General features: G+C 40.6%; 3 protein-coding genes across 15 annotated transcripts; all 3 read left to right on the top strand.

The window, feature by feature from the left end:
* The first annotated feature begins 1,037 nt into the window (after positions 1 to 1,037).
* spon1a (spondin 1a) lies at positions 1,038 to 55,929 on the top strand. Its single transcript, XM_047581742.1, has 16 exons — positions 1,038 to 1,445; positions 2,232 to 2,338; positions 6,961 to 7,094; positions 14,875 to 14,948; positions 15,424 to 15,546; positions 18,848 to 18,996; positions 37,533 to 37,597; positions 45,059 to 45,260; positions 47,419 to 47,559; positions 48,240 to 48,315; positions 48,430 to 48,612; positions 53,316 to 53,486; positions 53,590 to 53,757; positions 53,969 to 54,133; positions 54,637 to 54,903; positions 55,021 to 55,929. The coding sequence occupies exons 1-16, from the start codon at positions 1,214 to 1,216 to the stop codon at positions 55,182 to 55,184; spliced, it is 2,421 nt and encodes an 806-aa protein (XP_047437698.1). The 5' UTR covers positions 1,038 to 1,213; the 3' UTR covers positions 55,185 to 55,929.
* Positions 55,930 to 76,158: 20,229 nt separating this feature from the next.
* Positions 76,159 to 94,866, top strand: syt9a (synaptotagmin IXa). Its single transcript, XM_047579743.1, has 7 exons — positions 76,159 to 76,947; positions 83,694 to 84,189; positions 84,515 to 85,070; positions 90,643 to 90,763; positions 90,856 to 91,027; positions 91,196 to 91,325; positions 94,238 to 94,866. The coding sequence occupies exons 1-7, from the start codon at positions 76,800 to 76,802 to the stop codon at positions 94,304 to 94,306; spliced, it is 1,692 nt and encodes a 563-aa protein (XP_047435699.1). The 5' UTR covers positions 76,159 to 76,799; the 3' UTR covers positions 94,307 to 94,866.
* A 6,798-nt stretch (positions 94,867 to 101,664) lies between these two features.
* ppfibp2a (PPFIA binding protein 2a) lies at positions 101,665 to 120,751 on the top strand. Of its 13 annotated transcripts, none has more exons than XM_047581405.1 (24): positions 101,665 to 101,817; positions 102,669 to 102,916; positions 106,142 to 106,228; positions 107,258 to 107,371; positions 109,080 to 109,211; positions 111,168 to 111,464; positions 111,722 to 111,814; positions 113,125 to 113,236; positions 113,421 to 113,453; positions 114,030 to 114,091; positions 114,815 to 114,893; positions 115,005 to 115,132; positions 115,216 to 115,283; positions 115,363 to 115,423; positions 115,621 to 115,759; positions 116,666 to 116,807; positions 116,919 to 117,047; positions 117,248 to 117,398; positions 118,019 to 118,130; positions 118,352 to 118,440; positions 118,524 to 118,646; positions 118,984 to 119,106; positions 119,209 to 119,397; positions 119,495 to 120,751. In XM_047581405.1, the coding sequence occupies exons 1-24, from the start codon at positions 101,736 to 101,738 to the stop codon at positions 119,714 to 119,716; spliced, it is 3,015 nt and encodes a 1,004-aa protein (XP_047437361.1). In that variant the 5' UTR covers positions 101,665 to 101,735; the 3' UTR covers positions 119,717 to 120,751. The 13 variants fall into 13 exon arrangements, with proteins under 13 accessions (XP_047437361.1, XP_047437363.1, XP_047437360.1 ...); XM_047581407.1 differs by having other exon boundaries at positions 101,666 to 101,817; positions 115,008 to 115,132; positions 118,981 to 119,106; XM_047581404.1 differs by having other exon boundaries at positions 101,666 to 101,817; positions 118,981 to 119,106.
* Positions 120,752 to 121,896: the final 1,145 nt, after the last annotated feature.

Raw genomic sequence — 121,896 nt, 5'->3', positions numbered from 1 at the left:
ATTTCAGTGTCTTGTCCAATGATTTATTTGCCCACATTCTCCTGACTAGTTTGTCCCAGGTGTCCCAGTTTTTAATGTCTTAATGATATCGTCACAGTGGCTTTCCGACGTCTGTCATGCAGACGCTCTTCTTCTCCCCATCCCCACCTTCGCCTGCATGCCCAGGATGTCTCAACTAAAGCCTCTGTAGCCTAACTCTGTGGGACCACCACCTGTGTCTACACTCCAGGGATCCTGTCCTTATCCTCCATTTCCACTGTGACTCAGCGGTTTGAAGTCACCTCCAGAGTCTAAGAAAAATATTTTTGTTTTAATTACTCTTATAACTCCAAAAACGCATCACTCCACTTAAATAGTTGACAGTGCGTAAGTGTTTAGGCTACAGTGAGTAGGGGCTTATTTGGTGCCAACGGCAAATCACTATGAGATGCACGTGTGGCAGACTGATCCAGTAAAGCAGGTGGGAGACGTTTCAACCTACGTGACTTGTGGTAAGTGTCACTGAGAGGGATCAATATTCTAAGAGGTCCTTAGTAGACTGAAAAAATATCTGTCTCAGTCTCGGTCCACATGATGACCGCACAGCGTTTCATTGTAATCCCAGGCATTTGGAAACACATACTGATATTGACATTGCATCCCTTAACTTCTGTGCACCAAGGAAATTGGGAGCAAAGCAAGTCAAGCCAATGTCACTAAAGGCTTGTTTAATTAGTCGCCTTGACAACTGTGCAGTGGGCTTTATTAATTCCTTTGTGTGTGTCTGTGTGTTGAGTCGCTTGAGGGATGACACACACACACACTCATGCTGGCGTACACACATACAGAGGTCAGTCCTAGTCATCTGTGTACTCACTGATATTATTGGTTGCCTGAGTTTTTCTGTTGGTTGAAATTCATCACCTAGTCAGTTTGTAATTATCTGTGGTCCTATCTTGCTATCTTGTTCACTCTCACCAGCTGCACACAGCGTGTTGTTCTTGTATAGCTCATCCCAGTCAGTCCTCCTCCTCCTCCTCCTCCTCCTCCGTCTCTCTCTCTCATTCACACCAGGATGGATCTGCCCTCCTTGCACAGCAGAAGTCTACTTCAGCAGTTGGCAAGTTAGGGTTCTCATCCAGGGGTGAACGGCCGCTGAAACAAACACAGCTTCTCCATCCGACAAGATTTCTTTCATTCCCGCGCCATAACTTGTTTGTGGGAAAGGTACACGATGACAGCAGCCGGACTGCATCCACGCGTTATTCTCCTGCTGTGCTTCATCTCCACCGGGGCGTGCAATATGTTTGCATTTACCGAGGAGCCCTCTGACAGAGTCGGGAAGGGGGACGGGTATTGTAGTCGGATATTACGGGCTCAGAGCAATCGGAAGGAGGGCAACAGCGAGTTTCGGCTCCGCGTTGAGGGAGATCCGGACAGCTATCAGCCGGGCAGCACATACAGAGGTTGGTGTTTGTCCTCGACATACGCGCCGTACGTTGGTTGGCACAAATGCGCGCGTTGGCAATAAACACTAATCCCGAGTCAGTCGGCCGTGGAAACTTGGAATGACTTCCCACAATGTTTAGTTTAAGAGCGTTTCAAGCATCCGTTCTATAAAAAGTTAAACAAAATTAGTGAGTAAAGAGATAATCCTGCGTGAGGAACTTGCGGTGATGCCGCTGTCTGTGAGAAAATTTTAGGGTGTTATCCTTCAAATTATCAGTAGCAAGTATTATCATAATTGCAAAGGTTTTATATATTCTCAAACCCCTTTGTTCTTTGTCATTTTAGTTCAAATGTATTTCTCAAAAGCACGTTCCATTGTTTTTTGTCTAAAGTGAAAGTTGCTGGGTGCTGTGAATATGCCATCTGCTCTGTGTGGTCCTTAAGACTCATGCCCTTCTGGTCCTCACAGTGTCTTACACTGCAGTTGGGAAAGAAATGAAAAATAAGAGAGCTGTACAATCAAGAGAGAAACTGAATCCGCTAGAAGAGGGGCAATTAAAATTACATATATACTGTCATTAGTGATTTTGAAACCTAAATGTAATAATACCAGCCTATAGACTTCACTTATGAGCTGTTGTGTTACAATATCTGTCATTCGTGGTATTCCTCCTGAATGTAATACTACTCAGACAGGTAGATCTTTAAGCTCACTTTAGCCTTGTGTTCGGAAACATAATTGTAGTTCACCTTTTGACTTTGTCATTTAACATTTGCTGTCATTCTTGTTTGCTTCCATCTAGTGACTCTGACTGCAACCAGCCCCTCCTACTTCAGAGGGTTCACCCTTATCGCCCTGAAAGACGGCGCAGAGGGAGACAGAGATGAGGACTATGCTGGAAATTTCCAAGTAAGACAGCAGCTAAAGATATCATGAAAAAAGCTATGTTGTTTTCATAGTACACGGAGGGCACTACTGTACACGACAAACAGTTTCAAATAGCTCCTCCCTTCCTGTCAGACCCTAGTTAAACTCTTGTATGTCATATCTATCCTTCATATAAGTGATAGTGTTTTCATTTCAGAAGTCACAAATAGCCAGTGCGGTTAACTGCAGCTGGCTTAACTGGACTATCATTCTCTCTCTGGACTCAAGCAGGGTGCATGACATGTGTGAGGAGAACGAGATTCTCATTGCGCAGCATCCCTGTCTTCACATGTCAGAGTGTGATAATTCTCACGTCACCTTCTCTAGGCTTGGTATGGCATATGAAGAGAGGCTGCTTTTGGCTCAGCTCCACATAGCTGGCTGCTACATGTATGCGGCGTCTAGCAAGGATACAGTCCTTGTGCTACGTGTAGGAACGGTACAGTGAGAGTAGTTGAAAGGCTAATTAGCATTTTATGCAGGCAGGTCCAGCTGGAGTACTGTAGGGAGGAGCGAGAGAACAGAGAGGGGCCACAAGTGTGAAAGGAAAATAGAGAAGGCAAGGAAACTGGCGCTGCTACGCACATGTGATGATGGCCAAGTATGTGAGCACTTTGTAATTATCATGCAGTGTTAATACTTGAGTGATAGAGAAGGCAGGGAAAAGAAGATTGGTTGGTGCTAAGTGTATGTGAGTTTAGAGAGAGGAAGAGTAATAAATATAATAGAATGATGGATGATACATGATTTTATTTCTAGTTTATGTCTTATACATACAATATAATGCTATACATAAAGCATATACAATATATGTGGAACCACACTGAAATTATAACCCTTTAAATCATAATTCTTTACTGATTCTTACTCTTATTCTTACTCGCTTTTGGGGTTTTAATGTTCTGTCAGCGTAATTTAGTTTCAGTCAAAGCTGCAGTTTCAAGAAATTTGTTGAACTTTTATGGTACAGCTCATAAGATTACATCCTGTTTTTCCAAAGGATTAGCGAGGAATTGGTTTTGACTTTATCAATAGGAAAGCGTTAGAGGAATCCCGCAGTATAGTTAACAAAAGTAAAGAAAATGAAGTCTCTACCTAAGCCAAATCCTCCTCCCTGCTCAGAACTTGAAATCATGTGTTTCCTTGGAGTGCTTTTCTTGGAACAGACCCTGTAAAAGAAGTGGTAGTGACATGGGTTTAACAGCGCGCGCGATGTTCTCTTTTTCAGTACTCTTGTGAACTTGTCAGTGTCGGTTGCTCCCCACAAAAACTTATTATTTTGTGGAGCCTGCAGCGCAATTCACCGGGCGGTTTGCAGTAGCGCTCCCAAGGCTCCTCTGATCACACTTACCACCACAATGAGGCATCCTCTGTGAACCTGTGCCTTGAACATGTCAGGATGTAAAAAAGTGCATTTTATTGCCGTCCCGTATCCCCCTCATATCTCATTAGCCAGCAGTAACAGCAGCAAGTTTCATTCGCTTTGAAATTGATTATATGCTATTTTTATTTAATGCCAGCCTCAAGCACGCCTCAGCCATATGGCGGTGTGGTTTGGTGTGACAGGGCGCTAAACATCAAGAGTAAGAAGTAAGAGGGGAAACACTGCATCACTGAAAACACATTCAGCCACAGCGCTGATTGACAGATAAAATTAATAGATATGTGACCATAGCCTTCAGATGTTGGCTTCAAAAGTAGAAAAAAAAAAGAAAGAAAAAAAAATCATGAATATGTCATTACCGGGACCTGCCTTTGATTAGACTCCTGCCAGGTTTTTAGAAGTTGAAGGTTTCTCTTACAGCTGCAGATGATCACCTGTCTCCATGAATGTACCTTGTGACAGAGCAGTACAAATAAAACTCTGTCCATAGCAGTATCTGTCTGCCATCACCTGCTCAGTTAGTCTTTCATGTTTTACATCTCTTATGTCAAAAAAAGCACACACGCACACAGAGACACACCATTCCTCCTTTCTGAAAGAGCCCTGGGTGGACCGGCCTCCAGGCAGTGAAAGAAAAGAAAGAGAAAAGGAGCTGCAACAGAAGACGTCAGGCTTTATTTAACATACAGCTCATTTGAAATCTGCTCGTGTGCCCCATCTCAGCCGTCTCAGGACAGCTCCCGACTTGATGAAAAGCACTTTTATTGAGCTCTCCTGGGAGGTCAGCTGTCACAGTGTGTGTGTGTGTTTTGGCATGAGTGTAAAACCAGCAGGGAATGCTGCCGATATCTGATGAGACATTACTTCTCAGCAGGTTGAGATGGCAGGACAAGAGAAAGCAAGTCGTCATGTGGGTATATGTGGGATGAAGACATCAGGGTGATGTGACGTTTGGGTAAAAACTAAAAACAGGTTTTGACACTTCTGTGGAAATTGTACCACTTACAATCAATTTCCTAGAGTTCTCTGTGCTATTTTACGTTGGTGCTGATTATTATTGTGTGGGACTAAACCCAGAGACACAACACAGGTTTTCCATTAAGATGTGCCACTTGTTTCTGTTTTTCTAACAGCCATTGTCAGTCTATGGGAGAAGATTTGAAACTAGGTATTTAAATGAGCAGGTCATAGGTCATTTTGCAGCAAATCGGTTGCTTGTGTTTTGCAGATGCTCTTCAATGCGTTCCCTTGAGACTTCACTGATTTAGCATGTGTTGTAGGCCAACCCAGGATGCCTGTTAGAAACCATGGGAACATAGAGGGGGGTATAATCCGGCAGACTGGTAGGCTGCATACACATGAACTGCATTCACACACAAACCGCTCCCCAGGCTCCCCTTCTCACTCAGTGCTGCTGACTGACTCTAACTCACGCATACACTTTCAAAGGAAACTCATTCATAACATGGCATGACAAAGGAAATTCTCTGCTGACAGCTTTATGGAGGGAGAAAGTTCCCTGTCTTTACTGCCCTGATGTCACTTCCTATCAAACGGATCCTTGGTCTCTGGGCAGCAAATATTACCTCGCTGGCTGTGCTCCCTCATGCAGCCAACTCGACTAATTTTCCTTCCAGTTAAAATCAATGAGATGCTTAGTATCTTCTGTGTGCAGCTGAGCAGAGAGGACAGCACGCATTTGGACTCCTTAGTCTGACCCAAGCGAAGTCTGTGCGGTCATGACCGATCATCCTGAAATTCATTTTCTGACGGGTCTCAATACTTCCCAAGAAATTTCATTTTATAGGTCTTTCCATGTGTATGATGAGAGTGTGAGTGTATCAGCAGGCGCAAATGTTAGAGCTAATGTTAATTTTCTTTTTCGTAATTTATATTCACTATCTGAATAAGACTGTGCGAACACTATCTCTCACTTGTTCCAGCAGTGGAGGTAATTCTACTGTCAGCAGACTGACAGAGTTACACAAGCTATCTTCATATCGAACAATGGGTGCCTGGAGGAACAGCTCACTCGATGTGGTCGCTTTTCAGAAACAACCAAACACTCCAGACTGAAGCCAGGAAGAGTGTACGGCGACATGCTCCTTCGTGGCTTCCCTGTGAATTGTTAAATACAAACAGCCTTTGTGAACAGATGGAAAATGAAAACGATTGGAGAAGTGTAGGTTGACAACAGTTCGACATTTCTGTTTTATGCAGACGGATGGGTTGTCACACTGTGGTCATTGCAATTGGGAAACATCCCAATTTATTATCAAAGAGTGAAGCATTCGTTTTTGATAACCCAACACTTTTTAAGTTTGTAAGTAAGTGCACACTCACAAAAGCTGTGTGCTCTGATTGATTTCTCCACGTTTCCAAGTGAATGACAACTTAGGTTTGCCAGACTGTCATACAATAAAGCAAGTGGAAGACCAAGGCAATGTGTCACTCAGTCTCTAGACTGGATTAATGGCTTCGCTGTTTGGTGTCAAATCTCTGATGATCTTTATTGAACTGTGCTGCGAAGACCTTTCTCCCTTCAACACAACGACAATGACATGTCACAAAGGTTCGGACAATAAAAATATCAACTTCACTTTCACTCTGTTCCTGACAGTGTGTTCCCAACCTTTTCCCCTTGTGTGTCTGCTGTGTCTCTGTCAAAGGATAGACAAGGCGTATCTGTGAGTTGGGAGCGGTTTCACCTTTTAACACTGTTTCATTTAACTAAAACTAGACAATTTGAACCATCCCATATATGTAAAGCTGTGTTTTACAAAGCAGAATGTTTTTGTGTTCTTTTCTGTCCCATAAAAGTTACCAACCAGATTAATTTTGTGTGCCTCATGAGATGGGGCCTCATCCCTCGGATGAGACGAAACAAAGTTACACCAGGTCGCTGAACTGATTTTTGAACTGATGTGAAAATAGGTAATCTATGAAACAATTTTCCAAGTCCTAAGAATTTGTCAAAATATCGAGCAGATAATCGCCAATGTTTCAAGGCTGACACGGTTCCATTGATGTGTCCTGAAAATGTGTAATTAATCTCTGGTTCAGCTGATAATTATTTTCATAAGCACTTGCGCTGACAGTGACGGACGGAATTATCCATCACCCGATGAACAAAGACACATGTTTCTGGTACTTTTCAGTCAAGCCTTGTCTGAGGGCTTTTTGTATTTATAATTGATCTTTTCGTGTGTGTGTTTTACAGATAATTGATGAGGAGGAAACACAGTATATGACCAACTGTCCCCCAGCGGTGACGGAGAGCACTCCTCGTAGACGGACCAGTATCCAAGTGTTCTGGACTGCTCCCCCTAGTGGCTCCGGCTGTGTTGCTCTCAAGTATGTATACAGCAACGGAGGCTGAGCCTGTCTAGCAGAGGCAAGTCCTCAGCTCAAGAAACACAGATACACTACATCTCACTGATGGAGGATTAACCCATGGGATATATGTTTTGTTTTAAATAAATTGAACTGTTTAACCCGCATCAGTGGCTTCAGTGGCCAATAGATTCAGACACAAATCCAGTGTTGTATGATGTATGTAGGTGGACTCATTCCAGCCATTTTCAAAGCATTCCCATTTTTTGTCTTTTTAAATTGTGGGGTTTCTTTTCCTTGACAGACAGCCATCATGTCTTCTTCTCCTTTTGGCGGTTTGAATGCAAATTTGATAGCAGACCCTATTGGGAGTTTGTTGAAGCTCTTGTTGCTGGTAATGCAGAAAACATCCCTAGCATTTTGTGAACCTATGAAGGTCTGTATAAACACAGTGGTCAGAAACAGAGAAAGCTGTGTTTTAGGTCATTCGGCTTTATACAGAGTTTCTCTGGCAGAAGAAAAATTGCCATGTAGACAGTCAGCGTGTGATGTGTGTAACTGTCTGTGCTCATTGGGCTTCGTCTGTAACATCAGTGCAGCTGCAGTTCAGATACTCAGCAGATACAATGTGCTGTTGCAATCACTGTCAAGTTACATCGCAATTTCAGGTTCACATTTCACACTACGTAGCAAATTCAGCCACTAGTTAGTGAGCAGTTCATTGACGTGCTTTTGGCTGATGGACATTTGAAAACATTGACTGTATTTCCACACGCACTGCATCCTGGTTGTGAGGCTAACCCAGGTTTGGATAATGTCAGGAAAATGGCGTGTGCGCAGAATGCAGAGAAATCTAGTTATTCATATTGCTGTCTACATGAAAAATACTGGTACTGAACACTGCGCGATGGTTGAACTGACGATTGTATGTTGGATTTATAGGACTAGCTAACATTAGCTAAGAAACTTGCCTGGATTTGATGTGTTACCGCGTGAAGGCTCAGCAACTGCTGCGCACGAAAAGCCGATGTCAAAACCATGATAATATGTAAAACAATGTGATACAAAATTTCCACTCCCAACCCAGTGTCCTGGAGCTTGATATAGACTTTCTACAGACTTTTTGTTATGTCACTGAGCATAAGAAACCATGAAAATCATGCCAACCAGCTTAACATACATAACATATGTGTAGTTTGTGTTATTCCTAGCACTCCAGATAGCATAACTGATTTGTAAAATCCAGGACTAATCCAGGCTCCTGAAATATGTTGAAATAGTCCTTGAACATGCCCCAATGACTACATATAGTCATTTTATATTATTTTTGACTCATGCTAATATTTGAGAATGATTACTAGTGGTAATTAGTTGATTTGGGAAACAGTTTGACATGTCAGGATGATTTAAGGGTTTAGTTTTAACCTTATCAACGACATTGACGAAGGGCGGTTCATGATCCAGGTTTGGGATTGTGAACGATTCATCATATACTTCCCCCGAAGCTAATGAATGTAACTAATGAATGATTTATGAAATTTCCATTAAACTATAAGTCATACAGCTGATTGACACCAGTCACTTGTGTAGCTGGAAGTCCTCTGCGCTGGCATGGATTCAGGCGGGTAGTCATGTTATGCTGATGACAGATCATGACAGAAATCCGTTTATTAATTCTGTACTGCACTGCAGGGAAATAATGAGCTTACAGGAGGTGAAGTGATACCGAGGGACTGTAGCTCACAAGCACATCTGATCAATTCATTATTTAACTGTTTCTCTGGTGCACAGTCTGCAGCTCTGCAGTTCCTATGTATAAAAGAATGATAAAAAGTTTGAATTTTTTAGTCGATGCTACAGTGTGATGAGTTTGCCCTTTCAGCGTCTCTGTTGTTTCCATTCCCCTTGTTTTTTTCTTCTTCATGTCCCACCCTCTCATTAACCTCTGCACTTTCCTGCACTCTGTCTGTCATTCTGTTTTTTTTTTTTTTTGTCTCTCCTTGCTCTCCTTCTCTCCTTTTATCCATTTCCTCTTTGTTTTCATCTTCACTGCATGGTGTTATTATAGCTTTCTCACAGCAGGTCTTGCTTGCAACCTAGAACGAGATTCTTGAAAGTGCAGAGACGTGGCTGTAATACCGGCTCTCAGACATTGGGGCACAGAGAGAAGAAGGAGAAGCTTGTAGTTCAAAAGAGATGCCTGTGAAAATTATGATTACAGACTGGCAGTGGGTATTAGTCTCTGCTCTTCACCCCACCTGCAAGGCTGTGATGACGAGGAGAAGATTTGTGTGTGTTTGTGTGCGGCAAGCAAAGTTCTAATAGTGTCTTAGCGATAGAAAAAGTACAACTTATGCAATTTTATATATGAAAAAAGAAAATGCATGAAAAAACGAAAGTGTTCAGAGCCAGATAAACTGTTCTTTACTGTGTCATCAGCCTACCAACAGCCAAACACTGATGTAAAAATAGACACGTAGTTTACAATCAAACCAATACACACAGGAGGAGCCAACATGAAAATGTTTTTCATGACTAATAAGAGAAAGCAGAGGCTGGCAAATGTTTGTTTTTAATTTCACGTAATATCCCAGGAGTGCTTTGTCAATGTCGGCATGCCCGCCTGTAAAATATCATGATTATTGGAAAAAAAAAAAAGAAAAAGAAAAAAGATGTGGTTAGGAAATTACAAGTGTGTGTGTGTGTGTGTGTGTGTGTGTGTGTGTGTGTGTGTGTGTGTGTGTGTGTGTGTGTGTGTGTGTGTTGGTGTGTGTGTTAGAAAGCTCCTGTGAGTCATATGTTGCCCCAGGAGTCTTGGTCCCTGTGTGTGGTTTGCTACAGTATAATTGACGGGCAATTGCTGTCTTTTAGATGGAAACACTAGGCTCGGTGGTTTGGTTTTGTCAAAGGTTGGTCCATGATGACAGGGTCAGGCAAGGATGCTCATTCAACCTCCTGGACTCGGAGCACTGACTTTGAAAGCCTTGCAATCTATTTTCAGCTTTCGTAAAAGCTAGAATCAAATCACGCCAAGATTTAACTCACAGTGTCTCTGTCACTGGTATCTTGTTTTTTTTTTTTTTTTTGTGGAAAAAATTTTGCAGAACGAAGGTTTGCTGGGTTTTTGCTCACTCTCAGAAATATGCATGGGTATGCATAGGTGATTCACCACCACACAGTATGCACTAAGTCAGTACCAGCTTGCATAGAACACTTAGAGAGAAATGAAGACGCCAATCATTATTATTCAATCAAGGTGAATGTCATATCAGTGCTAAAAATAAGAAGCAGCTACACAACCGTTCTGCTCTCTGATAATTAAACAAAGCAAGAGGAGATGAACAGCCAATAAGAGCTGTGTTTGCCTCTGAGCTTGGTTAATATTATGGATATATATACTGGGACACAAATCTGAGATGACATCAGCTCTCGAGACCCAACCCTAATGAGACATTTTCAGCCTGCTGAAATCAGTGATTTATTCAGTTATTCTTAATTATTACCTCTTTTTATGCCTCTACACTGGCTGACTCCATTGAGTCAATATGTTTTCGTGTTGTGCACATACTGTATTTACCTCCCATAGTCGTGAAGGGATTATGTCATGAATTAATTTTTCACAGGTATTTACTTCGGCTCAAAGAGTCTAGAAATTGGTGGTCAGCGGCCACTAATTCTACTCTGGACATGGGTCCTGTCACGTCTAATGGGATCAAATAACGACATATTACATCCAAAAGGTCAAAGGTCAACTTTCTGTGACATAATAATGGTCTGTTAAAAGACTTCAAATTCTATCAAATCCTTCACTAAATAAATCATACAAGTCTGGGCAAACGCAGACAGTGAAGGCATAAAGCTGCGGGGAGGCCCTTCTTATTATCAATCTCATCATCTCTGATCTCATTTTTATCCAGATGGCATCATCCCACAAAGTTAGATCTAACTTAAACTTCCCACATTCTAGCAGAAAGGGATATTCGTATCTATCCTCGTGGTGGCGTCTCATGAATCTCTCAGGTGGGACAATGCCATCATGACTAAGACTACCAGTTCAGTAACGAAATTTTCAGCAGCATAACCAGACGTTGTCACACTGCAGTGAACAATTGCAGTCTACCTAAGATAGCAAACCACTCACAACTACTAGATTTTATTCTTAAGCTACAAGGAGTAGTGTTTGTTATGAGTTTTGCTGTATGATGAACAAAAGCAGTGATCATCAAGACCTTTTCAGGCAACGACTTTATTATTAATGAAAAATAATTACTCGCTTACATGTTCTGCTTTATCTAACATCTATATATATATAAATCCATATCTAAATACTGAAAACGGCTGGCTCCCATTCTGTTCATCAGGAGCAGCTTAAATTAAACCTGACCCGCAGTCGTCCAAGGACAAAAGGCACAACTGTAGTCAAGACGTATTATCACAGCTCAGTCCTAGTGGTTATTGGGATCCTTGTTCCACAGAGCCAGGAGTAAATCAGATCAGAATATAAGTCGCCACTCTCTTGTATCTTTCCATTTGTAGGTGGGAAACAATTTATTTATCATTTCCTGTGCAATATGGAGGGTAGTGTGATGTCTTTTGATGGCCTATCCGAGTGTATCAGTGATCGGGTGATCCGCATTCAGCCATCGGAGCCTGTTTATCTTCTACCGTCACGGCAATTAAATGAAAAGTTGCATTTGTGCTGTGGATTCATGCTCCGCTTGTAGTTGAACAAATGGAATAATATGTATTAATTTAATCTCTAGCTGTCGAGGGAGCAGATAGAGAAAAATGAAAATGATCTAATCTCTGAAGGTAGCAGGAGCAGATACAACTAAATGAAAATTTTTTTTCTTTCTGTGCATTTTTGCCTCGCGATTTTCTTTTGCCTCTTGTTTTTGCTCTTCTCCCTGTTTGCGGAGCTCCCTCACACATGCGTATGCTCATGGACACACACTCTCACACACGCATTCAAATCAGTGCGCTTTTGGGGTGATTGGGATCGGTGGTGGTGTGGATCCAGTAAAGTGAGATAGAATTTAAATTGGATGTTAAATAAGCATTACTTCGCCTGATTGTCTGGCCAGCCCAGGAAAGTGGGCAAGCAGTGAAGCAGTGTGCTCCTCTCTCTGGGGGAGATATGCGAAATTGGGGTGAGATTGAATTAAAGCGTGAACAATTAGAGACGTGCCCGTGGTTTCACTTACTTTGAATCATTTCAGCCACGTTATGAGAGGTCATACCGGCCATAAGTCATATTCTCAGTGTATATATGCACCAATATACTGTACGTTCAATAGCAGAGGACGTGAGACACGTCAGCAGTGTTCATCATCAGTAGCAGTGAAAGTATGGTCAAGTGTGTGCAAGAGTACAATGACATTTGAGATGGAATGATCGTGGAGATTATAAACATGTCGGAAAGGCTTTAGTTAAAATATATTTTGACTGAAAAGGAGGTCTTTGTGGTCAACAGCCTCTTCAAATCAAAGCCTGAGTCTGCTCGGGTAATATACTCTAAAAAGCTAAATGGAGCGTTTAACTCTAGGGCAACTTTAAGCACTATGTTTTGTTAGCATTTTTTTTTTTTTTACTTTTTCTTTTTCTTGAAAATGAAACTGTAATATTGCGTTTTGCTTAACTGAAACTGATGCTCAAAACTACTCATTAATCGCAGCTATTAATCACGTAGACTGTCATTTACAGTGAGCATGAAGTACACTTAAGCTGTGTGTGTGTGTTAAAACAGTCACATTTATTTTTGCTCAGAGGCGGACGCGCTCCCCTACCCTCACATCCACCAAATTCTTTAAGCCACTGTGCAGGAAATGAGTATACTGGGCGCAAGTTTTATGAAAATTGTTTCTCCAGTTGTGTAGAAGAATGATCCTTTGCTTTGTGATGAAACTGATTATTATTACTTTCTTCTGTTCACACACACTCAGGTTATATATCAAAGAGACTGAACAAATCCCCAAATCGACCGAGCACCATAGCATGTCCGCAATTATTATGATTATTATTATTTTTTTTATTTATTTATTTTTTTACTATTATATAATTATTCTGCAAATAGGGACATGTTGTGTCCCTGTTTGCTTCTATTGTTTGATGGCACCTCAGGGAAGAAATAGTGTCACCAACTGTTTAACTTGCATAACTTCCACTATGGTGATGGTGTTTAGCAAAGAAATTCAGATGTTCCATTTGGTAAGGCGTGCTGGAAAAAAAACATCAAAATCTTTACATGCAGTTGTTAGAACGATGATTCATTTCATGATTGTGACAGCCTTACTCATCAAATAACACTACTTCAAGAATTTGCATGTTTTTCTTCAGTCACCGTGCCAAACACTGTAACATCACATACTGCGTAGGTAGGCAGTGTTTTCCCGCTACCTGCGTCCCCAGCTGTCTCTTCTCTAAGTTACCTAATATGACAGTGGATGTTTTTAAAATTGACCGCAGGCCGACTGCATTACATGGAGATCCTTGGCGTGCATTTATTTTGGTTTAGTCTTTTTTGTATGCATTATGTTAATTTCACTTAACCAATTTGTGCTCACAAATTGGTTAAAGAGCACTGTGTTTTGTGCATTGTGTTAATAATCAGTTTTCTGGGATAATAATAATACAAATACATTCTTGCATTAGCTAGTTAGTGAAAACATGTACAGATGCAGACTTGAAATTACCTGATAACATCCACAGTGCTGTCTTTAAAAAAGGAAGCTTGAGGAGGTATTTCCAATAGTTAAACTATTAAAGTTAAATGAGTTGTGCTGGATGTGTGGGTTTAAAAACAAGCCCAAGCGTCAACTTTCTTTATCTCCTAGGGTGATGTCGACCTTCTGTAGGGTTCTGTGATCAGCTCAAAGGAGTCAAAACGTGACGCTCCAGAATCAATAGCATCCAAACTGTCCAGCTGGACGGAGCCCACCTGGATTCAATGTTACCCAAGCACCTCCCTCCAGCACCTCATTGGGGTTTATCACCATGGAAACATTCCTTCAGCCATGGCCGATGTAAAAGGCTTGTGTTTGCGAGGAAGTTAGGTCTCTGGAGGCTTGTTTTCTGTTGTTGTTTTCTCAAGTCTGCTGGTTTCTGAAAAGGTTTGTTTGTGGCTGATTTACATGTCAGGGCCCCTCTCAGACCTATGCCCCACCACCACCACCCACTGGAACAAGCCTTTAAGACAGCTCAATCTAAAAAAAAAAAAAAACCTCCCCTCCGCCAGGCCTCACATTTAATCACTTCTTATCAACACAGCAGTGCACAGCCCTTTATATTACGTATGTGCATTTCTTTGAAAAAGTCTGTGTTTTTTCTTCAGTGAATAAAAACAAACTCTTTTAGCTGAAGACTTTTTTTGTCAGTTTCTCACTATATCATATGCTGAGGCTGGCTTTATCTTATACCCTAATGCTGAGGCTGGCTATATCATATAAGACACCTTAATGCTGATGCTGGATTTTTGGGGCCTTTGTCTGTGTAAAAAAGTCTGATCCTGAAGATTTAGAATATTCTCTTTGGATTCTCATACCTGCGCTTAGGAGTACAGTGCAACACAAGAAGATGCATAAGAATAGGTCTGGACTTACCTACATTTATGACAATCCAAGTTCACACTCTTAACCCCTAACTTTCCATATTTGTCTCATTTCTTCTCTTACTTTCTAAATTTTTATTTCTGATTTGTCTTTAATGCAGTTCACACTCATTTGTGTCCTTCATGTTTTCTCTGCTGCTGTCAACAAATTTTGCTCATCGCTGCCTCCCTCTCTTCCCGTGTCTCCCTTTGCAGGGCTAGTATCGTGCAGAAGAGGATAATCTATTTCCAGGATGAAGGCCCACTCACCCAGCGACTGTGTGAGAAAGGTAGGCTTATTTTATTGACTTGGAATAAAGAATTTAGAATAAATTTCCTGTTCCCTCGACCTCCCTGCCGGTACTCCATTTCACTCCCCACAGAGAGCCTGTCTCTCTTTCACTCTATTTTTCATTTTTGATTTTGATGCAGGGACATTCCTCTCAGCTGTTATGCTGTGGCATGTGAATGATTGTAAATGAGTGTGACTCCCTGGCCGTGCATGACATCGGACGCCACATTGAGCAACAGATCAAAAGGGCCATGCTGCACATCTTCCCCTTTTCCTCAAGCCCATCTTCTCCTCCTCCTCTTGGCCCTTCACTCTCTTAACCACCCATCTCCCGTACAATAAACACCAATCTCATGTGCCCCTTACGCTAATGACCACTCTCTCTGTGTGTCATGGTCCCCTGAACTTTTCTCTTTGGCTTGTTTACATTTTTTTTTTTTTTTTTTTACTCTTCTACCCTCATTTGTTTACAGAATCACTGTATGGGGATTCAACTGATAGACCTCTGCTCGACTGCTGTGCCTGTGGAACAGCGAAATACAGAGTCACCTTCTACGGGAACTGGTCAGAGAAGATTCATCCAAAAGACTATCCTCGTAAGCACAAACAAAGCAATAAATTTCTACTGGCAGAAATGTTGCTTAATTGTGATAAAAATTGTCGTTGTGCCTGATTTTCAAGTGACTTTGAATACTGGCAACGTTTCTCCTTAAACTTAACTAAAGCCCAGTAACCACAAAGAGCTAGGATGTAGTTTATTTTTCCCTGCATGTGGCTTTCAGGAGAGATGTGGGTGGCACACTATTGTACTATTGCCGGGCGTTATGTGAATATAACCTTGAGCCACACTATTAGGATGTGAATGGGCTTAAGGATTACACTGCCTCTCTTGCCTAAATCAGGCTCTCGCCAGTCAGATCAATATACTGATTAGAGTGGAATAAGATAAACCCTGAGATCGAAAGGAGCCCTAATTCACTGTCTTATGGAGGGAGTACTTGGGTTGTAACTCACTCTTGCACACACTGTATGGGCAACACTCAGACCTGGCAGTGGCTTCAGTTTCATCCCCAGTGTTGGGCAGATTGATTTCACCTTGCACAAAGTAATTTCCTCTGTAACTAGTTATTATAACACTGCACATATTGTGCACGAGAAAAATATCCACCAACCACGATAAACAAACACATGAAAGCCTGTCCTTATTTCCTTTGTTCCCTTGCCCTTGCTTTTTTGCGCAAGCTGTATTAATAAATTTTTATACTACCTAGGATTTGAAGTTTTGTCACATGTCGTCCTTCTATTTTTAACATGTGTCCTTTAAGTGCAGGAGCCACTCTGGTGACACATATTCTCAGACCAAATTTCACTATAAAACAGGCCAAACTTACTTCTTTTTCTTTTTTTAAGCTGGTGACATGATAACCTTGACAGTTCTATTTTCTTTCTCCCTTTTGTCCCTGTTGTAAGTCATGCAACAGTGCGTAGCTTCTCAGCCCAAGCAATGAGAGCTGGGTGCGCTCGGACACAGAGAAGATACCGGCCTGGTTGTCAACCTGTATTTTTTATGGGATTAGAGAGAAGGGGACACAGAGAAAAAAAGCAAAAAGATTTTCCTTTGCTGATCCAAAGATTCCTCATCAAACTTCAGTTCCTCTTAACCAAAGCAGACAATATATTGAAGTTGAGTATACATTAAAGCAACAGCTGACGTTTACATTTTGTTTGTGTAGCAAACACCGTCTTTCTCCCAGACTAAATATAAAATGGGTCGTGTGCATTTATAACCTGACGCACCACATTGTTTGTTACACAGAACCATCCAAGATGTCTTCCTTGAAAATGATTTGGAAAAGTTCAGGAAACAAAAAGAAAAAGGAAAGAATAAAACTCTAGGCAGGTGATTAGATGAACCTACCACTGTGGGATAAATTAAAGGATGATCTTACTTTATTTTGTCTTATCTCACGTCTATCTCTGTCTGTCTCAAGGCTAACTTTAACCAACAAGATCAATAAACTAGATGATGTAGTAGCAGGAAATCACCATGGAGGAATATTAACAGAACAATGTCTGAGGAGCTTTGTAAGCTAGGGGTCAGTAGCTACATAGTTTTGTGGTTAGCATGATAGTAGATGTTTTGTTTCCTTCTTTGTTGGAGGAAATTACACATAAAAATGCAAAGTTGTTTTTGACGTAACAGTAGCTTCTTCCTGCTGTTACCATAGACTGTCATCACACGTCAAACACGCATATACTGTAGCTGCCACTAGCTCTGCCAATAGGACAGTGAAGCAGCAAAGGCCTCAGCATGAACCCTGGTGAGGGAGATTGCAGTATAATCCTGCAAGGGCCCAGACACTTGATAGAATATTCAGGTCAAAAATAAGCATATGCCAATCACTCAGCTAGTGTAGCTAATGCCATTAGCTAATACTAAACTAACTAATGAAGAACAAAACAGTTCCTATGAGTCACAAAATTCTAAATCAGATACTGTATTTCAATATTCTGAGACAGCCGATAATCATTTGTCATATATGTTGTTCACAGTAGACCAAAAACCTATAAGACCGCCCAGTCAAACAGCAGTTTTCTGTTCGTAAACACTGGAGCACAGAAGCAGTCGGCATACTCTTTGCTACCTGTATTTCCCCCGGGGGATGAATAAAGTAGTTTTTCTGTTCTCTTTCTATTCTATTCAACAAGGAAATGGCACCTTTCATTGTTAAAATGCATTCAGCTTAGGCTAAGAGTTGTTATAGACGCTGTAAGTTATTTAGAGAAGTTATGGTCACAACTGGAAGGTTTGGACTGTTCCATGCAGACTAGAAAAGAAAGGAAAAACAGAAAGTTATCAACAAAATAATTATGGTTTGTAAAGGAAATGCAAACATGGATATTTACTTTAGTTGCCTACATGGCTTTGAGGGACATAGTTTTGTTGACAGGACATAGTGAATCCAGTTTAATTCTATTACTTGGCCGGTTGGAAGTGAGTGATCAGACTAAAGAAAGGATATCTTGCAACGTGGCTTCATTTGAGTTTTTTAAGGAAAAAAACAAACCCAGTAAGCACTGGGGCCGTTCTCCCAAGCAAGAGGTGTTAGGAGTCAAACTAATTTAAGCACAACAGACATAAGTCCAGTGTAGTGTTGATACTGATACTTGTCAGCAGAACATGACTCATGTGTTTGGTTTATCACACGTGAATCTGTAAAACCATCATTATGGTGTAGTGTGATGTAGCAGGATGACATTCCAGGCCATGTATGATAGCATACTAGTGTATAATATGACTGTAGGGGGCATAACAAAAGAATTTGAGACCACCATCACCCCGGCTGTTAAGTCAGCCATACTGGTAGAATTGAGAGCCCTCAGTGAGATAGTACACAACAAAATGACCTTTAAACACCAACAGGGAGCCTATCAATCGTAGTTGGACCGCTGTACTCCATGCCTTTTCATGCCTTATCTGACAGTGGAGCATACAGCAGGGCTTGAGCTTCCACTGCCTCTAAGTTAATTGTGTCACCTCAGTGACTGGATCATTATAGATACTTCTACAGCTGCGGTCTCTGTATGCTTGCAGGTATATAGGACAGATATTGAGCTTCACTGTGGGGCCCACACACTGTTGTCCAGAGCAAGAAAGATAGAGAGCGAAGGATTATGAAAGAGCATAAAATTCAAGGAATACACCACAGTAGGTGGTTTATAGCAATTACGGACAATTTTTTAGGCTGAAACAAATCAGTGCTGTACCAAAAGAGGTCTGTCAATCAACAGTTCCACTATGAATTGAGTTGTGTCTCCAGGGTGACAAAAATAGATAATTTAGGAGAATATTTGAGATGTCTAACTTACAAGATGTTTCATTGTCTGACTTCACAGGTCGCGCCAATCACTGGTCAGCCATCATTGGTGCATCCCACTCTAAGAATTATGTACTGTGGGAATATGGTGGCTTTGCCAGTGAAGGAGTTAAACAGGTAGCTGAGCTGGGCTCTCCGGTCAAAATGGAGGAGGAGATAAGACAGAAGGTAAGTTTCTCTAATGCTTGGAGATATCCAAAAAAAGTAGTATAGGGATAAACATCACAAATTCCCAAAACAGATTAATATATACATTTTTGCATTTAACAAACAGTTCATTAATACAAGTATTAATCTTTCTTCCTGGGAATATTTTACCTTCAATAAAACTGGTAAGAGGTGAGTTGTATAACCCCACAGGGACCTCAGAGGATGTTCCAGGGTGAACACACCTGAGTTCAGTGTGCAATGAATTGCTTTGACATTGTTGTCCAGATTGATTAAAGCATCTATGTTATTCTTAGCCTGCCTCCACAGCTGGGTACACTTAACAAATACAGGGGACCTGGGGGAGGATTTCAGTTGGACCTGGTTTAGACGTAAAGCGAAAACGTTAGAAGGAATTTTCTCAGGTCATGAAATTAGGCCCGTTACACCTCTAAAAGGTGTTATAAAAATGCTTGCAGATCGGTTCATCTTTGATCACACCATGTGGTTTGACATGACTACAGAGGTGCTTTGAAGGTAAAAGAAGGTAGCTGTTATTTCCGTCATCAACTCAGTTAATTAGTAGTTGATTTACAATAGGTTGAATTATTTCACCCCCAGTGTGCATTTCACCTTCAAATAGCTTGCATCTTACTTTTATACACTGAATTACATTTTTTATACTGTATAATCCTTGCACTTTCTCATATTCTTCCACACTCATTGGCGTCTCCTCTCTTTATTATTTCCACAAATAGCATGCTATATCTTTCTTCTTTCCTTCTTCTCCATGGCTGTCTCCCTGGGTCTTAAAATAACTCGTGCTGGCAGAGCAGATGGTCCTGCAGAGTGCTTATTGTTGGCTAATATTGAAGACCTGGAGTCGCAGCAGATAATGAGAGCGTAGTGTGAGCAATGGGGTCTCCATGTCATTGCTACCTTCCCACAGCTATTACAGCGCACTCTTTTATTTTGTACTATGCTTATCTCTCAGCCCAGATCATTAGACGCGATTCTTCTGAGCTTGGAGGCAAGAGTGAAATAGAATTACGTTTGATTTACCAGTGCAGTAAGCATGCTGATCAGTTTCATTATTTATTTTATGAATCAATGTTATGTTCCAACTTGTACATTCAATAGTGCCTTTAATGTTTGTGACGTTTTTGTGCGTGTAGGTTGCGGTTTGATGGTGCTGTACGTCGGTTCGCCCTGCTGCTTGACATTCTTTGATAACGAGAATCCAAAAAGATTTTTATTTTTTTTTCCTTCTTAGACAACCACCTCACCATGCTCACTGTTTCCACTTTTCTACAACTCAACAGAGTCTGTCGATGCCCTTGAGGTAATGAGGCTGGGTGAAGGAGGCTCCCTCCTTTGAGGCATGTAGCGCTTCTTGGTAAACGCTGACACAAACAGAAAGCTGATTCGCTTTTGTGTCAGGTGAAGCGTCAGGGGGAGCAGCTAGCGATGGATGCAAAATTGATATTCATAGCCAGGCTTTACTTCAGCAAAGGGGTGCACTGATCAGAGTGTTCATACAAAGTTTCATTTGCAGAACCAAGCAGGCATGCAGAACACGCAAACATGGACGCGCGCACACACACACACACTGCATTTTGTTTTTATCCTGCTTATGTCAATTCAATGTATGACAGCTTTATTTTATTTCCGAGTTTGTCATCCTTTTGCGCTGGGACTGGGGCGTGCTGTGCAATCTATCTTGCTACTACTTCTCAACAGACGTGTGGTGGGAAAAAAATTTACTTCTCCTCTCCTCTGAGAATAGATACATCTTTAGAACTGAAGTTGTATTAATCTGTGAAGCTGACCCAAGCACTATTCTTTTGTGTGTTATTTGTATCTTATTGGAGTAAGAAAAAAGAAGGCAGTGTGCATATATTACAATAGTTGTGGCATGCACAGATGGCTAAAAATCTAGAATGCTTTTTGATTCTTGATTGTCTGGTAGTAAAAAGTTGTGTTGCACCCCTGATCTCACTGATCTCAGCAGCGTATGTGCGTGTCACGGCATCCTGCATGTAAAGTGTGGCAGTTCTTTTCTCTTCAGAGATTATAAACAGATGTGCAATATTGTTCTGTTTACCGACTACAAATGGTCTTATCACAAGACTTGGCAGCAGAAGGATACCGCCTGGGTTGGTTTTTGTTGTCCCTTGTTTCGTGAGGTGATTTGTATATGCATTCAGTCATTACAGAAGCTCTGTGTGTCACTAATGAGAAGTTTAATGAGACTCCCTCCATGGACCAGCAACCAGGGCCAAGGCCTCAGACGGATTATGAAATCTCCTATTTCCTCTCGCAGCATGGGGTGTTTTTCCAATATTGCACAGTGCAGACGCTTATGGAATCCTGTATTATGGCGGACTCCAAAGCTGTGCCGCAGAGCAAGGACAAGACCACTCAGGTTGGAGCCATTATAGATTAATGAGAGGAAATGCACATCTGTGTCATGGGATACCTCCTCAGATACCTCTAAATATCATCTCACTTCAAGAAGAATTTTTCTGAGGGGAAATTCTTCTAATAGATAGTAATGCCTTTGATTTCTTACATTCCTACTGCCTGGCTGGTGGAAGCAGAAAGTAGCGTTAGAGCTTCCAAGCAGAACAACGGGTGTTATGAAACTGTTGTTAATCTTTTTTTCTTTCACCTGCCCTTTCTGTCCATCTAACAAGAATTAAAATGTTGTTTTTGTTCAGTTCAGTTCAGAACAGAAAGGGTCTGCCGCCTGTAAGTGGGAGGCCTGCAGTTAGGAGCGTGGGTAGAAAATAATAGATATGCAGGTTCCTTTGGGTCCTTGACTCTGACTGAATGAGCGGGTGTGTATGTGAGTTTTCAGTTGTATACATTGTAATTACTTAACACTTTTCTCTGCTTCTAAAAGTTAATTCCCCACATGTCTTTTGGCACACTTTAATTACCTGCTCATTATGTTATTAATATTCATTATTTGAGATCAGTTGATTTGTAAGATGGATAAAGTTGTTTTATTTTATTTATTCGTACCAGTCAACTGTTGTGCTGCGATTTCATTTAAGGAAGGAGTCCCAAGGTGCTTTGAGGAGATTCAAACCTAGGTTTCTTTCTCCCCATTGTTGAACCGTTGGCACACTTAATGCAATGTATCCCTTCTGTCCATGTGGTAGGCGCACACATTTCACTCCATTACTTCCAGTGACTGCACGGCATAAAATACGTGTCATGAGCATTATTCAAACAAGCATAACAAAAGCGTACTCTGACCTAAGTAAACACAGGTCGACGTTTTGATTGACAGTTAGATAATGAGCAAGTGCACCGAGACCTGTATGAGGCAGATTTAAAAAGACTAAATGACTTAGGCTCAGTAATTTTCCTGCATCATTAACTTCTGTAATGTCTTTTTAAGATCCAATCTCTCATCAAACATTGACTCTCATCCCACTCTTCGTCACCATGATGTCATTCACCCTCCTGCATTTGATTCATTTCCAATAATTTTGTGCCTTGGTTTGTAGGAGAATACTTGGTGGTACCTGCTGTATGCAGGCGTGCGTGAAACATCAATGGAACTCCCTCCCTTTTATATTCCATACGATGTACTTTGTTATTACTCATATTACACATTTGCGTTTTGAAGACAATTGACGTGATTCTGATTGTGGAAAGAGACTCAAGCAGCAGGCATTGTACTGTGTTCTCTATTGTATGAAGTCATTGACACAGAAAGACAAGTGGCTTGTTAAAAGGGGTCAAGTTGTGTAGGAGCTGGGGGGTTTAAATGCAGTTTGAGTTCACAGTGGTTGAGATTTCTCCTCTTGAGTGCCTTTCTCAGCCATGTTATATTATAATGAACCACTGCGAGGGGGGGCTAACCCATTAAATGCTTTTAAACCATTCACTTAATCTTTGCCAGAGGAGGCTTTTTCATTTTTTTAAACAGTGTAATACATGTTGAAATATGTATTGTTAACCATTTGGTATGTACTGTATATTCCAGAACATTTTAGATTTGTCTGATAAATGACACGTCTCGGGGGTATGTGAAACTCTCTGTTCTCTCAGAGTGCAATGGTGGTGATTTTGCAAGGTAACTCTCTTCAGAATGCTACCAAGTACTACCCTCTGGAAACAACACAGTTGGATGCACTAGATGTTAACATGATGATTCCCACATAAGCTGCAGGCTCTTTTTCTGGTAATATCCTCCTTCCCTTTGTTCTCCCTCGGAACACCGTTTGTCATGTCCGTTAGAATCTTTCGTGCGTGCCTTATGCTGCATGTAGTCAGGTTTGCCATGCTGGGATAACAATTAGCTCCAAAGGGGCCTCCCAGAGGGTTAAGTCTTGACCCTAGAGTTTTAGCCAGACTTGCCAAACCACGGTGGACCATGCCAAGCCCTAGTGGGTGTAAGAGAATGCAGAAAGTCTTAACTCTACACCACCAACCCCCCTTGGCCACTTGTCCGTGGCTGCACTACTATTGTGCTAGGTCAACGTTTTGTTTTCTCTATCTTTTTAGCTGTCTTTTTCTTTTCTTTTCTTTTTTTTTTTTTTTAGCGAACACTCTAGTTTAGGAAGGAATCATTGTTTAATTTCAGCTGGCAGCTTCCTCTTGGTCTGTCAAGTCAGCTTTATGAGCCCAACTGAGATATTCCTGTTTGGAAAAACAAAGCTCTCAAAACCCTTAATGCCTGCCTTGGCTCCCAGGACTGTTATTATGATTGCTGAAATCGAACAGTACAGGGGAAGGAAAGCACATTTTGGGATGCAGTGGGGTAGATTAAGACGGGATGTACTTTGTGTATGTGCATGTGAGGGTGCACACGCATGTACTTTCATGTGATGTGTTTCTGGTTAGTGTGTATGATTTAAACACAGATTCATTTATGTCTGTTTTGTGTGTCTAATCACAGGCATAAAGACTGGATTATACTGGGATCTCAGACATCTAGACCAGAGGCCGATTTAATAAATTCCAGTGTCCAGAGAACTGAATGTGAGAAGACAGTAGTGGCATGCAAAGGAGAGAGGACTGGACACTGAGCTGGTCCCTCTTGTTGAGACATTTGACTTGTTTTTCTAATTTCGATGTGTCGTAACCTTTCTGTCCCTGTGAGTGTGAGATGACGGAGTTTAGAGAAATTAAAATTTATGCTAAACATTGGAGTGTTTTGACAGCGCTGTGCCTGTCGTCTCCAAGTGTCCTCCTTGTATCAGTTTTTAAACAAGACAATGAATACCTCTCTGGTGGTGTTTAGATTGTTCGTCTACTCATATGCACAGTGGGTTTTCTTCTTAGTTTAATGTTATACTTCCTATCTGACGTGTCACTGTCTGTTTGCGTTGTTGCATTGTGATTTATTGCTGCTCTGAGCTGGGACCAAAGTATTTGAGAGAGAGATAACCAATTAAAAGAAAGTGTTTCAAATGAGCACATATTGTATAGAGGTTGGATACATACAGTGAAAGAGACATACGGCCAGCACCATATGCCTTTCACATGCCAGCTCACATGCTCACTAAACTGCAAATGGCTTTTTCATGCCATCTGTCAGAAACTAGAGCCAGTCTAATTTTCCGTCCATTAATATGGTTAAGATTCGATGTGGGTGATTGTTGTTTGCGTAATGAACTAATCTTCTTAAACCCCCATCACAGTGGCAAATCAAGGTGAGAAGTCACAGCACAGGCCGTACAGTTATCATGTTGAAAAGGTACATTGTCCTGAATCATCTTTTGGAACATGGAACTAAGGCACCTATTATTTTTTAGATCCTCATAGGACCTAGGCCAACTAAACGGAATAAACCATCAACCATTACAAATCGGTGTGATCTTTTATTCATGAGGTGGCATCAACAAATCTGTTTTCAGTAATGGCTCTACCTGTTATACTGTCCCTATGTAAATGAGACCATGGCTCTGAGGCTCCCCCATTCACTGCAATCTCCATATCATTTGGTAGGTTGGGAACAGAAAGTCTGTCTTCATAGCGGTGGGTCAAACAGATGAAGGAAACATATATTGATTGGCAGCTAAGGACGCAGTATACGATCCATACACAGTTTCCTGACACACAAATCAATATAGTCATAGAGATCCATATTAATATGGATACCTGTAGTGTGATATGTGATGATTATATAAGCACACGTTACGATTATCTATTATAAACACCGTTATCATCTGTGGTATACAGGTGAACTGGGAAACCAACACTAGGGAGGATTCATCCATTTCAATTGACTGATCTGAACCAGATTCTACAAGGAAAAAAAAAAAAAGAGTTTTAATCAGTATGAAATAGTGTCTAGTTCTGACTCGTCAGAACGAGTTACAGATGTTTCAAGATGCCTTGTGTAACCACCTGGTGAACCCCTTCAGATAAAGATATTCTATCTACCCATGTGCAGTAAAAATCAGATAATGTGACAAGGTGAGAATCGATGGCAGCGCTGTTGGTGCTATCTCTGGGTCTGTCTCGGACATCTTTTTCTATTGAATAAATTCGGTGTTGTCAGAGGAGCTTGTTCTTCTTCTTTTGTTTGGGGCATATTTAACAGCAATATTTTACCATTTAATATTTACTTAAAATTTCAGAATCAGAATGTCTTCAGTGAGTTTAAAGAAACATTGGTGTGAACATGTAAAATATCACAATTGTTTCATTAATTGGTTCAGTCATGGTACTGTTGCCTTATTTGGTAACAGGGTAACACGAAGACCTTTGAAACTGCCACATTGAAAAATAGAAGACTATTCTCTGCAACCGAGCCACATGTTAGTACCTAGTGGTGTTCAGCAAGAAAAGAAAGCCCTAACAAATTAAGTTACACTGTACAAGTTTATCTGTAGACCATGTGTCGAGACACACCGTTATCTGTTATCACTGCTGTTATTGGTCCAAAATAGCTATTTATAAAGTTGTAGGGACACATTATCCAGAAACACTGATCTGGTACCACTACAGCTTGCTCTAATTCCAGGTTATTACTTATGCTGTTACATTCAGTGCAGTGCATCTTTCATTTCTAATGAATTGTTTTGCTTCAAATGCAATAAAAAGCTCATTAATCTGTGTGTGTGTGTGTGTGTGTGTGTGTGCACGTGTGTGTGAGAGAGAGAGAGTGTGTGTGTGTGTGTGTGTGTGTGGGTGCACTGCAGCAGATAAACAGGCACACACTCTGTAGATATATTTCTTCTCTACTAACAGAACTAAGATGTGAAACACACACACAAATATCTGTTATCTGCTTTGGCAGGCTTCTTATTAGACGGAATAGTTAAATGGCAGTGAGACTGGCCCAAATTATCTTATTTCTAAGTTTTGGGTGTTTTTTTTTTTTTTTTTTTTTTACACGGCTGTTCAGTTTCTTTTCCACAATGCATACCTGTTAATCTTAAGATTGCTGAAATCTACTGTGTTTATTTTGGCTTTCTGACCTGGTTTATGTAATTCTGTAATAAATAGACTACACTGTGAGTTCACTTATAGGTCGATGCGTACATGATTGTCGTGCAGAGACACCTAAACCTGACAGTTGCTGTAGTCTTACATACTGTGTGTCTACTGTATGTAAGTAATGTGTGGACTTTAGCATGTCTTTGCCTGTTGTTTTGTTTTTTTTTCCCCTTTGGTGGTAATGCACTGTTAATATCTCTTGTGAGTTCTGACCTGAATCACGTATTCTGGTGCAGAGCTGTTTGGGATACGAGGCTTCAGCGACGATGTGAAAGTATCTCTCTGTGTGGTGCATGAATGGATGGATTATATCTGGTGTTAAATGTGCTTTTTCAGGAGCAGCGGGCAGGTACACACACTCTGCGGTGCGGTACACCTAACCGTTGCGGCCACTGACCTCTTTATGGTGCAAAAATTCTGAAAGTGAGAATGAAAGTTAGTAAAACGGAAGAAAAGCTTAGAGAGCGACAGACACACTGAACTGGGTCATCAAAGGCAGTTACCTCAATTCATCTCTAATAATATCCCCTAGCCCTGGGCCCAGGTCTGCTGGAGTTGCCTGCATGATGGCTCAGGCTGCTTGATGAATGAGTGTGCCAGGCAGCACTATAGCCTTCCAGACTGTGCTGCAAGGCTCAGAGATTGCCACCGAGGACAACCACGGTCAGCAAATCAATTCACAGCTCTCTGGAGAAGTAGTCAGTGCTTGCAAACTCATCTGCCTTTAGCATGGACGATTCTCTTGTTACTGCGTGCCCTCCCTCCCAGCCTCTGGGATGTTCTCCTGTCCTGTTTTGAGCAAGATTGGTGTGACTGAAGTGACTTCACCTACGCAATATCTGAACTGCAGCCTTCTACAAGGCGGGATATGGGAATGTCAGCGGAGATTTAATTAACACCTGAAGGCTGTGTAAGCCTTTACGTTCTGTGCTGATAACTGCCAGCTTGCATCCCATTGGAATTTTGAAGCAGTTTTTTATGACTATTAATAGTTTGGAGAATGTGGTGGGACAGAGCAGATCAGAGATTCCTAAGCAGAACTTTGATTACAACATCAGAGGGGCTCCTATCTCTCCCAGGGAAATGAAGTGGGGCTTTGGCTCGCAGGCAGAAAACAGCTCTTAATTTCACATAATTGTGCTGTCCCAGGGAATCGTTTGACCACTCTGAATACCGAATGGAGTTTAAGATGAATGTCTTCAATGCACATCGTATCAAAATACAAATGTTATTAAGCAACAAGTTTCTTCTTATCATTCTTCCTCTTTTTCTCATCCTTCTTCCTGTGGTCGTTAACGCTACGTATTAATGTGCTCACAATTCATATCTGCCTAGTCCCGCACACACAGGAAACAGGCTTTGCTGATAATATTAATGGGATGAAAAAAAAATAACAGAATTATATGCACGGTAATTAACACTAATGATCATTCTGCATTATGGTTTTACAAGTATGTGCTGTGGCTGATATCCCAAAGCTCCAGCTTCTACCGCTTCATTGATGTCTCCCTGTTTTCACAGCGAGAGAAGGGATGTCACCCCCACCACGTTAAAGCCACCAGGAACTGGCAATAACCATTAGTATCTTTTTTTTTTTTTTTTTTTTAGCAGAAACTGTATGAATAATATGGGCAATTTTCATAGCCGTCTCCCCTCTGCTTTTGCTTCAGTGACTGACTTCCTGTGCTGCCATGAAAGATGCTAATGGGGTTTTATTTGCATTGGGAACCTGGTCATCTGCACTGCCTCATCTGTTTTCTGGAGGAACTCTCAGGGAAATGGAAAGTCTATTTAATGAAAACTCAACCCTAAAGAGTCTGTTTAAAATAAATATTTCATGAAAAGGAGGCGCGGACCGGGGAATGTTGATTAATTCCAAATCTAAATGCACAGTTTCAAAGATGTTCCACCCACTAACAAACACTCACAGTATCAGTCATAAATGTTCAGCTCTTGCTTTTGGTGCACAGCCACTCGATAATTTCACCATGTTTGAGTGTTGTTTTTTTTTATTCAGTCAGAGCAGGTATGTAACCTGATTTTAATAGGAAGACGTGCAATGTGGAAACAGCGAAGCGATAAACATGCAATAACACGAAACACAGATGTCAAAACAATGAATTACAAGTGGTTATTCACAATTTAACAGGTGGATAGTTGTAAGAATAAATGATGTGACAGCTCTTTTATTTTTCCACGGTGAAAGCTAATAGCCCCGAGGGCTGGATGGTGCATTCACCGTGGAAGGGGTGAGATGGATCCACAATGTTTTCCTTTCACCATGAACCCAGTGTGATACAGTTTATTGAACACCTGCATTGTTCTGTTAAATTATAGAGATTAATCTTCACGGGAGCTGAACTGTGGATTATAGATCTTCAGCTCTTTGTTTTTTTTTTTTCCTTTTGTGATTACAACGAATACTCCGCATTCAAGGACATGTGTTCAAGTGAGAAATGGAACTAGGACGTGAAGTTACTTTGTTTTAGTGTCTGTATCATCAAGTGCCTGAAGAATGTCTGTACCATTTAGGAGACTAGTAGCAGCAGGAGTCCATTCAGTCCAATGCGAGAAATGGACATGCACAGATTCTGAACAATTATTTAGGCAATCAGTAATTAGTAATCAATTTTTTTTTTCCAATTTATTTTGGACAATCAAAAATATTGTATTTCACCAACCACATATCTATCATTCTGGCAGAAAAACAGCATTTAGTTAGTTTTTCTTGTTTAAAATCAGAATGTTAAAGTTAAAGCCAAAATAAGGGTAAAGTTTTGAGTTAATCCTCGACTTGCTCTCATGAATGCCCTGGCTAATACATTTTCAAACGCTCAACACTTCCAGCAGTGCCACTTTAAGAGGCACGTTGCGAGTGCAGCTTGTGATGTATTATGATTTTGTGTTAGTGCAGAGCAGAGCTTGGGTTGGATGGATGGGTCAAAAAACACTCGGACATCTAATTTACTGTGCATAGTTTTTGTTTTTTTTAAAAGCATGACTATGATTTCTGTTTTACAATCTGTGTCTTCAGTACATCTTATTTTCCAGATCCGATTGGCACACTGCAAAAGAACATTAAAGCAGTAATTTGGATACCCCAGTCAAACTCAATTAATGTCCATGATAGAAATGTTTATTTCAACTCAAATATAGCTGACTGATTGTAACAGGTTTTCGGTTGCCAAACGTGCAGCGTGAAAGCCCATGCTGAAGTGTTGCCTTACCAGCCATTTTCATATTAAGCCATTACAAATGTCAGTGGAGCAAGCAGGCAATATTAAACCATATTAACACTGTGACTCTGCTCCTAACCATTTCTTATTTGCAATGATGCCAGTTTAAATGCCGTTTCTTGCCTAACAGGGAATTACAAATGCTAAATCAAGCATCACAAATGAAGGTTCAGTGCGCTAGTCAGGACTAGATGGAAATTATTCATGCAATATGAATCTTTTCCCTCCAAGATGAGAGAGTACGTCATCCGCACTGCATGAAGTGTCTCGTCTAATGGACACATGCAGTTCTCTCTTCTGGAAATGACTCCACTGAGCATTTGTAATGTTTTTCTATGGCATGATCCAGTTTGTTGTGTGCACAAAAAACATATTTTAAAAGCACATGTTTGAGATAGACAGCTGCCTACTAATAACTGCGTTTTACACTCACAGTTTGTGTGTTTTCAGTTTTTTCCCTTTTAAAGAAGAAAGCTCAGGCATTTTGTTTGTTGTTCTTTTGGATCTACTGAATTGGCTTTCTACCTTTTTAAACTATGATTTATGCTTCGTCTAGCCAAAAACACTCTCATCAAATTGGGAATACAGAAAAGAGACAGCCACACCTAGAAATGACAAGTCACTGTTTTTATACATGTCAGGACTCTTTTTGTATGTGATAGAATAACCTTAATAATTTTGTATAAGTCATAGGACCACTATCTAGTATGACCGATCTTTTAAAAAGTGGGATCATCTGTTTCATAATTTTGTGGTGCAGCTTACTGGAATTAATGGCAAATGATGGCAGGGTTCTATATGTAAATATGTACTGTAGATCTTTTTTGTAAATCTAATTTAGATTAATGTAAAATGAAAAAAATAAAAACAGATATGGTAGATAAAAACAAACAAAAAAAAAGGTGATGATCTTATCATATGCTGTCTATACAGGAAGAGGAAAAGGGAACTGATTCACATTGCATTCACCAATACCAATTACCATCTCTGGTAATGACTTTCAATTAAGAAAGCGTGAAAGTAAACTGTCATTTAATGATGCCTAAGGTATTCATTTCTTTAATGATCCAGTCTTTTCTTGTCTCTGACTCATTCTTATCTGAACTCCCATTGTATATCACAATCAACTTCAGAGCCATGAGCAGAAGACGTTTGGCTATTTGGAAACTTTCAAATTTATGAATAGAGTCCATAATTATCACATAATAATAATAATAATAATAATAATAATAATAATAATAAAAATAATCATGCATCTGTTTTATATAGCGATTTACCATAGACACTCAAAGATACTTTACATTGCATTCAAACTAAAACGGTCAGGTATCTCTCTCACCCTTCTCTCTGTCTCTCTCTCACACACACACTTATGTGGACTACTGAGTGTATGACAGGTTGGCATTAATGCATGAGCAGGCATGTAATCGCACCAAATGTCAATAAAAGGCTCAGGCTGAGCACATATCACCATGCAGAGGGACACATAACACACACAGGAATGTACAAACAAGAATATATTCCTCAGCTATATAGCTATTTGTCCCCCAGCGACCACCCCAGTGACCGTATTAATGTCTCCTTCAGAGACAACTAACAAGCAGTCACAGTGTATATCTCCCATACTGCCAAAAATATCTTCTTTTTTTTTCTTCAAATAATAAACTGCCAGTGGTTTTTCATGCTTATCTTTACAACTGTCTTTCATCATATCTATCTGAAATGGCAAATGTATTTTTTTTTGAACGCGGCTTTAAATCGAGTCCCTTGATGATTGATGAAAGTGTCTCTCAAGGTTCAATAAAACTTACTTACTTTTACTTGCTCCATAAAAGTACGTATTTCACTGCCGTTGTTCTTCCCGGTCCTGTCCGTGGTATAAATGGAGGTTCAATCAATACAGTACAGTATTATAGATACTCTGAGATTTAGCTGCACAGAGGCCTGCAGAAAAACATGTGACTCATCCAGCTGAAAGATTACATTTAGTTCAGCCAGTATGGCAAAGAGAGCTTCAACACAGTTTCATTATTACATCCCAACGCGACTCATAATTAAACAACATAAAATGCTGCAAGAGCCAAATCAGAGAGTCAGCTATAGACCATGTGAAATAAAAATACTGCCCTAAAACATGTCCTGTAAGGATCCCAAATTAAGATATTTCAATTAATCACAGTGAATAAATACATTGACTTAAATGCACAAAAGTTCCCAGTGGGCCTGAAGAAAAGCCATCCTGCCGATGGCCTGGTAACGTAGGAAAAGCAGAAGACGTGAGGGTCGCTAAAGGTCTTCTGGACCATTGGGAGAACCACGTACCACTCTGGTACCTCACTGAGGCAATATTTAACGACTATACCCTCAGCTCGCTGCGAGCCAATTTCATGGCTGATCTCCTCAGTGTGAGAGAGTGCGACAGGTCAATTCCACCTCAGAAGGAAATACTTGGCCTTGTGGGTTCAGAGGACTCAGACAATGGGCTCACTTCCAGGACATGATGTTGTTCTTTAAGAGGGTCAAGAGCAAAAATTAAGGAGGAAGACTAATTAACTATTCTTGTTCACACTGAAGGGCGTGATGGCATCATTAGTCAGTTGACCACAATCTTCCACCATAAACTCCGGTAATATCTGGATGCTGCTTCACTGCATCTGCCCTTGGGCTAAATCCTTGTCAGGTGTTACAGACACATCATCCTATTTCTGAGTAGCAAATGTGAAAGTATTGTGGTCATTAGATTCAACATGGCCTACATGAACGGGACCCACAGGGTACGCAGGGTGCATCAATGTTTTCCTCACTCGCATCTTTTACTTGTATCTCAATCCCTCCCACTGAAAAATCAACAAGTGCCAATAAGGGATGTGAGTAGAGAGGATGTGGCAAACTTTGGAAGAGCTACTAGAAGTTGTTTATTCAGTACCATCATCGGAAAAGCATCTGTTTGTTATGAAGACTGAGAGTGCATGTTCTGCTTTAGACTCAAGAATTCTTTTTTAGTACTCCAGGCTTTATAGAAATCATTTATAGGGCTTAATATTTTATAAAAACTCAACATGTATATGTAATTATACTGTGAACCATAATATAATATAGTTTTTAGGTAATTAACCAAAAATATCAGACTTGCATGCGATTGGCAAGCACTCAAATATGCTTATTGCTCTCGTGACAATAAAAAATCTAAGATATTACTGTATTACATGATTTGATCTTGAATATGTTTCTTTTGTTAATCAGACCGACACGTTTATATTTAACCCAATCAGGAGGATTCAGGGAACAAAGACAGGCTCCCAAATCTTAGCTTATCTGAGTTGCTTCTGTGATTTGGGATGTGTTTTCTGAACATTCAGATCCGTTTCATCCTCCGAACAGTACCTTATTTCCAATAACAGGTTGTGCAGATACGCAACGGCAGCTCTCATGAATCCAAGTCTCCTGAGAGACTCTCCTCGATCCTTGCTCCGCAGAGCAGAAATAAGAACACTGGAATGGCATTCGTAGAGGAGGGCCAAACAATTTTGATTTTCAAGCGAGGGGAAATGAACGATCAAGCAAAGTAATAGAGGTTTACCCATACAACAAGTGTTGGTTGTGAGGGTGGGTGGATTAATGCCAATTCTCAGTGGAGTGGTGAACAAACCATAAGACAAAATACTTTACGTCTATTTAAGTGCTAATTAGCCTTTGTCATAAGTAAACTCAGCAGGAAACAAAACAAGAAAACAGAGATATGAGTCATGCATCAGGTTTATTCATTTCTGTCCTAAACTTGCTAATGAAGGTACTGAATGTATAATCCAAAATTGGGGTAAAAAAGTGTTGTTTATTGACAGACAGCGGAGAGGAATAAGTCTTGCAGTATATTGGTTTGCTTGTTGCTGATGACTTTCTGTAGGCTACATACGTCATATAATATAATTGAAAAGGTACTTCTTAAGTCCATTCTCAGGAGTTCCTGAAAGGCAGCCCCTTAGCTGCCACCCTTCAGAATGGGAGAGTTTTATTAAATATTAAATTTAGCAGAAGAAGATCCTTTGAAAGCCTAACTACTATATGTATTTGTAGGGGATGGAAGGGGCCAGATACATTGCTGACAGGGTTCAGCTTTAGCTATACCAGTCATTAGGGGGAAATATATAACCAGCAGGAGAAGGTCCACTTACATGTAGCCTTTGAAATTCTATCCCTCTATAGGTACCTTTGGCTTATATAAGGATCCCTTTAATTAGAGGTATAAGCTGACCAGTTAACAACTAACCAGTAGACCCTTCAGCTATCAGTCTAAAAATGTACAATGGCCCTAATATGCAAAAACCTCAAAGTGCAGCCAATTAATAAAGCAAATATACATTATGTTTCAAATAATAAAAAGGCAACATAGAACACACTCATAAAAACTAATGATGAAACTGATATTAACAGAAAACAGGAAACTAATCACAATGGCATGTTTCACTAGAAAATAGTCATGTGGCGCACAGTCAGATGGTTTCAGGAATATATCTTTTCATTGTAATTCTAACCTTCATGGAACTGAAATGAGCAGCACACATGCTCATAACAGATGCTCTGGGTGATGGAACAGGAGAAAGCAAGATGAACAATAAATAAATAAATAATAAATATCCACATGCGATCACCGTTGCACTTGTTAATGAATAAATGAATTCAGAGTCTGGGGACTTTGTGCCAAGGTAATGATCTGTTGCACGATTTGTCATTAAGCCAGTATATCTCTCTGGTACCAGTCATTAAGCCCAACGGCAAAGTTGTGTGAAGCAGTAAAAGTGAGTTTATTTATCTCTTTCATGACACATAAATAATACATAAAAAAAATATTTGTCTTGAATGGACGGGCACAGCGAAATGATGACTGCTCACTCTCTGAAGTCCAAAGAAGTGAGCTTTACAGTTACATGCATCAGCGAGAAGAAAGAACAACACCAACTTCAACCTCTGTGTAACTCCAATTGCATCATGGCAACGCTTAGACTTCAGGTTTTATCTTTTTTCAGTACAACAAGATGGATGAACTGAACTGAAGATTTTTATCATACTAAGAGCTATCAAGTCAAATAAGTACGCCAGTCGGAGCTTGGAAGTTGGGCTTTTGATTTTGAAGGAGGCTGTTTGCTTGTATAATCTTGTTGATTTGATTTTTTCTGTGACTAAGATGAAAACTCAGGAGAGCTCAGCTCAAGTATTGTCGGTGTAAAACAACCAGAAGGAAATGTAATGCAAATCTGGGGCTACTGCATAGATTGCTGACTCGTATAATTAATTATGGCACTTATACTTTTAAAAGAAGAAGAAGAAATTTGGCTTTTACAGCATCCTTCTGGACACCCAAAAGAAGACAAACTAGGCAAACTGGACAAAACAGACAGGATGAAAAGCAGAGGGTGAACTATTACAGGTTGTGACAAATCACAGAATGTTTGTGCATTAGTCACACATGAAAAAAATAATTACGGTATATATAACCATATAAGTATATATGTATTATTATATTTTAAAAACATCATATTTTATTTTTTATTATATTATATTATGTTAGGGCCGATAACGATAAGTTACACTGACGAAACTTTTACGATGTTCCTTGAATTGCAGATTCAGAACATGGAATCTGCCCTTTTCAGCAGTTATGAGCCGCATCTTGACAGTTCAATTTGTTCTGCAGAAGGCTGCTAAAAGACCAAATTGTGGGCAAAGGTCTTTTTTTGGCCCGTTCAATAGAGATCCTTGTCACCGCCTCGGTCTTGGTTGTGAGATATCAGTTCCTCTAAAGGTCTTATTTATTTGCTTTCTCTGTTCCTCACGAGCCTGGTATTTTCAAACACCTTTATTTTCATCTTCTTCCAGGGCAAAACCTGTCCTCGATCGCGTATAAGATTGAGATCGCTTGATGAAAACAAAATAAGCAAGGCAACCTCTTTTTTTTTTCATGTGTACATTTACCTGTATTAACTAAGGCGATACAGCCACAGCTCAAGCAACAAATAACACTGGTTCATCACCGAAGATGTTTTCCTTGCGAATTATTTCATTAAATGAATTCACCTGAGAACCTGAACCCAAAGTGGCACCTTGACTTTTTACATTTTTCGCACTTGTCAGCTGCTATTCAATTTGAGTTTGCAAGTGTCTCAGTGGATGTGATTTTGAACTGAATAAATAATATACTGCAAGTCTTCCTTTAAAAGGGACATGAAACACGAAACGTATTTACGATAATTTAAAGAAGGTCTCTCATACTAAAAAGATTAGATCATTTTTAACGCCGATGGCCAAAGGATTTTCAAAATCTTGCCATTTAAGTTTCACTGTTAAAACACAGGGTGTCACCTGATTTGACGTCATTGGATTGGTCGGCTCAATTTGTGGTTGCACTGCGCAGCTACATACACAGTACATTGATACTGACAGGGAAAGTGGAGCAGAATCCAAAATGAATTAAAGAGGGCATGTTCTGCATTGCTCCTGGATGTTAACATAAGTTTTATAAAGTTAAAAACTGGGAGAAACCTGTTTATTTCAATCATTTACCACTGATTCCACCACCCAGCTGCACTCTACTGGAAGAATCTTCAATTTGAATTTGCATCTTCACTGTTGGATCTTAAGCAGGTTCTAAGTAGAGCTTCAAAATGCAAAAAGAAGACATGGGAACAAGAGACCATTTTTTTAAGCAGGCAATTTAGCTGAAATAGGCTGTTCATTCACCAGCTGATCAAAACTTTTAAGTCATATTCGCCCGGGACTAGTTTTACCAGGGGTCCTCCGGTAATTTGTAATAATCACAGAGGTCGTCTATGATCTTAATCCTGTGTGGAACGCCCATGTCCGTGATTTGTAAAATAAAAATTACACTGCAAATTACCTACCTCGTAACACAGAGGTCCTCTGATAATAACCCAGTGTGAATCGGCATCTCTGTGATGTCTGTGAGTTTTTCTCCACACTTTTATTTGATTTGCTGTATTTTTTTCTGCCTCTTGTCACTTAAGAGTTATATAGAATGTGCTATAATTCAAAGTTTGAACAGATGTTAGAGTGCAAAGTAGAGATGTCACTTTTACAGTGTTGCTGTATATTCCCTTCGTTTCATGTCCCCTCTAACATACAATACTGTGTCAAACTATGGAAACATGAGGGTATATAATATGTGAATCCTTAGCAAAGACACAGCCGATCACTAACATCCTTGAGACTGAAATAGGATTAGCCTGCTCCCCTTATTATCAGCCTGTTACATTTGCTGCAGTGGAATTCAGTAGCACAAAGAAAAAGGATGACGGAACAAAAATTATTTTCTGAACATATAGTGCCACGAACACGAGTCAATGTTACTCAAATCATCACAACATTTAAGAAATTTCTGCACACATTTGCATACATTATTTAATCAGAAGTAATCATTTGGATGGCAAGTAATCACTTTTCATCTGTTTTGCATTGTCTGATCAGAGCATTTGTAACAGCGTCTTCTAAAGGGGGATGCAGTGAGCTTTTGATTGTGAGAATAAAACTGGGATGATGCTTGCACTGGCGGTAATAAATTTTACTGTCATATATTCTCGTTCCTTCAGTTCTTTAAAGTCTACACATGCATGCATCCCCATGTATAGTACATGGAGGTTTTTGTTTAGGGAAACCTTAGGGTTTATTTAGAAATTGTGTAAGGGCTGTGAGGGGAAAAGAGCCAGTTACAGCGCTTTGTGTCATCATCAGTGTGTCAGCATCAAAAGCAGAGGAAGCTTAAAAATGTTAAATAACAACTGAAACCACACAAATAATCTATGTGGACTGATCACAGTGGGCTTTTTGTCCACCTCTCTTCCGTAGGGTGACGATGTCCTGACAGTCATCAAAATGAAGGCACAGTGGCCAGCCTGGCAGCCACTAAATGTGTAAGTAATATACTGCATTACATTTAATCAAAACCTTTAACCTATTTGCAAAGGATCTACATTACTTTTCACTATTATATTTATGGGTTTCTTACTATGTAGATACAGTTTTGTCATGTCATAACTTACATGTCATGATTGCATATGTAAATATAAAGTCCCTATGAAATCAGTCAGAGTGAAATTTAGAGTAAGCCCCTGAGTGCAAGATGAGTCATCAACATGTTTTCCAGCAAAATTAAACTTTAAAACTAAAATTCTTCCTGAACACATTTTTTTCCAGGGGGTCCATAATACATTATTTCTAGTGTACATATTGCACACATTTCTGACTTAATGCATACAAGATTGTAAGAGACTGGAGTGAAACACTTCTCAGACTAGAATTCGGGATCACAATTGCATGAGATTTTTGGAAGTTTTGAAATTTCTAGTGTTCGTCTCAAACCTGCAGACAGTTTGTGAGTTTTTAATAAAAATCTAGCTAGAAAATCTTCTAGACTTTCAATAAAAGGGTCCACAGTTTGAAGTGCTTGAGGCTGAGGTTAGCGTTCCTCGAGTTGGACCTAGAGCTCGCTGATCAGTGAAAACCAACTCAACGAAGCCTTAAAACCGCCAGATTCACCATCTTACAAGTGTGCACATTTATTTACTCCTTACTTAATTTAATTTCTTATTCATGAGAAAAACAAGAACCTCTTTAGCTCAGCTTGCTGGGAAGAACGTCGGTGGTAAAAGCTGTGCTGTGTTTTTCTAGGGCCTCAGCGAGGGTCATGCGATTAGTCTCCAAAGGGAAGAACGCAGCCAGCAACAGCAGCAGTGCTATCCACCAGGGCTAATTAACTCACTCTGTGCTGTATAGGCAACCAATTAATTGTTTCACACAGTGATTGTGTACAGCACATGCGAGAGTGTGCCAGATCAATTACATAAATAAAACAATGTTTTGTATTAACAGTTACATGGAATTACCTGCATCGAAGTAGTCTAATGAAAAGGTTACAGTGAACATACATTTTATTAATCTAGTGGAAAATGCTCGGTGTTACGTGCACGGTGTTAGAGATGCCTGCAGCTTTACATATACAGAAGGGTGCATGAAAAATGCATATATGTATATTAATGTCAGCAAGTTCCATAATGTGATTTGTGTGCATGTTTGTGACAGTTGTGTTGTGACACAATGTGACTGTAAGTGCATTTCCATGTTTGTGATTCCTCATGTGCATGTGTATTCAGTATGCTCATTATGTACAGGTGTCATGTATCTATTTTATTTATTTGACATGGAAATAACATTATGCATACATACATCATACAGTTAGGTGCAAGCACTGTATGCACTGTGTTTAGTGTCTGCAGTGAAACACCAATATTAGCATATTAAAGTTTAAACATTGTTCTGCCACAACATTAAAACCAGAGACAGTGGAAGTAACTAACACTGACAATCTTGTTGTTCTGCTGTTAAACTTTGGGACCTGGCATTCATGTGTTACTTAGACATGTAACACCCACCTAGACCACACCAGGCACCCCCACCCCATAGCATTGACATTCCTTGATGACAGCAGCCATCCCCAGCAGGAAGCAGCCTGACTTAGACACACACACACAAACGGTTTAGGAACAACTCAGAAAACATGAAGAACAGCACAAAGTGTTGACCTAGTCTCCAAATTCACTAGATCCCAAACTGATCAAGTATCTGTTGCATGACCTGGAACAAATCTGATCCACAGAGGCCTCTCCCATCAACCCATAGGACCCCCACCAAACAATATTCTGTTGCCAGACACCACAAGACAATCTCAGAAGGCATATGTCCATTCTCTGATGAGTAAAAACTGTAGAGGCACAAGGGAGAAGCACAAGCATTAGGAAGGTGGTCATAATGTTTTTTAAACTGTTGCAGATGTAAACTTCATTAACACTCATCAAAGCATTTTCCAGCCTCAAGTTTCCATTTGTGGAAATGCAGTTATTGGCAATCTGTGCTAACTGTTCTCAGTCCCCGAGGTCGCTGCTTGTTTTGGCTTCAATCTCCAAAGTTCTGTTTGGAGAAAAAGTAGCAAAATTGAATCCACTAAATCCACAGATTCTGGATGCGAATGTCAATGGCAATCGGCCAACAGGGCCAAGAGTGAGAAGAGACTGACTTATGTGTAATTGAAACTACAGTGAGCATCACAAAGAAGTGCTGGGGCTTTTGGAACAGCCCTCTCAATCCCCTGATGTGATGGTTTCTGAAAATCAGGGGTTAGACCGTAACCACACTCGTTGTGCCAGAAAAAAAAAAAAAAAAATCTCAGAATTTGAAGTGATCTGCAAGGAAGAGTGGGTGAAAATTCCCAAACCAAGACTAGAAGGAGTTTTAACTTGCTACAAAAAATGTTATCAAGAAAATATTACAAACTCCCTTAGTAGGGTGCCCAGACTGCCAAATACAAACCATGGTTACTGTTCTTTTTTTTCTCAATATTTTGACGTTTGTGAAATAAAAGTAACATTTAATAATGTATACTATTCATGTATTCTATAAAAACACATTCCCTTTCTTAAACTGTGTAAGAGGGTAAGATGACTGTGTAGTTTTTAGAGAAGCAACTTTCGGAGCATAAGGTTGTACATTCACCTAACCTTCGCCAAGGACCTAAACCCCAAATTGCTCCACGTCAAACGTGTGGCAGCCCACTGCTTAGAGAGTATGTACTGCTGTGTGAATAATTAGACTGGTTAAATGTAAATCCCATTAGGATCAATAAAACACATAAAAAAATACAAAAAAAAAAACAAAAAACAGAAGGAAAATAGAGGTGGGAAATGAAGGCATGGTAGGTGACCACAGTTTCTGCAAGAACGTTTTTAGCAGTGGATCTCCTGAAACCCGACAAATTACAGCCAAAACGTAATTAAGTTTAGTATAACGAGAAAATAGTTTCAAGGAAAAAGTGCATAAACCAGACCGCTTCACTTGGAATTTGGCAAAATGAGCACAAAAGAGTATAATTCACTGCTTATGTGATTAAATAATGACCACACTGCATACTGAAAATGAAATTACCATTCTTTTGTTAAGCAAGCATATTCCCATACTGTGTTTACATCTCACATGTTGACTTGATAGCATTCTGCAGTCAATATATGTGGGCAGTTTAGAAATAAATAAATAAAAAAAATCAAAGTTTCCCATCTGCCCTCTGTCAAATCAAATACATGAGACAGTTTGTTATTAAAAGTCACTGATCCCAAAATACTTTTGGTGAGTCAAAAAGCAAATGTCATGATCTGCCAGAGCCTCCGGGCCACCTAGGTGTCTGAGGCAGTTATTGTTCCTGTCTGTCTGAAAATATTGCAAAATGATAATGGTAGCATCTGTGGGAACCGCTAAGATTCAAAATGAAACTCTAAAATTCTTCACTTCAGCTCTGCCTGGTATAATCTAATAGCCCATCATCCCAGATATTGAGAATATGCATCTTGTGGTTTTGGTGCACTGTGTAATCTCAATGGACAACCACCTACTCCTGCCCTTAGCCTTAAACCCATGGTTACTGAAAATGATGTGAAAAGCTTAAAGCGTGTTGCACATGACACATGAAATGTGCCAGACGTAGCTTGTTAGTTGTATTTATATGCAATTCTACGGTACCACAAAGAATTTCTCCAGCAGTTTAAAAGTAGAATCAGAAAACCTTTATTTGTCCCACAATGGGCAAATTGCAGTTTGCAACCGCATACAAAGGAGGAGAAAAATAACAGGCGTGAAGAGTGGACTGTACAAAAGATAAACAATAGAATAAAATAGAATACAAGTAGTGGAACATATACAAAAAGTATTGAATTGCACAGATAATAATTGTAGGTATTGCAGAGTTGTACACAGTAAACAGTAAGTACTGAATGGTGAAAGTGTTGAACCTTGAGGTGAAACAATATTGCAGACATTGCGAATGTTCATTGTGGAGACTAGCAGCAGCGGGGGGGAAAGATCTTTTGAGTCTTTCCGTCACACATAGAGGGTGAAGCAGTCTGTCACCAAAGCTGCTCCTCAGTGCTGTCAGGTCAGTTCAGTCAGGTCAGGTAAAGATTTTAGTTTTAATAAATATACCAAATGTGTAAATGCGATACTTAGTAGTACAATATATGGATAAAGTGTTATCTGGTCAGTGTTGATAGGTCAGTACCATTGGAAATTAGGCAGAGATTGAATTTTTTTTTAATCTGATGAACACAGAAGAAGAGGAAGAATTAAATTGATTGTAGATACTTTGATGTTTGTGCAATGCTATATTTTAAGCACATGCTTCCAGGTCACAACTATGCCTTTAGATGAATTATATAAACATCTCCACACCAGTTATCCTGTTATATTTTCTCTGAGGCCTAAAAATAATAGGTTATTTGGAAGCCTTTACCTAGATTCCTATGGAAAAAAAAAAAAAAAATCAACGTTTGACTCTCTTTGTGACACTGTATCCTCCCACATGCTACGAAATCACATTTGTCACTACAGTATCTTCCTCCTTTAGATTCCTCACTAAACTTCTTTTCATTAGTCCGCCCACTCTCTCTGCCACTTTCCCCATTTTATACCAGATTAAAATGGTTGCTTGACAGCTTCAGTACCTCTGTGACACCCTGGCTTGTTGCTGTCTCCCCACTCCCACTCTCTTGTCAGGCGTCTTCCTAACAACCACACGACTACTTTGGTGATATATGGGATGTATTTGATTAGCAGCTGAAGAAAAAAGGTAGTTGTTAAGAGTGTCGTTTAGAAGACAAGAATGTAGCTGTTAATGAGCTGTCTTCTACACTGCAGCCTCTTCAATTGTATAGCAGTGGTTTGCACTCACTTGCCACTCTATTAGGTACACCTGTTCAATTACTTGTTATGGCTAATCAGCCAATCACATGGCTGCAATACATTGCATTTAGGCATGTAGAGGAGATTAAGACAACTTGCTGAGATTCAAACCGAGCATCGGAAAGGGGAAGAAAGGGCATTTAACAGTAACTCAAATAACCACTTGTTACAACCAAGGAATGCAGAATACCATCTCTGAACACATAACACGTCCAACCTTGAAGAAGATGGGCTACAGCAGCAATGGGCCACACCAGGTGCCACTCCTGTCAGCTAAGAACAGGAAACTGAGAACAGTTCACACAGGCTCACCAAAGATTGGACAACAGAAGACTGGAAAATGTTGCCTGGTCTGACGAGTCTCGATTTCAGCTGCCACATTCGGATCGCAGGGTCAACAACATGAAAGCATGGATCCATCCTGCCTTGCATCAATGGTTCAGGCTGGTGGTGGTGGTGTAATGGCGCAGGGAATATTTTCTTGGCACACTCTGAGGCCCTTAGTACAAACTGAGCATGGTTTTAATGCCACAGCCTACCTGAGTATTGTTGCTGACCATTTCCATCCCTTTATGACCACAGCGTACCATCTTCTGACGGCTACTTCCAGCAGGATAATGCACCATGTCACAAAGCTCATATCATGTCAAACAATCATGGTTTCTTGAACATGACAATGAGTTCACTGTTCTCCAGTGGCCTCCACAGTCTCCAGATCTCAATCCAATAGAGCACCTTTGGGATGTGGTTGAACAGGAGATTCGCATCATAGATGTGCAGCTGACAAATCTGCAGCAACTGCGCGATGCCGTCATGTCAATGTGGACCGAAATCTCTGAGGAATGTTTCCAACACCTTGTTGAAAGTATATCACGAAGGATTAAGTCAGTTATGAAGGCAAAAAGTCACTGATCAGTGTTGGAGAATCACGTTTGATTTATTTTATCGAATTGCAGAATTTCTTTTTGTTTGATGCATTTCATTCTTCCTGGCTGACAGAAAGAGTCTGAATGACATTTGTAAAACTAATTTCTCTGCCATAGGCTCCTCCTCTGGCTACTCCGTCGCCATTGTCACAGTTCCTTCCTTCTTCAGCTCTGGCAAACTACTCATTGCTGGCTGCCATGAGAAAACAAAATACCAGTTTCACAGTGCAGGAATGAGAGCAGAGGACCCGTTAATATCAAATATCCATGTAGCAACAGCATGACATCTACTAACATTCATAACAACACCTCTCCAAAAACTACGCCTGCTCACATTTATAAAGTAGAAACATTTTGGAATTACTGAAGCCTTTCACTGGGGTTATCTCGGGTGATTAAACCCTTGCTCATTTGCTACCAGCCTTGCTCCGTCTCTCCTTGGCTTTCTCTAGAGCCCAGGTGGCTGACTGAGATAAACTTCAGACTTGCGGTACTCACTGAGCAGGGGCCCAGGAGAGTTGAGTCAAGTTGTGTGTTCCCAGGGGATAAGGACGTTTCACACCCTCGGAGGCCATCATTAGCAGAGTGTGCAAGGGCAGGACTGAGTTGGCGGAAGTCAAATGGATTTATATGGGCATGATGACAGGGTGAAGAGGAATCACTGGGTAATTGTCTATGTTACAACAAGAAGCTTCCCGCTCCTAATTAATCTTGTATTGGCTGGGAAGATTCTTGTAATTAGTTTAGCTGTCAGTCACTGGTCAGGATGGTCAGTGTATGCTTGTGTGCATGTGGTGTGGAGATAGATGTGGTATGGCAATGTGAGTCAACAATATGTTTGCTAACTAGATTGTAAGCCTTGTATGCGTCTTCCCTTCCTCCTCCTCTACAGGAGAGTCAAAGTTCCCCATTTCTAGGCACATTTCTCTTCTAGTGTGGCACCAGATTGCAATTTTACATTTTTGTCTTCTGATTTTCAAATAAACCGAACACTCTGGTATGAAAACTTGAATACTGAAGTGAAATCGAAGTAGGCTTAGTAGGTCTAAGCCGCATGAATCTGTTGAATCCTGACAGGGATGGTAAGGATGATAAATGATAAGGTGAACACCTAGAGTTGAGCTCTGACACTAATAGACATCTTTCAGTTATATCAGTACATGAATTCTCCTCCTTCACCATTGATTTGATGCCAGTAATTAACAGCTTATGGATTGAACAGTTATGATGATGGACCCGCAGTATTTGGGCCAAGTTACTTTCAAAAAGTAAGTTGGGCTAAATTAATTTGCAACTAAGTGCTCCTAGATAATAAGATTTAAAAAGGTGTATAGATTTCGTTCAAGTTGGAATAAGTTTTACCTCGTCTTATTATCGAGTCATAACTTGAATCTGCACAGCAGGCAGTGAGTACTGGACTGGATTTGGTGTCAGCCCAATATTAAAACACAATTGGGATTAGGTCCAAATGTTTTACCTGGAAATCCCCTGTGTTTATTTTGATGAAATTTGAGACTGGCCTTTTATTTAGGCTCTGAATGGGACGCTTGTTCTTTCTGCATGTTCTTTTTTTTTTAGTATCCTAATGCTGGGCCCTCTCCCCCTTACTCAAGACTTTAATTCAAGTGCTTTAACTCAGTCAGAGCTCATGCTAACTCTCTTCCTCAGACGGGCTGCCCCCTCAGCTGAATTCTCAGTGGACCGGACCCGTCACCTCATGTCCTTCCTGACCATGTTGGGGCCCAGTCCAGACTGGAATGTGGGTCTGTCTGCTGAGGACCTTTGTACCAAGGAGTGTGGTTGGGCTCAGAAGGTGTATCAAGATCTGATCCCGTGGGATGCAGGTACTGATAGTGGAGTGTCATATGAGGTCAGTACAATCTCATTCTGGTGGAAATTACCAAAACAAAGCATTGTGTCACTGATATTTTGGCCCAAATATTCACACTGAGGCAAAACATTACAACTGTGTCTCCTGCCAGGCTCTTCTGTGTGTTTAAAAATTATATTTTTATTTATTTATTTTTTTTTTTTGAAGCATTTATCAGGACATTTAGAAACCTGAAGTTGAACTATAGGTGTTATTTATATGTAAATAACACCTATATGTACACAATACTTGTCAGTCATCAACTTAAACATACACCTTCCTCCTCACACACACACGCACACACACACTCTTTGACCTTGTCATTATACCAACCTCTTCATCTGCCTGCCCACATTCACAATCACTCCCTCTCTCACCTCTTCACATGCTGCCAGGCTTCAACAATTCAAGTGTCATCACCCATCCAATTCGCATTTAACAGCCTTGAACAAAGGTCGCTCCCCCCAGCCCTCACTCTGAGACGCTGCCTGATGCGTGCGCAATGTTTCCGCTCTGCAACAACAGATTAGACTTTATGTTTGACCATATTCTGTGAACACATGTGAAACCTGTGGCTGATCCCTGGGAGTTCACAGATGATGAACCCACTGAACTGTGCTTTTCTTTTTTTTCTTTTTTTTTTTTGACTTTTAGACTCCTGTTATTATAACTGTCCAGACGTAATTTCCCTCTTCTGCCTCTCTCTTTCTCTCTTGCATACAGACACAAAGCTGCGTAGCCACAGCAGTGGCCGTGGCAGACAGCTCATACAAGCCTTAACACCATTAGAGCCTGAGTGCCTCGATTCTTTACTCGACAAAATCATGATGCATATGTTTTTAGATTCAGATTCCAGTTTCGAATGATTCGATCAGATGTCTTGTCCACCGCAAATAACTGTCTATAAATCATCCAGAGGTGCTGCTTGTCAGCAGGCAAGACAAAGAATGTGTAATGGCCCAGGGAGCCCAGTAGGGAGCCCCCCTGAGGACAAACTTTTGAACTTCAGCACGGGCAGTGTGCTTAGTTTTCTAGTAGGAGATGTCCCTAAGGGGACCCATCCTGGCGCAACTCTGCCACATGTCATGTTCATGTCCCTTTAAAGTAGTGAGGCATGACTGACTGCTGAATTTAAAATGCAAAGAAGTTATTTTTCTTGGAGTGAAAAAATAAAGAAAAGAAGGCAAGACTGTGGTATGCAAATCAGATAAGGACAATTAATAGTAATAATAAATAGCTAAATGATTGCAGTTAGTCTAACGTAATGAGTTACTACTGCATCACATTATTTCGTTTGGTCTTTCATTGGCAGTTAACATTAGCTAACTTAACTAGCAGAGCATTGTGTCCAGCTCTGTTGTCCGTGACCAAGTCTAGTGGGAACATTTTTGATCATATACACAGTAGACTGATAGAATCACCTCTGAAATAAGCCTAAGAAACATAAATAAAATGTGAAGAACTCCAGAATACAACCCTGTCAATCTCTACAAATTGAAGAGACTCCCATGAGGTCTATTCTGCTAAAGTCTCAAGGATATTAAGTGCCAACAAAATAAATACTGCCATATCTCCACTATCTATCAAGCTGTACTATCTCTGTAGCAGAGAACAGAGGAAAGATACACTGTGCAACAGAGGTTAGTGAGACTGTGGCTACTCTGACGCGATGATGTTGTTAAAGGCAAAGCCCTGTAGTAGATTAATGAGATTCAGCCTTTGTGCCATTATTTTCACTGTATCTTTTAATTAGTGGCTACTCATTACCCTTCTTCCTATTTCCCTTTCTCTCACAAACACAAAGTCTACTGCTCTTTGTCTGTTTTTTCCTGGGTGGCCTCAGTAGGGGGGTGAAGGATGAGCTGGTCTTCTGCCTCCAGACTGCCTCTGGCAGTGGTGTTTCTATCAGCCCCATGCTGGCAGACCTTTACTGTTGACTAATAAGAGCACCCCGTATAAACTACTGCCTCCTCCACAGCTGCTATCCGACTTTGAAGCTTGTCCTTCGTTTGACTTTTGCTTTGGGTAACTTTGAGTGACTTTGTGCTCATTGTGCTTGTGCAAATGTATTTTTCAAAGAAATCCTGACAGTGTGTTATTTTTGAAATCCCAAAGATCCACGGCATCGCTTTTTTTTTCTTCTTCTTCTGATTTTTAGTCTCCCAACAAGCCCACAACACCACCGGACAAGATCCGTCCTCTGACCAGCCTGGACCATCCACAAAGCCCTTTTTATGATCCTGAGGGTGGCGCTATCACTCCGGTAGCCAGGGTGGTGGTGGAGCGCATAGCCAGAAAGGTCTGTCTGATTTCCCACCTGAAAGGTCTGGGTAAAATACAAATCTTTTTTTTTTTTTCTGACAGTGAGATAAAAGGTGTGCAGGCCATTTCATTACCACGGCATATTTCCTCACATAAAGGTAAACAGTCAGTCATCATTCAGTTTGAAAAAGAAAACCCTGTGCATTCTAACATAGGGTTAGAATGCACAGACTCAATTATGTTGAGGTATTGATGTCTTTTAATGTTCATCCAACAATGATTTTTGAAGTATGGCTGTCCAATCATATTATATTTATTATTTTACATTACTTTTATGTCACTGAATAGTTTTTGGCCTACTATTGTCTCAAATTCAAATGCTTAATGTAATAATATTATCCATTTCCTTCTCTTAATATACTATTGGAGGTACATCACAAAAAGTAGAGTAAATAACAACTATGATGCGTAGCACTGCAACTCTGGAAGCGACACATGGGTGTGAAACACATTCCCTGCAAACCACATAGCAGTCCTTCAGTGGCATCTAGAGGCAGCTGTGGGAATTTTAAATACTCCCTGACTGATCCAGCACACACTCTCAGCGTACACATGTAGCAGGCAAAGAGAGATTTTTAAGCCTGTGAGGTCAGCATTAAACTGACTCTTTTAGATCGTTGGATGATTACAGCAACACAACTGTTTCTTTGTCTACAGGGTGAACAGTGCAATATTGTGCCGGACAATGTTGATGACATTGTGGCGGATATTGCCCAGGAAGAGAAAGAGGAAGGTTTGAATCCTGTTTCTATTTTTCTCTCTGAAACACACACACACAAGATGATGAAAGCCATACTTAACAGTGGTGGGCTATTACAGCATGACACTTCCCATTTCCATCTTGCAGATGATACTCCTGAGACATGTATCTACTCCAACTGGTCTCCGTGGTCCGCCTGCAGCTCAGCCACATGTGAAAAGGGCAAGAGAATGAGGCAGAGGATGCTGAAGGCCCAGCTGGACCTTAGCGTTCCCTGCCCACACACTCAGGATTTTGAGCCTTGCATGGGGCCTGGATGCAGTGATGAAGGTGTGTGTATAGCTAAATACTAAAGGTCAATATACTGGCAAACAACAGAAAAGTAAACCATGCACATGGTAAATGATGGAAAAACATCTGAATTAATTGGAGTTTTCTGGCCACTCTCCATCCACTAAACACCTTTATGAGCATTTGTAATCTCTGTGGTAATTATTACATCCATTAATGCTTTATAGCCTAAAAGGTGAGAAGAAAGAAAGGTGATTTTTGTTTATATGGAAGGCTTTTACATTTCATAATGAGTCAAGAGGCCATCGCGAACTAGAAGAGGCCATTAAAATATTAAGTTTGGCCGTACAGAGTAATTCACTCAGGAAATTATGTCTGCTGTTTGTTCACGGTTAATCTACAGTATGTGTCTGCACGACAGCCCTGACTGGAGGCATTGTGTTGTTGGGTTGCTTGTCCTTCTATCCTGTTCTTGTAAATGCAGTTTCTCAGTAATGTTTTTCATATTTATTTTTTCATATTTAGCACAAAGTGGCCTCAAGGAAAAACAGAGACAGATATTCCACCATGAGCTGTTTTGTCTATGTCTCAAAAATTCCTAATTATGACAAAATTTCTGTATGAAATACAAGTTTTCACTTCCATTTTAAACCTTGGACAAAGCGCTTCCTGTTCCAGTGATAGTCCATCACCACATGTTTATTAGGTGACTTAGGTCATTTTGTCACCATGTGACAAAGCTCTTCACAAGTGCTCTGCAGTGTGGCATACAAGCTTTAGGCTTTCATTTTTACTATTATTATCCATCACCGTGGTCATCATCATAATATTATCCATTATATATATATATAACGGCTGTCGGGGCAGTTCTATCACAGTGCTAGCAAAGAGACAGACAACCATTCGCACTCATGTGTACACCTGCGGCCAATTCAAATCACAGGTTAACCTAACATTCATGTCTTTGCTCTTTGGGAGGAAGCTGGATCACCTGGAAAAACCCTTGCATTCACAGGGAGAGGAGAGAACATGCAAACTCAGCATGAAAAAGCCCCGGGTGGCTGGCAAGTCCAGACCCAGGGGTTTCTTGCTGTGAGGCAACAGTGCTGACCGCTGCGCCCCCAATGCGCTGTGCCAACTATCATCATCTCCTGTCTTTATGGGTGATTTCGCATTCCAGCTTATACTGTGGTCTAATGGAACGCCTACCAAATTATAATGACTTTGATGAGCGCCATACCATAAGGTTTGACCGGCATGTTAATGAAAAACATGGTTGTATTATCATCTGAAATAGATAATTATGTTATGAAGAATTCAGACTCAACAGTATGAAAGACTAGACCCGTCAAAGTTGACAGATAGGTCGGACTGTCTGATTAGATCACTGAGAGATGCCTTTTATTGTCTGTTAAATGGCTTTTGATTGCACCACACTTTACACCTTGAATGAGGAATGTGCGAAAACATTAAGACACATACTTTATTATAATGTCAATCTATTATTAAATATAATAATATTTAAAATATATATTATTAATAATATTTAAAAGACGCTATATAATAATTAAGTTACAAAGTGTTGTAAGCAGACAGAAAATTAAAACGCTATGAATAGAATTTGGCAAACACAAGAATGAATGAAGCTGAAGTATAATAAATCACACCACAATGCAGTAGGTAAAAGATGGCATGAGGGAAATTACTTTTTAACCAGGGTCAGCCTCATAGATAGTCAAACAATGAATGTGTGTTTGTCTTTGTCCCTGTTCCTAATGCACTGCCCATTTATTTGTCACTTACATTTGCTGTGTAAGTGACCATCCATTCCTCCTGGTGATGCCAATAACACATTCAGAAAGTGACCTTCCGCAGCGTGGCCTGGACAGCTGCCTACCTCAAGTGACACAAAAACAGCATATTGACACAAAAAATGTAATGACTTCATGGTTTATCAACAGCAAAAAGTTGGTGCACAAAAATTCTGTTAAATATATCTGAGAAACTACTGCATAAAAACGGTGTTTTGTTAAATATATTTGGTATGTATATCTAAGTTCCAACTGTAATGTCTTATTTTTGCCTCAAAGAAAGACCCCCACCAATATGCAGGGGGTCCAGGACCCCAAATGGGTTGAGAACCACTGGTTTATCAGATGTGATCTGTGAACTCCCTCAAACCTCTAGTGTGGTGAAGCCAAAACTAACTTTAGGACTGAGCTAATATCAAGATGTTGTTGCCAAATCATTACATGTTCCTCATTAGCCCATCTGGAGTAATTATTTTGTTTATTTCACTTGTATTCTAACTGTTAACAGCAGAGAGCTATAGGTGAATCAGACAGTGATGGAGACAGTGGTAGACTGTGCATGACAGCTGTTCTTTGATTCCCATCATGCTCTGATCTGGTATCTAGACCAAGGCATATTTTTGATTCCAGTTCCATGTCATCACAATTGTCCATTCTGTCCATGTGTAGTGGCAGGTTTATTTCTGGGCAGAGACAGACAGCTTGTGGGTGAAGTGTGCACAACATTGTCTAGATTATTTACGGACGAAATGTGTTGATAGTAAATTAGTGGCAACTGCTGCTGTTGGATGTACCAGTGCACAGTTGTCGGTTATAACATGGATGTAAAACGTGCTTGTTAGTCATCTGTTGTGCGCTACCGCCAACATTTTACATATTTTGCTCGTCAAAACCGTGTTGGTTATGACAAGCAGAAGATGTAAAATGCATAAAGCAATGTCGGAGTTTGTATGCAACATAACAGCCTGTTCTACTTTATCGAAACTGTATTAAACATGAGATATAAGCCTGGATTTAACAAATGTGGGGGGAGGTTAAACTGCACAACAGTAGACACCTGCATGACACATTTTATCTTTTTATTCTCGAGTCTGTAGACGAATACTTACTTGATGTTTTATGAATGCATGACTCCCTCAGGCTACTGCAGATATATTCCTCACTCACTTCTCTTACTCTAGTTGTCTTTACAGCCAGGAAATAATGGTATCCTGCATTTGTTCATCGACTAGCTTGAAAGGAGACAGTGTTGCCAGATACATGTGATGGTTCTTGCTCAAAAGCTGATTGTCAGATTAGATTGATATTGTTTTAGTACTTAAAGCACTTTGCTTATGTGGATGTGAAACTGCCTTAACTTGGACCTGACAGAAAATAACCATTAGAGAGAGGATTCTTAATCAGACTATAATCCATATACCTGTCGTGTGAAACTTTCATCTTACTTTTAATCTGCAAAAGCTATTTCTAATGAAGGCAGCACTGTTGTTTTTGTAATATTTTCGAGAGCATAGGCCATCAACAGGGTGTCTGTGGAGGCACTGCAAAATCTTTGGTTGATTAGACATTTGTATTGTATTTTTTATTTTATTTTTTAATTTTCCCCCACAAATGTAAATGTCTTTAAATACACATTAATATGAATCCACCAGATTTTTAGTAAAGGGATAAATGGAGACAGAAGATGTTACCTTTCAGTCAGCACAGTCAACGATACAGGAGCTGCCTCAACAGCGCACTGTTTCACACAGAGCGCCACACTAGAACTAGAAGTAGAAGGCCAACTAGAAGGAGAAAATTAATATTGAGCAGAATTAAGTTCAAGTTATTGTTGGTTCAGTCCTCCAACACAGTTCAGACTTTTCATGCTGTAGAAATTAATTGCCCAGCCCAGCTCTAAGCCTCCTGTATGCAGCAGGACCTGTCCATATCGCAAGAATATAAGAATATTTGAACCTCTGTATTATTTGAATAGCTTAATATTGAATGCAAAATGATAATAATAATGTATATTTATAAATAGCACTAGGCCAAGTTTAATATAGAATACATATAGTAGGTAGGGGGTCCCTGCTTAATCTCTCCATCAGGTTGGAGGTCCTTTGTCTGAATAATGTTGAAGACCCCTGTTCTAGAGCCAGAAGGCAACTTCGCTGTAGATCTCTGTCTTGCTTTTAGGTACAGTGAACTAAAAAGAGAAAAATCTGAACGCTCTTCAGCAGTGTAGTCGGGGGCAAGTTTAAAAAATTAAAGCAAGCACAAGCTTCTGTGTCTCAGGCAGTAGTGCTTATTCACCATGTTTATTAATTGCAAAGGGAACGTTAGTTGAGAAGTGGCAACACTATGTGTGGCAGCACTTAAATTTCTTATTTGCCTTGATTTCTTTATTCTTTTTATTATTATTATTTCTAATTTACTGTGATAATGTAACTGTAAGGCTTTTTCTATCCTTTTCTACCTGTGTACACTGATATTGTGTGGAGTGTCTTCAGTTTAATTGCAAATAAATTTTGTATTTTCTTCTGTCTACGCTATTTTTTTCTGCAATAATGGATTACCCATCATGAATAATTAAATAACAATTCTCTTTCCATTTATGCATGCCACATTTACATACTGTAAATAATGTGCTTAATCTCTTCCTTGCTCAAACATTTGTTCATGGAGGTCTCAGTTTATATCTTGCTGTGTTTTGACTGTGACTCGCGTAATTATATTAGAACTGTATAAAAAAGAAAAAAGAAAAGCAAGTTGCAGTTACCTCACTCAGTTAAAGGTTTTTATGAGCATGAATCGATCTCTGTAAATGACACAGAAAAAATACTGAATTGGACAGTTTATATCTTTGCTGTAAATGAGTTAAATACCATGCTGTTGATGATAACATGCAGCCGAAACTTTTTTTTTGTTATTTGTTCTTTTCCAATTTAGATGCCTCCACCTGTATGATGTCAGAGTGGATCACTTGGTCCCCCTGCAGTGTGTCCTGTGGGATGGGCACGCGTTCCCGGGAGCGTTACGTCAAACAGTTTCCTGATGACGGCTCCGTCTGCACTCTGCCCACTGAGGAGACTGAGCAATGTGTGGTTAACGAGGAATGCTGTGAGTTTTCTGCTCCATCTGTCAAACTCCTCTCCATCAATACGTAGTCCGTACTTTAGATCTAGTCTAAGTAACACGGGTGTTTGTTGTATATTGGCCTTAGCTCCCAGCAGTTGCCTGGTTACAGAGTGGGGTGAATGGGACGTCTGCAGTGCTACTTGTGGTCTTGGCATGAAGAGGAGAGAGCGCATGGTGAAGATGCCTCCTGCAGATGGCTCCGTTTGTGGGGCAGAGGTTCTGGAAGTGGAGAAGTGTATGATGCCAGAATGTCGTAAGTCGCAACATTTTCAGGACCCGACACCTCCTACACGTCAAATCTGGTGGACATTGTCCCAGCTAGCAGCAGCTAGCTTCACCAAATGGTTTTCCCTGCAGTAACTCCAATCAAAAAGGATGTTTTGACATAAAGTCAGAACAAATACTAAATAATAATAAAAAATCATTTGATGTATGTCTCACTGTGCCATCGCTGTCACACGCAGATACAATCCCCTGCATGCTGACTCCATGGTCAGACTGGAGCGACTGCAGCGTGACATGTGGGAAGGGCCTGAGGACACGACAGCGCATGCTCAAGTCGCCCGTGGAACTTGGAGAGTGTACCGAAGAGTTAGAACAGGTGGAGAAGTGCATGCTACCAGAGTGTCGTAAGTAATCAACGGCCTTGTTTGCATGACCACATGTAGAACAACTATTAACTAGTACACCCCAAAAAAAAAAAAACACTTCAGTTCCCAAGAAACAGAAGTGGTTGGCTCCACTGTGGCGCTGATGATGCTACAGTAAACTTTCCTGGGTGTGGAAGAAAGAGCTTTTTTTATGGGGATTCAGACAAATGTAATGTGTTGTGTGTTGAGAAAAAACCCTGTGTTCCTGCCAAAGAAGAGAATCTGTTAGAGGAGGCTTAGCCACTAGAGAATCTGGACCAGTGGTATGTCTGCTGTTAGAAGTAAAGTACAGTACAGTACAGCATAGAGGTGTGTGAAGGGACTGGTGAAGCTTGGTGAGTGGAACTTCCTCCGGGAAAATGCAGTCAACTAAAACCTGGTCCGGGAACTACTCCACTCCATTTGTCTGAATGATTCAGTATAGTTAAATGTGGCTCCATCTTCTCATCATCTACTCTTTCTGTCCATGTGTGTCTCCACAGCCATAGACTGTGCCATGTCAGAGTGGACAGAGTGGTCAGAGTGCAATAAGTCCTGTGGGAAGGGGCATATGATCCGGACACGTGCAGTGATGCTGGAGCCTCAGTTTGGCGGAGACCCCTGCCTCGAAACCATCCAGAGGAAGAAGTGTAAGATCAGGAAGTGCAACCGGGGACAAGGCAACAGTGATGAGAAGAAACGACGCAAGGAACAGCGTGACAAGCGGAGGAGCAAACAGGGCCGAGTTGAGGGCGCTCCTGAACATCCAGGTTTGTATCCAGCCTCTTCTGTTTATTCAGCACAACAACACCACACCAAGGATAATAAAAAAGTGGAGCATGTATCCTTCTGACCATTTTCTTTTTCTTTGTAATTCCTCTTTTAAGGGTGTAGAATGAGACCATGGTCAAATTGGACGGAATGTACCAAGCTCTGCGGAGGAGGTATTCAAGAACGACACATGACAGTGAAGCAGAGGTTTAAGACGGTCCAGCTGTCCAGCTGTAAGGACAGGAAGGAGATCAGGGCTTGTAATGTGCAGCCCTGCTAGGAAGGAGTAAGGGAACAGGGGTGGAGTGGATGGGCGAAGGGGTGGAGTAGGATGACAGTGGTGCTGGGAAGAGGACAGGGCACACTGTCGCACAATGATCCGATGCACTCTGTTTAGGGCTGAAATTACACATTTTTGAATCTGTATTGGTTAAATCCAGAGCTCAGGTCAGTTATCGGTGAGAGAAGATGAACTTACATGTCTCTCTGGAATACTCTGGATTTAAACTTGGCGGATTTCAAACTAGCTCTGATAAACATATTCTTTTGCAACGTTACTGTAAACCTGTTGTGGTATAATATATCTTAAAAAGTATAATTATGAACTATGAATTGATTTAATAATAAGATAAAGAACAGTTATATCTTGTGGTTTCCTTAAGTAGTACAGTATATTCCACACTTCAAAGCACAGGTGCCCAGCCATTCCAGTGTTTTATATGCCTTTAATTGTTCAGTTGTTTCTAGGACACAAAATACCCAGTTGACTTTTTACCCAGCTATGTTGTCGTACATGTAGATGCGCCACGATTGACATCTATATGATTTTAAACATTATTAGAAAATGTTGTTATTTTTTTGCAGTGGAAATTTTTTGATAAGAATGTGTCCCAAGATTCTTACCAAAGTCTCGTGTAGGTGTTTTCTAAGTGTGTGTTCCCTCTGTTTCTTTATCTCTGTTCCTCTAACATATTAATATTTTGGAATAATATCACCTTTACAATAAAAGTAAATGTGACAGCTTGTCACATGGATCTGTCTTTTTATTCAGGGGGTTCAGATGTAATGTGGGTGGTTGCCGGTGTACACTTGCGCTGCCACCAGATGACGACAACGAGCTTCAAACCCTTTCCCGGAGACTGCGTTCTCAACACCATACTGCACCAGCCCTCTATTCCTCTCCAGATGAATATATATTATCCACAAGGGGGCAGTGCAATGATTTTTTTTTCTTTGCTGATTTGGTTTGCAAATGATACTTGAAAACTGCCTGAAACTGATTAGGATAATTTGCAGCACATTATCATTTATATGGCAGCAAATTGTTCAACTTAGGCAATCCAACAAGAAAATTATTTTACAGGATTGGCCTGCTAGACACAAACTGGAATGGTCTTTAGTCTAAACAAAGGGTGCGATCTCACTCTGAAGGACTGTGGATGTTGGAAAGCAATGAGTTTTTTTTTTGTTTCTTTTTGTTTTAAATGTACATGTGCTTGCTGTGATCTTGAAAGAATAGCCCCCCATCCTCCCTCTCCCTTGTGTAATATGCGGGGGGAGGGGACGGTGTCAGGCTTTCCTCACTGTGGAACTCTGGGGACAGGGGTGAAAAATTCAATACACACGTTGCAATGCCATTCCTGTTTCCATGCCAACACAACCACACAAGGGGGAAGCCTACACACTTCCCCATGGCGGCGATGGAAACACGAAGGGGGGGTTATTAAAAGACGTGACTGAGATGTTACAACAGAAATTTCTGTGAGGTGCATGGGTTAAAATGAAAATAAACGGAGTGTGTGTCCATGCTCGTGTTTTATCTGGTTGGAAACCCTTCTAGACCTTATCCAGTGAAGGGCAGAGCTGAGATGAGAAATCAACTCTGAGATACCCTTAGACCTTCCATGTCTCTGTGATATTATAATGAGTTTCCTCTGTCTGTGGACACATTGATGAATATTTATTTTCTGGGGGCTGGCCACACTGCTGACATAAAAACTGAACTTGCCATCCTATTCCTCATTTAGACTGTTTCTTGCCGAGCTTCAAAGGATTCACCAAAGAATTCAGGTCCGGGCCCTCACTGGCTTGATTTTTGGAAGGCAAAATTTGTGTAGGTGACTGCAACACCTGTCCTTATTTCAGAATAGCCTCAGGCACACACTGTGGTGGAAGCACTGTAAAGTGGGTGTTTGCATCAGAGGTTTTACAACGTACGAAACTGAACAAGAGAACATGGTACATCAGTACCACAGCCAAAAATTTACAGACTTTCAAATTATACAGACATTTCAAATTTTTTTTATTGATCGACTATTAAGCATTTCTCTTCATGAACCAAAATATTAGAGACAATCAATTACTGGCCCGATGAGTCTGTATTGAAGAGAGAAAACAATCATCTATGTGCAAGTCTTTGTTTTCAAAATCTGCCATTTTTTTATTATTATTTTTTTGGATACGCTACCTGCAATAAAAATGGGTAATAATGAGTACTTTGCTGCAGGAGACTCCAGTCTCATATACTAATGTGCATCAAATACACCGTCAGGCAGATGTTTTCCCTCAAGTCAGACGAAGATAGAAACAAAAGGTGCATGGATTAACATTGGACACAGGGCCCATCTGTAAAATTGGATTGTAACACATTGTTAATCTCATGTCTCATCACTTTAAAACATTGCCTTTTAGGCTAAGATTATTATTTGCATAGAGAAACTTCAGCGAGTAATAACAGCTCTTTCATCTGCAGTCTCTCTCTCTGTTTGGTGTCTTCTTGCCAGGGGAGGAATTATGTTCATGCTCTTTGACCCATTCGTTCGTTCTCACGGTATTAGAGCAGTGGGCTGCAGCCTCTAAGCAGGTCACACCCAGGGACTAGTTTGGGGGTTAGGTCCTTGCAAAAGGTACTGCAGCCATGGATACAGGGGGAGGCGAATATGGGACCCTTCGGTCCCAAGCTGCACCTCTAACCGCTAGGCAACAGCTCCTCCAAAACGACTGGACACCCAGATATCTTAGATTATAATCATTTGGTCATCAAAATCTGGGGAAGTATTCAATACACACAAGTTTTGCCTTATATCAGTGTTCTCTCTTTTAAGTGCAATATCAGGAGAGTAGATGAAACATTATGCAAAAACTAATTCCTGTACAGCAGAGTGGGCAATAAAAAATTAGCATTAAACATGACGACACGGTGCTCAAGCCTGTACATTAAAGTGAAAACACTGAAAGAAAACACTGCCTCATATTTAAGAGGTCAAGCTCAACCTTTATCTTTTAAATATACTGTAATTACTCCCATGCCTTACAGAAAATCACATATTGTACATGAAAAAAATGTTCTTAAACACAATATATTTATACACATGCACAGGAATGCTGGACATATGCACATGGGAGTACATAAATTCTCACATATAGTAAAGCAGATCACCAGTTCCTTTCATTTTGAGATAATAATTTTTTGTATTATTATTACTATTATTTTTTTTTTTTAGTTTTGTCAAGACATTGTGGCATGCGACAACCAGCTGTGTGGAACTAGGGCAGTGGGTTGGCAGATTCTGACTGCTATGATTTGATTTGGGTAGCAGTCTTTTTTGAATGGGTCTGGGTCATTCTATTAAATTATAAAACATACAAAAGGAAGTATAAAGTATATAGTATAGCTCCCTTTATTTTTCTTTTTTTTTTACTGGGCTCGCCAGTAGTTCCTCAGCTTGAACAGAGGGAGATGGAGGAAATATAGGATTTCATAAACTAATAAACCACAGAGGCAAAATCAATAAGGTTTCAAGCTCCGCAAATGCTCTTTTCTACAAAAGTATATACCACTGCAACAATCAATGTCCAGCAGTTCATAACCTGTTTTGACTGGGAACAGGAAGAATCTATTAAAAGTCAGTTGGCATTACAGCTTATTTAGAATATTTAGCTGAATAAACAATTATGGTCAATGAGGCAAGGCCAAGGTCTTTCTGTTTGCAGCCCCAGGTCTCCCTAAGTGTGTGGTTCCTTATCTGGCTTCAGTGTTATGCTCGTTTAATTTCATAACTGAAATCCCCCCCCTCCCGCCGTCCTTTTACAGAAAACCCTTTTTACAGTGATAGCACAAGATGATTCCACTGTCATGTTATCTTCCGGTTGCTGGGGCAACTAATTTTGCAGGGATGAAATTGAGTGGCATTCCACAGCAAGGCTACGGAGGCTCACTATGAGTCTTCTGTAGCATCTGATTGGCATTTTAAATTAAAGCTTGAGAGGATGACAACACACATGAAATCCAGAGCACTGAATAATACACGCTAATTGTCAGTCATGCTAAGTAGTTTATGTATTGTAACCCAAAATTATAACCCTGCCCCTTGGATATACGCTAATACTTTACAAAAAACGGTCTGGGATGAATCGGCTAAATATTTCCATTTACCTTTAAGGGTCCCATGAGGAATGCTGAAAATAGCTATTGTGGATGGTTTTTCAATTTGTCCATGCCAGAATTTCTAATAGCATGAGGGCGTAGTGTGGTGAATTGTCAGACTTCTTTCACACTGAAGGGAATCTTGTACTTTATCCAAATGTGGCTTCTTATGATTCACCATGCAGAATGTCTGAAATGACTAATATACCAATAATGAAATTATGAAGTGTTGACTCATTTGTTTTAATTCCCTTTTGAAATTAATCACATAACAAGAAAACTGACTTACAAATCACGTATTCGGTTCAGAGTGTATTTTCATTGCTGCAGTGTCCTTTGTGTCAATATTTAGAACACAGAACATTCAACTTCTGCTTTAGTGTCTCGCTGTGACCTCGGTAATTCAATTCTTTTAGAAATAGAAATTACTATGACCTTAGAGAGATGAGGCACACATTTCTCAATGATTCTCTGGAAATGAAACTTGCATTTTATCAGCACTGACACAAATGACCTCTACCTGAAGTCTTCAAGAACAGAACGCTGCTAGTAGGTGACTATAACTCATATCGGGGCCGAATGCCATGTACGGTGTTAATCAGCGTGGTTTAACATTTCAGCAACTGCTGAATAATGTATGAGTATTGACACCAAACTATGTTGGTAACTGTAAATGAAAATTTGACTCCAGAGTGTTTGCACACTGCCCCAAACCACATTCAACTTTTAGGAAGTTGTGGAGACAGTCAGTCGTAACCTCAATTCGACTGCATATATAATATAATGAGTTCCAGCTCATGGTGTAATATTAGATTCACTGATTTTGTACTAGTATACAGTTAGGTCCACATATATTTGGACACTGACTGATATTAGCTGTTTACCAAAACATGTTCAAGACACAGTTATATACTCAATATGGTCTTAAAGTGCAGACTCTCAGCTGTAATTTGAGGGCATTTACATCCAAATTGGAGGAAGGATTTAGGAATTAAAGCTCTTTAATATGTAGCTGCCTCTTTTTCAAGGGAACAAAAGTAATTGGACAGTTGACTCAAAAGCTCTTACATGGGCTGTGTGGGCTATTCCCTGATTAATTCTTCATCATTTAAGCCAGTAAAAGGTCTGGAGTTGATTCCAGGTGTGGCATTTGCCTTAGGAAGCTGTTGCTGTGAATGTTAGGAGTGGTCAAATCATTATTTTGGTGAATTCTGGGGGAAAAAAGGAAAAAAAAAAAAGCAGACTGCTGAGTTTGGGAACTCAAAAAGGTCTGGATGTCAACAACAGTGGTGGATGATCACAGGATCCTTTCCACTGCAAAGAAAAACCCTTCACAACATCCAACCAAGTGAAGAACACGCTGCAGGAAGTAGATGTATCAGTATCTAAGTCTACAATAAACAGAAGACTTTGCGAGAGCAAATTCAGAGGGTTCTCCACAAGGTGCAAACCATTAATCAGCCTCAAAAATAGAAAGGCCACATTAGACTTTATCAAAAAACATCAAAAGGCACCAGCCCAGTTTCTAGGGCAGCATTCTTTGGATGGATGAAACTAAAATCAACTTTTACCAGAATAATTGAAAGAAAGAAATACATAGAAGTGTTGGATCGGCTGATGATCCAAAGCACACCACATCTTCTGTAACACATGGTAGTGGTTACAATGTGATATATGGGCATGCAGGGCTTCCAATGACACTGGGTCACTAGTTTTTTGTTGATGACATGAAAGAAGACGGATGAATTCTGACGTGCATAGGGATATATTTTCTGCTCAAATTCAGACAAATTCATAAACAAAATGAATATTTTATTGTGAGGAGAGTTTGTATAAAAATGATTGCTATTCTTTAATGTTTCATAGGATATTTTCATTTAACCACTTAAATTAAATCTGAAAGTCTGCTATTCCATTTCATCTCAGTTGTTTCATTTCAAATCCAATGTGGTGGCATGTAGAGTCCAAATCATGACGATTGTGTCTCTGTCCAAATATTTCTGGGCCTAACTGGATGATACATCACTAATTAAGTCTTTGTTTAATTAGGCATTGCTATGGATTATATAACTGGCTCCAAAGAAAACAGCTGATTTGCTTAGACGTTGCTCTCACAGCAGCTTCTGAATGAAGAGAACTGCTGTTTGTTGGTGGGTCCATATGTAGCTGTTTATAAAGTATGTTTCTTTGGCTACATCCTAAGGGAACACAAACCTCCCTCTCTCAGCAGAGCTGTTGATTCCTTCACTCTCTCCAGACTGATCTGGGTCACGATGAATCAGAGGGAGACACAGAGAAACCAGCATCACAGGTCCATCTGTTCTCATTGCTTTTCTTATTGTTGTTATTAGAAAATAAAATTGCGTAATTGGTAAAAATACATGGGAGCGCACAGAGCTGCCAGCGCAAGACAATTCTCCAAGATTAACCTGCACCAACAGACAGCGTTCCTATTTCTGAAATATTGGGTTCAACACTCTTCTCACCCTGGAAGCACGAGGACTCGGATTCATCTCTTTTCCTCTGTTAGTTTGATAGTCATGACTTTATAAAGTAACTGTCCCTCGATAGGAAATCCAGATCGCCACCAAAAATGGAATCAATTATTTCATCGCCTGGAGTCAATCTGTCTAAAAATTTCATGGAAGTCTGTACACACATTTTTAAGACGTGCTGCAGACTATCAGACACAAAACGCAGCCCCTTCTGCAGAGTTAATCATTTTCTTAGTGATTATGATGGATATAGAAGGATATAGTGAAGCTATGAGGGTGACTGCAGGGAAGTTTATTTTACTCTCAATGGCAGTTCTCACTCTATTAAGTTCTGCCAAGACTCACAAAAGCTTGACAGACTTTGACACGTTTCCCTGCTTTAAGATTGTGGAACATGTTATGTCATGTACAGTTCTCATGCTACAGTATGTTCAAAGTGTGTTTATGTTCCCAGAATACATAGGACAGTTAGGTACTGTAAAAGATGACATATTTTTTCCCAAGGGGAAGAGAGGTTTTGTTGTAGTGATCTTCGAAACATCTGCATTTTACCAGATTTGCATTTTAAGTTCTGGCATATAATCAATTAGTGCCTATGCATTGGCACTAGGGTTAACATTCCTAACACTTGGTTTCAGAAAATATTGCATAAACCTTGAATAATTGCAGATCACATTTAGTGACAAAAGTCAAACACATTCAACAACAATTTTGAAATACTCAAGTTGTACCCTCAAGCTGTTGCACTCCAGAAACTTCCAGTTAAGAACTTTTATCTTAAGTTCATATTTTTCTGAGTTGCAGTGAGTTAGAGCGTGTTGCCCCCAGGCTGGTTGTTTGGGACTAGTGTGAACACAACAATGGCATCCTTTTCTGGAATAAATCAGCTGGGGAGCAATTACGTGGAGGCTGAGACCACCCTCTCTACCTGGTCTCAGCCTCCTTACAATTGCTCCCCAGAGCAACTAGTTTGCAGTGAGAGCACACGTTACCCACAGGCCGATGCGACTGCTATTTATAAGCCTATAATTATATAACCAAGCAGTTTACCTGATAGGGAATAGGTTGCTGTATGGCTCCAGAGCTCCGGAGCAGTGCACTTTCTCAGCATATAGATGCTTGAGCTGAACATACACAGAACGTGGGACCATGAACCACGGCACAATAAATTCCAGTATCCACACTTGCTTCTACTTGAAGTTTCTCACAATACCAATGGCAAAACTGCAAGAGCGAGGTTAATAGCAACATTTTAATACAATGAATCAATATTCTAACTCAGGGGTCTTCAATGTTTTTCAGGCCAAGGACTCCCAAACTGATGGAGAGATTAAGTAGTGATGCCCTACCTATTATATGTGTTCTGTATTAAACTTGGTCTAGTGCTATTTATAAATATACATTATTATTTTCACTTTGCATTCAATATTAAACTATCCCTTAGCCGTTTACTAAAATAGGTTGGATTAATGTTAATGTGTATTTAAAGAAATTGAAATATATAAAATATAAAACAAAATGCTAATCAACCATAGAGGTAGGTATGGAAGCACCTGTAAGGATCCTTGAATCTGTTTATTCTAAATAATTAGTATTAGGTAATAATATCGCTTAATATAGCAACATAATGTTGTCCCTGGTTTTGTTCTATTTTCTGGTGGATTCATGTAGGGTTAGGGAGGGTTTATGACATATGGTATGTATATTTGTTATCATGTGTATAAATGCTCTGAACTGTTATCACCATTTCTAATTTATCTGAGGGCTTTACTTTGCTTTCCCTCAGTGCCTTTGCTCTGAAGCAATACATTTCTTGTGAGCATGGTTGCTCAAGAAGGTTTTGTTTTACACTTTCTACACGAAGTTTTCATGCTGTTTTGATGCGTTTCAGTTCTGGGACTGAAACTAGATTTATGCCTCCCCAGAAATGTAACCACACCTTATGGCTCATCCAAATCTCGCAGTGGCCACACAAGAACCGAAAAATTCTCTCTCCTTCCACCTCCTACACACTATCTACTCGGATGTAACCCAATAGCTGATGCTCATTACAACATAAGCTACAACATAGACTCTGCATGGATCAGTTGCAGATGGATAAACCATTAAATCTTGATTACTGTTTGCATACATAACTAGTTCCAGTCAGGTTCATGTCAGTATGTATAAGTAGGCCAAGACTGTATGCACACAGTCCAAAAAAAACTTAGCAAGGGTAACTGAACTGGACTTTTTCTTGACCATTCTTTCAAGTATAAAACATCTTCAAGAAATGACTGATGGTAGACTTTGGACTCTCTATCACATGATGAAACATCTCCAAGAAAACTCAGCAGGTCCACTTGCCTATTTTTTAGCTTAGCAGCATCAATAATTTCACTTAGCAAATGGAAAGAAAGTATGTAGAGATGGGACATCACACCTTAACCAGTACATATGATTTTTTAAAGACAGGTCTGTCTGCAAACACTTCATGTCTTGCATCACATTATTCCTCAAAATTAATTAACCCATCCTAGAACAGTGTATTTTTGCCCTGAGTGTGTCAAGTGACATGGTTTAAGATTAAATGACTCAGAGACAACATCTAGCCTTCAAAAAGCTTCTATTAACTGTTCCTTTGTTTTTTTGGTTGATATGTAAGAGATGGACAGATAAAAGCATGGCTTCTGGCAGATTACACCATTGTGATTGGCTGCACAGAGGCACTGAACTAGTATCTGTTTTAGTGGTATAGTATGAAGCAGGATAGTACATCAAAGATGCATTTAGGACACATGTATTACGAAGAGTGGGATGCATATTGTCATTAAAGATTTTCTACCCCATATGCAACATTCATAAATGCAAACATGCAATGAAAATGAAACCCCCCACCGCCCAAAAAAATAAAGTACAGAATCATTTGATAGCACTTACAGTACAGTCACAACATTTTTGGCAGCAATAATATTAACAGCACTGCCGAACAGAATGGACTCAGTTAGTGCAAGTAGGAGGAGCAAAGACAGATTATCTGTGAATCAATGACTAGAGCTCAGTAGAGGAATGACCTGTTTACACAAGCTAATGGCTCCCAGAGCAGCACCAGAGCATGTAATGGCTCCCAACATTTTCTCACATCATTTAAACCTTCTCTCTCCCTCTCAGTCTCCAACTCCCCCGAAGGATTTTTTTCTTTATCACAGGCAATATAAACCTTGCTTCTTTAAATCCTGTTTATTTATCTGGGAATGGCTCTTGTGTTATTCCCTTTGACCAAATGGCTTCAAGCTATTTCTGCCTTTTGTGGTTTGGGTAAGAGACATTGTAGATTGGCAAAGCAAGTGGGAAGTGTTATTATACAGGATGTGTAGGCAGCACATGGCAGTGCTGTTTCTATCCATCTGCCAGACTTGTATGAGGAACTAAAGTCTAAATGTGTGCATTTTTAGTGGGTAAAGGTGAGCAACAATGCATTTACATGCACAAATAGCATTCTGAATTGTTAACATACTGCAATGGATGTGTAAAACTTTCCATGTGAAGTTTTTCTTTCTTAGTTTCATTGTACCCTGAGAATAAGAGACAGGTGGAAAGCCACCTTCCACCTTCTTCTTTTCGGCTGAGAAATAAATATTGTGTAATCAATGAAAATTATATATAATTAGTTTGGTTTCCAACAAATTGCTTTTGCAACAATGTAAGTAGCGAACAAAAGGCTCAATCCACGGGCATACAGGCAGCCCGAGTAATACTGAAAACTTGATTAGAGTCTGCAGCCGCTCTCAGACTGATTGACTGTCAAAGACAAAGCAGCTGTGTGATGCTGCTAGATCAACAAATGAACTTCTTAAATTGGGCACATACACCCACCCTCAGTATTCAATAAAATGGAACAGCACATAGCTGTCAATAGAATAATGCAAGTATTTCAATAGAAATCTTAGCTTCTGGCCACAGCATTACAGCGATAGACACGTGGATGTTTAGCAGATACCCAACAGCAAAAAAGAACAAAGTTATTCATCTGTATTCTTTTATTTCTCAGAGCTTTCAGTGGTCTGAATTTTTTTTTCATGACGATAATAACAGTGTGCAGATGTAAATGAGGCATGAGGGGAACTTAATGGAATTCCATACCATGGTGTCAGATCCGCAAGGTTTTAGTGGAGTTGGTGGAATAAATTATTTAGACACAGAGCGTCTTCTAAGCGCGTTGGAATACGAGCCTCAACTCAAACAACAGATTGCGCCGTCTTATTTTTGTGCGGCTGAAAAGACGTCTTTCCAAGTGCAAACAACACAACCAGCAAGTGGTCTCTGAATGTCCTCACGACGAAAGATGGGCCACCGCAGCACTCAGGCGGTACACGTCCACGTTTGTCTGCAGTCGCTGAAGGTGGAGAACTGAATTGGACGGGCAAGATGTTATTACATCATGTTATTAATGCAGCTCAGTGAAGCTGACATCCTGAAAAGCCACTTGCCAAATAATATACTGTCGCAGCCTTTTCTTGCCCCATTAAGACACACAGTTGTGTCGATTGTCACAGTTATTTGCATCTTAACAGGATCCACCGCCCTTGTGACTAAGACTGTTATCATGTGATAACATTGTGCTTCACAGCCATACCCCAAACACATAATTTCTTAATTAGCTTACTTCAGTGTTGCTAAGCAATCTCAACTGGGATCAGCCAATACAAGCGCTAGAAAATAGTAATTTTAATCAAGAAATACTCCATCACACACAGTTTTGGTTAAAGAAAAAAGTCATCTTTCCTTCAGTATCAACAAGTGTGGTTAGTAAAGCATGCAGGTCTACAGATGCATTTATACCCTACTTGTAAATTTAAATCTAAAACATACTGTGATATTCAGGCTGAAACTCAAACAAGAATTTATACCTTTATAGTGATGATTGTGTAGTTGTGTCCTTAGTGACAGGGATGATCAAGGAACATGATTGCACGCTGAAAAAACAGTGTTTTTTTTATCAGAGTTTCCCCTCTCACATGGTTTGCCATGTAAGAGGCAGGTAGTCAGCCTCAGCTCAGGCCATTCCCAGCTGTTCTGCACCAGTGCCAGTCCTGATTCGACACTTGGCAAGCAGAATAGTGATCAATCCCTCCACCTAAGAATGGAAACGGACAGCCATAACCACAGATATAAGCGCTATAGAGGTACTTGCTGCACTGTTACCATGGCAACAGGCCATGCGGGGGGGCACCATCATCGGCTCTCTGAGATTGGCTGCTGGTGGTTTGGTGCAATGGTTCAGAGCAGTTGGTTGCTCTGCCCTCTGAGAGGTACGGAAAGTGGTTCACAATCTACACTGATGTGTTGTAAACTGGGGGGGATTGATGATGCAAAAACGAGAAAGACTGTAAATGTGACACATGAAAGCATGGATAATAAAAAGAAATGTTTATGATTCACTTACATAATAGCCGCATCAGAATTTACTATTATGGAAGGAAGCATCCTGCTCGTTTTGTGTATGACGAACCTCGCACTTTTGAATGTTTATCAAATTAAGTAGAAGGATATATTGAATAAAACCACACAATGCTACTGCTGTTACATAATGATTAAATGAAATATTAATTAGTCTGTTGTATATTGGTCTGTGCTTCATAATTGCACTGCTGTCTGGAGCATTCAGTCAGCGTTGTTGTCTATCCCCCAACATGCTGAACCCCAGGGATACATGTCCAATATGCACATCCGTGCTCACAGATACTGTGATAAATTATTACTGACATGGTAACACTCTCACAAACACAGGATAGCTGTCCCTAAGAGCCTACTGTATACAGTATGTTCAATATGTGAGTCCAGAGAACACGCGATTTACAGCATATTTAAGTACACACATTAACCAACATGCAGGAGTGCTTATGCACACAGAGACACAACACTGCTAACCTTAGCCCTGCCTTGTTCCCCGGAGTCTACTTACAGAGCTCTCTCACAAAGACGCCACGAAGCTGCTGATGTTTTACAAATGTGTCAAATGACTGGCGAGGAAAGGTACTTCAGACCCCCTTCACAAAATCACTCAGCATAATCAGTCCAAGGCTACATACAGTGTGTCTGTGACAATTGTGGTGCCATGTCCACTCATGTCTGAATGAGCAGATGCATTTATACTGGATGTAACTATAAAACCTCCAACTGTTTATGGTATTATTGAAATATAATAGTTTAATATTAACAGGATGCATCTGGCAACAGTTTAGTGATAATGTTTAGTTTTGTGTTGTGTGTTTTTCTGTTTTTGGCTCCGGGTACGAAATAACTCAAAGGAGGCTTTTAATCGTCCTCTGATATTTCTCAGCAAACAGTCAGCTCCACTGTTTCCTGCTGTTAATGCTAATCATTTCCTTTTTAATTATGACAACGGACCGCGGCCAGTTAGGGAAGACGTGGGAGCCTCCTAAAGACGATGTGGTTACTTGTAATTTTGTCTTTGTATCGAGTGATTCAAATTGCAGTGATTTGCAGAGCTGCAATGTTCCCCGGCGGCTCGTGGCTAAATGAAACAGAGAGCAACTAAGCATTGCAAAATGGCCGGATCTCTTTCAAATGTAAATTCAATTTTCTCATCTAGGAATGAAGGAATTTATTTCTCGGCTCAGGGGCTTTTCAGGAACATCAATATAACTAATTTGTTAAACAATGTCTCACTATGCAGTTTTTATTTTATATATATATATATATATATATATGTATATATATATATATATATATATATGTATATATATATAAGTATGCAGTTTGTATTGTATAATCAAGATTTGATCCTCTGTTGTGTACAGAACACAGAGCTGGTGAAGGAAAATAGAAATTGTAGATGAGATATATTTGGAAAGCCTGGCATCAATTCACAGCTTGTTTTTTATTCTGCGGCTCATGGTTGAGGTATAAGATGGACGTGAGAAAAAAAAAAAAAAGCATGTGCATGGAGAGGTCAGAAACTAAACTACAGTGTGTGTGCTGGTTTCACAGTAATGCCTATTAATTTGTCTTTGGCTGGCGCAGTAGACACGTCAGCTGGAGCTCTGTGTGTGTGTGTGTGTGTGTTCCTCTGTTTATCTTTCTCTTTCCCAGCTAAATCCTTTTCATAGGAGCGTCCTCCCACGGGCCTCAGCAGGTTTAGCAGGTGTTAACCTCTCTCAGGGAGGCTCCCTCCCGAGGCAACACACAGTCTAGCAGAGCAACACATCTCATTCCCGGAGCCACTTGCAGTCTGCCAATCACGCAGGTAGAGATGACGGACAGGCAGATGAGTCTCCCTCAGTCCCTAAGTAATATTACTCTCTGTTCGTGTTCAGGAAATAACAGATTCACTTTCCAGTAAGTTCACAAGGTGGCTTGTTCATGAGATAACTCACTTTTACTTTCGTATGCAGCGAGGTTGTTTGATGAAACCTTTGCCGTCTCCACCACCATGACAAGCTTTAGGTTTAGACATAAAATGATGGGTGCTCAGAAACTGTTTTGTTCCAATTTAAAAAATGTTAGTTACTGCCATGTTTTGGATTTACTTTGCACACTGGTGCATTTCTAACTTCTAACATTCAGATATGTAATAAAGAACATCCAGAACTTCATCAGCTTCCCCAAATTTTAAGGAGTTTCTTAAAACACACCAGCCTTTCTTATGGTTCTAGAGACACAGTATGACTCCCGGAGGTACATTGCTCTTCTGGGATTTCTGTCAGTTTCCCCCACGCTGACATAGTACACATCTCTTAAGTCCTGGCATTGTGAGTCAGTTGTGTGTCAAGAGATTTGATGATGAACAGAGAAACTGAAATTTCAGCAAGTCTATACACACACGGTAACAAACGGCCAGTCTTAACGGTGTGTCATCTATTTGTCTTGTCATTGCTTGACTTCTGTGCTAATGATGGTTTATAGTCGGGGGAAGAGATCCTCACGTGTAGCCACTGTTTTGGGAGACTGGGAAAGTTTTTCCCACTTTTCAGAAACTTCTTCACATGAAGTAAGACAGGTGACTTCTCCAGACTCCAGACGAAGCCCAAATCATTACAAGCAGTTATCAAATAGTTAATGAGGTAATGTCATATTATCAAGCAGGGAAAAATATCATAAAATATGAAATAAATAAATACAAATAAAAAAATCTTCAACATTGACAGTGTTGGGATATTTGCTCTGGGACCTGGTGCAAATGGAGCCCTAAGGCACGTCTCATTCCAAAACCAATCTCTCATGCCACTTCTATGTTACAATAAAACAATAAAACAAACACCACACGCAGACTTGATGAGGTCTGTAAATAACACTGGATGCCGTCCCTGGGATCACACTTTTCATTTGCTTGTGTTTCTGTATGTCTTTTGTCTTGACACAGATGTATAGGTTGACGTCCATGCAGACGAAAAACAAAGACTGTAGTGTAGTCACCCTTGTGTTCCAAAAAGACCCAAACCCCACACAAGCTGATAGACAGAGGGATGCAATTTTATGAAACTAAACAAATGAAATAAATACAATAACTGTCTGCCATCTTTTTGAGTTGAATTACATGAATGTACATGGATTAGAGCTACCACTACCAACTTGATGCTACATCAATGCGAAAAAAGACTGCAAGACAAAGATCTTTCCTTTTTTTCCACCACTAGCATATAATGGAATTCAAATTGCAAGATGAAGAGAGAATATACTATCTAATTCTATCTAATCTAGTTCTCTTTGGCAAAGGAGAATAGAGTGTGCCTCTGTGGCTATTTTTAGCATCGTTCACCAATCATTTCACATTCAGGCATGGAGAGATGTTCATGGCCAGGCTCACATTCGTGTCACCCCGAACTTTTTAAAGTTGATGCTTTCATAGCTGAATAAATAAATAATAACAGGAAATTGCTTGCACACTTTTTCAGGTCTGATGGTTGTACACATAATGGCACAGAGCTGTGAAAGTGGGGCATGGTGATTAATTTGTGTGTTGCTGCTGCTTTAACAACTCTGTGTTTTCTCTGTAATATTAGGGAACTATTGACTGTCACAATGTAGTAGCTGTCGTTCTTATGGTGGGGCAGGGATGTGTGTGTGTGTGTGGGGGGGGGGCACTTAAGTCTCAAATAAAACTTTGTGTTATTGTGAGTTTAAATGCACAAGAAAGTTGAAAGAAGCTTAGTGCTTCTTTTTTTTCCTTCCTCCCTCTCTCTCTCTCTCTTGTTGCAGAAGTATAAACTACGGCGGTAAATCAATAGAGGAACAGAGAAGAGAGCCAAGACAGAAGAGAGTAAGCTGATGCCTGAGGCTCAATGCAGGAGTGATAATATCACATAATAGCAGAAGGTAAAAGGTTTCTTTTGTTAAGGATGCGCTGTAACAAGTTTTATTATCATTATTACACCATATCTATGGAAAGCAACCTTGCTTGCAGACCCGATTTCCGAGATTACTGTTCTATATCAATGAAAGGTATCTACAAGCCAAAGCTGGCTATCATGCTGGCCTTTTTGACAGTTTAACTCTGAGCTCATTTTACCAAGCACATTGGATTACTGAATAAAACAACGTCTCACATGTACATTGTAGGCTTAACGCATGAGTTTTCAATGATGAAAAGCCTAGCACCCTCTCCTTTCTGTCTTTCATGATTATATCTCCGGTTGCAGCGTTTGAAAAGGGGAAATCTGTCATTTCATGAGAAAAATGGAGTGGATCATTCACTAAGAAACAGCAATGGCTTGAGGCATTAAAAGCAGCTTGTGCTAGAGTCAAATTAAAAAGGGGAGAATTATGAAGCCTAACTGCAGTGTAACTCCTGCGTTCCTATCTCAGATGAATTATGTATTGTTGTCCTCTTCCCCCGTGACTGTCGTCACGGTTATGAAGCATTTGTTTATCTCCTTATGAGCTCTCGTTCTCTGATAGAACAGTGCTTTGTCTTTTCGTACTTGCCATTTCAAGTAATTTTTTTTCTAATCACATTCACATCTCATTTCTTATAAAACGAAGACTAACACTGGAACATTGTCCAAGATATAACATCTCAATAGAATGAATAAATTACATTTTAATCAATAAGTCATAAAACAATTCATGTGAGCATGTTTAAAGAGTGCATGACGGTGGCACAGAAGGCGGGGGTTAACAGGTAAGTGTATGTTTGAGGGAGCCTGTGTTTGTGGTGGGTTGACTGTGGTCCCTGTCAATGCAGTGTGTTCACAAGTATAACCACCTGAGGGAAAAGGCCACTTATAAAGGGAGGGGATCTCTGGTAGTGCTAGAGGCCCTGTGACTGCAGCATTGGTGTTAGATAAATCTCCAGCAAAGATGGACAATGATCTTTTCAGTGTTCAGTGTACTGTTTGACCCTTCTGCTGCTGCCAATCCAGGAAGTGAACAGTGGGTCAGCATGCTCTGTTGAAGGCGGATGTGCTGGAGCAAGGACGTCAATGAACAATTCAGATGTGCTGCGATATGTGCAAAACATTAAAAATGTACTCTGGTTTGTCTGTGGCTGGCAAACACATCAGTATTTCACTGTATAAGACAAGACCAGACGGTTAGGTTATAAAATCACGCTACAGTTGTAATATGTTTTTGTTTTTTTTGTGTCTTTGTCATGTGTTAATTAGTGACTGAACCCAATCAGCCCATCAGCCCCCCTTTGGAAGGGGTTTCCACTCCCGCACACCTGCTTCCCATCACCTAAATACCCCAGTGACCCGCTATACCTGCTGCGCCGCTAATCCTCACCGGTTCATTATGTTACCTGTACCTATATACATGTATCTGTTTCCAGGGGGACTTGTCACGCCATCTAACCGCCTTGCCGTTCACAGCCTTCTAATAAGTTTGCGTGTTATCGCGCTACGTAATTGTATATTGTCCATGCTCTCCTTTTCTGCTGATACATCAAGTGTAGACCTAATTAAACCTCCAGTTAGGAGCTGTGTTCTTTTGGATGCAATTTCCGAATTCTTGTGTCACGCGCATGTACATGTGTGTCAACCTGTTACATAATCAACTAATTAACATAACTGGTGTGCGGATCAAATGTATGGATTTGTTGAAATGGTGAACATGTTTTTCATGTCGCCTCATATACACATGCAGCAGATACATGCAGCTGGGCACAAACAGGCTGGTTTCTGTCGTAGTTTAACCACTAAGGCAGGAGGGGGCGTACAATATAGTGTCACCGCAGATGAGATGTATTCAGTAGTGCCATGATGATCCTTCTTTCTGAACTGTATTTCGTCATATTTTATAATTTATTTTATAATGGGAGAGGAATTGCGTTGCACTCACCATTAGAGGAATTATTATCAGTTGCTCATGCAAAACAGTTTGTATTATTCTTGTCTTTCATTTTTCAAAATCTTTTAATCTGCTAGACTTAAATCAGCTGTATGACCGTTTAAATGTTATGTTCTCTGTAGTATTTGGCCATATCGAATAAGACTGAAATAATTTATGATATTTAGCTTTAATATACAAATGCAAGGTGCACAAATCCCACTCTGAGACCTTCATTGGTTTTATGGTGGATATGTCTCGCTGAATTGCCTCAGCATGTTTTTTTCTCTTTTTTACAGTTTTTCCTTCTTATCCCCTCCCCCCACACACTCACACCACACAATATCCTCTTCTTCATGTACACAGCATGATCTTTCTAACGTTCTCTCACACGGCATCTCTTTCACAGACACATACCAAAATATCTTGAATTGGCGTTGCTTTGCACATTTGTTTTTTTTTCTTTGAGACCCATTGCTCAAACCCTCAAGGCCTCTCTTTTTGCCACAGAGAAGAAAAGAGATGGAGAAAGAGCAATTGAGAGGAGAGAAAAATGCCATCCCATCTTCCTCCTCCTGCTCCTGCTTCTAAGAAACATGCATTGTTTGATTCAAAGAATGCTGAGAGGCTTGGGCAGCAGATGTGAGATTTTGCGGAAAATAGCTCGTAATGAATCTCTTCAAGTCACGTAGATGCTGTTCTCTCTGTGGCTGAGGGATCAGTGTGTCAAAGCGATGCTTCTTCTTCTCCTTATGTCTCCATATAAAAGAACATTTAGAAAATTCCATCAACGCTTTTTACTATTATGTCTCAAAACCAACACACTCTCTGATGAGATTGCGATTAATATGGAAGTCGGGACTCTTCACATGACCCTGACCTCTTTATGAGCGTACCAATCCAATGGAAACATTTCTGACAATGATGAGCCATGTATCCCAAATAAAACAGTGTACACACAATACACTTCTTCCAAACAAAAGCATAGGTTGCTTATGACAATGGATAAGGGAAGTGCAGACTCAGTGGTATCCCCCAGGTATTAGCACTGGGGCCCCTCCTTTTCTCCCCCATACACCAAGCTTCTTGGTTATGTAATCCTGTCACGTGGTTTACCTTACATCCTATATATTGAAGCGCTAAATCAGCTCCTTCTAAAACTCAGGTGGCATTTCAAGTATAGAGGGCAGGTGCTGATTACTGTGGCCATTTAAAATGTGACCAAATGGGACCGTGCAAGAGGGCTGCTTTTTTACCGATGCCTCATTTTTAGTTAAGCCTATTCTATTTGTCCTCCAAATAGAATAGATGCTGGTTAACTGGTTAATTAGGAGACTGAATTCGATTCAAATGTTGAATAAGACTGAAAATACATTATTTCTATTTGCACGCCATGAATTAATCATTTAGTCTCTAATGGCTATTCACTTTTCAGTATATTTATTTATTTGTGTCATCGTCCTCTTCTCACAGAACCAGAGCGAGTTAAAAGTTGTGGCACAGGGGATATGGTCTGACAAGAATCAAGAAAGTCAGCATTCTTTTTATCGTCTATTAGCACTGTTTGAGAATTGCCCACTATCGTTGGTCTGTGAACAGCTGGCAACAATAAAGAAAAACAAAATTGAATTATTCCATTTGAAAAGAGGAAGAAATGGGGAGATGAGTGTTAGGAAACAGCAAGTGATTCCCAATGAAAGAAGACAGCAATGAGACAAGAGGAAAATAAAAATGAGGAGGAGGCAAGAGCATTAATGGACAGTGTGGAGGAGAGAGGATAATAGAATGAGAGTTGAACAGAAGACACGGATGAAGAGTGCCTTCTGTCTTTTACAGTTGCCATGGACACCGAGAAAGCTGACTTACTGCTGTATGAGCATTTATTTGAATGGAAAACACACATACATGCACACACTAGCCACACATCGCTGTCGTTACCGTCCACTTGTCTCTCCTTTCACAAAACTCCCTCCTTACTAAACTATCCTGCTAACACTCGCATGCTTTCATGTGCGGATATAAAGTTTTTCGAATGCCTGCTAGGAAGTCATTATTACAAGGCGGGAGAGACAAGTGAAGACTCGTCAGTTTTATTTATGAAGGTAATATCACAACTCACAAATGCCTTGAGGGGTTTTCCAACCTGTACAACACATAACCCTCACCCACCCCAAAGGTCTCAATTCAGCTGTTAAAAAAATTATAGTAATAAAAAATAACCCAATTACCTCAAGAAATCTTTAAAAGCATAAAAACGTGGAAGAGCACAACACACCATTTGTGAGACAGCAGTGCAGCAAGAGGAATGCACAGCTCATTAGAAGTTGTGTTTATCTTCGGTGGGAGATGACTGCTAGGCTCTTTGTCTTGCTAGAACAAGCACGAAAATCACCAACACAGCAAGCCCATTTATCTGTCATCTTCTTTTCTCCCCTTCATCTTTTCCTCTCAGTATCTCTCTTTCAGCTGGTCCCTTTAGAAATGGCAAGCACTAGCATGTGGGAGATGTCGAAGCTCTGTTTCGCTAATAAAAATTACATATATTTACAGGACAGACTGTTTATCCCTCACTTTGCATCTTCTTTCACTCCATTTAAGTTCATTACCAGGATATCAAAAAAAAAAGACCGTTTCATATCACGGAAGACGTTGTTATGCACATACGTTTAAAAGAGATTTCTTTGTTTGACATTTGCCACGGACTGCCTAGTTTAACTTTTGATAGGTCAATGATTCAGCGATAGAGTCTTTACAATCCGTGAGCTTGTCAATCATAAAGACTACTTTCTGTTTTGTTAGGCGAACACAGTAGGAGTGACAGCACAACAATAAACTCATACAAACATCGACATAATGGTCCCAGGCACGTGCATGGGGCTGTTCATTCTAATAATGTTCTAAGTAATGCAGAAACGATTAATGATAATAAAGAAATATAGACAGGAAATGAATAAACACATTGCTTCCCTGAGCGTGCTGTAATATCTAATTACATCAGTCTATGGGGAAACAAATCATGGATGTCAGTGCCGAAGTTCTGTTGCCAGGACCGAGACATGAAATCCCTCCTGAAAAATAACTGCCCTCGGTTGTGACAGGTGCGCTTCTGACAAAATCTATGGAACATTATCTGAGTGCATTATAAAGTGAAAATTGACATGTCATTCCCCGGCTGGCCATGTGAATGTATTAAAAAAAAAAAAAAAGCTATTTCCTTATTTCCTCCTTAAGTGCTGCTCAACTTTCCCGGCATCGCTTGAAGACCGTAAGACATCTGATCACGCACAACGGGACCGCCTGCTGCAAAGACTAATCGTAGTCCGCGCACACGTTTCAGCACGTTGGACAGCGCACGGCGCCGCAGAGGCGGTGCGTGGATTCAACCGGTGGGTTTCAACCAGAGCAGAGGAGTGAGAGGATCGGTACACTGAATGCAGCATTAAAACTCTTTTTAATTTTGCTCCTCGTGTGAGACAGATCTTTATTCTTTGTGGATCGCTTGTATTTGTGGGGCTGGCTCCTTTCTCCCTCTCTCTCTCTTTCTTTTAACATCGATTCCGTCGTGTGGGAAGGCGTGACGCCGGATGAGTGGTTGACTCCAAAAGCCGTGCTGAGCAGCGTGGAATAGGTGACTGTCAGGCAGGCGGAGTGGTGTGGTGGTGGTGCCCAAGAGACCCTCCATTTATAAGGATGCTGGTGGGAAATGCCTGGAGACAGAGATGACGAGATTTGTCAAAAGGCTCTTGAACTCCTGTCCGATCTTTGTTCGAAGGGGGAAGTGCAAAACGAAAACTGTCTGGATTTTATCTACTACTTCCGAGACCTCGCCAGGCCACGCTACACGGATTCAGGTGAGGCACCAATTGCAGGCTTGATTCATCGAACTGAAGTGTCCACGATGTGAGTTTTTTCCTCCTTCACCTAAAACACAATAGGTGGCCCAAGCATTGTGAAGAGTGCTTCACGACTAAAACACTTAGTTTAGAAATTGGACCTTCCTTACTATAATTAACTGGAAAATGATCCCTCTAATTTGTCTCTTTTTCCCAAATCTACACTTAAGTCTGACATAGTGCAGTCTACACTTGGCATGTGCACAGACGCCGACCGTGACATCGTGTGGTCACAGAAAAGCACTCATCAGATAACATGGGATATATTCTTCCTTGGATGAGCTGCGCTTGTATCGGAGCTGGGGCGGTTACTATATCGTGTCACACTTTCGCGAAACCTACTTCTTGGAAAGTTTACTAAAGATTTAATTCCTTGGCTTACCTAAATCACGTGGCCAACGCGAAGCATGTGGCTCTCTCTCTTTTTTTTAATTTATTTATTTATTTTTTTTGCAAACCAAAGCCACACGAGAAGAATTAACGTGACCACAGGGTCCTGTTTCATCTTACCAACGCCTAGACTAACCAGCTTCAACCAAATGATTTGCGTAAATGAGTGCGCGTGTGCGCAGAGAGCAAAAAACGGCTATGAAGGCTGCCTAATTAGGAGGAGCGAGAAAGCGCAGCCCCTGCAATCCTCCACGTAGCCTACCTGCTCCATTCATTGTGCTTCCATTATTATTAATGATAATTCAACACATGAAAGCCACTATGAATCCCCGCTCTCGCCCCTCCCTCACTCTCTGCATCCCTGTCATTTTCCTCTGAATATTGCCCAAGGTGCGAGTTCTATCATCCACCCCCATTCATCATTTAGCCTGATGTATTTCATAATTCACAATTTAAAAAGTGTAATTGTAAGAGTCAGCTGCCAGAATTGGATTGTATCACCCATTATAGAGGCAACAGGATGACGAAGGAAGCAAATTAGAGCATGTGCAATGCTCCCTCTGACATAGAGTTCAGGGTTCACTGGGGGCATCAGTGGTTCTCCTCAGAATGCTGCTAATGACCACCGTGTGTTTGGACATACTGTAAAACATCTTGCTGACACAGCCCCTTATCCCTTACCGTTAACCGTGCATAACCATACAGTAGAGACTATGGCTATGGCTATACAGTCAGTAGAGGAAAGCTGATCAGAGAGATCAATAATTAATATCTCAGAGTAAAATGAGAAGATCAATACCACTCTCTCATATCTGTCCAGCTGAAGGCAGCTGCCAATTAGCTTAGCTCAGCACAGAGACAGCACACTGGGGTAAGAGAAACTACACTTTTCTAAGATGTACCTGATACATCCAATCTATAACTTCTCACAAAACCACAACTTCTCATTTTGTGTCTTCTCATTCTTCTCATTTTGCACATAAGTTTAAACAAATCTTAATTGATCAGAGGGTTTAGAGGTACTGGCAGGCAGATTTAATTACATTTACTACTGGTTCCCAAGTCTCCAAGCTGCTGCTATTTGCAACTGTTGCTGTATTATTAAACACAAAGAGGTATCTTAAGCAAATAACATGACTCAGATGCAGAACTTGCATACATTTCTTTCTCAGCACTTGTTTTCCTCCTACACTTTTGCACCTCTAAAGGTCCTGCGCTCTAAAATCGGTCCAACCTCATTGTTGCGATGCAGTGTCTGAATCCCTCCAGATGTCTATAGATTCTCCTCCACCAGGCAGCACCCGGGCTGCCTGCCAAACCGGCTGTGGGCTCAGTGTCCTCAGATGGCAAGTCCCTCAATGTTTCCACAATATTCTCCCAAATCACACGTACTCGGGTAGTCACAGAATCTCACGGTGCAGAAAGGACAGTTGGTCTGAGGCCCTGTGACAGCTCCCACACACAGAACCAGTCCTGTATTAGACAGTCCTGTGGGATTTGGATGTTGAGTTGCCTTTCCCATAGCCCATGGTAAGAAATACAAAAGTGTTTTTGGCCTAGCAAGTATTTTCACATTTGCTGTGACAAAAGAAGCCTTTAGATGTCGGTGCGAAGTCTTGTCTTGTTTACTTTGATCCAGTGGCCTTTGAAAATGTCAAAGTTTTAAATGTTAGCGATACTTCAGATGTGTAGTAGAGCTCTTAGTCTCAATTCAGTTCATCAAGGATCAACAATAATGCCTTCTTATCCCTGAACTATACTTCTGTCAGCTGGGATGGGATTAGAGTGTTGTTTTAAAACGAAATAACGCCGAGATAAAAGTTACCCTGGCATGAATTTAGTTTCACTGTCTGACAGCCATGAATCTATTTTTAGACACTGCATCTCACTACATGCACTGTTACTGCACCACAGATTCATTTATACATGGATTATGCTGCCAGTGACGATAACGGTCTAAGTCTAAAATATATACTACATTAACAAGCCACTTGATGTTCCACCTGATCATCCAAGACTTTCACCAATTAAGTCATGGAAAATAGGCAAGTTTGTCAGCTCACGTTATTATCTGTGTACATTGTCTGTTCTGAGGGGAACATCTACTTGATGTGATGCTCATTATGACTATGACATTACTGTTAACCACAGCCGCATACATTTAATTCGAAGTCATTTTTTCCCCACAGTGCTAAACAATGACAGGATAGCTGGCAATATAAAAACGAAAACAAACATGCTATGATTAAAGCACTTATACAGACTTTACACTAATTACTCCAAACAAATCTCGATCCAGGTTGTGTGAACGCACATGAACAGACAAAAAAAACAAATCACTTGCTTTATCGCTACAGGAAACTAATGGCCAGTTGCAGTCAGCACATGAACTGTATTGCTGCCCTCGCACAGAAAGAGGTATGGCCAAAAATAGACATGGTCAGGTGGATACAGCAGACTGATGGTATTAAAAAAAAAAAAAAAAACTGTGCAGTCGCTTGAGCTCTTCAAAAAGACGATTCACGACAAAGATTGAAAATGTTCATCACATCTGTATCAGGCGAACAATGGCACGCAGAGCTTTGTGGTGCACAAAATATAGACAATGGAGAGCAGGTTAGCTGGTTGATTTAGGAGTCATGCAGCAGGAATCAAAGCTCAGGGGAGCAAAGAGATGAGTGGCCTAGACGCTGGAGAGCAGTAGAGCAGGAAAGCTCCGGTGGGTAGAGCAGCAGATAACGCTGACAGACTAGGGATTGAACTGTGGTGAAGCAGGACTTCTTATGATGGACGGTCTGTGAACTGAACACGTGAGACATGGGAGACCTCCGGTGGGGTTACTGAGAAAAGGGACTCCACTGAGCAGGCAAAAGCGCAGGAGTTTGACAGTGTTGGTGAATTCAGATGGGCAGTCGAGGAACTGGACAGGAGGAAGGGGCTGCTGAAGAGCTGAAGATACACTAGGTCAAAGAATTATGATATATACACATATCATGAATACATACATGGTGTAAGTCATGTTGTAATATTGCATTACCTGTTACTTTTAACTACACACAGTAACAATCTGCTGCAGGAGTTGTTGTCAGTCCTGGCTTGTGCCAGAAAGGCAGTGGACGCCTTAAAGTCTCAAGTCTCAAGACCAGTGCAATTGCTGTAGTGGGTTGAATGAGGGATGAAACAGGCAGAGGTTGCTTTAGAGGGTGGGGACTGGACAGCTGGTTGGGGTGTTGGGGAAACATACCGCTGTAGACTAATATAGAGAGCTGGTGATTGGGGTGCATGCCTGGTGGCTGGATCGGAGTGAGTGTCTACGACGACATCTGCCTCGAGGCTCAAAGCATTCAGCTAACAGCCAGCTGACAATGAACCAATTGTACAGTGGCTGTCAGCTGAAAACCAGGGGACACGGCAGCGGGGCGGCTTACAGATTATCTGTCTGAGCGTTGGCAGCCCAGTTTATACTGAATAGTTGGCGATAAGGATTGATATATTTAGCTTGACCTGACTGAATTTAGGTTGAATTATTTGTGGGCATTCTGCCTGCACACATTTAAAATGACTAATGACCATCATAGGTGAATTGAAGACTGTTGTTCAATAATAATAATAATAATAATAATGCTCTACCACTTGAGCTACTGCCACCCATCGTTGGGTTGTACGTTTGGAGCTGCAGAATCCATTTCAGAAATATCACAACTTCCTTTTGTCACATGAGAGACTAAAGGTGTTGTTTAACTGGTGGACAATGCAACATTTCTTCATGCTGTACATGAATACTGTACATAAATCCCCAATATGACATACATGGTTGTTACGTTTTCACGTGACTGATTTATTAATCCCTTTGTTGGAAAGCTTTCAATTTGCTATTTGGTTAGCGACCAACATTATATGGTTAGCTTTAGAAATATAGCATGGTTTGTGTTTAAAGAGGCCCTTTGAAACATCAAGCACATGTTAGGTAATCCTCCCCCATCTGCGCTAAGCTTGTCTACCGATTTCCACTAGGATGATGAGCCCAACCACCTGATAGGAGATTTTACTTATGACGACCACAGGAGGCCCGATAGCTGTACAGCTATTAAACAGTAGCTGTTCCAAACTCAGAAACATCCCTATGCAATTCTTACACCAAGCCACACTACATAGGACTTTGATTTGTGTACTTTTAATTAATTTTAATGCTGATTAAGAAGCAGCAAATCCTGTTCAGAGAATGATTTTTTTTTATTTATTTATTTTTTTTTTTTATTGTAAACCCCTGATACTAGATCATTGTGCAGAGACAAAGGTCATTTAAGGTGCAAATCACTGGTCATGACCGCTGACATTGTTTTATCTGCTTTATACTTTCATTTAAACTATAATTCATATCATGAGACTAACTCAGACTATGAACTTACGACATTTCACAAGTTCACTACAGAAAATGACACATTTCCTCAGTCTCAGCAATCCAAACTTAAATAAAAGACAATTTGGCAAGTTCCAAGTCTACAGAAGAATATTAAATTAAGGCCTCCCATGAGGAAAAAAATGGGAGGAGGTAGATATTTTTTCCTTTGAGGAAAAAGTCAAAAAGTCAAGAATGAAGTCGAAATACATCATGAAAAAAATCTCAATATAACGTCATAATATAATGTATAATGTAGTAAAAGTATATGTATACAACTACCATCTCAAGTGACTGCTTCTACTAAATGCCCTGGAGGCAGTTAGATGAAGTAGTGAAACTATACTTTGGACTGCGGAAGAGTATTAGCACCGCTACGTATTTATTTATTTTTATTTGCCGCTATTACCTGCTACCTCTTCCAGGCTTGTGTGGTTTATCCTTTGGAACAGTCTCTTCAAAGTCCTAATACTGAGAACTACACTCATGAGCTCAAACACTAACATCGTATTTCAACTTTACTCTCGATATTTCAACATGTCAAAAGTGCATGATGAAAAAAAAAAAAGCTACATCATCTCATTTTTTTTTTCTCATAGGTGGGCCTAATACTCTTATGTATATGTCTGTGATTAGTATTAACAGTTCTTTTCACATGGATTTTAGTCATCTGATAATTTATACAGGGACACAGAGTTTCACCTCGCTTAGTCTAATTAACCTGAAACACATTTCCATCATCAAAAGTGCAAACCCAGACTGAGGCAAAGCATAGGGCTATCTTCTTCAATACATTTTTACATAGTAGGTTTTAATTAGTTGTTTTTTATCTTTTTACACAATAGGCAGTGTGGTCAATCGCATCCAAAACAGTGAGGAAGTAAAACAACTGCTAACATTTATTGGACAGAGTCACTGCCTTGGCCGCAGCACTATTGTTCTGCAGTCGTTTCAGTGACTTACCATTCAAAAGAGAATGTGTTGGTGAAAAGTCACTCGCTTTTTGAGAGCAGAGATGATTCAGAAAGCCCTCGATGACTCTGCTCTTCACACTTCATCTCCCTTTCCATGGTGACTCGCACACCCTGCACTGGTGTAAACAAATGCACTCCAGAGTCATGCTTTGAAACTGGTATAAACTATTACTTGACAGTCTAAGGTCTGTATAAGGTCTATGGAAGGAGCTATATAAATGTAAAAGGTTTATCCTCCCACAGCCACTGCTTCTGCAGTTGCCCACAAGTACATTGGTACGCTAACACTGATGATGTGCATGACTGGTTAAACCGCTGCATAGGACTTTGTGGCTCAGAGTAGGTACTACAAAATGCCTAAATATATAAATATTTAAATTCTTAGAATTGGAAAACCCGAATCTGTTTCTACCTGTCAGTCTTGTTGCTGCAAGCTTCCCCTTTCATGACCATAGACTCATTTTAGACAGGTTATAGCACCCACCTTTTTCTAAAACTGGTGTGAACACTTTAAACTATTGCTAAAAAAAAACAAGACTATTGCTACAGCCACCCCTCCTCTTCTGCACAGAAATTAACATTTCAACACTCCCCTTGGCAGAGAAGATAAGAGGCTCAAGTTTTTATTAAATACAATTAATGTAATTAACCTTGTTTACTGTAATTTATAATAATGTAGAATAAAAGAAAGTGGCAAAATCCAACAGAGCCCCCAGATTATTCCTCAAGTGAGTGAAAATCTGTTGTCTTTCGTATCACTTACTTATGTTAGCATATTAACAATGTGGGTGATATTTTTGAAAAAGCTATTACTTATATATAGAATATAGATACGATAGATAGACAGAACATTTGTACTTGCTGGTGGTGCTAAAGGCTTTATTGCAGAAACCAAACTCAGTTCAGATGTTGATTTTCCTTCTCTCTCGTCCCCTTCACAGATATATCAGTGAGTCTGTTGTCACTGGTGGTAACTGCCTGTGGCTTGGCCCTGTTTGGGGTCTCCCTCTTTGTCTCCTGGAAGCTCTGCTGGATACCATGGCGAGAGCGTGGGCTCTCCCCCACCACCAAGGAGCCCCATGGGCACCTCAACCCCACCATGAGCCCTTTGCCCTCACAACCTGCACCCAGACAGCCAGTATACACGGCTGTGGACCCCCCGTTGCACAACCGCCGTGAGTCTTCGCACTGTTCCATAGCCAGAGAGCCAACTCCTGTGGCATCTGTTGTGTCTGTGGAGGCTCCTATGACTCCTGTGTCACCCCCTCCTGTGGTCTTGGCCACACCTGAGGCAGCTATGAAGATCAGTCACACGTCTCCAGACATCCCGCTGGACGCCCAGAGTAAAAGCCGGGAAAACGGGGTTCACACTACCCCTCGTATGCAGAGACAAACCACTGAACCCCCGCCTTCTGGTAGATCAATGTCTGAAATTGGGTCAGTATAAAATCTTTGTTGGTTTCTTTGCCTCATCAGAAATACTAATAAGAAACACCCTTTTGTTTATTGCCAACTGTTACGTGCACTGTTATGTTTCAGAGTGTTGGGTTCTTAATTTGAGCATTACAACTGCAGTATGAAATTAGGGTTGGGAAATATTGTGACCAATAAATCATCCAAAACTAACAAGCAAAGTTGGCACTAGACATACATAAATTATGATATGCAAAATTATTCATTGTGCAGTTAATTTTGACATTCCAGCATTTCTTTATGATACCAATGTTGTACGATGTTTGTTGTCGATTTCCTCTGCCCACAGACAAGGGTCAATTCGCAGACATATGAACCTCTCTAACCCAGACTTCAATGTGGCCCAGTTCCAAAGGCAGGACTCCCTCACTGGTATGGGCCTGGGGCTTGGTCGCCTCAAACCTGAGCTCTACAAGCAGCGCTCCCTTGAGGGAGATGAAGGCAGTCGCAGAGGTGGGGGCTGTGGGCGCCTCCACTTCATCCTCAGATTTGACTGCGACCAGGAACAGTTGATAGTTAAGCTACATAAAGCGGAGGACCTCCCAGCCAAGGATTTCTCTGGTACCTCTGACCCTTATGTTAAGATCTACCTGCTGCCTGATCGTAAGACCAAGCACCAGACCAAGGTGCATCGTAAAACGCTGAACCCTGTGTTTGATGAGGTCTTCCTGTTTCCTGTGGCATACTCTGAGCTTCCCACACGCAAGCTGCACTTCAGTGTCTACGACTTCGACCGCTTTTCCCGCCATGATATCATAGGTCAAGTGGTGGTGGACAACTTCCTGGATCTGGCAGACTTTCCCAGGGAGACAAAACTCTGCAGGGAGATCCAGTATGTCTCCTCGGTGAGTCAGCACTTCTCTTCAAAGTCACGTCACGTTCATTTAGATATTCCTAGGTATAGTATTTAACATTTAATTGTTAGCACAAAAGGCGAGAAGCATTTTAAGTGTGTATATTCAGATCAAATCTGTCTTACTGACAGTATAAAATACATATATAAAAAATACTTTTTCAAACACTCAGAGCTATCCGGTCCAAATAAATAACTAAAGGATTAATGGTCTCTTCACTTCTCCATTTGAAAAAGATGATCAAGAAATCTGACACTGTGACCTTCATGCAGTATTTTACTAATTATGTACCACACAATACATCTCTGAAGCATGTATTGTAAAATAACCACTGTGCCTTTGGTTTATTGCCTTTTCATTGTTTGCAGAGCATACATGTTGGATAGTTCTTTCCTTTTCCGGCAGTCAGTGTTGCCTTACATGTTACATATGGATGACACTGTGAAGGACAGAGACGTTTCATTAGTAAACACATTTACTGAATATCCCCGTACTTATCTAAATTCAGTGCGCTCTGCCAGAACCACCCTCTGAACATAAGTAAATTAAATCCTGTGAGACTTCTTAAGGTCGACAAGATGAAAGACCCAGAGCAATGTTATTTTATTGACAGTGTCTGTGCGTTTGGACATCTGTTTATAGGAACCAATTTGTGTGAGAAAACCTATGTAGGTTAGGGCACCATTGCAAAGTGAGGACATTTTTGGGACTGTGGGTGTCTTGACAAGTCTGGCTGACAAGTGTGAGAATAAGTGTGTGTGTTTGCGTGAGGATAAGTGAGGGAGAGAGAGAGAGGTGTAAAAATTGACTTCAGCTCAGAGTAGAGGCCACACTTTGGTACGTGGTCTCCTGTGCCACTTGTGTGTTATTAGTCATCTTGCTCTCACTGTCCACAGAGTTCATTAGGGTGTTTTCAGCTGCGCCCCATTAGTGATCCAATGTGCAGCTGGAATATCGTCTATCTGACAAATATTTTGTGCTATCTGCTATATCCATAGATATTTATGGCTATGTGCTTCCAGTGATTGTTTTACTTGCATGTATCTCATTGTGTGACCTTAACAAGCTGTAACATGAAGATGATCCCATCCTTCATGGCATGCATAAGCAGAATTAATATGACTCTGCGCCACTGACTGCAGCAAACAGCTTATTTCATTCAAGGGAACTCAATACACAAGGCCTTTCTGGGTGGAGTCTGCATGTTCTACCTGTGTCTGTGTGGCTTTTCTCTGGGTATAGGCTGGCGACCTGTCCAGGGGGTACCCCAGCTCTCGGCCGGTGACAGCTGGGATAGGTTCCAGCAACTCCCGCGACCCTAGTGAGAATAAGTGGTAGTAGATGATGAGATGACATTTAATTTACAAGTTAAGGTAGCTGCTGGAAACAACAGGTCAAACAACCCAGTAGGAACAACAGAAAGTCAGTCTGTTTGCAAAGTTCAAAGGACATGTACGATGGACAGTTTGAGTTTTCCCCTCCAAAATCAGTTGGACTGAGATGCAGCATTTGGTTTCAGTTTATTTCACTTGACTTTTGGTTTGTTGTCCTGTTATTATTTATACTATTTTACTGAACCGCAATAACACAAATATATCACCCTTGACTTCGCCCTTGACGGTACAGAGAGCAGCATCCTGTCTCCTGTAGCTTTGTTCCTCACAACATTAGCAAATATCTGCACTGATGCCTTTTTAATTTACTATGACTTGTCCCTTGGTTACCTGAATGGTTAACTCCTTCACCTGTCAACCCAGGCAAAATATAACCAAACTACAAATGTGAGTTGGAATCATTTAGAAAGACAAAAAAAAGACACACAAACAAACAAACAAACAAACAAAAAACAGTCACATGTATACATTTATGAAGAATAAGCCCAAATGCGTTTTTACTTTATATATAAATCTTTTTGTGAATGCTGGATGCAAATCTTTCTTTACAACAGATGTAGTCATCTGCTATAATACATGTTTTTATAGTTCCTGTTTATTATTCCCCTAGAATTGAAAAACAAAAACAGTTTTGCCTAAATGAGCTTGTGTATACTGAGCAGTGCATATTATTTTTTATATAAAATAAAACTGATGACAGACTAAGAAAAGAGCAAATTACAGTGCAAAACATCAGCCTCAATCACAGTGTGAATGTGGCAATCAGTCAGGCTGTGAAAACTGAATACGTTTAAATGATACCCCATGGAGGCATGTACTACATGACAACCTGAGTTATCCCTCCGTATTTTGATGTGATTTAAGGATTGTGAAACTCAAGTTTGGGTTGTGAGGATAGGTAAAACTTGATACCAGATATCCACTAAACCTTGCAACGATCTGGTATTAAAGGTATCCCTTATAAATCTGAAAAGTTTTAGGGATAACTAGTTTAGACACCTAGGGAATTGAGTATTAACAGACCCACGGGAACTGACCCAAGCTGGGTGATGCAATAATTAGAAACTGCAAAAGTCTTTGACACAGGGGGATTTGTGGCATGGTGCGTGCCGATCTAATTTGTAGGCTGCTGATACCATCCAATGATTGAAGTCTCACATGTTGTGTTAAAGACCATTAACAGCTTCCTACACATGGCCTCTAAAAATACTGACAGAACAAATACTGAATCATTCTGCTTTTCTATTTCAATCTGTCTGTCACTCTCTAATTGTCTGTCTTACTAACTGACTCTCCATCTTTCTCTCCATCTCTCTCACACTCACACGGTGTGACACAGCTGCTATATTTGTGTGGCCTGTGACTTTGAAACCCAAAAGTTGTGCGGGTCACTCCAAAAGACAGCAGTCTCGGACCTTTACACAGTACAAAGTATATTCATCACAACCCAGTCTGGCCCCCACAAAGCCTGCACCTGTGTCCCACTTTCAAGATCTATAAATGGGTTTTTGATTGTAAGTGACAAAAATAAGAAGTATACTTGAACATGTGTGTACATGAAGCAAAGTATACTATACTGTATGTAATTTAAAATGTGAGAGTGGTTTGATGGACTCACAATCTTGTGCTCAAAAAGGCAGAGAAACTAATCACTGGACACAACTAAGCTGGAGTCAAAGGAATTAATCCAAAAATTTAAAAATATGAAATATCATTTACTCACTTTAAGGTTGCTGATCTGGGCTTAAAAGAAATAGAGGAACAAGTGGGAGACGTTTGTTCTGTCGGCTCACCCCAAAAGAGTCTTTAGGAGAATAGCGACAAACGCATCGATTTTTTTTTTTTTAATAAACTCTCAGCTTCCATCTGCATTGTGGTTGAGTGATGACATTTATTGACGTGTACGCCCTTTGCTATTGATAGTTAATCAGTGTTAGCCAGTTAGAAGAGAATAGTATCTGACAGGTGGTTGAGGGAAACCAGTGATTCACACTATTAGGGTTTCTTTATTATCACACACTTCAGCTTTTTATCAGTTTCACACTATGCGGCGCATGCACACACACACCACACACACACACACCACATACACACACACACACACACACACACACACACAGTCTTGCACTTGCACACATGCTCCACACGTACAGTATATCTTCAGAAACAAGCTAATTACCTTTGCACAACACCAGCACGGAGGTAGGACATTTTGTACCTGCAGCAGAGTCCGTTTGTCATAATCATTGTACGGAGTTACTGAGTTAATTTGATAGAAAAGGCAGGATAATCATTAAGTCGTTGCCAGTGGGGCAAATAATATTATTGATTTCATTGCCAGATTTGGCTTGTTTAGCTCTACAACAGAAGCAGATTGCAGATTAATGGAAGAATGTGCATCTCATTCATCCAGATTTTGAAGATGACACTGGCAGCGGAAACCAAAAGCTCTGTGATGTATTCCAGTTAGATGAGGCTTGTTTTTTTGGTTTCTTGGATTCTATTTCTCATTTTGTTAGACACGCAAAAAGCAGAGTATGCCTCCATTGTGAAAGGGTGGATACAGCATTGCTATCACAAAATTTCTGCTATTTTTCGCGTTAACAGGGGATTATAATGGAGCCAGTGAAATACGCCACTAATCTCTCTCTTCCCATCTCCCATGTATCTCAACTGTGTACAAAGACTATGGAGCATGAAGCAGATGTAAAGCCCATAGGATCATTCTCGGATGGAGAATAAAATTTTCTGGATGAGTTGTCATTGTTAATCCATCATGCAAATTAAAAAAGTCTCCTACTATATCTTGCTGAACACAGAAAAAACCCACTTTAAGGTATGGGTTGATTTAGGAAGAGAAATCATAAATAGACTAATGCTCATTTTCAACTCTATATTTTCATTCTGGGACTCCACTAGCATTATTCAAAGCTCCAAAAATCTTCATTCATCTTATGTTGGCCTTTTATTTAGCCCCTGAGTTCAGTCTCTCTCTGAAACAAGCTGTTTCCTGCATCTGCGCAAATTGGGTTCTGTCACTGCCCTGCTCCCTTGGGTGACTAGCAGCAGGTCCTGAGCCTGCTCATTCCAGTGGAAAGAAATGAACGTGGGCACAAGTTCAGACCTATTTGCTTGCCCTGTAATCACCAAACTAAATACCAACTCCTTTTCACAAGCTACATATCTTCAAACGACATTTCAGACTGAGCGATCAGGAGAAAATTAACTTTTTCAAGCCTTTTCTGACCCAAATGCAGGACACAGATGGAGGGAGGAGGAGGAAAGACATGCCTTCAATCAAAACTACCTTGGGGTAGTCGCATAAAACGCTGCTGTGGAAAAGTTCCAATAAATGACAACGGAAACTCCAAAAAAGGGAAATAGAAAAGGAAACCAGGACAGACTAGGAGATGAAAATATAGAATGAAAACAGCGCAATTTGAAATAGTTAGTAAAATTAGACAAGCACATCCAGAAATAAATATGAGCAAACATAGAAAAGGGAAATCACAAGGTGGGCCTTGCTTTTGGGCACTCCTGTTGAGAGGGGATTCAAACCACCAATTACCCTTAGAGGACCGAGTTCACTTTTATAACCACTAGGTCACACGGTTATATGGTGTTGATGTACTGTACACATACTGGCAATAATCCATTAGTATTTTGTCATATTTGGTCCATTGGTATGTTGGTGAAAAAAAAAAGATTTGTTACAGATCCCTCAAGTTTAGGGAAAGTCACTGAGCTTCTCCTTTTAAAAGACGACACTCAATGTTGGAGATGGCTCCTGATTTGAAATAGCAGCACAATCTTCCCAACATATCAGTCGATCAGCAAGAGACTCTGCTGTAGGAGTTGTCGTCTTCACCACACACATTTGTGTGCTTTCCAGGTTCTCACTTCTTCGGTTGAGTTATTTTAAGCGCAAGTGATAAGTACCGCCACTGCCTCTCTGCAGCTGAACAGAAGTCTCTGTGTCGGCTATAATATGGGCAGCTTTAATCAGAGCAGTGTGACAGAGGCCAGTATTGCTTGGTTGAAACCCATTTCAACGCTGTGAATAAATATCTAATGGCCGTCCTATTAGTCTTTACCTTTGGCTTGTGTGAGAGAGTGAAAATTAGCCTAACTGATTATTTTTGAGCAAATGCATTTATGTTGTCTTCTAGGATAACGTGGACCTTGGGGACCTGATGTTTTCACTCTGTTACTTGCCCACTGCTGGCAGATTGACTATTACAATGATAAAGGCTCGCAATCTCAAGGCCATGGATATCACTGGCGCATCTGGTAATTAAAATCTGACTCTGTCTAAAAGAAAGAGCTTCCGTTAGTATTCGTAATGTAAATGCCTAATCTTCTTGTTTCTCCCATTTGTTTAGATCCATATGTGAAGGTTTCACTGATGTGTGACGGCCGCAGACTGAAGAAGAGGAAGACATCAACCAAGAGGAACACTCTGAATCCAATTTATAACGAGGCCATTGTCTTTGATGTACCACCCGAAAACATAGAGCAGATCAGCCTTTTGATTGCGGTGATGGACTATGACCGGTTAGAAACTTTATTTAATAATAATTTGCATCTATTTGTGAAGATCCATCTCAGTACACAGATCTAGTTTTTTTCTTCCCATTCTTAATACGTAATCCATCATTATTTTTGGAATGCAGTGCAGGCCACGATCAAGTCTTTTTCTGTCTCTGCCTCCTGTGTCCACAGAGTAGGCCATAATGAGGTCATCGGAGTGTGTCGAGTTGGCAATGATGCGGACAGTCTCGGCCGTGATCACTGGAGTGAAATGCTCACATATCCCCGAAAACCTGTTGCCCACTGGCATCCTCTCGTTGAGGTTAGATGACTCTGCTGTGATGGGTGTGACATGTGTTTTCATGCATGGGAGACAGACCATGGTTTGAACATGAACATATGCAACCACCACCGTCAAAACAACTGCAACTAAACAACTACAACAAAAGTTTGAGAGAGAAACAGATTAAATCTAACACTAGATAAGACAAAGCTTTGAGGTCAGTCGCTGCTGTAGGTTGTATGATTAAGGGTACGTAGTAAAAGAAATTAAATCGAATACACAGTATTATAGCAGCAATGATTTGAGAATAATTACACCAACCGAATCTGAAGGGAAAAGTAAATTATGACATGCAAATGAACTGGTTTTAGACAATCAAAAATAAGCATGAGCAACACAAAAGATTTGAGTGTTGGCTGGAAGAAGGTTGGAAGAATAACCGTAGTAAGCGTAAGTGAGACTGAGATTATCACTCTCCACTGAGCTCATTTGTAGTCACTGATAACTGCAGTGTGGTGTTACAACGAGCTTGTGAAAAGATTTTGGTCAGCAGTAATAGAACATCCAAGCAGAAAGTAAACCAATAACTGCAGGATGTGCTGTTAGATAGAAGCCTGAAGAAGTCCGGAAAGCTCAAAGACATTATACATCTGATTCAATAATCCACAGTGAAAAGACAATCGTTCTAAAAGATCAAAAAAGTCCACAGAGGGAGAGGCTGTTTTATCTGGCATACTTGGATCTGATGGATTAAACGTAAACTCCTCTGGAACAGATCAGATCTTCTGGCAAAATATAAATCTTTGACAAGAATCTTTGAGAGGAACGATAGCAGTTTTGAGATTCTGGTTATCTTGGCACTTGGCACTAGTACCTATACACAAAGCTACAGGTTGCCAATAAGCACGGCAGGAAACTGCCTGGGGCCCTGGGCCAGAAGGGGCCCCTGAGGACCTACACACTTCAAACTTCAGCAGTGGCCATTTGTTTTCAACAAGAGTAGGAGACTTTGCTAGAGGGCTCCCACCTGACACAACTCTGCACACTTAAGCTCGTCATATGCCGTGATGGACTCTCAGTCACTGGAGTACTGAAAAAAGAAAGAAAAGGCACAAGAACACAAAAGAAATCACGTGATTGAAGCAGCTGCTGAATAGCTAACCGAGTGCTGCAGGTCTAGCCTTACCTATGGGGAAGAAAACTTTGAATAAAATAACCTCCAGTATACCACCAGAATATTTAGTTTGTTCTTTTTGTGACAGCTAACATTAGTCAGATTAAGTAGCAGAGCAGTGTGTCCATCTCTGTTGTCTGTGAACCAAGTCTAGTGTGGAAATGTCTGCTTCAGGCACAATATGTCATGTCTGGATAGTGTCCAAATAGACGATTAGTCCAAATATTGGCTCACATCTATAGGAAGCAACCCTTTGAGAGTGGGCCAGATCTGTTATCCTTTCAGTTATCCGGAGCACATTCCACCTGAAATTTCAGTTGAGCAGTGTGATTGCTTTGCACTATGTCCTGACCTGTTTGAAGAGGTGAACCATGGATCAGTTACACTTTTCTCTCCGACCAAGGCAACCTTGACTTAGACTCTAACTTCAGGTCTTTTTTATCAGCCAATCCTGAAAATGACTTAGGAGCCCCCAGATTCCTGGAAGTGCAATGCCAAGCATAATGTCACTTTTTTGCCAATGATGATTAGCAAACTGCTACTACAGCTGCTGCTGAAAACATGTAGAAAAGTCAAGATGATTTTCCAGAACCTGCATCCAAGCATCAAAGACACGGATAAAACTGCAGCAACAAAACGGCTTGATTATTTGAAACATGGCAAAACTAATGTTCCTCACCTATCAAGCAGAAACAGATCAAGCTCTGATCTGCTTTTCAATTCTCTGAGCTCTCTGCACTCTTCAAAACATTCCTTTAGCCCTCACCTTATCACAGCAATATATTTTTTTCATTTTACACTAGTCTGACCTTTCGTCTTGGGCTGTTTTATCTTTTCGTACGTTGGTCAGCTTTATCACACCACATTTCCAAGCAGAACAAACAACCAAAGGACTGTATAAAGGTAATTACTAGAGTATTATTAGACTTATCTAAATGAGTCAGTGACTTAAAAAGTGCACTGGGACACATGGTTGAAAAAGACAGCCACTGGTCCCATTAACTAAAATGTGGCAAATAAAAGAAACACAATGCTCAAATTTCAAATTTTGTTAAAAACAGTAATTGGGAATTTTAGAAAAGGCAAGTTTATAGATTCTGACGCCTATTGAGCCAATATTCAGAGAACACAGATAGAAAGTTACCCAGAGAAGCTGAAAGGATGGTATTTCTGACCGGCGTATTTACTCTAAAGAAAGTGTTTCTTTTGCATTTCTGTGAGCACATCAAAGGTCTCTGCCAGCAAAACACATTAAGGCAATGTGTCAAAGAAAACTGAAAAGGCAGTTTGCTGTGTTTCTTTCCGGGCTAACAGCATATGTAATACTTTGAAGTCTTCATTGGAGTCTCAAGAAACTACATATATTGCTCTAAATTCATTTCAGTTTTTCAGTCCTCATCAGCTCTTCATCCCCACACTACTCATAAGACGACTGAACACAAAAATGCAGATCTATTGATACCTTTGTGTGCCAAGTAAGCCACTTTTTCTGCAAAAGTTTTTCTTGGCAAACCAAACAGTCACAGCGGTGCAGTTTATTCCAATAAAATTGAGTGAATGCATAAATAAACTGTCCTCCCAAAAATAAAAATAAAATGAAATGGCAGACAGTCAGTGTTTGTTTTAGTGCCCAATTCACGACACTGTAGGTGGTTAGCACATTTGTTTTGGAAGCGCAGGGGTTTTAAAGTGTGACAGAGAAGATAATTTTTTTCATGCACATCAAACAAATAATTTATTTTTTCTCACATTTTCTTTGCTTTATTCTGTTTTGCAGTACCAAGGGACCACAGGTAGTAGCCAGGGAGGATCCTGTAATTCTCTGAAGACGCCGCCTTCTCCGTAGCCTTGAACAACATCTCATATGAGGGCACCGATCACCCAGCTGCAGCCGGACCGTGGAGTGCTGCTCACGGATGGAAACAGAAAACGGCAGGCATCTGTAGACGACTATGGAAAAGAGAAACACAAACTGTCTTGAGGTCCGCTCGCTTGGATCAGCTGCATGTTGAATGACCGCTGCAAAGAGGGTTTTCTTTTCTATGATGTTTCATGAGAAAAAAACAACAGGCGTATGCAGACATTTTAAGTCTGTGCTATTCCTGGGTTTCTAAAGTCGTTACTGTTTTTTACATGGTCTTGTTACTTGTTTTAATGATGTGAGTCTGTATTTGCACAGCGTACTTACAACCAGTTGAACTGCCATGCTGTTTGCTCATTTGGTGGTGAATTGGTGCATGAGATCATGGTTTGGTGGGATATCTTCTACTCGTTTGTTAGTTTCTATTTTTGGAATACAATGTGTCGTTCTGTCAGTCGGTGTGCAGTGACAGTTAATTTCTAGACAAAGTATCTGTAAGTAAAATATGTCGAATGTTATAAATAAATATTATTCCATAAAATGTCTGTGTCCATTTTTGTGTCCATTACAGTCTAAATGTGTGATGTTTTTTTTAATATAAAATAAAAGTCTAGACCAAAAAATTACTAAACTAGAAAATCTGTGAATCAATACAATGTTGCATTCAAAATCAAAAAGGGATTTTGAAAATAATTACAATGTAAGAAAGAAAAAAGATTTAATTTACAGTATTTTACTGTATATAAATGTATTAGAATGGCAGCAGTCCATACAAATACTGCGTTTTTGAAAGCCTGAACACAGTTTTGAAATTAACTTTTAACAAAACACACAGAATACATTTTCACCAAACATGTTTGCTGCTGCTTCCCTTGCAGTGAGCAGTGTTTTCGGTTTTAGAACATGGATCAGATAGAAATAGCTCATAATTTTTTTATCTTGCTGCCCAGCAATAAACGATGTCCAGGAAGTTTTCTGTCCCACTGTACGAATAAGAGCTGAAACCTAATTACCAGTCTCCAATCACTTCCTCCTTTCTCATTTAATTTGCTTACTCGGCTTACAGCCAGCGCTTCTCTTTACTGTCCCTATTGTTCTCTAACAGTTCTGCTTCTGGCAGAGATGGGTGGCCCTGCATGGTGGCGAATGGAAATTACAATAAATTTTTCTAACAGAAGAGAAATACCTTTCATGTATTATTACATGCATAGACCAGAACCTTTAGGCTACATCTAGTACCGTATGAATGCTGTTGTAATGGAGAGGTCATAGCTGTGGTAGTCATAATCCTCAAAGCAATTTTTATTATTTCAAAACAGCCAGAAGGAAGGTGCATTAAAAATACTGTGGGCCATGTGCCATTTTCATTGCACATTTGATCAACATTACAACCCTATAGAGAAATGCATCCCTGACAAGATTCTGCATCATCTTCTCATTGCATATGAACAGTAAAAGATGTATGGAGAGGTTCCATTTTATTTATTTTGCAGATTGATTGAATACACAGCAGAGCTAAATGACTGACTGGTCGATAACAGAATCAGTGTGTATGTACAAACAAATTATATGTATATTTTGTTCACACCTGTTGAAAGGTGAGTTGCTCACAGTGAGCGACATCGGAATAGACACCATGACTGACAATCATACTGACAAATGACACTGATAGACCTTTTCCAAGTTTCTAGCAATAATAATAAAAAAAAAGAAAGAAAAAAGAAAACATAAAGCCAACATTGTCAGGGTATGGTTTCCAAGTTAAAATGAAATAAGGAAAATAATAATAATATAATAATTAATTCTTTCCCACTGCAGAACACCCAGTGCTATCTGTCATTTACAATATATGCCAAGGAAAAATGGAAGAGCTTAAAGTCGCATGCAGTTTATAGCCTTTACACTTTAGTTTCATCCAGTGCTCTGTCATGTTCACTCTACTGCATCAATGCATGACTAGGAAGTGGCATACATTTACATCCACTATGATATAAGCTTTGCTTGAGTCATTTGAAAGGATTTGTAACTGGTAATGGTTTTCTGCTCACGGACAGCATTGAACTACGTATGAATGAATGTTATTATGCACTGCATATTGCAATATTAGTTAGCTTTCCTACAGTGAGACACCACGGTTGTATTGCATATTTCGTATTACATAGGCTCGAGGAAAAAGAAATCATTGTAATGTCAAATGTCTACTTGGCGACTGAACTGCTCCATCTGTATCTCATAAGTTATCTGACCCATGATGCTGATGGATGGACTGATGTTCTGGGACTCCCGATGAATTATGCAGGTCTCCTTAAGTGCAATGGCCAAAGGTCTCCAAGTGCCTCCATGAGAGCTAGCCTCCAGCTACTAACACCCGCTTTAATAGCTGTGACCTTGTCTACTTACTCTGCCCCTGATTATAACTCACTCATGTGCGTATCATGATGGAGTATAAATTAATAGAGAGAAAAGGGGAGGATGGGTGTGGGTTGTCACTGCAGAGGCCGAGGCGTGTGGGCTGCTTGTTAAGGTCTTGTTAGTGGGCGCTGTATATGACACATTTCTGGTAGGCTGTACTACTCTGATCCAGCCAGGTTGATGGTAACAAGGAAAGGGATGGTGCTACTTTCACAGAGCAACTTACCTAGTGAAATAATCATCTATCTGACATTTGGGTTACATAACCAAAGAGTCTTAAAGCTGAAAAACGTATCTAGCTTTATGTTTTAAATGTGCAGAAGTTGCTTTACTCATTACATCTGCATGATTACGATGGCCTGCACACACTGAACATGCATGTGTAAGTAGTTAGAATGATGACGTCTTGTTTATTACTGAAAACATAAATGATCTATTTCTATTTTGGATCTATTTTAGAGTACAGTGGTGTAATGCTTTGAGGTTCTTGTTCAAACCCACGTCACTGTTCTTTGCAGTGGCGTGATATTTGTGAACAAATCGGATCAGCTGACCGGCTCTTTAAAATGAAAGAAGGGAACTTTGCTGTTTCACACACACATAAACTGGTGGGATATCTAAGTTTGATTGATGCTATCAGTGTTTTTCTTTTAACCCCACCCACAGGCTGGCATCTTAAAAATAAATAAATATCAAACAAAGCCAGTCTTTCGAATGGATCCAAAAGATCTGGCTCTCTTTTAAGAGCCATAAATCCCATCTCTAGACCTTTGCCAACTGCTTCAGGACACACAATCTTATAAAACATGTTTATTTCTCATCAGCAGCCGCCTGTGTCTCTAATGCTGTTAGTGCTAACGTAGAGATTCGTCCCACACTGCTAATGAAACTGCTTCTGGTAATTCTGCGCACGACAGAGTACAGCATGAAGGAGGATGCATGAATAAAACAATGTCTTCTGTTGAAAAACAAATACATTACAGAGTTTAATTACGTCAGCTGATTAAATTATGCAGGATTTCCAAGTGGGAAGCTGATGTTTCATCTATCAGTTTTGTTTTGTTTTTTTGAAAACCTGCAAAACACAGAATAAAACGGAACAAGATTGAGTGAGCAGGGGTTCAAGGTCAATTTTCATAAATGATGTGATTAACTATTAACTGCAAATTATATTTGCAATAGACACAACAGCGTACATATCACATTTTGGAGCCATGTACTTAGTTTCTTACAGTTTGATGAGATTTTGAGGTCCATGTTATCCAGACACTGTTTAATATTTCAATGCCATGATGTGGTTTCCTAATCTAATTATTCTGGTGTCTAATTACTTGTGGGAAATGGAGACACGTGCAATATTTAAACTAGCCAATTTGGTTTGGAACAAAACAACACTGTAGGAATCCATTTCTCGTATGTAACAAACTATTTATTTATATGGGATGCTGAAGATTTACTTCAAAGGCCTGTGATGACCTTCATCTAAAAATAAAGAAAAAGTACAAACCAGTTGTTTCGGCATTGTGTGTGAATGTTACCCATGTTTTAATGGTTTAATATTACTCTATAGTACATGCAGGTATTAGAAACTAGACTAAATACTGTAATTTTACGCACATTAATAATTCTTATTTTGGCAACATTGTGTAGCAACCATTTAATTGCTTATTGTTGTACTTCATGTGTGTATCTGTTTTGTTTTCTCTCCACACATGTTATCTGTAAGGTCATTTATGGCTGACTGTTAGATTTTCTTGGAAAACGATGTGAAGGATAGACACCGTATCTTACTTTTATGGAAACCTTCCAAAGCCCTGTCCGTCCCCTTGTGGTTTAAGGATGTATGACCCATCTTAAAACAGAAAAGATAAGATTTCCATTAAAAGGTGACTCGTGTAGGTAACCAGAAATGGGAATCTTTTATAAATTATTCCAGTTCCTTGTCAGCCCTGACAGTCTAATAGGGTTATATCTGGTCTGTAGTTTTTATTTTAAAAAATGCTTTATTTATTTATAATTTATTATTTCATTATCATCATCATCATTCATCATGCACCAATAACTGTATAGATGTACAGAGGCGTGTTAAGTAGTTTTGTAGTCCTACTTGTCGATTAACGAAACAAGGACATGATATTTATATTACAGTGTTTGTATTGCAGTTTTCCTCAATAAAAGCAGTATTAAAAAAGAGGAAACTAAATTCATTGATCTCTGTATGTGGACTACATGAAATGACCGCAGACTGCAGTAACTTTACTCCTCCAAGAGTCTTTTATGTCTATAGTATATTTCCATGTGTGTATGAAATGTTAAGAAAATAGACCGTGAACTGATCTTTTTAGGTCCGGGTTATTGCCCTATGAAAACAATTAGAAGAACATCATTGTTTTATCACAGTTTCTGACCTTAATTCTTAATCCTCTTAATCACAGCTGCTAAGTAATTAACTTAGAGAAGAAAAAAGGGAGCACAGCTAGGATGAAGAATCAAATGACAGTCAAGAAAACTTGGGAGACAGAGATAGAAGGTCTTAATCTCATCCTTGGGAAAAGCCTCCCTCTTTGTCTTTTTTTCTTTTTATTGCAGTGCCTTGCAGTGGTGTTGGTGCCAGTGTGACAGATATGAACAAGGCACTAGTGTAACCTCTCACACTGTGAGCTTCCTCTCGCTAGGGAGATAATTGCTCCCATCACCCGGGTCAAGAAGTTCTCAGTGAAACCTACAAACTGACCATCGCTTTATAGACGATTCCCGGCTGGCGTCAGCATAGTGTTGAGACCAAGGCTAGTGTCTTTCACTTGTTAAGTGAATCTAAAGCACATCCAGGAATGTGCGCACATTATATCTTTCAGATTCTGGCTCATAATTGGCTTAACAGTTACAGGTGATATTGTTTAGAGTTCTGTCTTGAAGGTATTATCAAAACACCAAGAAAGATCATTATTAACAGTGTAACTTTCAGTGACAATGCCTAACGTCAGCTGCTTCAAATATGTGGGGCGCATTGTTCTCATTTCCAGGAATAAACATATCGTAATATCATTTCTCACACATCTGAGTTTCCAGATCACATAGAAAGTAATACATACGCAAAAGCAAAGGAACGTGTCTGAAAGAAATGATAAAAAATTTAGAAGCTGTAGTAGTTCCATACTTCTTTATATTTGTACTTCTTGCTCTAAAGCTGCACAACAATGATAGATATAGAATCCGGGAACAAAGAAAGCAGTTTGTTATATTATCACAGGATTAGACTTTCTCCAAAGCTCACCAAGTAGTAGTGTTGATACCCGATCAAAAGAAAAGAAAAAAAATCCTTTTATTTTTTGGCAACATTTTGAAACCTCGAAAACTTTTTTCGAAACCATTGACCTTTTTTTTTTTTTTTTTTTTTAAGTCTTTGTATTTAGAATCCATTCTTAAGAAATATCCGCTGGATAAGCCTGATGGCACGGTCCCTGTTAGCTCTTTGTGACGGTAACTAATGACCTATATTTCAGCTTTTACTCTCTCAGCATCCTTCAGTGGACTTCAGCGGTAGTATCTGGACTGGACCAGGGGTTTTGACTTGGGGCATGACCAGGGGTTGTTCAGCTTTGCAAGCCTTAGGGTCAAAGTCTTGTCTGACCTCTTAACATTTAACACATGCATGTGCACAAGGAATTCAAAGACCAAGTAACGTTGTTGTGTGATTAATAAAAATAAAACAGCAATTTAGCATACATATACGTTGTCATAGTGGCAGTTAAAAGATGGCTGGGTGGATTCACATTTCAGTCACTACATCTAAACACATGTGCATCCTCAGTAAATATCTAAGACAGAGGTAAAACTGTTTTCCGAATCCAGTGAAATGAGAAAATTATGCTGGTGTGCTTTTTGCAAATTAGTATTGGTCTTGCATTTCTCCTATCTGAAATGCATGTGAGCTCTAATAGCACCAACCTTAATGACATTTAGATGCTACAGTACAGTTCCCTTTTTTTTTTTTTAATTTAATAAATGATAAAATAATTACAGCAGCTTCCTACAGGGATCTCCGTATGAAGAGACCTAAATTCCATTGACTAGTGACGCACCCTACTGGTCATCCCGTATATGACACAGTTCATGAAAAATCTGAAATGGAAGGTAAGGTAATAAGCAGAAGGTTGCTGAAACAAAATGAAAAGATTACTCAAAACAGAAATAGAAGCCAAACTAGATCAGATATAATCTTAGTGGCAATGTTGCTCATGCTCATGAAACAAATCTCTTCCATTGCGATTAATGTCAGCTTTATCCATTCAGATAAATTCTTCTCATTTTGCATTTTTATTGAAGTTCATATAGCATTATATATTACTATTACATATATTACCGTAAACCAAATTAACGACTCTCTATGGAGATTAGCAAGGCACTGGCACAAAGAAGATTTAAATCTAAATGTAACAGTGCCATTCCTTATCAGATCACCAGACCACAAGCTCTAATCGATGCAACTGCTCAGTCAGCTGCTGCTTTTCCCAGTCTCATTGTGCCTCTGTCATCGCTGTCAGTCCAAATGTGGTGGATACTATGATCCAGTGTACCAACGTGACCCACCGAGGCTCCACCAAAACAGTTGGTATTGAGGTATTGTTTTGTTTTATACCAAGTTTATTCTCAATTCCGTCTGGTGTAGGGAGGACATATACACAAACAATGAAAACAAAGAAACAGACTGTTCTAAATATGAGCTTTGGCCTCATGCGGACAATAGAGCTGACAACGGGTGAGGCTCTGGTCACTAAATGAGAGGAGAGTTAAAACCCAAAAGCCACATTCAGGAGGTTATTTACTTCCAAGTCACTCAGGACAGCTGTTGAAGCTCTGCAGCAAAACGATCTAAGTGCGACGAAGAAGGGGAGTAGCCTGCAACTTTCTCTCCTTCTGCCAGACTCCTCTTTCGCTCCGTCATCTCACCGGCTAACACTCTTACTCGGACCAGTGACGATAGGTCTGCCAGTGCTGCTTGATGACACAGTGTGCTGTCATGGCGACAAATGCCAGTGACGCTTTGGAGGCCGCCTTGGAGCAAATGGATGACATTATTGCTGGTAAGAGTTTCTGTTTCACTATTAGAGTTTCAATGGACAGCCCAGTTTGTAATTGCAGGCTTCCATAAAACCGGCAGTAACCACGTGATTTCGCTCCGGGACATCAAATACATACAGTGCATGGTGGAGGGAGGATTATTTAAACTGTACTGCATAAGCTATGAACAAAGGTTTAGAGCATTGCCTGACTATGACATGGAAGTAAACAGTAGTAAGAAGTAAATGTGTGCAGCTTTTTTTTTATTAATATTATTATGTACGCATACAAACTTTCTTCCCGGCATCTTCACAACTTTCTAGTGGAGGTGACACATTTTAGTCTCTGCTCTTTGTCATAACCACAGCCGTGTTGCAAAGGGTCAGTAGTTCTATTAATAGAGGTGACAGCCCAGTCATTTGCATGCCTCAGTGAGAAACTACACCACAGATAACAACTAATAATCGCACACTGTCAGTGAAAACAGAACATGAAAAAGTAGGTTATGCATACGCCCTGAATGCATTACGGTACCTTTGAGCTACCTTCACAAGACAGTTATGAAAAGCACTATGTGCATCTCAGACATGGTGATTACAGTAACTACTACAAGGAGCAGAACCTCTAATTTGTGGATTTCAGAAGCCACAGTCAAAGCATGATGCTATTTAAAATCCAGTAAGCTGTGTGTGAGCAAAACAGTGCCTCCAAGAGGTCATTTCTTGAAGTATTTTTTTACTACTGTGGTTGCTTGCCAGTCACTTCCAAATCAGCTGTAGAGAATTCTTAGTACAGATGCCCCAGAAGTTAGTAGGATGCAACAGTGATTGATCTTTTATTCATCACTCATCATGTTGTGTTTTTCTTCTTCGAGGCAAACTGGGGGAGGGGCTGCTCAGTGCTCTTATGCAGTTAGGTGGCCAAGATCTACAACCTTCAGCGTACACCCAACAGCTATCCCTTCCCCCACATCTGGATCCCGCGGTCAAGACCCTTCAGCTGACTGAGGCCCTCAGGGCAGAGCTGGAGGGCCAGGGGAGTGAGGAAGACCAGAACACTCTCAGAAAACAAATCTCCCCTGATACGGCAAACGTTATACTCAAATGGCTGGAGAGAGACGAGGTGAGCACTGTTTGATGCACATCTGAAAGCACTCACGCGGGGATTGATGGCACACAACAACAGCTTCATATAACACCCAGTTTATTAAATATCCAAGTATGTATACCAAAATGAATGGTTTGGTTAGAAACTTGTGCTCATCCACTGAGTATAATATTAATCTGCCATAGTCTCCTATTACAGAGTCCAAGGGTTTTATTAGTGCATGATATGGTGGCCTTTGATCCTGGTCATCAACATCTGGATGCTTTTTCCTGTCTGCTAAGAAGTAGTCAGCTGGAAGCAGGATCTATTGCAAATGGCACCGGTAATGAGATCCAGAGCTCCCGTTTAAAGCAGAAGCAGTTGCACACGCTTCTCGCTGGTGTGTTCTCTCTTTTTGTCTTTATTTTCTTTTCTGCCATAGTTCTTCATCTGACTGGTCCAGGTGAACCACCTCGACTATTTGCCCTCTTCTACGATACTTATACTTATTATTACATTGATCTCGTCAACTTTACACTCACTTCAGTCTCCTCCACTGCCTCCTCCTTCTCCTCCCCTTCGCGTCGCCTTTACTGACTTCTCGCTCGACACCACATCTGACAAGCATCTGGTGCAGAAAGTTTCCTCTCCCCTGTTCCCCTCTAGGAAGCCCCGCAAAATTAGCTCAACTGAGAGGTACTTCAGACAGTGCGGACAGAACAGTGTGGAGACAGAGAAAGGTACAGGACAAAGAAAGGCAGGGTAAGAAACAGATGAGAGACCTTGGAGGAGGTGCAGGGAAAAAATGCAGAGATGTAGTAAACGCTGAAGCGGTTTGAGCATATATTAGGGAGACACAGGAGAAAGGAAAAAAAGGCAGTTAAAAAAAGAAAAAAAAGGAGGAAAAGAAAGAAAGGGAGTACAGCCAACTGGCATAGTTTAACTTTTTCAGCTCAGCTCTAAAAGTCTGAGGCAGTTCAGACTCCAAACCACACGGACCTAGATCCTTTCTGCACACTGCAGTATGGAGAGGCTGTAAAACGAGGATATAGGGAGGGCAGTGCAGTTTGAGCTACAGTTTTGTTTTGCTGTGGATTCTGCACGTTCAGCCTCCACGGCACGTCCTAGCACACGCTAAATTCTGTTATCCTTCAACATTAAATGCCAGACCTACAGTACAATGGGCCTGCAGAATGGAGTATGACATTGATTTCTACAAACATTTCGCCTGGCTCAAAAAGGTAAGACCTTCATACTGCACCACAATTGCACGCCGTCGTTTGTTTACTCCGTTGAAGCGTTGTTTCTTTTCCTATATAATTACAGCTTCCACGGTAAATAATGTGGACTGACAACTTTGTTTGTTGTGTTGAAGAGGCTTGCTGCAGAACATGCAGCACACACATTCTTCTACACGAACACCCTTTGTGGAGTAAAAGGTTCATGTAGAAATAGAGGCGGATAACTTTGAGGCATTGCAAATATTACATGTATTTGAGCTATTATTTGATTGTCGACAATTTCAATTAGGTCATAAGACAAATTATTTTGAGAACAATTATAAATGAAAGTACATGTTTGATATAATTTCCTGCTAATTCAACAAATACAGCTGTTTTTGTGCCATTTATTGTTTTTTATGTTTTTTTGTTGTTAGATGTATAGTCAAAGTCTTTATAATGTACATGCAAATGATTCATATATTTAACAACAATAATCTAGATTTTCTCTAGATGAGAAAATTTGGAATCTTTCTCTAGATCACACGTACATACGTTAATTCCAATACAAACTGTCTCAAGAGACAGAACCTGACACCCTCACAGCAAGCACTAAGGGAAAACACTTTTTTTTTAACAACAAAGTACCCTAAGCAGAACCTGTCTGTTTAAGGCTGACCAGGTAGGAAGATTTAAAAAAAAAAAAGGCAGGAGGTGTGACAGAGGAGGGGAGGAGAAGTGATCAGAAACAGGCAGATAGAAGACACATGCAACACACATGATACAAACAAGAGACGGATGCATGAGATTGATAATGGATGGAAAGAACAGATAGAGCCCTCATGCAAAGCATTAGTTATAAAAAAAAAAAAAGTGAAAAATTATGTTCATAAAGTTATAATAATGAACAAAATGCAAGAATATATGAGGTACCTCAGCATAACAGTCAGGTAGGGATCAATCACTCTAAGCAGTCAACACTGGGTTGGTTGATAGGACCAAGACCCCAGATAGGAAACATGCAGCTGTGAAGAAATGTTTAATCAGAAATGATTCATTTGTGTTATGAAGTTGAATAATTTCTTATTCTTATCTCGGTATCAAAAGAACACAACTTCATGAACTATTTCCTCAAAAAGTTGGCTCAAAACCTCTCTGAATGTGTCACCAGCTGGCACAGAAATGTGCATTTAGACTGAATATGTGGATCTTCTTCTAACTTTCTTATTGCTTGGGCTAGTCGGTGTGACTTTTGAACTTGCAGATCACGACTCTGGGTCTGACCAACACACATACAGTATGTGGCAATTTCACTGGCCAAGACTGTGTAAATAAAAGAAAGCTAAAATATACTAAATTCCTGTAGTCAGGAGGAGGAGAGGGATGTCAGCAATATTTTATTTAGCACTCAGCAAAAACGAAAGTACATTTTTCTCTATTTTAAGAACAGTCTTTAGTAATCTAAGCTAAGCAGTCTATCAAGGGAAAGATGTATGAACAAATGATACTCATGTTAAGACAAAGAATAACACTCAGAGTATATACAGTCAGTGGTACGGTATGTACATTCAAATGTCACACTGTGGAACAACGTGAATTCTGTGCTTTTTTTAAAAAAAAAAAATCTCGTGCCAGGAGTTATTTAAAGGCTTAACAGTACTTAGAAATGATTGCAAACCACTCAAGATGGTTGGTTCACAGTGGGCTACATAGTGTTTTCGTGATTGTGGTGGAAATCCTGGATCTCTGAGAAATTTGAGCTTTTGGTTGCACTTTACTTCCACCAGTGACTCTGGAGCATCCGTGTGACGGCAAGAGCAGCCCCGAACTAAGACTGCAGTGGACACTTTGCTCCCACTCACCAGCTGGTGTAAAATATTCTGCACAACTTTTAATGCTGGATTAGGACCTGTAAACCTCTTACAGACAGAATGTGAAGTTTGTGTGTGTCTACGCTGTAACTCAGAGTTCAACCCACTGGGCAGCTGTTCAGTATTAAGAGTGTTCCTGCTGAATTTAATAACTGACCTCTATTCTGAAGGTAAACCCCCGCTCCAGCGCGAACACAGAGTCCTACCAGGAGCGGTTATCACGTCTGGAGGGAGACAAAGAGTCACTAATTCTGCAGGTGAGACTGGTCGTGCCGCTGGATGATTTCGTTTTTGTCGCATGGATCTTGCTTCTTGGGGGCCAGATCCGTATGACTTATAAAGATGTTGCAGCACGTTCACCCCCACGCACGCCTGGAGGTCTGTTTAGAAAAGGTGAAGCAGTTTCACTGTGTGTGATCCTGCTCAAACAAAAGAGGACACATGACACCACGCTGCCCGCGTGAACAGATTCTAAACAGTGCCCGTATCACGTAACAGTGCTGGAGCAGTGAGACGGGGAAAAGGAAGGTGAAAGGACATAGGTAGGTCGACGTGTTCCGTTGTAAATGCGTAATGGTTTCTGGGTGAAGCAACAGTCATAAAGTAGCGTCCGTGCTGTTACAACACTTGAATGTCTTGTTTTGAGTGATGTATTGTGTTTGCGCATGGACGTGAAGGTGTGTGTAGACTCGGTGCTGCCGAACAAGTGTTTCTCAGACAGGTTGAGGCTGGCATCAGGTAGCGTCTGGGTGTGTGTGTGCGAGAGAGAGAGAGAGAGAGCGAGAGAGAGAGAGAGAGAGAGCAGGTGCCCTGTTTGTTTCTTCACGTCTCACATTAAACATTCCTTTAGAAAATCCTTTCCAGTTGGCACGTTGGACCTGCCTTTAAGCGATGATGTGATTAGCTGTTACGCGCCCTTAATAGTTTCTCTCCAGATTTCCATTTAACCTGTGTTATGCTGACATCGCAACAGTCACTGAAGTGCTACAAGCCCCTACCAAGTCACAAAGGATCATTCAGCGCTTCTCAAAGAAAACGTTTGACCAGGCAGACATGTAGAAATGTCAGCAGAAATGAGCAGCAGTGATTAGTTAATAAAAAAAATAAAAAAGCTGATATTAATGAACAGTGGCATGGTGAGACGCTGCAGCAACGCAGAATGTCTGAATCCTAAAGAATTTTGCTGGGCTGCATTTATGATATTTGCAACTGAATGATGATCAAAGACTCCACAATCATTGCATAGAAAAAGTATTAATCTGTGATATTTTTGTAAATACAAACAGGTGAGTGTGCTGACAGACCAGGTGGAAGCTCAGGGGGTGAAAATCAGCGATTTAGAGAATTCGCTGGTGGAGCATCAGCACAAACTCAACTCCACCGAGGAGATGCTACAGCAGGTACTTGTTGAACTGTTTAATCACACACTGAACTTTCTGTCCACCAGATGCTCCTTGCATCGTTGAACCAAAGTCTGGAGAGTCTGAGTTTGACAATCAGGCAGCCAGGACTGTCATATCAATACCGCTGGCACGTTTGGGTTGCGACAGGGCCCCATCTATCTTTTAAATATCACTCTAGCACAGCTCCAAGGTTTTCTCATAAACTGCACAGTGTAACTCAGGATGAGCTCGACTTCCTGGAGAGAAATTCCTTGCTAAGATTCCACTGAATCTGGCTGCAGATTACCCTGACAACCAAAATATTTAGGAGGGCTCAGATTCATTCCAGGACAGTGTCTCAGAGCGTGTGTCTGGTTTATGTAGGGCCGTACTAGTCTGTCTGCGCAGGTGATTACGGCACCAGCACACCACAGTCCCAACCTGTTACCACCAGAACTGCTCCCGTGCAGGAATGAGAGAGGCAGGGGCAGAGAGAAACAGAGGGGAAGGGAGGGAGAGAAACAGAGAGGAGCAAATGACGAAGGGAGGATCAGCTGAAAAAGGTGGAGAGATGGGAGGGAGAAAGAATAGGGGTGGTGCTCCTTCAGGGTTTCGAAGTGTATGTCAACTTGTTTGCTTCTGACTTCACAACAGTACAAAGGACAGTAAATGGATATGGATATGGCTATGAAACTTTAACCTTCTGAAGCTGCAGCACACTTGACACCACGGCAGTCAATGAGGGAAATACACTTAATGTCTTGTTTGCTGGAGAGAGACACAGGAAGATGAACCAGGTACTACATCTCAATCTTATAATGTTACTCCTGCGAAAAGCCCATTCATCTATTTCAGCCTGTTTTCACAGATTTCACGAGTGCCAGGAATGTGTCTCAGCAATTTTGAAGAGTTAGGACCTTAATTTGTAATGTCTACTTCTATGCGCAACGCTGTATGCGTGCAGCGTATCAAAGGGCAGCCAGGGCTGGCTTCTCGGAGACATGGTCATTATGAGGCTTTGGACCTGAGCCGTAAATCTCTTCCTGGTGACAAAGCTCTAATATTTTCCATGTGCACTCTAGAAGAAGCCCAGATATTTTCCGAGCCAGGCTTTTAAATGGACGTATCCATACGTATGGTCTTGCCTGCCTCGGGGCCGCTCATCATCGGGACTTTAAGTGATTTAGCACCTGCTTGACATCAACCAAATTAGCAATACATCTGCCTGAACAGTCTGGCTTAACTCTCAAGCCTTGACAGCCGTTCAGGGCAGATAGTCGCAGAACCGTTTAGCCATAGTCTCCCTCCGTTCCAGGTTTGATTGGCAGCCGTTCCCATACACAGGACAGGAAAATGCACCTGTCAAAGTTATTTTGATGTTCTGCCTTTAAATGTTTTGCATGCTTTTGGTACCTCTCTCTCTCTTTCTCTGTCTCTCTCTCTCTCTCTCTCTCTCTCTCTCTCTCTCTCTCTGCTCTGTACTTTGAGTGAGCTGTGAAATAGGCATTATAAATAGTGGTCATGGGTTGTGTATATTTAGCACTCAAACAGCTTCTGAAACCAGTAGGGTTTGTCTGAGGGAACAGTCATTACAGAGCCGGCAGTTTGCTGTGGCCACACTTAATGTTGCTTTTGTCCTGTAAGTATTTTACCTCGTGTGTCATTCAAGAGACAATGCATTAGCAGGGTGTTTCTTCACGCTCTTGCCTTATGTTCTTGATGACAGGAACTCGTGCATAGAACGTCACTGGAGAGCCAGAAGTTGAGTCTTATGGGGGAGGTGTCCTACCTAAAACTCAAGCTGGCAGACATGGAGGGAAATCAGGGCCATGGGGCTGAGAGGCAGCACAAAGCAGAGGTAGGACCTCTCACTGGTCACAATAATATAATGCACAGTGTATTGTGAAAGTATCGTGCTGTAATTGATTAAAACCTCAGGTGTCTCCAAGAATTTGTCATGTTCATTTGCAGCTTGAATTATCGCAACTCTTATAAATAATTTTAAATTATAATCATTTTAAAATGATACTTAATTCTTCTTAGTTTGCACATTTATAAATGCCATGTATCCAAACGGCTTGTTTCACTGAGAAGTCGGGGGGAAATGGTTTGGCTAAAATCTTCGGCAGCGTCTATTTCACTTCAGTCCTTGGAAATTCCAACATAACCCTGGCATGGATGACGTGGGTACACACAAAAATCTGCTTTGTATTCTCTTGGATCTAACCTTGAAGTCAGCTGTTGATTTTATGGACGACCATAAACACTTTCTGGACGGACGGAAGGGAACATTTACCCGAAACCCTGGTTCTATTGCTTTTGGGCAACGTGTACGGGGAAATAAAAGTCTCCAAAGGGTTTAATTTTTTCGTCAGTCCAAACTGAATCATGTATTTGCTCAGGACAGATGTGTTAGGTTACCAGCAGACTTCCTGGGCATTCAGCGGCCGCGTGGATTTTAGAAAGGGAACGTGGGGAAAACAGAGCTATTGCTAGACAGGATACGGTAATGTATGTAGTTACTGTCAAAACACTGCTGGTCAAAGAGTCTTTGTGTCCTCGGGTTAAAAGAGTTCAGGTCTAGTGTAGCTGGCATGATGGATGACGGCCCAAATATGAGTGTGTGTAGGCTTCAGCCCAGAGAATTTAGCTCTCAGTGGTGGGTAAAGTTTAAGTGGGTCGTTCTGAAAAAAAAAAAAAAAGGATCTTCTCTCTAAATGAATGCTTCTTATTATTCACATTCAACTGAACAAAAACAATTGTATTTCTAATTCTCAATCCATTAATTATCAATCCTGCTTTTATAAGGTGTACAAACCCGACTTTCTTTGTAGCAGTAGCTTAGACATAAGAAGTGGAGGCACTCAGAATATTTGAGTTTTTCCCACGTGCTGCCTCTACTACACAAACATGCCCACACATAAGCATGTTTGCACACACACAGCGTGTTGAAACCTCCTTGCTGTGGAGCCAGTAAGCTCATAGTTAAATTTAGCCAGGGAGGCGCTCCGTATCATCTATCATATCCGCTGTACCGGACCCCAAATGAGACTTCCTCTGTCCACAGTCCGAGCATAACACGGCTGCTGTTTATGCTTTTTCTGGATGAACATGGATAGGGAACTCAAAAAGATGCCCAGAGGCAAACTTATTGACCCCTGCCGCTGTTGCAGTTTATCACTGCAAATTATCCTTACATTCAGGAATGTGGCACAGTATTATGTTAATAAAATAAGGGCTGATGCAAGAGGCTAGTTCAGGTTCGTTAACAAATAAAAGGTGAGCTCACCTACAGATGACACTGGCAGGGCCAGGGTGACTGGTATATTGGAACCTGTGCTTCTATTACAGGTCTGTTTATGTACACAAGCTGAAGAACACATGCACACTTACTTGGAAAATGGATTTGATTTTAAAAGACACTTCTACAGACTAATAACAGATATACAGTATATATACACATCAGAATCACTTTATTGATCCCAGCGGGAAATTACTTTTCGTTACAGCAGCTCCTACTCAAAGTCAAAGCAATAAGAACATGTGAGAAAAAGTCAGCAATCAGAATAAGAATACACGCATCAATGTGCAAAATATATAAAAAATTATATAAAGTTGTAGCTCTATAATAATGTGTTACTGCACGGCGGGAAATTGTTACACATGGTGAGTCCAGAGTCCAATAAATATATAAAGAAATATGTACAAGTATATGACGTGAGCATGACTTATTGCACAACATCAGAATAAATATGGGTAATCCTTCAGCATGCCTTCAACATAATGATTTCTTTTCTCCTATTGTATCTGCCAGACTGTAGTGAATTTCATTAGTGAGCTGCAGGAGCAGATGTGTCAGTTTCAAAAGGAGATCAATAGCAAGATCCAGGAGAAAAAGGCCTTGGAGGGCCCGGCTGACAGCAGGTCTCCGATGGCGTGTTCCGCCGAGTCCACTGAGGGCCAGGCCTCAAACCCGGGGATGTCCTGTGACAGGACCTCAGATGCGATGCGCAAACAAGAGGAAACTCCAAATGGGCCTGATGGGAACACACGCAGCGTGGAAGAGTGTAGCTCAGACGGGGAGCAGCAGTACCACTCTGGAGGAGAGAGTGTAGGCGCAGCCTGTCTGCATGTTGTGTACAGCATGGGGTGTCTCAGTTTGGTCTGTGCAATCCTTTGGTTCGGTTCGTGTAAATAAAACAAGCAGCCACCAAATATGTGTTCCACATCACTGTGCAGCAACAGCAAAACTAATCTACTTTCGATCAGCACGTGATACAACTAAAGGCCGTGTTTCACGTGTGTGCAGACTTTTAACATCAGCTAAGCGTTTAAATGAGCTAAGTTTTCACTCATTTCCTGTTGCAGGGCTTACTTAATGAGCTCAGGATCCTCAAGGATAAAGTGGAGCACCTGGAAGACCAGAAGTTACAATATGAAAAGAAACTCAAAGCAACAAAGGTAAAAGAAAGTGAAGATTCGCAGCGGTTCTGTGTTGACTTTGCAATACGCCATCAATGCCCAAATTCCACTGCTAACTGTCCACTCAACTTTCCTATACGCTGTCCAATCTGATGTTCCTGCCAGTTAAGTGAGTCATTCCCTTTTGCACATGCTCTCTTTTCTCTCAGACACCTACTGTATGTTTTCTTAGGAAGCCTGGAGACATTTTTACACTCTATTTTGAAGTACGATAGAAATAGATTTAATAATAGCTTGGTCTTTTTTGGACTTCGGTTTAATCCCGTGGCATTAGCTTCTCAGATTTTCTCCTATTTTTTTTGCATGATAAAATCGTCATTTCTCTTAGTTTGTCTTGCTGTCTGTCCATTCTGGTACTATACCTGTGCAGCATTTCCATCTGCTACTTCACTTTTAAATCCATCTGTTCCTAACCCAGTCTAACCTCTGTGAATGTTGCCTGGTCAACTATATCGTCACAACAGGATTTGCTTTAGGGTGAAGACATTTGTTTTAATGTTGCAGTCACTGAAACACAAAAACAGCTTCTTCTTTTTTTTTTTTAAACTTTTTTACTTACTTAATTCCTCAAAGAGGCTGACGAAGTTTGTTGTGCAAAATGAACAAATGCTACATTTTACAGACACATTACTCTCTGTTTAGAGCTTTTATTATTGGTAGCAGATTGTTAGACAAATACAATTAAGCTTGGAGAACCTTTCGCTGGAATAACTGGCTGCAGATGTCGATACAGAGCCATATAAAATACATGTGTGTGACTTATTCAACATTTTTTGGAAAACAAGCTGGAGGGACTGTTTTGACAGAGAAAAACAGGAGCATGATGCCGTATGTGAGGCAAAAATGCATAGCAGAGCTCTCATTTCATTTCATTTCTACACAACTTTCAGACAGAACACACACACTGGCAAACAGATCAGCTTGATCTTAACTTTATTGCCATCTGTGTGCTCCTCCTGTAACTCGCTTCAAAACAAACTATAAACTGCAGACAGCAGTGGCCTAACATTTGGTACATGGAAAATCAGGAGAAGAAACCTTTCTGTGCTTTGTTGTGGGTGTTTCATATACTATAGTCGATGACGGAGAATACATTACTATCTTACTAAATGTGTTTCATGTGCTGGCACTTAAAATTAAATTGGGTGTACAACTTTTTTTTTTTTGTTTGGACGTGCAAGAGCTTTTAGGTGGGAGTGTTTAAACAGACGCGTGCAGGCACATATGGTACACTTGCACAGAACTACATGTCCTTTCTGTTAATATTGCTCACTGTGTGCTACCCACAGGCAGAGATCTCCAGCCTTCAGCAGCTTCTGCTCACTAAGAACGCCGAGATCGAGAGCTTGCACACTCAGCTGCTGTCCAGACCCTCGCTAACCACAGAGAGCTCAGAGAGAGGTAAGGAAGGCCCTCGACCAAGCTGCCAACAGCCCCCCCACTCAGAGTTCCCCACCCGGATAGGTAGCACAGTTAAAGACTCCTTTTTGCAGTCATTAACCTTCAACAACAGCTGTGGGGAAAGTCTGTCGTGGCCCATAATAAACTGTCTTATCATGGGTTTCTGTCTCTTTCTCTCTCTCAGAGGAGATGTACAGGAAGAGGCTAAACACCAAATGTAAGCCCGAGCAGCACTTAATGAAAATCATTTCAAACCCATGGGCCATGTCTCCTTTTGATCTTTCATTTATTTCCTTTCTGCAGTCTCTTCATTTCATTATCTTTTGTTTCCTTCTGCTCTGAGGGGCAGCTTTGACAAAGATCGCCCGGTTTCTAAAATTACTTGATGCACTCTCTCCTCCCCTTTGTCGTCTTTGTTGTCTTTGTGGATTCCTGAAGGAATAATGTCTTGTTTGTTCATAATTTTGTCTGACATATATAAACACTTCTCTGGGGTGCCTGCTCAGAATCAGCAGCATCCCTCACCAGCGAAGCTGCCTGTATGCCTGCAGTAGTAACAGTGTCTTGTGTCTTTTGTGGGTCCAAAAATGTAAAAGCAGACATGACTAAGCCGTGATTGGTGTACTTCACAGTTTATATGGCACTCTACAGAGAAATAAGTGTTAGCATGTATTTTTGTCTTTTCCTTTTTCTCTTCACATTCCACTAAACACGTCAGTTCAAGCTGCAAATTTATATGACATGAACAATCACTCATACAGATGAATAATTAGTGCTGGGTTTCTCCTCATAGATCAAGAACTGCAGAAGCTTAGAAGTGGAATGAAGTCGCTAGTAGCTGCCAATGATGAAAAGGTAAGTTACCACCACCAGTGACCTGAAACATATTGCGTCTCTGGTCAGAACAGCTGCATGTGATTATGCAGTGTAAATATATTGTCATCATCCTTATACATTGTATCGTGTCTTACTGGCCCGTACACGGACGTGCTATCATCACTGCAGTTTAAAAAAGCTCCAAGGTAACTCCTTTTAGATGTTCATTCATTGCTCAGAGCCGCCGCCCTCCAACCATTTATAGCACAGAGGGGCTTTTGTGTTCTCCCTCCCAGGGTATCTTGGACTTTAAAGACTTACAGACACGGACCTACATGTGGCACACTAGCGAAGACACACACGTGCACACACGTACACACACGTACACATACACACACACCAGGGCAAGCCATTTCAGGCAAAGCCACACTTAAGCGGGCCTCGTTCTGCCAGACCTAATTTTGGAGTAGGCTGCATTAAGAGAACCATGGCAAAAACAGGCATGGGCACCACTTCAAAAAACACACACTCCATGCAGCTGCTTACCACAACTAAGATTTCCAGCCAGGCCCATGTCAATCCCCTCCCTATCCATTACTTTGATGTAAAGGCCATATGGTGGAGGTTTGTGAAACTCACTGGTCAGTAACGGAACGAGGAGGGTAGCTCATACGCGTGTTACTCAACCTTAGAAAAATATTTTAATTCACTTTTGTTAACCTTCAACTCTCCCTACATTTTTTCTTTTTTTTTTTTCTGCAGGACCGACGCATTGAAGAGCTCACTCTGCTCCTCAATCAGTGCAGTCAGTTCAGAGAGGTCACTAACATCACAAGGCAAGGTATTCGACGTATTCACTTCCAGTTTATCCGTAAAGACAACATGTCAGCATAATAAAACACATTACAGCGTGTGCCGCAGTTGACAAAAAAAAAACATCTCTTTGTTACAGCAGCTCCATCTGCTGTTCGCTCGTTGTCAAATGGCAGGACTCTGTCCAGCAGTAGTGAGGAAGAAGAGCAGGGACTGATGAAGAACGGTGACTCTGTCAGCGCAAAATCTGATGACACCAAGTCTGAAGTGGGTACAGCTTTCATTCATGGCTGAGTTTATGCTTCAACCCGATTCAACTTTCTAAACTATACACTTTTTACCCATCATAGGTTTCAACAAACAGTTCTTCCTCCCGACAGACATCTCTTCTATCAGCCCAGAAAGACAGTGATTCCAGGTAGTGAAGCATCTTTGTGTTAAAGGAGGACTCTAATAATCTTAAGTGGACTGATGTGATTGTGCTTTTATCTCCTCAGAACAGAATCCCAAACCCTATCGAGTAGCATGAATGATGTAACTAATGGACATTCACAAAAGGTAATCAGTAATCTTTAAATACATCAGATGTATTCTTAATGCTTTCGTCCTCCTGTACTCTTCCTTACGCGATGAATGCTGAATCACAACTTTCTAGCTTTCATTCTCGTGTGCACACATGTCGTATTCGAGTAAAGTTTGTAGAATTTTCAAACTCGCCCCCTTTTCTGTCTTGTACCTGCGTGTGGTTTGTGCAGAGCGGTCTGAGTGACTCCAGAAGTCAGACGCTGCCTGTGAATTCCTCTCTGTCAGAGCAAAACGAGACGGGAGACAGTAGCAGTGAAATCCAGAGTCAAAGGTCTCCAGATGGGAGCGAAGACGGAGACTCCAGCCAAAGTAAATCCAAACACACTAAGTCAAGCTTTACACAGTGTTATTTCTGGGCATTTATGACATGATTGATCGTGTGCTGAAATGAGCCCTGACATGCTCTAGCGTCAGTTATCCTTTTCTGTGGAATAAGCCATAGTCCCGCGATTCCCATGAGTAAGGGCAGCGTTCACATTTGGAGCAAACCGCTTTCTGTCGACCGGCAGCCAGCGCACTTTTGATCACGGCTAATTGCAGAGGCTCCTGACAGAGCAGATGGGTCATGGGATAGAGTTTCTTGCCCAACACGCCCTCTCTCTTGCTCCCATTGACCACATTTGTCCCAGCTCCACCCTTCCTCATCGTGACTGACCAATTTTAACTCGGGGCCCCACCCAGATGTCTCTCTGCAGCTGGAGAGCGATGACAGGCTGCAGACTAGAACACACCTTGTGAAATGTTGCTTGAATCCTTTTCTAATTCCTCCTGTTCATGCAGCATTAGCTGATGGATTATTTGCTGAAATCAATGGTCTGTAACTTGCGCCCCTCGACTGAATAGAGCGCTATGAAAAGGCAGACCGCCACACATGAGCTACTTTGCTCTTAATGTTCAGTTTGGTATGCAAGATGAAGGGGGGGGGGGTTTATGGCTTTCTACTCAGTCACCATCACCATAGAGATTTTGTCTTTAATAGTTCCTCAACTACAGGAAACAACCTAATCTCAGATGGCATTAGTCAAATGTGTTTTACTTGGCAGGGTCTCAGTGGGTCTTTGTCTGCTCAAATTGCTATTTTCAGCAAATCTAGAAAATGCATCTAGAAAATGTTACATAATCTAACTGGCCTCCTGGAGCAGAACTCAAACAAGCTGAATAATATTTGGACTTTGTCAAATCACACTGACTGTGTTCTTTTGTAACCTCTTCAAGGGAAGCTGGAGAAAGCTGATGACAGCATGTCAAGTGATAATTCCCCTGTTCACTCTGAGGCGAGCACACAGCCTGGCCAGCGCGCGGTGGGCTCAGCAGAATACATGAAGAATAACAGGAGCTTCAAGAGACTCTGGGGAAAGTGAGTAAAATAAATGAACAGTTACAGGACTTTAGGACAGATGGTCACTTAATGTGTTATTCATATCAAGTCGTTTAAAAAAAAAAACAAAGGGTTTAACTTCATCCATAGACTTCGAAGAACCCAGTCTGGAGGATTCCAGGCAGCAGATCCAGATGCTGGCCAGTTTAGAAGAGGAGGACTGCGCGCGACAGCTGGGCCCAGACTGACCCGAACACCTGAATCTTGTAGCACTGTGCGGTAAGTCTCAGTGTTCCTGTGACCTTGCAGGATAACTCTTGAGAAATGATTACAATGCTGACTGGAAATAATCCAGTTCAAGTCATCTGATTCAGCTTTTCCTAAAAAGCACAAAACAAGAAAAAGCTATTTAAATGCTTTAGGCATTTATAGTAAATATTCTAACCATTTAATCGTGCCTTGTCCTTCTTCCTCCTCAGTGACTTGAATATTCCATTCAGCCAGTGGACCAAGGAGCAGGTGTGTGGCTGGCTAGAGGACTATGGACTGGGTCAGTACGTCAGTCTCAGCAGACAGTGGGTGGAAAACGGACAGACGCTTCTGTCTGCCACACCTCAGGATTTTGAGAAGGTCAGAGAATATAACAGTCATGCGCTGTAAATATTGATTGACTGATACGTGATTGAATCTAAATAGCGCTACAATATCGTGAAGCTACAATGCAGACCTTTTAAATATCAATAAACATCCATTACGTGAACACCCTTGCTAATAAAGCCAAGCTTCAGGTACATTTTAAAGTAGCTTCCTGTAGCAGCTTTTCCATGCACCACAGAGCAGCAATGTGTGCACTGGCAGCACTGAAGAAGAGAGAAACCACTATGACAGCGATGGAGTAGGTTACGTCAACTAGGAATCAGTCAGGAGGAATTGTACATAAGAAAAGTCCAAGAGAAAGTTTTTGAAGTTCTAGAGACAAACCCATTTTTTTTCTCAGGGAGTGAAAGACAGCAGACTGTAGGCAAATGTCACAAGCACCATGTCAAAGGTCTTTGTGTAATTCCTCTCACTACCAGATGGGGGAGACAAAGACTTCACATCAAACAATAGCTTTATGTTTACTCTAAACTAAAATTTTCCAGACATGTAATCACATTCAAGGTCCAGCAAACTTCTCCAAGACATTTGTCTGGGGAAAATTAAATTGCAAATAAGCTTGATCTGCATTTTCTTCTTCTTTTTGGCCTCAGGAGATGGGTATGAAGAATCCACTGCACAGGAAGAAGCTGCAGCTCGCTCTGAGGGCATTCACCACTAAGGTTATAGAGAAATCATCAGAGCTGGACCACATCTGGGTCACACGTAAGACTATCACAAGTATAGACCATGTCTCTTTTGAAGTTCACAGTCTGTATGATCTACAAATACAGAGCAGAGTTTCTCATGACAAACAAGGCCAAAAATAGCCAGCATGCAAAACCAGGAAACTGAGCAGTTTACAGTAAACAAGATTCAACTTCTGACAGCTTACGAAGTGGAACTAGTGAGATAAGATGATTCATGTCTGTTTTTCACCTATTTAGGCTGGTTGGATGATATTGGTTTGCCTCAGTATAAAGACCAGTTCCACGAAGCTCGAGTAGACGGACGGATGATACAATATCTCACAGTGGTAAGTCATAGGTCACGCTTCAACACGTACTGTTACAAATGTGTATACTTTCAGTCACTGACCTTGTTTTTCTGTTCGTGCAGAACGATCTCTTGACTCTGAAGGTTACCAGCCAGCTGCACCACCTCAGTATTAAATGTGCAATCCATGTGCTTCATGCCAACAAGTTCAACCCAAACTGTCTTCGACGCAGGCCGGGGGAGGAGGTAAGTCAAAATGCAAAGGATGAAGTGGAAATTCATATTGTGGCTGTATGTAGCAAATTTGAAATCTTAATGTTTAAAGCAAATGTATCACATGACAGACAGTCACAGACACAATGCATATTCATGAAAAGTGTTTCAGAGGAGAGAAGAGTTTCACTGAGATACTGATGGTAGAAGGTGTCAGCACATCAGTTCACCACAAGATGGCGACAGATAGACATATTTTTCTTTACTGCGAAGATCATTCAGAGGAATTCATTCATTTTTCCAGTGCCTTTAGAATGAGATAAATTGTAGACTTCCACGATTCTGATTTTATTTTGAATGTCTTCAGAAGCAGCCCTCTCCTTCAGAGGTGGTGCAGTGGTCTAACCATCGGGTGATGGAGTGGCTCAGGGCCGTGGATTTAGCTGAGTACGCTCCCAATCTGCGGGGCAGTGGTGTTCATGGTGGGCTGATTGTAAGTACTGTTAATGCTGAGCTTACATGCAACTTGTTTGGATTACACAGATACCACTAACATCACAAAATGTGTTACCCTCATCATTACGCTCTTCCATAGATCTTGGAACCTCGCTTCAGCTCAGAGACCTTGGCCCTGCTCTTAAATATTCCCCCACAGAAGACTTTGCTCCGCCGTCACCTTGCCACTGCCTTCTCTGCCCTGGTGGGGGCTCAGGCCACGCAAGAGAAACGGGAATATGGCAATGCTACGGGCCACGTGCCCCTCACCACCACGGCTAAAGTAAAGGTAAAAGCACTATTTAAAACAATCAATCAAAACGTTTAGCCGCTGTTGCAGGATAACATCAGAATGATTTATTAATGTGTTGGCCTTTGTGTTTCAGCCAAAGAAGCTGGGCTTCACCCAATTCAGTCACCTCAGAAAGAGAAAACCTGATGAATCAGCAGACTACATCTGCCCAATAGACAGCAGCGCGCTAACAGTGAATGGGGTTTCTCGCTTGCCCTCTGCAGCACTCAGGGGCCTTAGCCCCAGTTTGGACAGACAGGCTGAGAGGAGGGAACAAGTGGGGATAAAAGCTCCAAGTAATGACCCCAAAGAATAATTTCAAATAACAAACCTCTCCCCTGTGCTCCTTTCTAAATGACTATTAATCAGCGGAAATATCTACACTTGCCGTATGCATCCATATGGCGACTAGCTGGATGGGCTGCAAAAATGCTGCACAGTATTTAGCAGGTTTTGTTATTTGTTGTTAATCTATTTTTAATCAGGTGTTACATAAACAATATTCATCTTGAAATAATGTTGGTGACTGTTGACATTGTGTGAATTGTTGCTCTCTGCATTCCTTACAGTCGTATTCCAAAGTCTGAACATTTGCGTTCACTTCAGTGCCTTTTGCTGACCATTTTGTACTATTATGTATTTTTAGGGATAATATTGATGTTCATTACTTGTTGTATATCTGGATTGTCTGTACAGTATAATAATTGAAACCAAATTCCTTAAGGATGGATGTTTCTGTCTCGGTTATTTTCTGGATAGCTGATAAACTGAAAAAAACAAAACTATCAAATCAAAGTACTGATCCTAATCGCTATCTTACTATTCAGCTCCTTTAAATAATCCGTTGCTACATGTAATTATTCTTCACAAATGTTAATGTCTCATCTCGTTAAACATCTCGTCAACCATTTTGTCTTGTTTTTTGAGTTTTTGTTTATTTTTGGTGGGGATACCACAGTATCAGCCTTCACCAAAACAGATGTTTTTGCTGTTGTACTTCAATGCTCACGCCTGTTTCTGAAAAGCTGTAGTTGTAGCTAAATTACAGCATACAACACTTATGCCAGGAAACAGGTGTTGCTTTCATGTGTAAGAGTTGAAAATATTAGCATTGCTGCAGAATACTTTATTACAGTGTTGTATGCTGGATGGACTTAATGTTAGGATAACGTCACTTCCTGGAACGTTCTTAAGATGCTGAATGGGCAGCTGATCCTACACTGCCCACTTCTGGTGAAACATTTGAAATGCATGAAGACTTAACTTACTCATTGTTATACATGAGGCTGGAATGGAGAATGTTTTGATTTGGTTGATGAGTTCCTCAAAAATAAATGGATCAAACAATCAATGATCATCTTGTTGGTGCATATTAACAGCTTTATATTAACTTTGGATTTTCCTCACACAGTGAGGAAATAAGATACAGTGCCAACTTCACTAGAAGCTGATCTGTTTGTTGAACATTTGCCTGCTTAAGTAGAGGCAATCATTCACAGTCGTTGTTGTGAATGCTGATGACCCTATAACGATGCTCTGTAATTTAAATGTATAATTTGTTATAAAGTTTTAGAGTCGACAACGACATCATCGACAAAGTAAATCCTGTGTCTTTTTCCAACACAATCTCCCAGCAGCAACATGAAATAATTATAAAACTGAATCATTTGTTTTGTCGACATGGACACAAAGCACGAAAAGTAATGTATTTCCACTAACTGCATCTGTATGTTTTGGTTCAGGAAAATATCATGGCATAGGTTAAAATATACAGTTCTAAATATTTGGTGCAGGCAGGAAGGATACTACCGACTGAAAATTAGTTTGAGAGTCGTTCTTTCAAACACAAACACATGCACTATTTGCATCCAAGGACATGGATCTATTAAGTTACATTTTCATTATTCAACAAACTCCAAAGACACTGGGCTGGTTAAACACAGCAATGTCTTTTAATGGGAGCGTATGGACAGCGAGATACAGCCCTGAGGGGACAATTAAAGCTGGAAAGACTAGTGGTGACATGGCTTCTATTCAAAAACTTAAGCCCTTCATAGGCAATACATGACTGTTTGATTTAGACCAGATATATGGAAAATAAAGCAAAAAAAGTGACACGCTGTAGGAATCTTCCTTGTTACATAGATTAAGTGCTGAAACAAGGTCTCAATAAATTCTCTGTGTGCGTGTGTGTTTTTATCAATCGCAATCCCGGTGAATCTTCAAGGATTCTGCTAGTGTGTCTGGCACTGTGGCAGACACGGGAGCAGTCGGTTCCCCTTTTAACCCTCCCGCAGAAGCACACAGCCTCAATTAGACTAAACACAATAATTAGGGAATCTTTTACCTTTGCATATCATTAGTTCTCTAACAGAGAACATCCTGATCAATGATTACAAATGACAGGTTCATAAATAAATTAGTCCTGCTGACAAGTGTGTAACACTATTCAATTGATCCATGTTAAGTGGAAATTATAGGAAGCAGGGGTGGGGA

This window comes from Mugil cephalus, chromosome 3 (assembly GCF_022458985.1).
Source record: "Mugil cephalus isolate CIBA_MC_2020 chromosome 3, CIBA_Mcephalus_1.1, whole genome shotgun sequence".
NCBI classification, from domain to species: domain Eukaryota; kingdom Metazoa; phylum Chordata; class Actinopteri; order Mugiliformes; family Mugilidae; genus Mugil; species Mugil cephalus.
The sequence above is the reverse complement of the archived record's forward strand: the minus strand, read 5'-3'. Positions and strand labels throughout refer to the sequence as shown.

Bases quoted from the DNA above. Each gene is read 5' to 3' on its own strand.
- syt9a (XM_047579743.1), top strand. From the start codon at position 76,800: ATGCCTGGAGACAGAGATGACGAGATTTGTCAAAAGGCTCTTGAACTC. The intron at 85,071-90,642 runs GTGAGTCAGCAC...GTTGTCTTCTAG, and splicing joins AGATCCAGTATGTCTCCTCG to GATAACGTGGACCTTGGGGA. The intron at 91,326-94,237 runs GTTAGATGACTC...TCTGTTTTGCAG, and splicing joins ACTGGCATCCTCTCGTTGAG to TACCAAGGGACCACAGGTAG.
- ppfibp2a (XM_047581404.1), top strand. From the start codon at position 101,736: ATGACACAGTGTGCTGTCATGGCGACAAATGCCAGTGACGCTTTGGAG. The intron at 102,917-106,141 runs GTGAGCACTGTT...TCTATTCTGAAG, and splicing joins AATGGCTGGAGAGAGACGAG to GTAAACCCCCGCTCCAGCGC. The intron at 115,760-116,665 runs GTAAATCCAAAC...AACCTCTTCAAG, and splicing joins AGACGGAGACTCCAGCCAAA to GGAAGCTGGAGAAAGCTGAT.
- spon1a (XM_047581742.1), top strand. From the start codon at position 1,214: ATGACAGCAGCCGGACTGCATCCACGCGTTATTCTCCTGCTGTGCTTC. The intron at 15,547-18,847 runs GTAAGCACAAAC...CTGACTTCACAG, and splicing joins TCATCCAAAAGACTATCCTC to GTCGCGCCAATCACTGGTCA. The intron at 48,613-53,315 runs GTGTGTGTATAG...TTTCCAATTTAG, and splicing joins GCCTGGATGCAGTGATGAAG to ATGCCTCCACCTGTATGATG.